Source organism: Gymnoscopelus braueri (assembly GCF_963280865.1).
Source record: "Gymnoscopelus braueri genome assembly, chromosome: 7".
NCBI lineage: Eukaryota > Metazoa > Chordata > Actinopteri > Myctophiformes > Myctophidae > Gymnoscopelus > Gymnoscopelus braueri.
This window is the reverse complement of record NC_137608.1, coordinates 46,330,329-46,474,507: the sequence shown is the minus strand read 5'-3', so window position 1 is coordinate 46,474,507 and position 144,179 is coordinate 46,330,329. Positions and strand designations below refer to the sequence as shown.

At 42.3% G+C, this 144,179-nt stretch overlaps 3 protein-coding genes and 1 long non-coding RNA gene across 4 annotated transcripts; 1 reads left to right on the top strand and 3 right to left on the bottom strand.

The window, feature by feature from the left end:
- Positions 1-13,339: 13,339 nt before the first annotated feature.
- LOC308088456 (C-X-C motif chemokine 11-6-like) lies at positions 13,340-14,308 on the bottom strand. Its single transcript, XM_080432915.1, has 4 exons — positions 14,218-14,308; positions 13,788-13,923; positions 13,603-13,683; positions 13,340-13,477 (listed from the first exon to the last, which is right to left on the bottom strand). The coding sequence occupies exons 1-4, from the start codon at positions 14,282-14,284 to the stop codon at positions 13,471-13,473; spliced, it is 291 nt and encodes a 96-aa protein (XP_080289041.1). The 5' UTR covers positions 14,285-14,308; the 3' UTR covers positions 13,340-13,470.
- A 6,690-nt stretch (positions 14,309-20,998) lies between these two features.
- LOC308088457 lies at positions 20,999-21,576 on the bottom strand. The gene is made up of 3 exons (XR_013933445.1): positions 21,446-21,576; positions 21,253-21,339; positions 20,999-21,128 (listed from the first exon to the last, which is right to left on the bottom strand). It is a non-coding gene; the product is annotated as an uncharacterized lncRNA (long non-coding RNA).
- A 63,067-nt stretch (positions 21,577-84,643) lies between these two features.
- jak2b (Janus kinase 2b) lies at positions 84,644-113,378 on the top strand. Its single transcript, XM_080433852.1, has 24 exons — positions 84,644-84,913; positions 87,674-87,916; positions 89,054-89,177; positions 89,287-89,404; positions 91,668-91,813; positions 94,566-94,857; positions 97,714-97,836; positions 98,838-98,995; positions 99,469-99,580; positions 99,750-99,936; positions 100,462-100,586; positions 101,217-101,351; positions 102,420-102,507; positions 103,472-103,599; positions 104,487-104,625; positions 106,564-106,715; positions 107,469-107,619; positions 108,053-108,189; positions 108,694-108,883; positions 109,642-109,766; positions 110,383-110,555; positions 111,266-111,383; positions 112,181-112,294; positions 112,752-113,378. Exons 2-24 carry the CDS (start codon positions 87,688-87,690, stop codon positions 112,857-112,859), a joined length of 3,372 nt encoding a protein of 1,123 aa, XP_080289978.1. The 5' UTR covers positions 84,644-84,913; positions 87,674-87,687; the 3' UTR covers positions 112,860-113,378.
- A 3,161-nt stretch (positions 113,379-116,539) lies between these two features.
- Positions 116,540-142,649, bottom strand: gldc (glycine dehydrogenase (decarboxylating); the record flags this gene model as incomplete). The annotated part of the gene is made up of 25 exons (XM_080433642.1): positions 116,540-117,531; positions 118,595-118,675; positions 118,766-118,938; positions 119,110-119,205; positions 120,335-120,446; positions 121,676-121,817; positions 123,115-123,227; positions 124,621-124,770; positions 126,008-126,133; positions 129,648-129,723; positions 130,696-130,838; positions 131,588-131,629; positions 131,761-131,845; positions 132,452-132,546; positions 132,631-132,711; positions 132,959-133,098; positions 133,445-133,550; positions 134,398-134,494; positions 135,716-135,912; positions 136,094-136,241; positions 136,451-136,528; positions 137,463-137,627; positions 138,361-138,496; positions 142,042-142,120; positions 142,317-142,649. The coding sequence occupies 25 exons, from the start codon at positions 142,647-142,649 to the stop codon at positions 117,391-117,393; spliced, it is 3,135 nt and encodes a 1,044-aa protein (XP_080289768.1). The 3' UTR covers positions 116,540-117,390.
- Positions 142,650-144,179: the final 1,530 nt, after the last annotated feature.

Sequence of the window (144,179 nt, the reverse complement as noted above, 5' to 3'; positions counted from 1 at the left end):
TAGATTACAGAGTAAAAATCAAATTTTGACTACACAAATAGATAGTAGATAGTAGAAACCACAACTGTGGCTGGTATTATCCAAAGAGAATTCATGTGCACCAATGAATATTTCTGTAAAAGACACATTACCTTCTACAGCTGATTTCATGATGCTGGACATGATGGAGAGATGCTTCTTCAGGTGGTGTTCTACTTGTTAACAGAGTTGATAATGTTGTTATGTTGCATTTATTAAAGATGCAGTTGAATGTGTGTGCGTGTGCGTGTGCGTGTGCGTGTGCGTGTGCGTGTGCGTGTGCGTGTGCGTGTGCGTGTGACGAGCGCGCCATTACATTGTTACATTGTGATATTAACAAACATAAATATCAAACATGTGAGACAATCTACATTTCACAAAAGGAAATGCATCCATTTAATTCAGTCTGACCAGAAGCAGTGATACAAATGAATGCCCCCCCATCCCCCTTATCAAATCAAAACCCTAACAGTAAAATGCACTCGTACAGTGTAGCGATTTTCTTTCACAAAAACCCCAGCTAGCAGTGTCAAGAATTTCTGGCATTGACTCACCTATCTTCACATGAGCTATCTCTCGGGGTGACACCTAAAAAGGTCACTGGTTCAATTACTGGCGACGCAGGTTCATCCGGCAGGCCTTTTCAAATGTAACAGCTCCTTCATTTTGCTCATTAATTCTGGCCTTAATGTGAAACGTTAACACTTACATACATGTGCCCACCAATTACTATCAAGAGTCCCTCCTCGCATTTCCGCTAAGCAAGCTAATCGCTCACTTGATTGTTGCCATGGAGAGAGAAGGTCAGCATTGCAACCAATAGATATTTTTCACGAACGCAGCCGACATACCTCCACTTAGTCTTAGTAGAGTGTGGAGTCTTTCAAGCCATCGCCAGCGATGTGAAGGAGACAAGTTTCTGTCGTCTCCGATTCCGTATGCGATCACTCACTTTGTGTTTCAAGATATCATCATGACTGGATCAGGTACAGGTATAAGGGGGTTGGAGGAGAATGAATCGTAAACTGTCTGATTTGTTTGTTACTTCTATCGCTGACAATATCACAATTTAAAAATGTAATTAAGAATTGTTAAGATGTGAGCTTGTAGATCGGTTATATTCGCTATTTGTCATAGAATGAAGTATATATACGGCTTAAGTGGTTAAGAAAATATTTTCTTAACCACTTAAGAGTCTGTTACTTTTTTTACAAAAAGAACCCTGAACAATTAAAGCACTTTAAAGAAATGTACACGCACGCACACACGCAAACACACACACACACACACAGGCCATCACGCTTTCTGAATTCTCCCTCTCATCACAATGAAATAAACCTGATCTTTAAATCGAAATGGTACAGCTTCAGCTCCATTAATCATGTCCCTGTTTTCACTTTCCAGCTTGGGGAATTTTGAGGGTAAAAAGAACCCCCCAAAAAAACACACAAAGTGTAATCACTGCTTGGCCTCCCTGTTCGGTTTTTAGCTTTCTATAGTAAGTTACTATGTGGGCAGTTTGTCAATGAAGCCGCACAACTTAGAATGTGGTGTTCAGTCATTAAGCTGCTCTGGCGTGTGTGTGTGTGTGTGTGTGTGTGTGTGTGTGTGTGTGTGTGTGTGTGTGTGTGTGTGTGTGTGTGTGTGTGTGTGTGTGTGTGTGTGGAGGGGGGGAGATTTTAATACTTTTGACAGCAATAGTGGAGAGAGAGACAGGAAATGTGGAAAGATAGTGGAGGAATGACATACAGCAAATGGTCCGGCCAGCTGGGAATCAAACTGGGGACTAACTGATCATGGCATGATCATGTTTTATGTACCCTAATTACTTGGCTATCGGGTCGTCCCAAGGCATGACTTTCATTTTAATAACTTCATCATGTTCAGTCTGCTTTTGTTTATGGCCAGGGGTGGTTTCTTTTCGTGACATCATGCACATATCGGCCCGAGCTGTGATTGGTCTACATTTATGGGACAAACATACAGAAACCCGTAATGGTCCATTTGGTTCCATTTGTATACTCTCCTAGTTACAGACTTGCAAGGGTACATTTGGAACCGCCTCAAGGAACCCTGAGGGTACCTGGACCCCCCTTTGAGAATCACTTCTCTAGACAGGTCAGCCTTCAGTCACGCTGTAAAAAATTTAACTTTTTGCTTGATCCATGTCCAAGAAAAAATGAAATCATGTGGGTCTTGGGATCCACATCAGATTGGTGCATGTGGCTTGAATGTGGATCTCGGGCTTCATGTTGCCAGCCTGTGACATCAGTCATCTATGACTCGTAGAGAGCAACATTGTATTTTATTTATTTACTGTATAAGGCCTTGTGTGGTAAACTTCCCTTATATCTATCCTCGCTTTTGGAACCAAAGGTTACTGGACATTCAACACGTTCACAAACACACATTAGATATACCAGTCCACGTAAGAGCAGTGAACAAGGAAAGACTGCTTTCATGTATTATGCTCCACACAAATGGAACAAACTTCAGGACTCTCTGAAACTGGTGAGATTGGTCTCAATAGAGACATTCAGGGTGCTTCTTGAGGACACACTACATAGTGACTGCACCTGTTTCATGTAACACTATGTTTATTTGCATCTGTGACATTGTAATGTGATTCAAATGTTTGTTTTTGTTTCTCATTTTATATGTATTCTATATGTTGTTATCAGGGCGTCCTTGAAAAAGAGAGCTTGCTCTCAATGGGCTTCCCTGAATAAATAAAGGAAAAAGAAAAGAAAGAAAGAAAGATGACTTATGACTCAAAATTTGGGCTAGGATTCAGTCCGATCAGAGCTCCATTGACTCCCATTACAAAAGTAGTATAAAACATAAGTGGAAATAAAGTGTACATACAAGGCACTGAATGGTCCAGCGGTTTGCAGGATTAGCTCTACACCCCACCCACCCACCCACACACCCACACACACACACACACACACACACGGCTGCTTTGAGGCACTGCATGCTGCGATGGAAGAACTTAACCACATTGATCCACAGAGGCTTTCCATTTATTATTGTGGAGAGTTGTGTGTTTAGTTGGCGGTGGTTGGGGAGGTGTGTGATATTATGAGAGGATAGGGAACAATGCTGGGTACACAGTGATCCTCACTGTTCATTTGGTTCCATTTGTACACTCAGAGTTAGTGTGGGATAAGCCCAAGCCACCCCCTATTTTTTGTGTTTATTGAGCTATACTTTGTTGTTTATTTCATGGTATTACAAGTTAAATAGTTAAAAAGAGAGAGTTCATGCTTAAAGTGTATTTAATTTCTGTCATAATGCTTTCTGTAATGTTAGTCTTACTAAATTAGTCACTGTGTTCCAATCCTGCCAAAGATAACACATACAGAGCAATAGCTCCGCCGCGCCACAAGGGGGCATTACACTCCAGTGAGCGCTACAGGTTTCTGTCAGTCAAAGAGAAGGATCCAGTACATCCTGTCATTGTAATGAAGCAGACTGGACAGAAACGTGCCTAATTCATGTTTATGTGTTTTAAACTGTCTTGTTGCAGGTGAGATATGATAAAGTGGGTTAACTGAGACACATGAAGTAGAATATGACCAGGGGATATTTTGATGGTGGAAAAGTTGGCCGTTTTGGCTCCACGGTGTTTGTTTGGTAGTAATTGTCCTCCATGATGGCAGCTTAGCTTAGCAGCTTAGCTTAGCCTACTAGCTTAGCAGCTAAAGCTAACTTCAGGTAGTGACTGCAGAGGCCCCAAGCTGCTACTGTGTGACTCTTGCTGTGAATAATTAATTCATTCTACCCCACAGTAATAGTAATGCTATGTTGGAACAGAACTATTTGGTGCCATTTATGTTATTTTGTGTAAAACTGATTTTTGTATGAATGTGATGTTATTTCTGTTTATGTATGATTCAGTATGTCCAGTTACAGTATAATGGGTCAGTCAAAGAGAAGGATCCAGTACATCCTGTCATTGTAATGAAGCAGACTGGACAGAAACGTGCCTAATTCATGTTTATGTGTTTTAAACTGTCTTGTTGCAGTAAAAAGATGAACAACTCAAATCACACTGATATGGACTCCTTCATTCATTCAAGTGTGTAACAAAATTGGTGTCTGAAGTGGGATCAGCGGTGCTACTGGGAAGCAGTGAGGGATCACAGACGCAACACACAGACCATGGAGCTGGAACAACTGCACGATCGGCTGAGTGAGATCCTGGTGCAGTTGAGGTTCGAGCAGCTACAAGAGGTGTGTGTGCCAGCTAAAATCCCAACTGAGAAACTGACCAAAAAGCACACGCTGATCAGAACAATAAGTGAAGCAGTGGATGCAGTAATCGAAAGTGAAGATGAGCTGGTGGCACATGCTTTCCTGGACCGTTTAATAGCATGTGCTGAAGAGGAAAAAAAGAAAAATGCACAGGTTGAAGGGAATAAGGCCAGTCAAGATGCTGCAGCATTGGCCAGTCTACAAGGACAATATGCAGACATGCAGCTCAGCTTCCAAGCCTCTACAAAAATAATGGAGGAAGAAATGGCTAGGCTGACAAACAGAATGACCAACCCCAACCAGGTGCCCAGTCCGCTAATTACCTCATCAGTAGTCCAGCCAACCGAGGTAACTATGCGTAGGGAATTTAGAATTAATGGCCAAATTGGGGAAAGGGGTCAGAAGGACAAGTTGTCATACTCTAACTTGACCCATCAAATTGAAATGGGACGGAAAAGAAATCACTGTGAGGCAGAAATTATTGAGGCCGTTGTCAGAGCCATTAGCCCAGGTCTAAGCCTCCGTGATATGTTAGAGCTCAAAACAGACCTCACCCTCCCCCAGCTTCGTACTATACTAAAGGGCCATTACAAAGAGGATAGCTCCACAGACCTCTATCACAGGCTGATAAATATCACCCAAGATCATAACGAGTCCCCGCAGAACTTCTTATTCAAGGCGATAGAGCTCAAAGAAAGAATCCTGGCAGCATCAAGAGAACCAGGTGCAGATGAACAGTACAGTCCTGAATTGATACAGAAGAAGTTCTTGAGAGCTGTGGGCACAGGGCTAGTTAATGATAATATAAAATATCAGATCAAAAGCTGCCTCGATGATCCCACAGTGACTGATGACATTCTGATTGCTAAAACCAATGAAGCAGCCAGCCTTGAGTGGGAAAGACAGCAAAAATTCAGAAAGAACAGTAGAGAGGCCAAAGTGAGAGAAGTAAGAACAGAAGTGCAACCAGTACAAGAAGCGTCCATTGGAGCAGTGGGTGGGCGTGAACAGTCATCCTTCACACCTACCAAAGACAAAATGGTTAAAACACAACCAACAGTGACTCGCAACGATTCAGAGCTCCTTGATATCATTAAACAACTAAAAGAGGAAATCGCTGAAATAAAGGGTGCCATGCAGGAGTCACACAGACCGTTCCCTCAGCACCGTCCCAGTAGGAAACGGGGCTGCAGAGACTGTCAGGACAACAACAGAGGAGAGGAGTGTAACCATTGTTTCAGATGTGGACAAAGTGGTCACCTGTCCAGGGGATGTAGGATCCGGAACAAGCCCACAGACAGGTCAGAGCAGGTCGATATGTCAGCTAGCACTGTAACACCCCTCCCATCCCCCTCAGTTACAGAACCTAGCCAGAGTCAGCACCAAAAAGATGTTTACAAGCTAATCACTGACAGCATTCAACATCTAGAGACAAAATTGGCAGCTAACACACAAGACAAGGGAAAAGAAGTCGTCTGTGTCAGTCTCCTCTCCCCAAAACGAAGAGCTCAGCTCCTTAATCTGATTGGAAAGAAATACATGATCACCTGCCAGTTTGATGGAGTGAAGACCAGAGCCTTGTGGGACACAGGGTCGCAGGTATGTCTCATAAATGAGAAATGGAGACAACAAAATATTCCCCATACCACAGTTAGGAGTATATCTGAGATCCTGGGGCCTGGTATCTTAGATGGGAGGGCAGTGAACCAGACACCAATCCCTTTCTCTGGGTGGGTTGAAATAAAATTCAGGTTACCTACAGAAGAGGCCACACATTTAGAGCTTCTAGTGCCAGTTTTAGTAGCTCATGAAGATGGGGTGGCAGAGGAGCCAATCATTGGGTTTAATGTAATTGAATATCTGTTGGGGAGAGGCATAGAACCACCACATGTGGTGACAGAGGCAGTCAGCACAGCATTCTCCTTCGACTGTAAGAAAGCTGAGGTTTTTGTTAAAGTGATGAGAAGTGGAGAGGACAGACTAGGAGAAGGCACAGTGAAGGCAGGGAGAGAGCTCACTACAATTCCAGCTGGGCAAACAAAAGCTGTTAAGTGTAGTGTAAGAGCAGGCCCACTCCCTGATTGCCAAGATGTCCTAGTTGAGCCAGATTTCCATTTCCAGTTACCAGAGGGGTTGGAGTTCAAGGAGAGTGTAGTGAGTCTACAGCGAGGCCCCTGGTCCCGCATCACCATCCCTGTCACGAATAACACAGCCCATGACATCTTACTGCCACCAAGAACTGTACTCGGGCAGACTCAGATGGTCAAGACTGTATACCCAGCCGACACAAGACCAGTCGAAATAATTCAGACCCAAACAATGATACTCACCACTAACCAGACATTGACAGCACTGACAGGAGAGCAGAGAACGGAACTAGAAAACAGGAAAAGCAGTGGCAGTAAAGATGTCTGGGACCCTCCTGTCCCCCTTGATCACCTTCCCCTAGAACATCAGCAGGAAGTGAGGCAGCTACTGAGGGAGGAGAGGAATGCATTCTGTCGTGATGACTATGATGTAGGGAACATACCCTCACTGCAACTCCAGATTCGCCTCAATGACCCCACACCGGTAAAGCGAACCTATATCTCAGTCCCAAAGCCACTCCATAAAGAGGTGAAAGAGTACCTTGAAGATTTGTTAAACAGGGGATGGATAGCTAAGTCAAAATCTCCCTATTCCAGTCCCATTGTGTGTGTGCGGAAAAAGGATGGGAGTCTCCGCCTGTGTTGTGACTACAGGGAGCTAAATAAGAAGTCAATACCTGACCGCCATCCAATTCCACGCATACAAGACATGCTCAACACTTTGAAGGGGAGCGCCTGGTTTTCAGTCCTTGACCAAGGCAAGGCCTATCACCAGGGTTTCATGGAGGAGACAAGCCGCCCTCTCACTGCATTTATTACACCATGGGGACTCTACGAGTGGGTGAGAATTCCCTTTGGATTATCATCAGCTCCTGCAGAGTTCCAGAGGTCAATGGAAGAGTGCCTGGTCGGGCTGCGTGATGAGATATGCCTGCCCTACCTGGATGACAATTTAGTTCACTCTCAGACATTCAAGAACCACTTAAATGACCTGAGAAAAGTCCTGCAGCGTTACCAGAGCCATGGAGTTAAATTGACATCAAGAAAATGTGAGCTTTTCAAAAACCAAGTGAGATTCCTGGGGAGGATGGTTACCAAAGATGGTCATACCATGGACCCTGCAGACATTGCCCCAGTCCAGGCTTTAAAGCAGAGAACTCCCACCACCATTGGAGAAGTGAGAAAGCTATTAGGATTTATTTCATACTATAGAAACTACATAGCAAACTTCTCACGCATAGCAAAGCCTCTCTATGACCTCCTCTCCACAGAAAAGACAGAGAAAGAGAAACACAAACCAAGAAAGCCTGACAAAAGAAAACAGAGCAAAGGGGGCCAGTTGCCATCGTCTCACCCAATTCAGTGGTCAGCTGAACACCAACAGGTACTCTGTCAGCTAATTGACTTTCTCTCCCAGCCACCAGTGTTAGGATATCCTGACTACGAGCAGCCATTCATCCTACATTGCGATGCATCACAAGAGGGGCTGGGGGCCGTGATTTACCAGAGGCAGCAGGGAAAGCTGGCTGTGATTGCATACGGGTCCAGGACTCTTACTGCCCCTGAGAAAAACTACCACCTACATTCAGGCAAGCTGGAGTTCCTGGCCCTGAAGTGGGCCATATGTGAGAGGTTCAGGGACTATCTTTACTATTCTCCACCATTCATAGCCTACACTGACAACAATCCACTCACATACGTGCTCACTACAGCCAAGCTGAATGCCACCACCCACAGGTGGGTAGCTGAACTCGCCGACTTCCAGTTCTCCATCAAATATCGACCAGGCCGAGCTAACAGGGATGCTGATGGTCTCTCACGCATGCCCTTGGATATGGAACAGTACATGCAGACCTGCACACAGGCGGTTACACCGGAGGTCATAGGCAGTGTGACCCAGGCTCTGGCCATTCAGATGCATGAAAGTGAGCCCTGGCTGTGTCCTCTGACCATCTCAACACTGTTAGCGGAGGAGAATGAGGAAGTGAGGATGTCAGTGTTGGAGTTCACGAAAACATCTCTGAAAGAGGCACAAGAAGAGGACCCTGTAATCGGAGAAGTGCTGAAGTATGTCATTGCAAACCACTGGCCAAAAGGTGGAATACGAGCCAGTAACAAAGACATAGCTGCCCTGGTAAGAGAAAAACAGAAACTGCACATTAATGATGAAGGTTTATTGTACAGAAAGACGGCCAGCCGGTCACAGCTTCTCCTGCCTAAGAAGTTTCATGGGCTTGTGTATAAGGAATTACATGAAGATATGGGACACCTCGGGGTAGAGAGGGTACTGACACTCATCCGAGATCGCTTTTACTGGCCTCACATGCAGAGAGACGTGGAGCATCAAATAACACAGGTGTGCAGCTGTCTGAAAAACAAGCGTCCCAACAGGCCAACCAGAGCTCCCCTCATTAACATAACCACCACATACCCGTTCGAGCTGGTCTCCATTGATTTCTTACATCTGGAGAAATGTAAAGGAGGATTTGAATATATCCTTGTTGTGATGGACCACTTCACACGGTTTGCCCAGGCCTACCCCTGCAAGGACAAATCTGCCAAAACAGCTGCAGACAAGATCTATGGTGATTTTGTATTAAAGTATGGGTTTTTCTCGAGGCTCCACCATGACCAGGGAAAAGAGTTTGAGAACAAACTGTTCGCCAAGCTGGGAGAATACAGTGGGGTAAGAGGATCCCGGACCACACCTTACCACCCACAGGGGAATGGCCAGGTTGAAAGATTCAATAGGACACTGCTGGCCATGCTCAGAAACCTCCCAGAGACAGCTAAAACAGATTGGAAAGCATCCCTGGCCAAGGTGGTCCACGCTTATAATTGTACACGCAGCGAGGCCACTGGGTATGCACCCTTCTTTCTCTTGTTCGGGCGGAATCCCAGACTCCCTGTTGACCTGATGTTTGGCCTCACAGTAAAGGACCAAAGTTCATCCCGCAGAGACTATGCTGAGAAATGGAGAGCTCGAATGGATGACGCTTACAAGCTGGCCTCAGACACAGCCTACAAAGAGGGCAGAAGAGGAAAAGTTCTGTATGACAGGAAGACCTATGGTGCAGAGTTGCATCCTGGATGCAGAGTGCTTATCCGAAACCTAACTGAAAGAGGCGGGCCAGGGAAATTGAGGTCGTATTGGGAACGTCAAGTATACATTGTGACACAGAGAAAACAACCAGACAGTCCAGTGTATGAGCTCAAGCCAGAGAATGGGAAAGGGCGTGTTAGAGTCATGCATAGGAACCTCCTGCTGCCATGTGAATTCCTGCCAGTGGAAAAGATTGACCTCTGTGAGAAGAATGACCTCTGTGCAGAACCAAGGAAAAGGAAAAGAAAAAACAACACACAGAGACAAGAGAAAACAGAGCAAGAACACAGTTCAGAGGATGAAGATGAATGGAGAGGAATCATCGGATGGAAAGCAGATGACAGAGGACAGGTGGAACAGCATCTACAGACAGAGCATCAACAGACAGAGGCACCAGATGTCTATCCAGAGGCTGGAACAGCAGAAGAGGAGGACCTGGATGGAGAGGATAATGCAGAGTATCAGCTGGACCCACAGGAAGAGGAGAATGATACACAAAGCCCTGAGAGGTCATCAGCTCATCATCAGTCTGCCGAGTCTGCATGCAGTGCCAGTGACCAAGATGATGATGACTCTGACCAACCACCTGTCAGAGAAAACCGATATCCTTTGAGACAGAGAAAACAAAAGTTAATGTTTACTTACCCTAGGTTGGGGATGCCCACAATGTCACATGATTGAAATTGATTTAACAGTTATTATTAAGACCTCAGAGTTATGAGAATTGAGTGATTTTTGTTATGCTAAGAAAGTTTTATTTTTGTGTTAATAATGAAGTGACGCGTTATGACTACAGTACTGCATGTTGACTTAAATAGGAGGTTGTTGCTATAGTATGTTAAGTACTTTACTCAGAGATTATGCAGATACCCATTCTCGTGATGGAAGTAGCAGTGGAATGTCATCGTGCACAATGACACCTACTGCAAACATATGGCATTAAGAGGAGCTGCATGTCATATGGTTTACTGAAATGGACAGTAATGCATCTTCAAGTTCTTGGACTATATTCTGACTCCTACCTAGATAACCTTCCTATATGCAAGGCATAATTACAACATGTGGACTGATGATGTCGTAATGTCGGGACGCCATTACATTTTGGAGGGGAGAATGTGGGATAAGCCCAAGCCACCCCCTATTTTTTGTGTTTATTGAGCTATACTTTGTTGTTTATTTCATGGTATTACAAGTTAAATAGTTAAAAAGAGAGAGTTCATGCTTAAAGTGTATTTAATTTCTGTCATAATGCTTTCTGTAATGTTAGTCTTACTAAATTAGTCACTGTGTTCCAATCCTGCCAAAGATAACACATACAGAGCAATAGCTCCGCCGCGCCACAAGGGGGCATTACACTCCAGTGAGCGCTACAGGTTTCTGTCAGTCAAAGAGAAGGATCCAGTACATCCTGTCATTGTAATGAAGCAGACTGGACAGAAACGTGCCTAATTCATGTTTATGTGTTTTAAACTGTCTTGTTGCAGGTGAGATATGATAAAGTGGGTTAACTGAGACACATGAAGTAGAATATGACCAGGGGATATTTTGATGGTGGAAAAGTTGGCCGTTTTGGCTCCACGGTGTTTGTTTGGTAGTAATTGTCCTCCATGATGGCAGCTTAGCTTAGCAGCTTAGCTTAGCCTACTAGCTTAGCAGCTAAAGCTAACTTCAGGTAGTGACTGCAGAGGCCCCAAGCTGCTACTGTGTGACTCTTGCTGTGAATAATTAATTCATTCTACCCCACAGTAATAGTAATGCTATGTTGGAACAGAACTATTTGGTGCCATTTATGTTATTTTGTGTAAAACTGATTTTTGTATGAATGTGATGTTATTTCTGTTTATGTATGATTCAGTATGTCCAGTTACAGTATAATGGGTCAGTCAAAGAGAAGGATCCAGTACATCCTGTCATTGTAATGAAGCAGACTGGACAGAAACGTGCCTAATTCATGTTTATGTGTTTTAAACTGTCTTGTTGCAGTAAAAAGATGAACAACTCAAATCACACTGATATGGACTCCTTCATTCATTCAAGTGTGTAACATTAGCAGTGGTGTAAAGCAACTAAGTACATGTATTCAAGTACTGCACTTAAAGGGTAAGACCACTTTGGTAGAGGTTTGGGTTGTGTAGTTACCTTGCCATGATGTAACCCCAAAGGTGGGCAAGAAATAAAAAATAATTGCTCCATTGATTAGAAATTGATAATTCAAAATATGCTCCTCATTGACTTACATTGTACGGTAAAACAGCTCTCAAAGTCACTCTTTTAGCACATAAATGAACCCAAACATAGCTGATTCAGGCAATATTGAGCATCACCAAACCCAGTACTGTTTGTTTTTTTAATAAAAATGTCAACTTCCTGTTGATTTTACTATTTGAAGATCTGGATCCGGATCCGCGGATCCAGTCCAGGTTTTCTACTTATTAAAAATGGCAAAAACAACAGGAAGTTGACATTTTTATAAAAAAAAAAACAGTACTGGGTTTGGTGATGTTCTATATTGTCTGAATCAACTTTGTTTGCGTTAGTTTATGTGCTAAAAGAGTGACTTTGAGAGCTGTTTTACCATACAATGTAAGTCAATGAGGAGCATATTTTGAATTATCAATTTCTAATCAATGGAGCAATTATTTTTGATTTCTTGCCCACCTTTGGAGTTACATCATGGCAAGGTAACTACACAACCCAAACCTCTACCAAAGTGGTCTTGCCCTTTAAGTATACTTTTGAAGAATGTTTTACTTTACTGCAGTATTTCCCAATTTCAATACTTTTACTTCTACTCCACTGCACCTCAGAGGCAAATATTGTACCTTTACTCCACTACAATTATTTGAAAGCTTTAGTTACTAGTTACTTTGCAGATATAAATTATTATATTATAAAACACACATTAACCACTTTAACCCTATTATATACATAGGCCATTTGAAAATAGCCGATCTACAAGCACACAACAAGCGACACGTTGTGTGCTTGTAGATCTGCTATTTTCAATCATTTTAGTACTTTTACTTTTGGTACTTTAAGTATATTTTGATGCCAATACTTTTGTACTTTTACTCAAGTAACATTTTGAACACAGGCCTTTTACTTGTAACAGAGTACTTCTACATTGTGGTATTGATACTTTTACATGGTAAAAAATGTCAGTACTTTTTCCACCACTGAGAGTTACACATGGATAAATTAACACGAAGGATTGTCTCACTGTTAAAAAACAACAACAATGTTGTTGTTAACCTCACGGTTAATGAGGTTCTGCCATATTGTTGGTCATTTTTATTATGGTTGAGGTTCTGCCACATTGGTCATCTTCATCACAGTGTCTATGGTAGAGGTTCTGACAATCAAACAAAGGAAGGAGCACACACCTGTGTTGTGGAGGTGCTGACCATGGTGAATACGGTTAAAATAAGAAGCAGCAGAGCTCGGAGCCACGATGCAAAAGCATTTAATTTTATTGTAATAAGTAAACCAATGTTTCAACTGACGTCTTCTTCCAGGTGCAATGATTAACAAGATTAACAAGCATAATCATGATCCGCATGTCATAGAATGTCAAAGAAAAAATTAAATACACAGTAATATACAGACATCATCTTAATACCAGGGAAAAGAACAACACAGTCTCAAATCGAAAATGATCTATGTGAATAACTATTAGGTTAAAGATATTACAAAATTACAAATATGTCAAATACATCTATCAAAACATTAAAAAATACATTTTCATAAGGAATAAATTAAGAAAATACCAATAATATAAGGCAAAATAACATTTTCTGCCACATTGTTGGTCATCTTCATCACAGTGTTTATGGTCGAGGTTCTTCCACATTATTGGTCATCTTCATCACAGTGTTTTTGGTCGAGGTTCTGCCACATTCATCTTCATCACAGCAGTACTCACAGGGTGGTTGAGGTCATGTGGACCGATGTTGAGGTCACGTTAGAGGTGGTGGAAGCTGGTGTTGTGTTCACCACAGGTTTATTTCAATTCCTGAAACAAAATAAGCCACATTGGTCTTAGAATATTGTTTTGTCTTAGTGGTCTGGAGTTAATATTGATTTCCACATTGATTCCATTCTTTTAGTGTAGTTCAGTCAGGTTAATGTTGATCTTACCCGAGTTTCTTTTGAATAATAAACTTTCCAAGTCTTGACTCTGGATTCACGCACACCTCCTTGCCATTTGTTCTTTCCACACTGGAGATGGATAAAATAATATTAGTGAGAGATCAGGACAACGGTGTGTAAAGTGAATGGCATCTCACATGACTTAAAGCTACTGTTTAGAACATTCTACTTACATAATCTCCCTGTGATCACAGAAGGAGCTCGCTTCAAACACCTTCATGGTCTCAGGATTGGGGTTGATGAGTTTTATGTTCATTTTGTTGACTCCTCCATCTAAACATTTGCATGATTTTCTACTATCAACTTGACCTGTGAAATGAAGGGATACAACACTGTTAGTCAGACAGTGGTATACATACTGTAATTGCATATAAAAACTTCTATCTTTGTTTTAAAACCACTGTCAACTAACTGCATTAGCAGCCAAATGAAAGCAAATTATTCTCCCCAGATCTAGACCAGCAGAATAACATATACATATAGAGAGAAATCTGATTTTGACTACACAAACTGATAGTAGATAGTAGAAACCACAACTGTGGCTGGTATTATCCAAAGAGAATTCATGTGCACCAATGAATATTTCTGTAAAAGACACATTACCTTCTACATGAAGAGCAAGCAGGCAGATGAGAACGGCGATGACAGCTGATTTCATGACGCTGGACATGATGGAGAGATGCTTCTTCAGGTGTTCTACTTGTTTCCAGTGTTGATGATGTTGTGAATGGAGGAGAGAGCTCATGGCTCATTTATATGTTGAAACAGCCCCCCTTCACGTGATCCAGTCAGTGAAAGTGAAACTAGAAGCAGAAGGAAAAAATTATCTCATTCTTATGAGGAACTTTCATTCCTAGGAACTCTGACTGGGGTTTCCCCGGGATTAAGATTCCAAGAGCACAAGTTATTTCTTGGAAACTGTCAAATAACACTGAAGCTGACAGCTGCATGTATGTTGTGTAGGCTATGTATCATATTTATTTGACTTTTTGGTTTTAATTGTTTTCCAAAGGGTTGGTACATTTGTTTCGAACCAGCAGGACTGGCAGCAGTTTGAAGGATTGAAACACTGAAACAGCAACTGAGTACTTGTGCATGTATGTGATTGAATACTGATGAAATCAGAATAATGGTTTGGTGTGGTGTTATGTTGTGTGGTCTGTGGTGTGGTGTGGTGTGGTGTGGTGTGGTATGGTTTGGTTTGGTTTGGTTTGGTGTAACGTGATGTGGTTTGGACTAAACAGTGTGCAGTAGATGTCTGTGTCAGAGTTCCTGCCTGCGGTAGTAAAAAGCAGAAATACTAATTTCAACCACAAGTATGGTCACAAACATGCAGGCAGTTCACCTTTCACCTTTTTGTCAGAGCAGAATTCATCGTTTTGAATCAGAAATAGATCACCCCAAACTAAAAATAAAGCCTGGCCGTCTAGGGGTTGAGGCATATAAAATCATTTAGATTCACAATGGAAGCTCTGATAGGTTTAAAACTTGGCAAACTTGAAGTCAGGACATCCCTCTACATTCTAGAAGTCAATATCTTTCTGAATGTAAATAGGAGATAGTCATTTGAACACATACCTACAATAGGCGGAAATGTAAATGTAGAATGTTTTCTTTACTTTGTAGTGACTGACATGGATTGTCTCGTCATGTCACTAAACGTATATGGTGTCCCAAATGGGAAAATCATGAAACAGTCCTACTGAATTCTACACTATCACAGAGATTAGTTTTATTTTCAATTCACTTATCAAGGGTGGAAACATTAACAAATTCACTTGAGTAGAAGTCCCTAAAATGTATGAAATGTCCCAAACTTGAGAAAATTTGAAATTGTTGTCCAATCTTCAACAATAGTGCAGAGAAAAATGCAGGCCTACAGTAGAACTATTAACAATTATTTAGCAAACCTGGCAGAGGGAAACTAAGCTCCACCCATTTGATGCTATCCTCATAACAGAAAGTAATTCAATTATGTAGAGTTTATCATTTAACATATTTGGGTACAGGTTTTACTACAGTATTTGGCTCCACCTGCTCTATCTGCATCGTATTAGGTATGGGTTCCTTCATAAACTAGGTAAACTAGGTTATTTTTTCACCTGGCAGCTGCTATATTTTGTTTAGAGATGTAGTGTTTATGGCAGCCTTTATGATATTTGGCATCATACACAAAGAGATTGGGGTACGAGACCGATGATGTACAACTTAATCAACCTTTCTGATGCTGCATGAAGGACCTTGTCTCTGGTACTTTTGCCTGTACCAGTTATAATGGCTGTCAGATGTTTTGGTCTTGTACTGGCCTTCCCACAAATGAAATCATCTTTTTGTATGTTAAACAATGTTGTAAAAACCTTCTTGATGAGACTGGCGCAGGTATGCTCTCACTCTCAACATTTGCAACTGCTCATTATTGTTACTTACTGGAGTAGTTTGCTCTACATGATACATGACAAGATATACTACCTTTATTTGGAAAGAAGACATTTTGTATGTATTGCTGTGGGCTTTTTGACATATGGATCTTGTTTCTTTCCTTTTTCTAAATATTTACCACAGATGATACAAAGATTTGGATCGAATGTTTGTACATCACACTCCATTCCAGTAAAATAAAATAAAAAGAAACACAGAATTTGTACAGTGTACTACTTTCACTATTGCTAGGCTCTATGTACAGTGACCACATTGTTACCAGTTAATGCTCTGTTCTGGTTAAACAGAATCAGGGTGTTGTCAATGTAGGCTACTGGACAGGCTCCGTTACATTAAGCTAGGTCACTCTCCAGCTAGCTGATTAGCTACTTGATTTGGCAAGGTCGTTCTCATCTTTTCACTTTCCAAAATATTTGCAATAATTTACCTATCAGGTTATGAAGGAGCCCATGTAGGCAATACGATGCAGATAGAGCAGGTGGAGCCAAATAATGTAGTATAACCTGTAACCAAATATGTTAAATGATATAAACTCTACAGAATTGAATTACTTTCTATCATGAGGATAACCTTGAGCATCAAATAGAACATCAGTTGGGCCCATATGAAGATCAAACCATCCAAGTCACGAAGCATCTCAAGTGTGAAGGGAGTGCTCGTTGACCTAAAATTCTTCATCGGAGATGACCCAATCCCAACAGTGTCTGAGCAGCCTGTAAAAAGCCTTGGCAGGTGGTATGATGCAGGCGTTAAGGACAAAGACCAGGTGCAACAACTGCTAAAAGATATCAGCAGTGGCCTACAGTCTATCGACAACACCCAACTACCTGGAAAGTTAAAGGCCTGGTGCCTGCAGTTTGGACTCCAACCCCAGATGTTGTGGCCCCTCGCAGTTTATGAGGTCCCAATCTCAACCGTGGAGAAGTTGGAAAGAGGAGTCACAGGTTACATCAAGAAATAGCTCGGAGTTCCACGATGCCGTACCACCATAGGCCTCTATGGAGATGGCATCCTCAAGCTGCCCCTCACCAGTCTCACAGAGGAGTTCAAGTGTGCAAAAACAAGACTCCAGGTGACACTGAATGAATCCAGAGACTTAGTGGTGAGCAACAACGCACCGACCTTGGCAACCGGGCGCAAATGGAGACCAGCCAAAGCAGTGGAGGAAGCAATAGCAGCCCTCAAACATGCTGACATGGGATATGTTCAGCAAGGATGAGGAGGCTTTGGGCTAACAGCTTCCCGCCCAGCTTGGAGTAAGGCCACAGCACCGGAACAGAGGAAGATGGTGGTGGAAGAAGTACGCCACCAGGAGGAGGCTGCAAGGTGGCCCAAGGCAGTCTCTCTTGGCAAACAGGGACAGTGGACACGATGGGACAGTGTGGAGATGAGGAAGATCAGCTGGAAGGACATGTGGTCCATGGAAGCGAGGCAGTTGAGCTTTTCCATCGGAGCTACATACGACGTCCTTCCAACACCAGTTAACCTTCACCAGTGGTATGGTGAAGACCCGGGGTGTGGCCTTTGTTCCAACACCTAACCCCAGCCACATTCTCACAGGATGAAAAACTAGTCTCACCCAAGGACGTTACACGTGGCGTCACAACCAAGTCCTAAAGATCCTTGCATCCACCTTGGAGGACAAACGAGCTGCCACCAACTCCCTACCACCAACAGGCAACTACCTTTGTCCGTGAGGGGGCTAAGGTAACCAGGAGCGGCTCCACACCATCTGAGCGAGGCCAGCGACGCTTAGCCTGTGACTGGAAGATGCTGGCTGATATTGGCCGACAGCTTGTGTTTCCTCCAGAAATCGCTACGACCATCTGACTTGGTGCTCTGGTCCCCTTCTCTAAAAAAGGTGTTCATCATCGAACTCACAGTACCCTGGGAGGCCTCAGTGGATGAGGCTTATGAGCAAAAACACCTACGCTTTGCCGAGCTTGCTGCTGAAGCACAACATCGCGGCTGGAACACTGAGGTCCGCCCAGTGGAGGTGGGGTGCAGAGGTTGTGTGGCAAGATCTCATGACTAATTGGGAATGACGCAAGCTCAGGGCTGATCACACTGTAGCCGGCCACCTTTGGCGAGGGTCTATAGTGTCAAGGCCGAAACACTCCAAGAACCAAGGGAACACTACTGATGATGCGTCCGAAATTACAACCTAGCCCCAGCTCCATTATATCCACCATTCATCACCAAGACGACAAGACGCATGTGCCTGCACAAAGGAAATCTACATCTTATCCTGTGTTTCATAGACCAAACTCCCTCAGCCAGGTTTGCTAAATAGTTGTTAGTTGTACTGTAGGCCTGCATTTTTTTCTGCACTATTGTTGAAATTGCATAAAATGTCTAGTTTTCTCAAGTTTGGGACATCTACCTTACAATCGGCTTGTGTCGCTGATCATGTGTTTGTCAAAAACTCGCCACTGCGCATGCGTATGCACCGCTGTTGCCAGATCGTGCGCGAGCAACAAGCAACCAGCTTCATGAAAAAACACAACGCTGCGCACTGCGCATGCGTGGACGCACTTTCTCTAACCAATTTACACCCACTTCACGCTTACAAAAACCTGGACATGGCAACGTCGCTCATCGTTCTGTGATTGACAGCAAAAGTTGGCCAATCAGGTGGCGAGTTCGCAGCCTGAAAAAAGACGAACGGCAGCCATTGTTGGTTGTGCGAGTCAGGGTCTATGGTCAGGGTGCGAGTGCCTTCACCTCTTATTTTCGCTTATTAAACGCTCTCAAACTTCTTCTATGAGGCACGGAATTCACTTATAACATATCGTTTGGATAGAATGTAGTTGTTTCACTTCATATGTGTGGTCAATTAATCATGACAGAGCCTATTTAAAGGTCCGCGGACCCCCTAGAAGTAAAATTGTTAAAAAATAAATAAAAACTTTTTGGGGGGAAATTTCTTCATGAAAAAAAAAAACAGCTGATGGGGTCCGCGATATCTCGCGGGGGTCCGCGGACCCCCTGGGAGTAAAATTATAAAAAAAAAAAAAAAAAACTTTTTTGGGGGACATTTCTTCATGAAAAACTAAAAACTGCCGATGGGGTCCGCGATGTGTCACGGGGGTCTGCGATGTTTCGTGGGGGTCCCCAAGACTCCCAGGGGGTCCGCGGACCCCCTGGGAGTAAAATTATTTAAAAAAATGTAAAAACTTTTTTGGTGGAAATTTTTATCCCACGATTTTTGACCCCCAAAATACGCGAGCCCTCGCTTATTTTTGCGCGGACGTAATTTGTTTGTCATTGTGGTGAATGTTGTGTGTGCTGCTGATGTTTGTTGTGTGCAGCTTAATGTCAGAGTGTTTGTGTTGGAGCGCCTCAGTGCGGCTGCAGAGTTCATGTGCAACATCTTGCATGTGTGGCTGTGGCTTTACAGTTTTCCTTCGCCGTGTGTAGGTCACGGCCTAGGGACCCCTAAGGGGGGGGCCCAACCCTCTGGGTATTTATTTTTTATTTTTTAGCCCATGCTTTTGTACCCCCAAACAAAATTTTCTTTGGGGGGGTTAGGGGGGGGGGGGTTAGGGGGGGGTACTAGAATTCTGCCTTCTAGTTTAATACATTTTAGGGACTTCTACTCAAGTGAATTTGTTCATATTTTTCCACCCTTGATAAGTGAATTGAAAATAGAACTAATCTGTGTGATACTGTAGATTGCATTAGGACTGTTTCATGATTTCCCCATTTGGGACACCATATACGTTTAGTGACATAACTCCATGAGTATTAAAGCTACTTTTACACCATGGTACAAACAATGGTATTGCTGGATTCAGTAGAACCACACCTTTCCAACAAGACATCATATGTCTTGCTATGACAATCCATGTCAGAGTCACTACAAAGTAAAGAGCAACATTCTACATTTCCGCCTATTGTAGGTATGTGTTCAAATGACTGTATTACATTCAGATATTGACATTCAGTCTTTTCTAGAATGTAGAGGGATGTCCTGACTTCAAGTATGCCAAGTTTAAAACCTATCAGAGCTTCCATTGTGAATCTAAATGATTTTATATGCCTCAACCCCCAGACGGCCAGGGTTTATTTTTAGTTTGGGGTGTATAACTTTATATATCAATTTAACCACTTTTGCAGTAAAATATTGTTATAAAACAATCCATTTCATGTATGGGAGGCCTTAGAGATGAGGAAAAACAATGTCTCGAAAACTAAAGCCCTTTTTGGCTGTTTGTCACAGGCCTAGTTTGGATGCATGTGGGACTGTCAACAAAGGCAGCATGCAGCTGAAGAGGTTTAGTTAATCAATTTGTGCATCACATGTCCTGAAAGACGAGACAGACAGACAGTTTGTGCACATTGGCAACTATTAGCTACAGTAATGATACCAATTTGATAACCTGCGGTAGCTAGACATAGCACTGTTGGCTAGCACTAGCCAGATAAAAGGCCAAATACTAAGTGTTCAGGGTGTTCCACAAGCACTTTTTGTTGATGGAAGGAGCCTTGCATACAACAGAGCAGAGCCTACTACGACACCTGGCATAGGCTATTTGTGCAATTCGTGAGGGGTCACATTTTATCTTCTGCTTTGTTCCAGTGTCACATTAAATACAGTAATTAATTAAATATGAAATGTTGAATATATTTTCTTTATTTTTGCTCCTTGGAGGCCAGACATCAATACCTTACAAACAAGACTATTATCAATTTCTTAGCACACACACACACACACACACACACACACACACACACACACACACACACACACACACACACACACACACACACACACACACACACACACACACACACACACACACACACACACACATAGATTTATCAAAACATTAAAAACATTTTTTTATAAGGAATAAATTAAGAAAAGACAAATTATATAAATTATATAAATTACATTAAGAAGAACATTAAGAGAGGGCCAAGCTTCTGCCAAATTGTTGGTCATCTTCATCACAGTGTTTATGGTCGAGGTTCTGCCACATTGTTGGTCATCTTCATCAGGTCATGTGTAATGATGTCACTTTAGAAGGTGGTAGAAGCTGGTGTGTTCACAACAGGGTTTTTTTTCATTCCTGAAACAAAATAAGTCACATTGGTCTTAGAATATTGTTTTGTTTTAGTAGTTTGGAATTAATCTGATTTCCACATTGATTCCATTCTTTTAGTGTAGTTCAGTTAGGTTAATGTTAATCTTACCCGTTTTAGAGTTTCTTGTGAATAATAAACTTTCCAAGTCTTGACTCTGGATTCACGCATACCTTCTCGCCATTTGTTCTTTCCACACTGGAGATGGATAAAATAATATTAGTGAGAGATCAGGACAACTGTGTGTAAAGTGAGCGCCATCTCACATGACTTAAAGCTATACCGTTTAGAACATTCTACTTACATAATCTCCCTGCGATCGCAGAAGGAGCTCGCTTTATGCACCGTCATGGTCTCGGGATTGGGGTTGATGAGATTTCTGTCCATTCTGCTGACTCCTGCATTTAAACATCTGCATGATGTTTTACTATGTTGACCTGCGCAATGAAGGGATACAACACTGTTAGTCACACAGTGGTATACATACTGTAATTACATATAAAAACTTCTATCTTTGTTTTAAAACCACTGTCAACTAACTGCATTAGCAGCCAAATAAAAGCAAATTATTCTCCCCAGATCTAGACCAGCAGAATAACATACATATAGAGAGTAAAAATCTGATGTTGACTACACAAATAGATAGTAGATAGTAGAAACCACAACTGTGGCTGGTATTATCCAAAGAGACTTCATGTGCACCAATGAATATTTCTGTAAAAGACACATTACCTTCTACATGAAGAGCAAGCAGGCAGATGAGAACGGCGATGACAGCTGATTTCATGATGCTGGACATGATGGAGAGATGCTTCTTCAGGTGTTCTACTTGTTAACAGAGTTGATAATGTTGTGAATGGAGGAGAGAGCTCACTCGCTCATTTATATGTTGAAAGATGCCCCCCCCCCCTTCATGTGATCCAGTCAGTGAAAGTGAAACTACATGCAGAAGGAAAACATAATGTTGTTTCTTATTCGTATGAGGAACTTTCATTCCTAGGAACTCTGACTGGGGTTTCCCCGGGATTAAGATTCCAAGAGCACATGTTATTTCTTGGAAACTGTCAAATAGCTGGACAGCTGCATGTCTGTTGTGTATGTATCATATTTATTTGACTTTTTGGTTTTAATTGTTTTCCAAAGGGTTGGTACATTTGTTTCGAAGCAGCAGGACTAGCAGCAGTTTGAAGCATTGAAACACTGAAACAGCAACAGAGTACTTGTGCATACGTGATTGAATACTGATAAAAATCTGAAGTGTGGTGTGGTGTTATGTTGTATGGTCTGTGATTTGGTTTGGTGTAACGTGATGTGGTTTGGACTAAACAGTGTGCAGTAGATGTCTGTGTCAGAGTTCGTGCCTGCGGTAGTAAAGAGCAGAAATACTCATTTCAACCACAAGTATGGTCACAAACATGCAGGCAGTTCACCTTTCACCTTTTTGTCACCTTTCAGCAGAATTAATCGTTTTGAATCAGAAATAGATCACCTATGACATAGGTGATCTATTTCAGGGATCTTTCAGGTCCTACAGAATGTTATTAGTGCATTTTAAAGTATTTTTATTTTTATTGGGCCGGGCGGAGGGAGCCTACATCACTCTCTCTCTCGAGCCTACTCAAGAGAGTGATGCATGTTTGGATGCATGTGGGACTGTCAACAAAGGCAGCATGCAGCTGAAGAGGTTTAGTTAATCAATTTGTGCGTAACATGTCCTGAAAGACGATAGAGACAGACAGACAGTTTGTGCAGTTTGGGCAACTAGAAAAAGTGCTCTTCGGAGCACAGCTCTCCGCCAGGTCAGGACGGATCCGTCTTGATAAGTTGACTATAGAGATCATGTGTACCGATTTGCGTGTTGTTTGGCAAAAATCTGAAGGAGTAATATAAAAAAATAGTTTTATATAAGTTTGCCTCCTGGTGGCGCTATAATAGGGCAATGTTGAAAGGGTGGCATTTGTTTTTCAATGTAGTGCAAATATGCATGCGAAGTTTCACCGCAATCGGACGCTGCATTCATGATTTGCAACATTTTGTTCAAAACTCCTGCAAACTTTAGATGTCAATCTTAGCCAATCAGGATGGAATATGAAAAATCTAACAGATCCGTCTTGATCACACGACTATAGAGATCATGTGTACCGATTTGCGTGAAATTTTGCGATAAAATGTGAAGGAGTAATATTAAAAAAAATGTTTTATATAAGTCGGCCTCCTGGTGGCGCTATAAAAGGCAGATGTGAAAAATGTGGGGCAAAGGTTTTTCCCTGACCTCTAGGGAGTGCACATACAAAGCTTTCACAGATCGGTGCAGTTATAGGTAAAAACAGTAATCGGCATGTTATAGCGCCACCATGAGGCAAGTGGAATTTCTTCCTCGGCATAGTGGGAATGTGCGTGCAAAATTTCACGGAAATTGCAAGCTGTGTTAATTTTTGAGGCATTTTGTTCAAAAAGGAGCACTCCTGCAAACTTTGGAAGGCATTTTTAGCCAATCAGGATGGAATATGAAAAATCTGAAAGACACGTTTCGTGTAATGACTATAGAGATACTGTGTATCGATTTACGTGACGTTTGGGCAAAATCTGTAAGAGTACTGTCAAAAAATGTGTTTTGCAAAAAGTGGCCTCCTGGTGGCGCTATAACAGGCCTATGTGAAAAGGTTCTGAATTGGCATCCAGGGAGTGTGTGTGCACAGTTTCGCTGCGATCAAGCCAACGGTGCCGGAGATCACCTGCTCACAGACGGACACACGGACGGACACACACACGGACGGACGGACGGACAGGGTGCAAAACATACTCGCTCGCCATGCCTTTCTAGCCTGGTAAACCCTCCCTCCGGAAATCTCAATTCCATTTCATTTCAGGAGTGAGTCTGGCATGATCCGCCTATCTGCAATATTGGCTGTGCTGGAGTTGGGCGGGAGTAATACCGTTGACTGACAACCCCTTCAGCCAATGATCATTTTTCCCCTTCAGCCAATCAGCAGTTCACCAGTCTTAATGTGACGCGACGGGACTTTTGAGACAGCCATACCCAAAATGGGTTGCCTTTTTCGGATAAAATGGTGTCACTGCCCGCCCCTACCGGTTCTCTAAATTTTTATTTTTAAATAGGCTTTGTCATGATTAATTGACCACATATATGAAGTTAAACAACTAAATTCTATCCAAACGATATCTTATAAGTAAATTCCGGGCCTCAAAATAGAAGTTAGAGAGCTTTTTGAAGTAAAAAAATAGCGGAGAATTGGCCGCACAAGAAAAAGATGGCTGCCGTTCGTGTTTTGGGCTCACTCGAACTCGCCACCTGATTGGCCAACGTAAGCTGTCAATCACAGAACAATGAGCGACGACGCTGATAGGCTCGGTTAGCTGGTAATTCCACTAGAAACCCCCACAAAGGGCTATCAGGCCAGACTCACTCCTGAAATGAAATGGAATTGAGATTTCCGGAGGGAGGGTTTACCAGGCTAATGCCTTTCGGCCTGGCGGAGACAACTATTAGCTACAGTAATGATACCAATTTGATAACCTGCGGTAGCTAGACATAGCACTGTTGGGTAGCACTAGCCAGAAAAAAGGCCAAATACTAAGCGTTCAGGGTGTTCCACAAGCACTTTTTTTTGTTGATGGAAGGAGCCTTGCATACAACAGAGCAGAGCCTACTACGACACCTGGCATAGGCTATTTGTGCAATTCGTGAAGAGTCACATTTTATCTTCTGCTTTGTCCCAGTGTCACATTAAATATAGTCATTCATTAAATATGAAATGTTAAATATCTTTTCTTTATTTTTGCTCCTTGGAAGTCAGATACCTTACAAACAAGACAATTATCACTTTCTTAGCAGACATATACACACGCATGCACACGCACACAGACACACACATCTGTTTCCGCTAGCAATTCTCTGGTAAAACTAGAGTGTTCTACTATTGTTATTTTAGTACAGATAACTGGATATGGTCTGCTCACTTCTCCTTTCTTTTGATACGTACTGTATGAGTCACTTCCTTTCACTTGTGGAAGGAAGTGAAAGGAAGTGGTAAAAGTGCTGACGGCCAGTTCATAATTTTAAAGCAAAGTGTCATTTTGGAAGAGGTTGCAACGTTCATGTAGTAAACTTGCCATGACGTAATATTGGCGAGATATCTTCAATAGTTGCTCCATTGATTAGAATTCAGAATCCAGAACGTTCTCCCTATTGACTTACACTGCACAGTGAAACGCGTTGCAGTCACTCTTTTAACCCATTAAGACCAGGAACGATAGATTTCTTTGGCTATTCAAAAATAGCAGATCTACAAGCTCATAGCTTGTAGATCTGCTATTTTTGAAAAATCTTGATTTTTTTTTTTTTTTTTAAACTGTTAGGATTTAGAAAAAAAAATTAAGAATCGCCTCAGGTCTTAATGGGTTAAGGCATAAATGAACGCAAACAAAGCAGGTTCTGGCAATATATAAAATCGCAAAACCCAGTTCAGAAATAAAAAGGTAAACTTTCTGTTGAATTTGAATTAAGAAGACTGGATCTATACGGAGCCCTGTCTGGATTTTCCAGAGTAGGCTACTTGAAATGAAAGCATTTACACAATAGTACAATAAAATTATAACAAATACAATTAAACTGAAGAAAGTGCCAGAGGAAATTAAAAGGGAGCCATATTAAACAACAATAGAACAGTGAAAATGAGCAGCATTAAATTAATTTCTGTTTACTTTTCCGTACAATCCCTTGCTGTATTTTTTCTTAAAAATGTCGTCTGTAATAAAAATCTTTTGGTTTAAGCCTCGGTGCGAAGGAGACGGCTGTCATATCAACACAGTATAATTACTTTTACACAACAGCAGGATATCCTGTTGATTTATGAATGTTTTGACAAACCAGCGTGTGAGTGAAACTTGGCCTGTCACAATTATTACATAATCGCCTGATCGCAATTTACATTTGGAGCTGCTTGCAATTATTTTGCATAATCGTTAGAAGCGTTTCCATTCATCTGTATAAAAAATAGCTGGATGAAATGAACAGAAATGCAATATTTCCATCATTATTTCAACGTCGTCCACACTCTTTTAACCACTTTAAACCTGGTATCCCAGCGAAAATAGCAGATCTACAATCTCACAACTGGGAAAGGTGTAGGCAACGATGGAGGGAGAGGAAAGGGAGTTAGGAAAGTCATGAAGCATGAGAGTGTACAGCAACAGAAATATTGAGCTGGTAGTAGAGAGCCACTCAGAGAGACAGCAGCAATGCTTGTCTGTGACTCCTCTCCTATTCCCTCCCCTCCCATCCTCTCCTCTCCTCTCCTCTCCTCTCCCCTCCACTCCTCCTCTTCTCTCCACTCCTCTTCTCTTCTCTCCCCTCCCATCCTCTCCTTCTCTTCTCTCCACTCCTCTTCTCCTCTCCTCTCCAGCTAAGGGAGTGATGAGCTGCTTGTGGCTTTGAGATGCAACTGAATCAGACGTCGAGCATTTCCTTAATTAACTGCTCGTAAACACACACACAATGCATACACGCAAACACACATGCAAACACACACACACACACACACACACACATCTTGCTGAACACACATGCACCCGCAGAGGCTCGCATCACAAAATGCATGCTTGCACGCACAAACAGAGCAATACACCCAGTAGCGCACACACACGCACACACGCACACGCACGCACACACACACACACACACACACACCCCCACACACCCAGTGCACAATTAATCTTCTATTACCGTGGCACAGAGTGCCAAGTTCAGCTGGGTGAGCTCAGCACAACTGGCTATAGTCCTGACAGCTAATTCACTACAGTGGCAATGAAACAAGCTAACAGACTCCAGCCTCTCACTCTGAGATGGATGGCTGGGCGGGAGGGAGGGCTGGTGAATGCAGGTACAATGGACACATGATGGATGGATGGATGGAGGTGGAGAGGGTGGATTGTTGAATGAAAAGACATGTACTGTAGCTTACAAATCCGTAAAATCCAAAGTGTCCATTTGTAATGAATTAACGATCCAGATTTGACTGTGTAGCAGTAGTTATATCATGATGCCATGATTTTATTGTTATCCAAGCGTCAGATGCTGTTAATCTATACTCCATTTTGCTACGGTGTCGCACGCCGAATATCGCCAAACTACGAGCTACATTGCATAGATTGGCTATGTTCAGCGAGCAACACCACCCTACGAAGAAGTATAAATCAGGTCTAAATGTTGAACTTGGGGAGGTTTTGTTCTGCTAACATGTGTCCTTTCCTTTTCCTCTTCCTTGCTAAAGCATGCACACACACGCACGTGGATGCACAATCAAAAAAGCAAGCAGGCAGATGAGAACGGCGATGACAGCTAATTTCATGATGCTGGACATGATGGAAAGATGCTTAGCTCACATTTGTAGAAAGATGCCCCCCCCCCCCCCTTCAACCCCCCTCCACGTGATCCAGTCAGTGAAAGTGAAACTACAAGCAGAAGGAAAAAATTATCTCATTCGTATGAGGAACTTCCATTCCTAGGAACTCTTCTCCGGGATTAGGATTCCAAGAGCACAGATGATTTCTTGTAAACTGTCAAATAACACTGAAGCTGACAGCTGCATGCCATGACTTTTTGTTTTAATTGTTTTCCAAAGGGCTGGTACATTTGCAGCAGCAGGACTAGCAGTAGTTTGAAGCATTGAAACACTGAAACAGCAACAGAGTACTTGTGCATATATGTGATTGAATACTGTAGATAATGACACTAAACACAATCAGAATAATGGTGTGGTGTTATGTTGTGCGGTGTGTTTGGTTTGGTTTGGTTTGGTGTAACGTGATGTGGTTTGGACTAAACAGTGTGCAGTAGATGTCTGTGTTAGAGTTCGTGCCTGCGGGTAGTAAAAAGCAGAAATACTCATTTCAACCACAGGAAATGGTCACAAACATGCAGGCAGTTCACCTTGATCGCAGTTCAGCGAGCAACACCGCCCTACAAGGAAGTATAAATCAGGTCTAAGTGTTTGTTCCCCTTGAACTTGGGGAGGTTTTGTTCTGCTAACATGTGTCCTTTCCTTTTCCTCTTCCTTGCTAAAGCGTGCACACACACGCACGCGGATGCACAATCAAAAAAACTAAAAGTAATCGGTCCCCAAGGAGCAGGGAAAAGTTGTCTGCGTTTCAGCCTGTAACACCTCTCCTCTCCACTCCACTCTTCCTCTCTTCTATCCCTTCCTCTCCTCTTCTCTTCTATCCCTTCCTCACCTCTCCTCTTCTCCTCTCTTCTATCCATTCCTCTCCTCTCCTATAGCCATTCCTCTCCTCTCCTCTCCTCCTCTTCTATCCCTTACTCTCCTCTCCTCTACCCTCTCGCCTTCTCTTCGTTTCAAGTCTGTCGACTCAGTGAAAGTTTATGCGGGTTTGCTGAGTGCAGTTAAGACGGAAATTAATTTTCATCTTCGCGGGCGGCATTGTTTTCAGCAGAATGCAAACTGGAGAGAGAGAGAGAGAGAGAGAGAGAGAGAGAGAGAGCAAAAGTAAATTGTAGCATTGATTGGGGGGACAATTGGGGGCACTTGTTCATTCATTTATGCTTGTTTCTAGCTGATACTGAAAGGAACAGGACGGGCCGCGGTCTCTGCAGATTTCTAAAGGCAGGCGTGAGACTAATGACCATTTTTTTCTCAATTTCTTGCACCATTTCAATTTGCTATAAATTATAATCACCTTTAACCCTGCTGTAAAAATAAGACCGTAATTACTTACCCACATAATTACGAAAATTACCAGCAGATGCATAACTGCTTGTGTAATTTCACACACACAGGAGGAGACGCATATGTGTAATGAAGTTTCATGGCTGTGGGTTAAACGGTTCATGAGCTCTGCCTGTTCAAAGTTTGCATTTGTCAATTGAGTGCTATAGCGCCACCCTTTGGCCAATGGTTGTGAGTTTCCTTTCTTAGTAGTTTTTCATGACCCTCTACCATACTGCCAAGTTTCGTACTGAGCTAGCGGAGGAAGAACAACAATAATGAAACTTGTGTGCTTGGCCCCTTATAATTACAGTGCAGAAGAGAAAGAGAAAGAAAAAAGAAAAGTAACTCAATCAAAGTCAGTGGCAAACTGAAAGGTCTTTAGTTGTGTTTTTAAAAGAAATAAGAGTGGCAGCAGACCTGCAGTTTTCTGGGAGTTTGTTCCAGAAGATATGTGGTGCATAAAAACTAAATGCTGCTTCCCCACATTTATTTTTGGTTTTAGGGTAAGAAAGCAGACCTTCGTGTGTCGCCTGCACTCTGTGTGCGTCGTCTGCACTCTGCACCATTAGCAGACGAGAGGTCCCCTCTACGGAGCCCTTAACCCACTCTCTCCCCCCTCTTCACGCCGGGCTGTGGCTGACGGGAAACGACCAAACATGTTCAGTCGGCGAGATTCCTGAAATTTTGCCACCATAGACCCCTTATCAGACAACGTCACACTGATAAGAACCAGTATGCGCGTGCAGGCCGGCACCAAATGAACCCCACCGCTCATAAGATGCAATGGAAAAGTGGCCAGAGCACTCATGTGTAAAAATGCATCCCATCAAACTTTCAGATGTTGTTTTTCTCCCAGTATGGAGGAAGAATGCGTAGTTATTTTTTTCCTGTGATCTCTCACTCTTGAAAGATATAATCCTTGGTTTCTGTTGTGTGTAAACAATAATAGCGATTCAAAGCAGTTGTCCTTCCAACCCCACCTCCATTCGCTGTCACTAGAACAGAGAGCGCTCTATGATCACGGCACCACAACCTGCTCTTGCTCGCGCAGATGCAGCCCATCAAGCCTAATTTATGCTCCGTCCCGCGTTCTCTGCGGGCAAGAACAGCAGACCTCTAAGCTCACAACGATCGCATCCGTGGCACGGTTGTGAGCTTGTACGGTATGTCAGCTATTCTCGGCGCGCAATACCATTGCGCGATGAAGTATAATATGTCTCGCACTTTCGCTAGGGCGCGCCTCACTAGCCAACACACAAGAGGAGGTTGAATGAACTGAAACAAGCGCTCCCCAAAACAACAGGTTTGGGGATCTGTTGGGAATTGATTACATGAAACAGTCACCTGTGAGTCCAGTCTCAATGTTTGCAAACAAATAATTGATGTCATTGAAAACTTTAAAAAGAGCAGTCTCAGTGCTGTGGTGTGGTCGAAAACCTGACTGGAGAATATCAAGGCCATTGTGTAGTGTTAAGAAGTTGTTCAGTTGTTGAAATACAGCTTTTTCTTTTTTAAGAGTAGCTTGATGACTGCTGTTTTCAGGGTCTGTGGGAAGCAACCTGATTGAAGAGATGTGTTGACAATTTGTATAGTCCTCAGATTTGTAACATCTGAGGCCATGCAATTTGAAACATTTTTGAAAAGGCCTGTTGGCAGAATATTAAGACAACAGGAGGAGGATTTCAGATGTCTACCAAGTTTTTGATTATGTGTACTGATTGGCGTGATGTTTGGACAAAATCTGTAGGAGTAATATAAAAAAGGGGTAGCAAAACTCGGCCTTCTGGTGACGCTATAACAGGCCGATGTGAAAGATTTAGGGCAGAGGTTATCCCTTGGCCTCTAGGGAGTGTGCGTGCAAAGTTTCACGCTGATCGGTCCAGTTATAGGCCAAAACGTAAATCGGCCTGTTATAGCGCCACCATGAGGCCAATATGAAAACTGTAGAGTGGCATTTCTTCCTTGGTCTACTGCGGATGTGCGTGCAAAGTGTCACAGCAGTCGGACGCTGCGTTCATGATTTTAAGGCATTTTGTACAAAACGGGCCACTGCAAACTTTGGAAGCCAATCTTAGCCAATCAGGATGGAATAGGAAAGATCTGAGAGATCCATCTTGATCAAGAACAAGCTCACAACGCCTTGTGAGCTTGTAGATCAGCTATTTTTTGGCAAAAGTTCTCCTCAGAAAAGGGATGCTAGGGTTCAAGTGGTTAAGGTAAAAAAAAAATCATATCACACAAAGATTTGGCGGACCCCCTATAGTAACTCTGAGGACCCCCTAGGGGTCCCGGACCCCTGTACACAGACACTTCTGAAATGTCTTCAGATGTGTTTTTGCTGAGACAGAGGGAGAGAGGGAAAGAGAGACAGAGAGAGAGAGAGAGGTGGGGGAGAGGGAGAGAGAAGGAATCAAGGAGGATGAACAGAGGGAAGGAAAAAAAAGGGTGTGGAGGAGGGAGAGAGAAGGGGGTACTCCCTGTCTGCTCAGCTCATCCCTCTCTCTAGGGCTTGACAGATATAAATCACAGATTGTGGTGAAACCTGTGTGTGTGTGTGTGTGTGTGTGTGTGTGTGTGTGTGTGTGTGTGTGTGTGTGTGCGCACGCTTGTGCGCTTGTGAGAGAGAGAGAGAGACAGAGAGAGAGAGAGAGACGGAGTGTGAGTGTGTTCTAGGGGCGTCCATCTTGGTTATGGGACTTCAATAGCGTTTCAATCTGTTCTGTCTCACTGACAGGAGTGTTTACACCACACACACACACACACACACACACACACACACACACACACACACACACACACACACACACACACACACACACACACACACACACACACACACACACACACACACACACACACACACACACACACACACACACACAACCATCTGTCCTGTCCTGTCTAAGAGTTGTGAATGTTAGCATTTCACCACAGTGCTTGACAGATTTCTTTTATAAGTGCAAAGTGATGTGGCAGGCTGTTTTACAATGGGCTCAGCAAGATAGACAGACGGACGGACGGACGGACGGACAGACAAATTACAGTTACATTTTAAATAAAGAATAAGATCGATAATACGATCTTTATTGAATTATTGTTACATCTTATATGCAAGTATAAGAGTGAAATACTTTGGTGAATTGGTTCCACTGCATTGTAGCTGGTATGGAGTTGAATAGATGTGATACATACAGACAGTGATGGATCTATTTCAATCGCTTGTGAACAATAATTCACAAGATGAAGACCAAATTAAAAGATAATTATGTGCACTTTAGAGAGAGAGAGAGAGAGAGAGAGAGAGAGAGAGAGAGACAGAACTTGTCTTTACATCATTTATTTTAGCCTCGGACTAAATTTCACACCTTAACAATGTGAAGGCCCAACATTTACAGCAGGCAAGTAAATAGCTTGTGATTTGTCACACTGTGAGTGACTGCCACTGTGCAAGGCCTGCGACGTATAATATTGTCACCTTTCACTATTACTCAGTGTGTGTGTGTGTGTGTGTGTGTGTGTGTGTGTGTGTGTGTGTGTGTGTGTGTGTGTGTGTAGGGCAGAGTAGAGTGGAAAGATACAGAGTTAAATCATGCTGTTAACATCAGCATCGATTTGGACATGCATGTACTTCTACATGTTGACATAATGACATATGGGGGCATGCCTTTCAGCTCCAGCACAGAGACACACACACACACACACACACACACACGCGCGCTTTCTCATTCGCTCTCTCACGCACACGTATCCAATCCCCTGTGTGATTTCGACGATTGCTCTGAGACTTTCAAATTACACGGCGGCACCAGTCAGCAAGCCTCATGCATTTTGATTACATTTGACTTTTCATATGTCTTCCATCCTCTCCTCCTCTCCGTCTCTCCCCGAACCAGTGTATTGCGTTGTTGTTGACAAGTCGTTTTCCTGATCGCTGTCATCGAAGTGCACACGCATAGTGCACGCGCGAAGTGCACACGCACATAGCCACGATCAGAGACCTCCACCTACCGATACGCATGTGGAAATCAAAATTCAATACCCGGGGCTTAGCAGCGGAGAAAAGCAGCACTAACAAACCTACGGTCACTGCTTTGAAACCCAATCCTGATACCACCCCAATATGAAGGACCGCCCTAAAGACCGCCCCTAAAGTTACTTTAAAAGAATTCTGAAATTATTTTAGCCCCTGGCCGACAGTACATTGAATTTAGATGTCAGCAGACTTGTGACACTGGTGGAAAGTAACTAATTTGCTCAAGTACTGTTGAGAGACTCTGTTACTTTGTAGATTTTGATTATTATTACAAAACATACATTTAACCAACTAAGCACTTTGTGTGTTCGAAAATAGTTGTGCATTGTGAGCTTGTAGATATGCTATTTTGGAATGATTTTGACACATTTTGAAAACAATAATCAATGACATATCTTTGACATGTAAACAGTATGTCTCGCAACTTGGGAAAGGTTTCACATGGACTTCCATTATGAAATAAAACTTAAATAATTCAAAAGGTATAAATCATTACGTAAAAAAAAAACAGACTAGGTTCTTCTGTGTCCTACTGGCAGCATGCTTTCAAAGTTTGATACCGACTGGTCCAACGCTTTGCGAGATTAGCTCCGGGCAGACTGACAGACACACACATGGCTGTAGCCTCTTATAGAGCCAAGGAGTAAAAGAAAAAAAATGCAAAAATAGCCGATCTACAAGCTCACAAGGTGTCACAATGCGACATGTGAGCTTGTAGATCTGCAATTTTTTGCTATTCATCGTAAAACTCAGTATATAGGCCAGGGCTTAAGTGGTTAAAAAAATCAGCTGTTCGGAGAACTGTCACAGCCACTCTTATCTACTTTGGTGCATCTTCTCCATTTGTGCATGCAAATTAGTTAGTAGATTGTCTAATTGCCTAGCATGTGGGACTGTGGGCAGTGGTCGAAACCACCACTTCTTAATGAGCACTTTGATGTGTTCACAGAATGACAGCTTTTTAAATAAAGCATTTATTGCATTTTCTGAACAAAGATAAATACATCTTTTCATGATACATGACAGCAGGGGCGGCCATAGCTGAGTGGTTAGTGAGCCCGCCTAGGGAGCCAGAGGCCCTGGTTGCCCCAGGTACGATTCCAGGCCAGACCAGCAAAATGTGTCGATGAAATGAAATTTGTCCCTGAGCAAGACTCTTAACCCCTAATTGCTCACAGGCCCTCATTGGAAACAAGATCGCAAGGACTTTCATGAACGGACCTGTTAAAGAAATTATATCCTAACCAGGGACCATTATCAAGGAGCAAATAGGGCTATGGCATGCCAACTTTAAAACTCAAAAGAGCAGGGAGACAAAATACCAACGTTGTGCTAGTAGTTACAGTATATTATATATATGTATATATAACGTTTATTTTTTTTTTGTTCTCCTTTCCCCCTTGCCCTCCCCCCCTTCTTCTTTTTTCTATGGAAATAACTATACGATGGGAACTATGCACGAAAACATTTTTACTTCTGTAAACCTGTGATGTGACAATAAAGCTGATTCTGATATTGTATTAACACACTACCATACAGATTAGTCCAAATGTTTGTTTTATTCACAAAAGGTAAGGACTGCAGCTTTGTGTGGTTATGACCAAAGTTTGCGGGCTCTGGGTAGGCAACCCTGCCTGGTGGAGACCTGTGCTCCAAGGAACAACATTCTATTTTTTGATGATTTTTGCCTGTAATGACAAGCCCAAAATAGGGATCGATTATCAATCAATTTGATTAAATTATCGATTATCGATTCATTATGTAATCGATTAAATCAATTAGTTCGATTAACTGTTGAACCCCTACTTTCCATCGTCTCTATGTAAAGCATAGACAATCACCATGAAGCCTAATTTATACGCCGCTGTATGGCTTTTGGCCCCCGAAAATAGCAGATCTGCAAAAACTCATAACGCATCCCATCGATGGACAGATACATAGATAGCAAACCGTGAGTACAGCAAAAGAACAGAACAAATGGAAGGACTAAAGAAGAATGATTAACTTGAGAGACTTCGGAATAAATATTCTTCACCCCTGTTACACAGCAGCAAGTGACTTGATCACTTGGCTAATTGTTTATCTTAAATGACTTCACCTCCCAGTTTCTGTCAGATTTGTTCATCGAAATGTCTCACACAGAAACTGAATGCTTCGCTCAGCGCCGAAATAAATCACATAAATTCATTTCCTACCTCATTACTGTGATGTCAGCTTATTTGCCAGGACATGAAATATGGCTATCGTTCTTAATTATATCAATAATTCTGTTTTGCACTAAGCCATGAGCGACAGGGCTGGTAGGAAATCTCAAATACACACACATGACTAAAAATAAACTTAAACTTCAATAATGGGAATAGATTGGCCATTTGGATGGAGTCTGTAATTGAATTTGGAATGAAAAGTAGAGACTATTTTTTAATGATAAACTGTTTATCAACTGTGGCCTCTCACTCCCTCTGTAGGCGCACGTTCTCTCTTCTCCGTGTGTGTGTGTGTGTGTGTGTGTGTGTGTGTGTGTGTGTGTGTGTGTGTGTGTGTGTGTGTGTGTGTGTGTGTGTGTGTGTGTGTGTGTGTGTGTGTGTGTCTTCCTCGCAGGCTGTCAGCACGTTGTCGCAGCTCAGCAGCTGACTGATCTGCCCCTTTGATTGGGTGCTGGTTGCCGGGATGTGGGACATTAGCCGTGTGATTGGTGGACAGTCAGCCAAAGACGCTTAAAAAAAAAGATACTCAGGAAAAGTCTAACTTCGAAAGAAAACCACAGAGGATTAGTGATGGTAGCAGAGTAGATACTTTTTAACTGTATGGACATTATCAATATATTCATAAAGTTATGATTACTGGAGCGATGCCCGTTGGGAACACAGTCCACTCGGTCATGCAGACCCGTTGTACCTGTTGTCAGAATATCCTACTTAGTTCAGTACATAGAGTTATAATATATATCTAGAGTGGTAACCGGAAATCCCCGCCCATTCATTGCTATGGAGTTGTTCGCCCAGGGCATACTCCCTTCTCCCCCCTGCTTCCTGTGTTTGGGGACAATGACATTGCGGGGTCCTTCCACGTCGTTTCGCGTCGTAGAGTTATTTCTCCCATTCGCAATAGTGTCACCTCCATGTGACAACCCCACACGCAAGCTTGTGAGTCGAGCCCATTGGTCGAAACCGTTTTCACTCGTTCATGTATAGGGCCCCAGCTGCACTTCCAGAGTCTACCACCAGAAGCTTCAGTTTTCCTTCTCGGTTCTGGGGGCGTGGCCTGATCCAGAACGCGCTTGTTGTAGAGCGGGGCGGCCATAGCTGAGTGGTTAGTGAGCCCGCCTAGGGAACCAGAGGCCCTGGTTGCCCCAGGTTCGATTCCAGGCTATCCCAGCATATGTGCCGATGATATGAAATTTGTCCCTGAGCAAGACTCTTAACCCCAATTGCTCACAGGTTCTCATTGGAAACAAGACCGCAAGGACTTTCATGAACGACCTGTTAAAAGGAATTATCCTTATCCTTATCCTTGTTGAAGACATGCTTCCTATATCAACACTTGAGTCTGTAGCGTGTACTGCTACTTTACCGTCATAGTGAGCTACAATAGATGAAAGTTGAGAGTTGTCTTGTCTCACTCTACCACAGCAACATGGATATGTATTCAATAGAAGCCAAAATAGGAATGCAAATGGTAACTAAGTACATTTTTAATGCAGTAACTCAGTTATTAACTCAGTTACATGTTGAGAGCAGTAACTATAACTAATTACTAATTTAAAGTAACTTGTCCAACCCTGCTTAAATGACATGCAATGGTCCTAGCCACTCAACTGAAAAGATAATTACGTAAAAAAGTTGTTCACGGGTTGCACATCATGACAGTGGAAAAAAATCCAGCAAATTAGTAAGCAGTTACAGTGATGGAAGGTGACTGACAGTTAGTTATGCAGCGAGAGGGAGAAGTTGTGTTTATTGGACTGTTTTATGCCTTAATGAGTTCAGAGCCTTGGGTGGCTTGGATGGAGATATGATCAGCAGTAACTTTCGATATATATTCTGATTACAATTTACAGTACCTCTGTGAAATGATACTCAGTAACAACACTATACCAAAACAATCCCATTCAGGCATCATTTTATTGCAAATGCTGATGTTTATAAAGGAAATGTCTTGGGCGTGGTTGGATTTGCTGGGGCGGATGGGGGGGACCCATGCCTCTGTTTTTGATATCCCCCCCTCTGGTCATTCTTTTTATGGCTGGCGGGGATATGTGTTTATTCCGCCTGCTGTGACTTATATTCATTGGAATGCCTTCTGAGGGCAGCATTTCATTTAATCGGTTCTCCCGCCCGTTCAATCAGTGAGAGCGGGAGGCGGGTTCAAGCGGAGCAGACCAAAGCGGACAGAAACCTGATTCCATCAGCTTCCTCGGTGGCGTGCCGGGATCGTAGCACACTCTCGTCTTGGCGCTACTCTTTTCACATCAGGCATAATTTCGCCACATTAGGCATAATTTAAGCATGGTTTTTGTGAGGTTAGGGTTAAGGTTAGGCATAGTTTTTGCGAGGTTAGGGTTAGGGTTAAGGTTAGGTTTAAGATTAAGTCATTAAGTCATTAAGATTAGTCATCATTTCGCTACATTAGGTATAGTTTCAAAATCACATAATTTCGTGACATTAGGCATAGTTTAAAAAACACAACAACTGTCAGTCAAAGTGACTACTGGCTCTCACTGATTGAATTGACTAGTTGAGAGCTTCATACATCTGCAAATTATTTTAATTGTTTTTGTTTTCTTATCAAACCCTGAGCTTGAGCAAATGGTGCAGTGACAGCCCAACTAGATAAGTAAATAGTAAATGGTGCATTTATATAGCGCTTTTATCCAAAGCTGTGCATTTCATTCACCCATTCATACACACATTCATACACCGATGGCGGAGGAAACCATGCAAGGCACCAACATGCTCATCGGGAGCAATTAGGGGTTCAGTGTCTTGCTCAAGGACACTTCGACACTAACTCTGGGGGAGCCCGGGATCGAACTGGGAACCTTGCGGTTGCCATCCGGCCACTCTACCCCTGAGACACTGCCGATAAGTAGTTTCCTATATAAGTATCAAGTATCTGAGGCTTGAGACTGAATAATACCAGTCATTCTCCCAAACTAGGGATGCCTAGTGGTGAAACTGGCACAATTATCTTATTAACACATTGAGTGCCAAAAACGGTCCGGACCGTTTTTTGGCCCATTTTTTTATATATATATTTTTTCCCATGTGGGGCGCTCTAACAAAACTTTGGGATCATCCAAGGAGTCTCTAAGAAGGAGAGGCCGGATGTGGATCCATGTCAAAAATGCTTCCAGTCGGCCACTCCAATGTTAACTGCTTGACTAAAAGCTTAATATCTCCATTTCTTTTTAACGTGGTGGAAATGAGCCGTTTTCGATCGGCGATCACTCTGCAATGGAGGATCGCGTTAGAAATATTAATGTTCCATGCATTAGTCGGGACCCTCCGCCGTCTCGCACCGCAGGCTTTGTTTACATGCGCGTCCTCGTCAGGGCTTCTACAGCACGAAACATATCAACGTAAGTGGATGGAAGATATGCTGGCACTAGATGTACCCTAATAAACCTCTAGCACACAATGTGTTAATTGCATTGTGCATTTGAATTGAAGTTCCCTGGCAGCAGGGAAAATTACAAAATAGATAATAAATAAATAAATCTACAAGGGTTAGGGTAGACCTGCTATTTTTGCCATTTTCGTTTCTTTTTTATTTCACTTTTGAAGCCATTTCAAATAGGAGGCAGCAGCCAGAGACTATGACTATTTGGGGGTCCTTGACATGGAAACGTTTTGGGAACCCCTGGCATGAGTCACACAGCCAATGGGTGAAACGGCTATGTCCCGAATATGCACAGTGGCTAGTCTTCTTCGCCTGCGTGTGTGTTTGGCATTTTGGGGACTTTCAAGTCAAACAAAATGTAATGCATCAACTTCCAAGTGCTTGTCAGGGTGGGGGGTCCCCAGTTCAAAATGATTATTTTGGGGGGTCACGGCCTGAAAAACCTTGAAGACCCCTGAAATAGACATCTCCAAAACCACATAGACCCACTTTAATGTATTATGCTTCTCACAAGTTGGAAGAAATATTTGGGTATTTATTTATCCATTCTAACAAGCATGTGGCTATACAGTTAAAAAAAAGCAATAAGCCGCAAGAGTTAAAAGTATGGAGGACTTGCTTTTAAAAAGACTAAGATTTTAAATGTAGACCACACCAGCCCTGGGACAACATTGGACATTGTAATCCTTTGGAACCATCCACTTAGTACACACACACACACACACACACACACACACACACACACACGAGGACACCAAAAATCCAATTTTATAAACCCAGCAACAATACTTAATCAAAATGTCAGTGAATGCAATAAAAAAGGAAGGGTTGAAAATGTCAAGTGTTGTAGAAAGACTTTCAAGATGTTTAACATTTCCCTTTAACAATGGAGGATAAGATAAAGATCAAAGCCTTCCTCTAAGTACTGGTTTTCACCGAGAGATGTCTGCAGTCTGGAACACAAATCTCCCTCTTACACACATACTGTAGCATGCACACACACACACACACACTTACATAGAGCAGTGGGGTTTGTAGCATGGTTGGCTAGCACTATTCTATCACAGTATGTGGCATGGTGTTAATCACACCATTGCCCATTAACACTCCAGCCCACACGCACACACGCCGCACATACACACACAAACGCCACACACACACACACAAACGCCCCCCCCCCCCCCACACACACACACACACACACACATACACAGGTCCTTTGTGGTTAGAGTGGGAGGGAGACAATTAACAATGCTTTTCAGTTGTGCAATTTAATACATTTATTTATATTAATGCACTTTACATTTGAAACAAATCTCAAAGTGCTAAACCACGTTGAAACGTGTTGTGAGCTTGAGGATCTGCTATTTTTGCTGAATGTTTGCCTATCATGACATGCCCTGAATAGGGATGCATGTGGTTAAGAGTAGACATATTGGGGGGTTCAAACCTGAAAGAGGGACAGAGAGAGAGAGAGAAAAAAATCTAAAGATATCTACATTATGTATACAAAAGCAGTAGGTTTTGTACATGAGGTTAGACATAAGGTGTAAAAAGAAGCAGCATGATAGGTCCACATTAGAACGTATGCACCTTATCCGCATAAGGCGATAACTTCACAGGTTAAAAAAATCCACATGGTAGATCCACAAAAGAAAGTAGTCTGCATAGGGGAACAAAACCACGCAAAGGGATATTAATCCAATATAGGAAAAACAGTCTGTCAAAGGAAAGTGTTGCAGTGGGGTCATACCTATGTTCCCCGGACCTATGTTCCCCCACTAAGGTTATGGTTAGGGTTAGGTTTAGGTTAGGTCCTATATTCCCCGCTCTCCTAGGAAAGCGGGGAACATAGAACCTGGGGAACATAGAACCTGGGGAACATAGGTACGGTCCCGTTGCAGTGTGGCATGCAGGCCAGGGGAGATATTAGGCTTTTGGGCTTCAGGCTGAGCTACTCTGCTACACCTACATGGCTGAGAGATGCACGACCGCGGGAAAGGAGACTCTTTGTATGCGCCGCACTTTCAGACGGTGAAATGAGGGCGCGTAATGAGAAGAGGTGCGTCCCGCGCCCCTGCCTGCTCCGAGCTCACATTGTTAGCACAGGGCTCAGTGCTAACAGGGCTCAGCGCTAACAATGTCTCCCGTCAAATATTTGAGCAAGGGCACTTGATTTATCGTCCCCCGAGACTTGAACAGCCTCCAAAAGCAGACACATTACTGCAAGTGATTAAATGAATCAAGCGCTCCTGTTGCCACCGTGTTTGCTGTGGGGCTATATACGGAGGTGGCAACGAAAATGGAAATGACTTCTGGAGTGTACTGTGGGTGTACTGTGTGTGTGTGTGTGTGTGTGTGTGTGTGTGTGTGTGTGTGTGTGTGTGTGTGTGTGTGTGTGTGTGTGTGTGTGTGTGTGTGTGTGTGTGTGTGTGTGCGTTTGCATGCGTGTGCATGTGTTAGTGCCTGATGTAGACAACTGATAGTTGATCAAATTGATGTCCCCAATTGGATTTTACTGCAGTTTCATATGGTTAGGGTTACAGTTATTTAACTACCAGAGTAAAATTTGAATGTGTAGCTTTCAATATAAACCCGATGATATAATGTACAGTGACAGAGACTTTACAGTACCATCTGCAGCACAGAAAACTAGCTTTCGAATGGTTTGGGCCAGTTAAAGCCAGGGTTCTATTTGTTGACCTGTAAGAAAAGCATGTGGGTAATAATCTGTGCATGCCCCCCCCCCCCACCCACCCCCTGTTCTCACCCACCCTGTCATTCACTACTGCATGCTATTTGTAAAAAAAAAAAAACTAAAGCAGAAATAACATTAAACTAATCTTCAGAGGGTAAATCTGACCTATTTTGCTCACGGAGCGCTTCCTATAAAGCCACCCTTCTATCCGAGCGGTGAGAGAGAGAGAGAGAGAGAGAGAAGCAGAACTAAAGCGAGAGAAAACCCACATCCGTTCTCTTTACATCATTTATTTTAGCCTCAGACTAAATTTCACACCTAAACAATGTGAAGGCCCAACATATACATTTACAGTAGGCGTGTAAAATGCTCGTGATTTGTCACACTGTGAGTGACTGCCACTGTGCAAGGCCTGCGATGTATATAATATTGTCACCTTTCACTATTATTCCTCAGCAAGCGTGTGCACGTGCGTGTGTGCGTGTGTGTGTGCGTGTGTGTGTGTGTGTGTGCCCATGCGTGTGGCTACATGTATCGCTAAACCAAAGCCCTCTACCTCCCCCAAGTGGGCTACAATAGCAACTGACACTAGTTGCCTGAAAGGCAAAGATAAAAGGGGCTTTTTAAAATGTGTGTGCGACCCATACGGCCTCACTTTTTGTGATGTGCTCCCTCGCTAGTGTGCCATCGTGTACTTGTTGTCACGCTTGCAAGCGTGTGTGTGCGTGTGTGTGCGCGTGCGCTCGCTATGTGCCAGCCTATGCCCATTATTTAAACTAGAGATTAGCAGAGAGTGAGAGAGAGGGCACCAGAGCAAAACGGACAAACACGCAAACGCTTGGCGGCGGTCAGGCGACGGGGCGGAAAGGACACAAGGAGGGGAGGGGGGGGGATGACATGCTAAATAAGAGCAGGATTGGGACGGGGAAGAGTGAAAGACACATTATCAACCTGCCATCCCATGTCATTACCGGCGAACATTTTCAAACAATTCAACACATTTCTAAAAGAGCTCACGATGCAACGCTTTGTGAGCTCGTACCTCCACTGTTTTTTGCAGTGTGATACCGTCGTACAATGACGAATAAAATAGGGCTGAAGTGGTTAAGTTGAGAGAGGGAGGTGGAAAGGTATGGAGTGAATGGAGAGAGAGGGGGGGGGGTGAAGAGGATGTGGCGAGACAGAGTGGTGAACAATATGGAGAGAGAGAATGTTCAGACAGAGAGGAAGAGAGAGAGATGGAAGGACAGATACTAAGCGAGGGGAAATAATGTAAAAATGAGAGAAGAAAGGATTCAGAGAGAGGACAAGTGAGGGAACAAGTTGCAACGAAGGGGCCGAGTGAAAGATGGAATGAGGAAAAAACAGCAAAACTGAAATGGGGGGGGGGGGTAGGAGGAGGAAGAGAGGGAAAGGTGGTGAGCCATTCATCTGGAACTGTTCTCCCTCCATTGTTGACACTCTGTGACCTGTGTCGCTCTCTCTCTCTCTCTCCCCCCCTCAAACACACAGACACACACACACACACACACACACACACACACACACACACACCAGACACCACTGAACACACTGGAAAATTGCAGTCTTGCTGCACACACGTGGAAAAAGAATGACAAAAAGTAAAAATATATAAATAAAATATTAAACCAATAAAACTACAATAAAAACAGGATGTGGTTCAATATGTGGCTCTCAGACGTCATGTGACCAGTTTATGACATCAATACTATGTCAGTAAACACTCTGGTCCGGTGTGTTTTTTGGGGTTATATTATTTTTATATTATTAGCCCCGGACTCACAGATATACAGTACAGACCCTCTTCTACACGGCCCATGCCATGTTGCTCACTAGCCTGCCATGTTTTTAATCTGCTGTAGTTATTTTTACCTGAACTTGAAAACAAGCTACAAAATCAGCCTAGGGTTTCATGCCCCTTTAAAGTATCAGTCAAACACCGAGCACTGGTGATCTCTATTAATTTTTTTTTTTTTTTGAACAATGTAAAATTTGACATTTCATTTGGACTGATCAGACACAGCTAAATCAAATGTTAATTTAACGTGGAACCCTAACCCTAACCTGGAAGTGTAAAAGTGGACCTATCCATTTTTACATGTTAAGAGTTACATAAAATCTTTGAATTGTACTATTATGTGTAAATAAACCGTTTGGTATAATGTGTGTCCTCTGAGTTTTAAACAATGGGATATATAGCCACACCTCTAAAACAAGTTAGTGTGACAAAGAGAGAGGGAGGCAAAGCTAACACACACACACACAAACACACTTACGCGCACACACACAGACACACACACACACACACACACACACACACACACACACACACACACACACACACACACACACACACACACACACACACACACACACACACACACACACACACACACACACACACACACACACACACACACACACACACACACACACACTCCAGCCCACATCCACAGTCAAGGTTTTAAAGGGTTAGCAGAGTAGCAGCACTTATATAGATTACCTCCATTTATTCACTATAAATGCATGCGCACGCACAACACACACGCGCACACATAGACACACACACACAATGTAACATTCAATTACCTCCATCTATTCACTACACAAGGCACAAATGTGTGTTCGTACGTGCACGCACGCACACACATACAGAGACAGAATTCAACATTCAATTACACTAAACCTGCTCTATCGATTTCCACTCACAGTGGCACTCGCCTCTGCTGCCTGTGTGTGTGTGTGTGTGTGTGTGTGTGTGTGTGTGTGTGTGTGTGTGTGTGTGTGTGTGTGTGTGTGTGTGACCTTGTAAGAGTGGTGTTGAGAGTTCTATACAGTATACAAGACAGATGTTTTTTAATTGCTTTCTCTGTGTTCAACTGCTATGATAACACTCAATTAATTTTTATATGTGGGCCTCAACCACACACACACACACACACACACACACACACACACACACACACACACACACACACACACACACACACACACACTCATATACACAACACAATCCCCCAAAACCCATAAACGCTCATACTCAGTCATGGAAACACATTGCATCCTGTTACGTCAAGGAAGTAATTATTGAATTCATTCACACACAGAGATGACGCACATACACACACATGCAAACATTGAACAATATTGAATAATTACAAATTTATTGAAGCTCTCGTTACACACATGCACAAAACACTGTCAGTGGTGCGCCAGGTGTGACTTGGGAGTGTGTGTGTGTGTGTGTGTGTGTGTGTGTGTGTGTGTGTGTGTGTGTGTGTGTGTGTGTGTGTGTGTGTGTGTGTGTGTGTGTGTGTGTGTGTGTGTGTGTGTGTGTGTGTGTGTGTGCGCGTGTGTTTGTTTTAGTTGTGTGATGACCACTCTAGGTTGTGGTCATCGGTGCTTGTTTGGTTGCTTTTGAACTTGCACATACACTACACTTTCACACATCCATCCATACATGCACTACACTACTGATACCACTGACTACTCACACCAATCTGTACATTTTTAGTTCAAATAAAATAACTTAAGTTACTCCTGTGTGTCGTATATACTTATAATGCATTATAATCTACTTATAACACTGTATAACTATACCGGTAGTTAACTTATGAGCATTAAAAAAAAATTGCAATGCTTTTATAACAATAATTACAAGTATCACAATACTGAGAACACAGAGCCAAAGGCCATTTCACTATGGGGGCACCAAATGCTACTGTTGCAAAAACATGTTTTTTTTAAATGTTATTACTATATTTAAATGATCTCAAGAGTCATGTAACAGTTAATGTTAAACAGGGTTTTGATGTTCCATACTATTTGCCTGTAATCGCCTTTTTAGGCGATATTTTAGTCATCTGAAATGTTTTAGTTTTAGTTGACTAAATATAAGATTTTAGTCAACTAAAACTACATAGTCATGGGATATTAGCAGAAAAATGTCCAATCTTGGAATAAATTCCTTACCAAAAACCAAAAATCTTCACCAATGTGTTTGTAAAAGTGTCTAGTGACACATCTCACAAAGTCTGAAATGCAGTTTCGTATTTGAAGGCCTTTTTTCGTGATCTAATTTGGGCTATTATGTGACAGCCGGCCTTTTAGGATTTTGAATGTTGCGGGTACAGAAGATGATGTAGTGATCACTTACACCGCATTCAAAAAACCCATTTCTGGAGATTCTGGACCTGCCTGATACCAGGATGAGATCTATGATGGTTTGAGTAGAATCACACACTCTTGCGTATTGGGTAATCAGCTGGGTGAGGCTGCGTAGGTTACAGAACGTATTAAAGGACTTGAAGACAGGTGCGTTTTTCCGGCGCATGTCCGTGTTCCAGTCCCCAATAAGTATTGTTTCAGCACTGTCACTGCCAGCCAAGCAAGTATGTCATAGAAATTACTCTGATCAGGGGGTCTGTAAATGGCACCAACTAGCAAGGGTTTAGCTTTGTTAAATATTATGTCTGCCCACGTCGATTCCTATCGCTCCTGATTACAGAACAGCCTACTATTGCCATGGAATGTGTGCCAAAGGCTCCCCCCCCCCCCCCCCCCCTCCATCACCCAAACAAAAAATAAAGTTAAGCTCATGACAAACAGTAAACAGAGGTCTGGATACACAAATTGAAATGGATGGACATGCCATGAGAAGACATGGCTACCGACTAGCTCAGTTTGACTCGCTCAGGCTTCCTCAGTTGTCACTCATTTTCCTGGTACTCTATATCCCACACCCTCACGTCTTATTTTTTCATTTTCTCATTTCATCCCCTCCAGTGCTATTTATTCTCACATTCTCTCCTTCTTATGCTGTTGTTCATTTCATCATTCCGCCTCCTTGTCGTGTTGCTCTCACCAGTGGTGTAAAGTAAGTACTCAAATGCTGTTTTTGAGACTATTTTGACACTGCATGAAAAGGGGGATAAACGTGGATCTGTGGGCAATGTACTTTGAAAATAGCCGATTTACAAGCTCACAATGCGACGCGTTGAGAACTTGTAGATCTGCTATATTAAAAAAAATTGTGACATAAATGTGGAATGTTTTTGAAACATTTTAGCGACACAAAACTTCTATGGGGATCCCTGACAGAAAAGTCGCTTATATAATAAAATGGCAACACTGATCACTGACAGAAGGAAACAAAGGTTGACCTGAACGAAGAAGACGATGCTCTTGACAGTGAGCAGACTCCAGAATTCCTTACTCGGTTGTCCTTCTGAGGGCCCATTAGCCATTAGAGAGAGAGAGAGAGAGAGAGAGAAAAGTTCCACACATATCATAAAGTAGAGGAAGTAGGGCATTAAATGGCAAAGCGTCAACAGATCAGACAAAAGAAATTGCTTACTGACAGACTTAATAGTTTGCTCACATAAATGCATGTTTTCATGCCCTCGGGGCTGTTCGCAGATGGTAATAAGGGCGCCAAACACAAGCCTCGGCTTGTTTGTTTAGTCATTTGTGAGGAGTAAAGCCTGACGGTGAGATGGTCAGGCTTCACACCTGGATACAGCTTAAAGCCAATTATACTCTGTGCATGTGTACGAGCGTGTGTGAGTGCGTCTGTGTGTGCCGTAGTCCCTGACCAGTTGAACCCTAGCGCCCCTATTCTGCGGTGAACATGAAAGTATCCTATATCTATAAGCCCTGAGCTTAGATTGGAAGATATTTCGTCAAAAGTAGCAGATCTGCAAGCTTGTCGATCTGCTACTCGATCAGCTACTTTTGCTGGTTTTGAATTTGAATCCTGAAAATGTACCGTTTCCACCCGACAGAGACGATGTTTCATCAAATGAGAATGATGAAGGAGATGACGGAGGACGAGAGGGGACGAGGAAGAGTAGGGAAGGAGCTAGAGGGCAATAGATCCGTACGCAGCCATGTGGGACAAACTGGGGAGGGAAGAAGACTCAGGTGTGTCCGACTCTCTGTTTCTGCTAACTTTCGCTATACCTCAGGTAAGGATTAACCCATTAAGACCGGGAACGCATCTGTGTCATTTCAGATTTCTTTGGCTGGTCAAAAATAGCAGATATACAAGTGCCGCGCTATGAGCTTGTAGATCTGCTATTTTTTGAAAATGTGTGCAAATCTTTGAATATGTATATTTTTTAAGCGAACGTTTGTAACTCAAATCTTTGCTTCTGGCGGTCCCTGGAATGAAATATTTTGATATGGGAGTCGGCGGCCAAATACATATGATTTTGGGGGTCCTTGACATGAAAAACTTTGAGAACCACTGATATAGAAACATACGTTTTTCAAAAATCTGTTAGGATTTAGAAGACATTAGATGCGTCCCCGGATTGAATGGGTTAACATACACATGGGCTAACGTGTGTGTGTGTGTGTGTGTGTGTGTGTGTGTGTGTGTGTGTGTGTGTGTGTGTGTGTGTGTGTGTGTGTGTGTGTGTGTGTGTGTGTCTCTTAGCCTTACCCTGAGGTAATAGGCCTACTTGTGTGCACTGTGTGCTCAAGTGTCTGTGCTCATCTCGAGGTCATGTGCGGTCGGGAACTTTTTAAAAGTCAACCGAAGGCAAACTCTGTTTATTCGACAACTTGTAGTACGTGTTGTTACCAAACTGCAGATAGAACCGCCCTCCTGACCGCAACAAGGTCCAGGTTCTTGGCCCCAAGACAACCTATCGCATTGATCCGCCAATTTATGCGTTCGAAAATAAAATCTACAGCTTGGCCCATGGAATAATACTGAACTTCTCTCCCTTCCTTTGGCACCTATGCTGTACTTCACCGGAGTAACACATCAACCTGACATCCATCCCAGTGGGAGGACAGAAAAGTGAACCTTGGCCCTGGAAGGCCTTGAGTGACTTCACCTATGTGTACCCAAAAACAAAACTGTTATTCTTATATTATATACATTTTTATTACGTTCTGTTAATTTGAAGTAATGTTCCTTGGTGTAGCCCAGTGATTCTCAACATGTGGGCCGGGGCCCACTGGTGGGCCGTGGCGGTATTACAATTAGGCCCGCAAATAATTGGCAAAACACAAAAATTTTAATGATAATATGACATAACATTTTTAAAAAACAATAATGTACAAACAATTTTATGCTATTTTCTTCTTTAAAACAAAGAAAAATAGTTTTCATTCTGATAACAATAAATTGGAGCTTAAAGTATACTACGTTAGTTCCATTGATCCAGGCCAGAACTCAATTTGACCACTTGACACCACTTATGGTGGCAACCATTCGGCTGCCGTGTCAGATGGGTGGGCCGAAAAATGCTTTTGAGACTTTCAAGTGGGCCCTGATACAGTAAAGGTTGAGAGCCACTGGTGTAGCCTGTCTTGTCTCTATGGATTATACATGTTGTTCACCCGTGTCCTGTTAGTCTCAGCCAATCATGTGTTAATTGTCCATAGCGTTCACCAAGTCCTATCAACCCTTGTGTCTAGTATTTATACTGTACTCCCCTGTGTTTTCTGTTCCTTTTCAATTTGTTGAAGTCACTTATGATCAGTCTTGGCCTTGTCCTAGTGCTAGTGTTGCTTATATTCCAAGTACCTGATCTCCTAGTGTCTTCTCGTGTAGTATTCCTAGTGCTTTTTCTCCCTAATGGTTTCCTTGTTCATTTGTAAATAAACCCCTTTGCCTGTGTTTCATTTTGTCCTGTGGTTGGGTGCTTCATCCTGACTCGCACAGTGACACCAATCTGGTTTAAAATGGAGGACCAGACAAAAGATGACCCTTACAGACCTGTTTTTGCAAACTCTGGCAAAACCAAGAAAGCATTCCACAGCTTTTGCAGCTGCTAAACCAGCGCAGTTTAGAAACGCTGTCGTTCTCAAAAGCTCCCTCAAAGGGTGAAGTGCACCCCTAGCTGTGCTGCCAAGCAAATAGCGACTCAGTGCTTCAGTGCAATTTGCATGTATTTACATTCTGTAATTCTGCATACATTTGGTGCTAAATTGCAAATGCAAATAAACCTCATTGCAAATAAAGTCCACTTCACAAACGCCAGCGCTGATGGCCACATGCAGTTAAAATAAACATTATTAGCGTCTTCAGTGAGTTGGTCGTAACTAAGGGGGCTGTCACACGCACCCAGACTTCCTCAAGCGAACGTTTCATTCCTTGAGCCCGGAGGGATGGGGCGGTCAAACTCATTTAACCCATTTAGGTCGGGAACCCCAATTTGTAACTATACCTTTCAGGACGGGAACAGCTTTTGGGGTTCTTGTTGCTATGTACAGTATATAGCAACATACATTTGTTGTAATTTTTGAATAAATATTTGAAGTTTTTCAGAAAACTTAGGTCAGGATTTAGATGGCGTTTTTAGAATCGGCCTCGGGTCTAAATGGGTTAAGGTAAGATTGGTCAAAATTAGACTTTTGTGAGGGCCAGGTTCCTTTTTTTTGTCCTTTTTTGCATGCTCCCGATGCTGCAAGGCACAAGCTGTCACCACAGTATTCAGCCACAAAACACAATGGGTAACATTCTTAGGCTAGTGATTTCAGGCGTAGGATTAAACAGGAATGTGTATACATCTTATTTGCATTTTTATACATTGTCGTGTGTACAGGAGCTTTCAGCCTGCCGTGACCAAGCATCCAACAGCCTTTCAGCACGCCAATGAGTGTGCACATGGTGGTGCTGTTAGTTATTACTAGAAGCCTGATGGTCTATATGTGTACTTTATTGTTCATTTGACACTTGGCATGCTACCACTATTGAAGAATGCTACTACAGTTTGTTCGTGGAAACATTCGTAACCACTTAAGCCTCATTTTGTACTTCTATCTACAAGCTCACGTATACAGCTTGTAGATCATGCTATTTCCATTATTTTTGAAAATCTATAATGTGTGTTTGTGTGTGTGTGTGTGTGGGAGAGAGAGAGGGAGAGACGCAACAATACACTTGTAAAACCCTGCCTACTGCAGGAGTGTGTTCAATTCAGCGAGCCAACCACATTCTCAGTTCTCTCATGCACTTCAGAGACCACAAACAGGTTTCAGAGGAGCAGTGTGAAAATGCTCCATCTGTTTGTTTTTGTTGCTCAATGCTTCTGACAGGCAGCCTTTCCAGTTGTCTTTACAATGCAGGTCCTGCAGAACACTGCAACCTCCTGGCATGGATTTACAGTGTTTCCTCTCACACTGGAGCAGAACAGCGCCATCAGATGACCGTCTGTGCAGACGTCGTGTACAAAGCAACTTTTAGCTTTTAGCTCCCACTGATCTCCCAACATTTAGACTGTAGTAGTCAAGACAACTCACTTGTGTATAGGGACCACCATTTTTGACTATTTTGGTTTAGCTTATAATGACGACCTAAAATAAGGGTAACGGCTTGAAAGTGGTTAAATTCCTACTCAGGATTTTACTGTACAGTCTCTACTTTTAGCTCACTCACATGCTCTAATGTTAACACAATATTACTTATTGGTTATAGCCTATTTGATTTTTACTGAGCGTTCCTTTTATTTGACCAGTTCTGTGTTCCTCTTCTCTATCCCTATTCTAACTCTTCCTATAAATGTTGAAAAGAAAAAAAGAATTTCAACCACTCTTTTCAATTAAAGTTGGTTTGTGATTCTGCTATTATGTTGTAAATGACAGAACAGTGTAAAGCCGGGTTAGTTGGACTGCCTCATGACTTGTTGACTCAAAATCTTTCATACTTTTAGGGAGGTACTTCGTAGGGCATTAACGAATAGTGATTTATGGTATTCGAATTATTCGACCCAAAAGTATTCGAATATTCGATTATTCGATTTGATTATAAAAAATCAAAAAATTAAAAAGTTTTTTTTTTTTTTTTTTTCTCAATTGCATTGATGACTCGACTCAAGGAATGCGAGTTGACGTCACACCAGAGCTCACAGCTGCATGTCTGCTCTAGAAAAGCCACAAAAAAAAAAAAATCTTAAAAAAAAAAAAAAAAAAAGCCTTTTTTTTTTCTTTTTTTTTTTTCGAATAGTCGAATAGTGGTTTGATAGTCGAATAGTCGGTTTGATATTCGAATATTCGAATATTCGACTATTCTGTGAATGCCCTAGTACTTCGGTGTAAAAGCAACCTACTTCCACTGTAACAGGAGGAGAAGAACCCTCTGAGAACTGAAAAATATGTCTTGTCACATATCGCCTTCATTGACAATCAGAGCGAGGAGAGCGAGAGACAGCAAGAGAGAGAAAGCTTATTTGTGTGTGGCGCGGGGGTGTTTATTTGTGTGTGTGTGTGTGTGTGTGTGTGTGTGTGTGTGTGTGTGTGTGTGTGTGTGTGTGTGTGTGTGTGTGTGTGTGTGTGTGTGTGTGTGTGTGTGTGTGTGTGTGTGTGTGTGCAGCCACTGACAGACACCTCGCTCCACCGCCTCTACCTCTAAGTATCATGGGATTGAAAAGGAGGATTGTGTAAAATAAAAAAATAAACAATGCATGAACCGTGAGGGGTTGATGGGAGGGGTGGAGAGGAAAGAATAAGAGGGGAGGAGAGATAAATGGAGAGGAGCAGACAGGTAAAGAGAAGGGAGGAGAGGATGGGGTGCAAGTGAAGATACGAGACAAAGGAGGAAGGGGAGAGGTGGGAGAGGAGGGAGGGAGATAAAAATAGGAGAGGGGAGAAAAGTGAATGTCAAGGCTTCTCTCCTTGTCAGACGATGTTGTTGTCAGCTTTAGGTGTCATTAAAAGTCTTGTTGTTCAGAATCTTATCCTTTGTTTATTTTTTCTGTTTGTGTCCAAATGTGTGTGCGTTACTATTACAGTATATGCCTGTATTTACATACAGAAATGTACCAGCACAAGATAGGACATTTGCTATCACAGTGTCGAGCTAATGCCTTTTCACTGCAGACATTTTGACGAGTAAACACAGCTGAAAGTAATAACCTCATGCTGGCACACTATTTCACAACGGCAACATTCAAGGTGGTCTCAGTCCAACCAACTTACAGCGCAGGGTTCATTAGGCTTGGATGTCTGCATTCGGTGGAACACACTGAATGCACATTTTACAGGTCAATGCCAGAGTTTAAATGATCTACGTCAGTTCCTGCCTGGGAAAAGCTTTTTTTCAGTCCCAGCATTACAAAGGTCAATGCCATGTGCCATTTCATATTGATTGGTCAACCGCCAGAGGATAAAAAATGGATGAAAATGTATGGACTGAGAACAGACAGAGTTTTCTCAATTTCATATAGTAGGACAAGAAGAGCTGACCCGTGCAACAAAAGGCTTTAAAGTCTGGTTCTCCAGACTCCCATCTCTGGCTGTAAATGTAACTCAGCTGGCCAAGAAAATCTAATCCTACTGCAGCCTCCCTCCTGTGTCTCTCAGCAACACGGTCTCTGTCAAGAAACAAAACAAACTAAAAAAACTGTCACTGTCACAAAAAAGAAAACGTTATTCACAGTGATGAATTATGTTGACCAAATCAGCTACAATTCTTTGACTTGAAAAAAGTTTTCTGCACAATAATGGAGTTCCCTGACTTCTGGACATGAACTTTACGTGGTGTTGGCTACACCAGTGGTTCTCAAAGTGGGGTCCGGGGACCCCCAGGAGTCCTTGTGGGGTTCCAGGAGGTTTTATAATTTTAAACCTACTTTGACTATTTTCGAATATCTTGAAAAATGTTGCAAGTTTTGGAATAATAATAACATAAATAACATTTACGACACAAATCTTTTTCTTGTGGAGGTCCCTGGTAAAAGAAATCTTTCCCAAAAGGGTCCGTGGCCAAATACATGTGGTCTTGGGCTAGATGGACCATACTTGTTAGTAGGAAAAATGTTGTAGATTTTAGTTCTTTTAGTTCCTTCTTAGGCTATGTTGACAATAATATGTTGAATAAAATTGTATTGTGTGATATGTTTGACATTTTTGTCATGAATCCTGAAAATAATGTGCACTGTATAAAGGGAGGTTTAATTGAGACATAACACTACCAACCAATACAGTACACGCATGCTGACTGTCAATGTAGACTTTGTTTCCCCGTGCTTTTAAAATCTTTGTTTCCCCGTGCTTTTAAAATCATGATGTCAAAATCCAGGCCGACTCTAAGCTCCTCCTCAGACTTTAGGCTCCTCTCCCCGAGCTCCTGTCAGATTTGTTGAAAGAAACACCTTGGCACTTCCCTCGGTTCTTCAAAATCTGCTCACCGCTCATCCCAAATGAAATACTGAAGCTTCCCACGCGATTTCCAAGCACAAGATGACTTCTGACTGCATTCTGTCTGAATGGCAGTTAGAACGATCTGTATCCGTGCGAAAAGTACTAATGACACATTTAATTGCTAGAAACGTTTACTTTAGGCTGTATGCCTCTGCACTTGACATGATGACAATACTAAAAGCCTGTCGGTGGCAACCGAAGTTTGTCTCACTTTGGCTGCTGTAGTCTGTTGCCTGTGTGAAATCTTTCGGGGGGATTGGAGGACAGGGAGAGGTGGCTGCAGGGAGGGTGAGAGCTGGCTTGTTTTGTTTTTAAATCGTAATTCTCATTGGTGGGGGCCCCATATTGCAATATGGAGCTTAAAAACTAACCTGAACAAGTTGTTCTGTTTAAGGGCCCGTTATATTTGCTTGCATGCCGGTGTCGCGCACCGGAAATAGCCGATCTACAAGCTTAGAACACGTCACGGTGCGATGTGTTGTGAGACACCGCACAACTACAGTAAGTATAACTTTACCCTTTACTTCACTCGGGCCAAAGAACCATGTGAATATCACACAACACAACAGGAATTAGGCTTTCAGAGCAGGCTGAACATTGTCGTCTGATGTCACACTAGTGTGTGTGTGTGTGTGTGTGTGTGTGTGTGTGTGTGTGTGTGTGTGTGTGTGTGTGTGTGTGTGTGTGTGTGTGTCTGTCTGTCTCATGGCCCACAGTTCGTGTCACATCACACTGTCACTTCCCCCTGCAGTGCAGCTTGGGTAATTATCAGCCTATGCCGGCACCGTTCCGTTCCAGCGCACACAACTCAGAGGAACACTAATGAACATCCACTGAATAACATTACACTTTCACTTCCCCCAGCTTGTTGTTGTTGTGTGGTTTTTTGTCTCTCCCTCATCCCTCTCTCTCGCTCCCTCCCTCCCTCCCTCTCTCTCTCTCTCTCCTCTGGCGTCTGAGGATTTGCACGGTTTCTTGTATTGTTTTGTATTCATTTCTCCGTTCCCTGCCTCTCACATTTGGATGGCTGTTTGCGGAGGGGGCGAGCAGCCCTTTGATCACCTGCAGGATTCAGCAGACATACACCTTATCTGTCCCGTGACACTTAATGAAGGAGGAGGGGGGGGAAAGAAACCACTTTGACTGTTTGCCTGGCTGCCTGGTTGCCTCATGAGTGTTTGGCTGTTTACCTGGCTGGTTGGCAGGCAGGAGGCTCAATGCCTATCTGGGCTGGATGTTAGCCTAGTTCCCCCGGCTTCATGGCTGTCTGTCTGCATGGCTGCGTTGTCACGCTATGCCTCCGCCTGTTTGTCTGCGTGTCTGTCTGTCTCCCCTCACCTGTTTGTTTGTCCATCTGTTTCTCCTCTGTCTCTTTGCATTCTTACCGGACTGTCTGTCTGTCAGCCGTTCTGATGTGCTCTTGGGTACATACAGTATCTGTCTGAAAGCCGGTCCTCCTGCTTGTGATTCTGCCTCCTTCTCTCTGTCTGCCACTTCACCTATAGCTACTGCCTGCCTGCCTGCCTGCCTGCCTGCCTGCCTGCCTGCCTGCCTGCCTGCCTGTATGTGTATGTGTATGTGTGCATGTCTGTCTTTCCATCTATTATGTTAGCTAACAAATACCAAATGAACTAAACACTGCAGTGAAACTCTCTTGGTGAACCAGTCACACCCATGGCTGTGGCACAACAACACAGTTCAGATTACGACTATGGGTGAACCTTTAAAGGGGAAGCTTCAGCGCTGAGGTCAACCATTTACTCTAAGTGCACTTGTCAGATCATGAGTGTGATTATGTGATATCGTGCGTTTGTTTTCTGTCTTACTGATGACAAGCCAAGGCAGCATGACGGTTGACATCAGTGAATTGCTGTCAATAACACAGCGCGCGTGCGCACACGCACACGCACACACACACACACACACTGAGAGTAATATGTAGTAACACCAAAACATGCACTGTGCGATTGTCTGCGATTGCATTTGGATGGCTGCCCATGCCACCACCGGTTAGCGTCACATGAATACATGTGTCCTTATTTCATGACGCATCAGTCATCCGTCACGCCCAGCAACAACTGTATCCCCCATTTCGGGTTTTGACGACTGACGCAAAGAAAACCTGCAGCGTTACAGGCAGGTTTTGCTTTTCTTTTTGCCAAGGGTTGAAGAGGGATGTTTTGTTTTTGTTTGTAGAGATACAAGGTTTCTGTTGCCAGGAACACTGACAACACATGAGTGTGTATTAATGTATTCTTGTCACCATCGTACTACTGAACAGCAATGCAATTAGATGTTAATCAGACCTAAGAGAGAGGACCACAGATGGAGAGACAGAGAAAGAAAGATGGAGAAGGAGATGGAGGAGGACAAGTGGAGGTGGGGGGGGGGGTGTGGAGGTTTTTATATCAACATGCAAAATGCTCCTGTTCCTCCGGGAGTGTTAACAAGTGGGAGGAGGCGCAGCAAAGAGCAGGAAAAGGAGGAAGGGGTAGAGGCGAATAAATGAAGAGAGAGAGAAACAGAAAGAGAGACTGTGTGTGTGTGTGTGTGTGTGTGTGTGTGTGTGTGTGTGTGTGTGTGTGTGTGTGTGTGTGTGTGTGTGTGTGTGTGTGTGTGTGTGTGTGTGTGTGTGTGTGTGTGTGTGTGTGTGCGTGTGTGCGTGTGTGTGTGTGTGTGTGTGCCTTTTAGAGAGAGAGAGAGAGAAAGAAATGAGAGAGAGAAATGAGAGGAGATGAGTGTTGATCAAAGTGTGAATATTCACGGTGCTCTCCATCTCTCCGAGATTAAATACTAATTACTCTCAACAGCTGCTCAACGAGCTCGCTAAGACTCATTATCACAATGTAGTACATGTGTACCGTTTTAGGAACACAGCGCTTCATCACCGGGCCACATGTCCGCCGTTTGGAAAATGAAAGCAGCAGCTACTCACCTTAAATGGAAACGCACAGAAGTGCAAATCAATGACGGCGCGTTTGACTGCCGATTTAAATGAATATGAAGTGTTATTTTATCAATTATGTACTTGTGTCATCTTCAGAAAAAGAACAGTGGGTGTTAGAATTATCATTGCTCATGCTATATAGGCTCTACGGACAGCAGCCATATTGCACAGGTCTTAGCCTTACCAATTATACCAATGAAGGCTCTGTTCCATTCTGGTCAAACAGAGTCAGGGTGCTGATATTGTGCACGTTGGCTCACTGGAAACACTCGGCTACACCAGTGGGTCTCAAAGTGTGGTCCAAGTACCCTCATGGTTCATTTAGGGGGTTCCAAATGGCCCCTTGCGGTTGTGTTACTCTGAGAGTGTATAAATGGAACCAAATGGTCCATTTGGTTCCATTTGTACACTCTCAGAGTTATCAGGGTCCTTGAAATTAAAAGGTTTGAGAACCACTGTGCTACAATAAATAGAACAGAGCCTTAATTAGTATAATAGGTAAGACCTGTGAAGGAAGTAAGGAAGGGGCCCGATTTCTTTCCAATATGGCTGCTGCATAGAGCCTATTGCCCTGTTTTGGGACACTTTGTTCCCTAGCATTGATTTAATTTGATTCATATTCAAATATTTACAGATACAGATACTGAAGTGGGATATGTATCAAGCCTCAGGCATGTGATCATGAGGATGAGATGATGATGATGATGATGAGTATAATACTTTGTCAGACATTACAACATTACATATTCAAGGTCGATCAACATACATTTGATCTGGTATTAAACTTTACATTTAATTTTAGGATTTACTGGTGCACAAAAGATTGTTTCAGTCTATCAGTCTAACCCTATATTAGAGTGTCCTCTTGAGTTTCTCAAGGGGCTAACCTACCATCTTTGAGCAGATTTTCTTTTGGTGGAGCAGTTTTGACTGTAAGTATTGACAAACACTCGTACCATGTAGTATTCAGAGGTGGTAGAGTAGCCAACAACTGTACTTAAGTAAAAGTATTGTTACTTTGAAATAATAATGAGCCAGTCATCCAAATAATGACTTAAGCAAGAGTAAGAAGAGTGACACAATGGTGCCAGAACAACCTGGCCTTCAACGTCAACAAGACCAAAGACCTGACTGTGGACTACAGGAAGCTGGGCAGAGAGCACACCCCCATACATCGATGGCGCCGCAGTGGAGAGGGTCAGCAAATTAAAATGCCTCAGCGTTTGGTTTGGTATAGGCCCCAAGGTCCTACAGGCCTTCTACAGAGGGAACCACCGAGAGCATCCTCACTGACTGCATCACTGCCTGGTATGGGAACTGTATTGGATGCAAGCTTCCCTAAGTTCCCTCCATCCAGGACATTTATGGACATTGTCAGCAAAGCTCGCAGGCTTATCAAAGATCCTAGTCATCACAACCACGGACTGTTTCAGATAAATAGGAAGTGGCTTCGTAGCCACAGAACCAAGAATAGCCATCCCGGACAATCAGGCTTATGAACGAACAAGCCAGAAAACAAATAAGCTTGTGAAATGCTAACATTCTTCATGCCATGTAGTACAGCCTGAGTTACTCAAGACCGTGGATAACAATAAGTGGAATTGAACTGCAGTTTCCCTTTTATACAAAATACCCCACAAAGCAGGGGGAGCATGTTGCGAAACTGACCATCATTTCTAGACTCCATCGCCACAACAAGACGATGCATCTAAAATAGATGACTGCATCCGTGTTTAGCCATCCCACTGTTTGAGACGGTGGGATGAGTGTATCCTGATTACATTCAGGGGCTGCGTGGTTTTTTTTGTGTGTCTACGTGTGTTATTTGCTTTTTGTTTGTTGTCTGTGTGACTGGCAGCTTGGCAGCATTAGAGATGATGGCTAATCAGCAAGTTACCGACTAATGGCGCGCGCGCACACACACACACAAACACAGACTGGCATACACTCAGTGACACACCGCGAGGAGTATAATTGTCAGTGATTGCATTTGGATACCGGTCCATGCTCGTACTGATTAGCAGCGCCATGCTGACAGGGAGGGAACGAGAAAGGGAGACTTATTAACTCACACAGTTGTCTGGCTTCTGTTATTAACCAAAAAAGTTGAGCCAATTAAACGAAGCCCGGATCCACTAAACAATAGCGAGCGTGAAACGTTACTTGCACAATGGAAGATGATCTGCAAGACAGAAGCGACATTCAGGGTTTCATTTGTAAAGTAAATGGGGGAGAGGGGAGGGGGGAGGGGAGGCATTTTCTTAACTACTTAAGCTCTACAGTACATACTTTGTTCGATGTCAAATAGTGAAAATAGCCAATCTACAACTGACAACGCGTCGCATCGTGACACGTTTTGCGGTTGTATATCTGCTGTTGTTGCCATTTTTAGGAAGACATTTTACTTCTAGAAGTTTTTTGAAAGATTTACAAAATTTGCTAAAATAGGGGCACCAGCATAGATTTTCTTTTTTATTAAATCGCTAAATTGTGATATTATCAACTATAAATATCAAACATATGAAACATCCCAAAAGGAAATGCACAGAGCAGGGATAAAACATATCCCAACTTCCAAAAAATATGCCAATTTATAACCAGAGGAGTGGATATCAAAAGCAGAAGCAAATCGAACCCTGGGGATATTACAGATATTACAGGTCTACAGACACCTGCTCCCTCGCCGGTCTAAACTATTTATGATTATGATATGTTATGACAACTGATAAACGGATATTTCCATTGACTTTGATGACTCACACTACCATAATAAACGTCCCTCATACTGCTCCGCACAGGCCATATTTGTGGCTAATATTCATAACGACGACAGTACATCATTGCCTGGATGTGTCGCTCTGACTCGTTTTTCACAGGGAAATATTCACGATTATTGACATGCCACCACCTTTGCGGGAGAGGCCTTCAAAAAGGGGATGATAAGACCCGATCAGGAGGAACTGAATCTACCGAAGATCTCCCCTTTCTGTCAGTGTATGCAAGTCAGAGATTGGAAAAGAGAGGGAGGGAGGAAGTACAGCTGAAAACGGATGAAGGAGACTGAAAGATGAGAGAGTGAGCCGGGGAAGAGGAAGGGAGTGAGGAGAGGAGGGGAGGAAGAGGAGGAAGGACGAGGAGGAGAGGGGAGGGGGCGTTAAAAAAAAAAAAAAAAACAAGAGCGGAGAGATGAGGAGAGAGGCAAATGACAGGCTTAATGTGTCTGCGTGAGTGACAGTCACGCATGAATATTGCATGTGTGATTAGGGAGCGGAGGAGACGGAGAGGGCCTAAATGGCTTGTTAGCCAGGGTCCCTAAATACTGGGTGAGAGATGGGGTGTGGGTATAGTGACAGAGAGAGAAGGGGGGAGGGGGGGCAGATATAAATGGAGAGGAGGGGGGGGGACTACATTTCCTGTTAGCTGAGCCTAAACCCTGACACGGTGAAAAAGATGGGGAGATGGGTGAGAGAGAGAGAAAGAGAGAAGATGCAGAAAAGATCCCAGGTGTAAAGATTGTCCATTTTCACATGACTAGAGTTCAATTATTTCCGCCGCTAATTGAACGTACGTAATATCATGGCAGTGACCACCAGTGCGGGGCTTAATATTAACAGAACACAACAAATACTTATTAGCCATAATAGCCAGCTAGGGTGCATAGTGTTGCTCTTCACTCCTCTGAAGCTTAAACACACAGTTTGCCTTTCAGCTTGGCAGCCGCTGCTTATTGGCTCACGGAAAAGCAACAACATCAGAACAACACAGTTACGGAGCAATACCTGATTTATACATGGCTGGGTGCCATGTAGCGTGCGGCGTGCAATAAATACCAGATCTACCGCGATGTGAGCTTGTACGTACATCAGATATTTCCGGTGCGTGACACTGGCTCACAACTGAAGTATAAATCACCCTCAAGCTGTCAGCAATGCCACTCCCAAAACAGCTCCTAAGAATATTTCCATCATTTGCAGCACTTTCAACAGTTTTTTTTTTGTTGGCAGCAGCGATGCTTGTCTCTCGTTTTTTGTGTGTCTTCCAGTACTCCTGGACCTACTTCTGACACTCTGGGGCAGCTGTGATAGGGAAGCACTGGACTAATGCTGATCAAAAGTGGCCGTGCGCCTGTGTTGGCAACATGACACATATCGACAGACCAGACGCCACTCTCCTCTCCAAATTCCTGCTTCAGGACGTTTCCTGGCGGACAGCTTCGTCTGCCCGAGCCAAACACAAACACGCACATGTCACTCACCAATAGACACATACACGCATACGAGCACACACGCACACACTACATTGCACATTCTGTAGATGGTGCCAGACACGCATATAAGACACACAGACAGACACACTAACATGCCAGCTACACAGAGGCTCATGCACACTTGTCACACTTACACAGATGGGTATAAAAATACATCAGTCAAATGGCCTACAGATATTCACAGATGGGACGTATAGAGGGGGTGTAACGGGGTTTAAAGTGTGAACATGTGAGTGACAGGCGCACGGACTGGAGTAGCCATAGTCGATTTGTCCCAAATTAACGGTTTCCCATCCAGGTACAAGCCGTGAAATGTTGTTGTGGCATTTCTAACAATAACAATTGCAATATAACAACGTAATAATAATATATTGTACATTACATACGTATAATTATAATACCTTAGTGCAATATGCAAAACTACAGTAAGGGGTTTGAATGCAGATTGATTTTTGTCCTTGTTCAGGGCCCTGACAACAGTGTATGTGTGTGTGCATGTGCATGTGCGTGCGTGTGTGTGTGTGTGTGTGTGTGTGTGTGTGTGTGTGTGTGTGTGTGTGTGTACTGGGTCTCTCAAACTGTTTTTGCTCTTTGCTTCAATGAAGACTAATGAGATGAAGTCAAATTGATCTGTAACACTGTGATGCCTCCACTTAGATCTGTAGGCCAAAAATATGACCATTATTCTTAATGGCAAATACTTTGCATGGAGTCAACAAGAAGACGTCTTTATGTCATCTGAGCACAGGAGTAGGACTTTTACTTGTAACAGAGTGTTTCTACATTGATACTTTTACTTAAGTAAAAAATATGAGTACTTTTCCCACCACTGCAGATTAACAACATCCCGAAGATCTGCAGATTCATGCAACAACGGTTGTGGTGGTTGCTATTGTCTGTAAAGGTTTGTCTTTAAACATAAAACAATATAACGAGGAGCACTTCTTACTTTCGTTATATTCATTACCTACTCTCACGTTTATTCACCTGCAAAGTGTGCGTGCGTGTGTAAACTTGAACTCAGTGGCACAACAGACAACACATATAGTAAACTATTACTTGAATTTAAAGTGACACATTCTCTGTTAATGGTGGAAGAGACCCCTGCCTCTCTATCAATTCAATTCGAATTGAAAACATACGTTTACATTGCCAAAGCAAAAGTGGAACAAAACAATCAAAACAAAACAATGTACAATTAGATAGATTAAATCTCTCTCTCACTCTCTCTCTCTCTCTCTCTCTTGTGCAAATTGACAGGGGCAAATAAGCCTTTCAAGCATGAAGGATGATGAAACAGAACTCACGATGAGTGGCATTAATTGTTTCAACATTGAATACCCAAAGGTAAAAGCTAGCATTCATTCAGATCTTCAGCACAATGTTGACTAATCACAATATCACCAATTTATTCTGGCCATGTCAGTTAATTTTTTTAAAATGTTTTGGCCTAGTTATCTTTATCAGTTAACTTAATACTGAAATATATACTGAATACTGAAAAATACTGAAACGTACTGCAATGTAGGAGTTACATTTATTAGGGAGCCAAGCACGTAGTGTGTAGGCATCCTATTGTATTGTTGTATTGTTAGTTTTATTCTTCCTCTTGTTTATTTTCTAGTCTCTGAACTAATCAGAGACTAGAACCTTCAACATCAGCCACAACACAACAGACATAATGATCCACAACAGTCTACAATTCCAAATGAGCATTTAGAATTGAAGGCCGTTATGTCACTCAGAGCCCAAAACCTCTAACTTGAACTTTAAAGGAAATAGCAAACTCACACAGGCTAATTGAAGTGATCAAGAGCCAGCCCAAATACATATATACTGTATGCACCCTGTCACAACTCACTACCTTCAACAACAGAAACAACACAGACTATAGAGTCACATCAGTCTTCATTCAAGAGCCAGAAGCAGTCACTCGCTGAACATGATACATTGCCACTCAGTACACTCGGTCATTGGGTCCCAAAATGACAGCAATAGTACAACAGCTTGAATCACATTGGTATATACACACAGCATACAACACAAGCAGAAGCAAATTAAGACAAAAAGAAAAGGTTCATACCTTGAGCAGTCTTCTACTTCACTTCATCAGCTGAGTCAGTGATGGCCACATTTTAGAACTCATCATAGAGAGACGGAGCCCTTCTCTCTCCTGTTCGTTCTCGGACAAGCCCTCCAACGGCGTCTCCAGTCATCTCCATCCTCCATATATCTGGTTAGATTCACCAGTACTTTAGTTTCCTCCCCTGATGGGAGCTCCCGGTGTCAATGGCAGTGACCGACCGACCAGCCTCATTCTCCTGGCTCCCATCTTCTCACTCACCCTTGGTAGCACCCATACAGATGCGTGTAGGTAACATGTTCATCCTGGTTGATATTTAGTATTGCACATAGCATTCTAGTGTAGCACAGTGGCCAGGGACTTCTTAGGGCAGGCTTCAGGGACCAGCACTCACAGCGGTATAGGAGAACAGCCTCTACAGTCGGGATTCCCACACTTTTAAGGTCGCATTGACCCATGAGCCCAGGTATAATAAGTGCATAAGTGCATTCTCCAGGGTGCCCTCCTAGAACACCCCTGCTAGGATGTCAAACTCTGCAATGTTGTGGTCTGGGGTCATCACCTGGGCTCTTGTACCCAGATATATGGCTCCAATAGCCCAGAGTAGGTTGGGAGTAGCCTCGATCTCCAGGATTTTATTGCTTAGTTTTGCTAAAAAATAAAAGCCTGGCCCAACCATAGCCTGTACTGGGTATGAGGAAGTGTTTCATTTCCCAACCAACCAGAGTGCAGTGGGCGTCGCTCGTAATGTTGTGTTAACGGGCGGGGGTTGACGGACAGATCGGTGAACCAATGGGATCAGCCGCAATCTCTCGCCGGCTCTATACACCCGCCCCTCTATACACGAAATCAGGAGCGTTGGGGCAGACTAGGTTGGGAGGGACACCACAAGCCTTGAGTATCTGCAAGAAAAAAAGAAAGAAAGAAAGAAAGAAAATTCAACCACAGAGCTACATGTTGAGCACAAAAAAATTGCTCAACATTGTTTATTGAAATTAGTATTAATATTAGTATTAGTATTTAGTAATTAGTATTTTCAATTGCTTCTGAAACAAATTGTTTTCTTTAAGTGAAAATGGTTAAGTGTGTGTGGGTTTCATTAATGTGTGTGTTTATTGGGTTTTATTTTATTAATAATATTAAGAGCTTGCCACTAATAACTACATTGGTTCCCTTGTAACACAGGTAATTTTTTCTATTTCTTGAAAGGTTTTGGATTTACAAGGTTTCCACCTGACAGCAAAAACAAATGTAAACAAAAAAAATATATATATGTATGTATATATATATATAAAACAACTTTATCTCCATATTACAACTTCTTGTTGTGAGCATGTAATTTGGCGATTTTACTATTTTTTTTTAACAACAATAAAAAGGAACGGTTTTAGACATATACTGTAGGCTACAAGGTTTCCACCTGACAGTAGCCGTCTACTTCTTTTGTTAGCCTATTTGTACACATCAGATGTAACCACAACACACACACAGTCACACACACAACTCATGAGCTTTACTAGGCCTGCATGTTGCAGCATCACTCAAACACAGCTCAAAATAACATTATACAAACATTCCCTTCACCTGATACAAACAATGCTTTATCCTGAATAGTTTTTGTTTGACCAAGTAAAATAAGGGAAATTACACACAATTCAGCTCTATTTTATGTAAATGTTAATGCTAAGCAGCTAACTATGTATGGCTAACTCACCTGCATATTGAATCCAATCAGTAAAGTCACTTTTGTTGTCATGATGATAATTAACTTCTCTCTGATGTCTTGTAGCAGTGTTAACACCCTGGCAACAGTGGTGTAAAGTAACAAAGTATATGTACTCAAGTACTGTAATTAAGTACAATTTTGAGGTATTTTTACTGGAGTATTTCCAATTTTCAGTACTTTTAATACTCCACTACATCTCAGAGGCAAATATTGTAGACCTACTTTTACTCCACTACAAATTTGTAGTCTAGATACTTTGTAGATTTTCATTATTATTACAAAACATACCCATTTCAGCCCTATACATTGCGGCCATTTGAAAATAGCCGATCTACAAGCTCAGATAGTGAGCTTGGCCTTGTAGATCTGCTATTTTCAAAAGATGTTATACATGACAACTTCAACTTGTGAAACTGGGAAATTCTGCATAATGAGTACTTTCTACGTTTGGTACTTTAAGTACATGTTTATACCAATATGTTTGTACGTTTACTCAAGTAAATTTTGAATTCCGGACTTTTACTTGTAGCAAGAGTATTATTTTTCGGTATACTAAAAAACTGTGAGTACTTTTTCCACCAGTACCTGGCAATATCCTACTGAGAACTCTACTCTGTGGTGAGGAGGTGTAATGTTACATTACATGAGTTTATTTCAATCCTTTACTTACAAATCTAACGAGCTTGTGTCAAACACTGACATGTCTGTCGCGTCTCCTGCAGTAAGGGGGGGAGGGGCGGAAAAGAGCCCACGTGTATACTTCGAAGCTAGGGAGCGTCTAAAAATAGCATTCACAGATTGTCTACTTTCTAATCTAGGGAGTGTCTGACAATAACGCTTAATTTGTGTCACAATTCGCTCTTTTTAAGAGTATCTATTTCATAAATGACAACTATAGAGAAAGACTATGTTTTAACTGAAAAAAGTTTGTTCAATTCTAGGAAACAAAGTAAAAGTAAAATGTGACAAAATAATAGATATTAAATAACCCATCACACTAATAGGCAAGTCAATTGAACAGTAGTATATTAACATACTGTGTTAAGTTAGATAACTGAGGCTGACTTGTTTCAGCAGGATATATTAGGTGTTGTGCATAATTATATAATAGGCTAACAATAGTAATAATATGGTGACATTTAGATATGAGAGGTCCTCAAATGAGAGGTTTGTGTCGGGTGTGAGTGTTTTTTTGTTTTTTTTGTAAGTACAACACGCAAAACCATTGACCTGTGACAACTAAATGGAGGCATTACATACAGCTAATTCCCTAATTTAAGCCTAAAAGCCTAAACTTCTTACAGTGGTAAAAGGGCACCCCAACATCCACTATCAGGGTGCCAGAATGTGATTAGCCAACTAATCACTCTGTCACTATGGTGATAAAACTTAAGCCTAATTAGAAAGTTAGTTCTAAGTTTAAAGTACTACAATCTATGTTGTCTAGATGAAGTACAATGTAATTGGCAAATTCTCAACAAAAGTTTAATATCTGCCAAATAAAATAAATACATTGCAATATCCATAATACCTTTCCAATCAGCTGTCTCCAATGCTCTTTTTTTTATTACATGGGCTTCTTTCTCTCAAATTCAATCTATTCTGTTTCTATGGCTTATTGCGCACATTGCATTATCTTTGATTTTATTTATTTGACGTTAGTTTAACCACAAAGCACAGTAAAGATTGATAAAGGTCATTAGGATCTGATAAAGCCTCCATGTTGAAAATAAAGCTTGTGCAATATATGGTTTGTGGGGTATTCTTTTGTTTTTGTTTTTAAAGGTCAATAGAATTCATCATACTACATTGATAACAGGCCGTGCAGTAACACTTGCTTGCACCCTTTTCCTGGTTGCATATTCAGTGTCTGACATAATTAGAACTGGACCAGCTACTGAGTAATGTCAGACAAACATTTACCATGATAAATCAACCTTACTAATGTGAAACTTACATTTCATCTCATGAAAATCTATTGCCACTGTTACATGTTACGATGCTGTGCCTCTGAGACTGCAGACTAGTCTTCCTGTCTTCACGGCTCATAGTTTCCACCAAAGGAAACTAACTACTGTGCCCATGCAGGAGTTAGAATAGACACTTTCTGCCCGTCAACATTTATGATTAACAAAGTATTAATAGTCAGTTAATAATTAAAAAAACATTTACAGAGTGATATTCTGCACAGATATGAATACAGGTGTGTATTGAGATTTTGACTTTGCCCTTTGGTGTGTCTTATTGGGCACAAAAGGTTTGAAAGCAGTAGTTCTCAAACTTTTTCATGTCAAGGACCCCCAAATTGATATGTATTTGGCCACGGACCCCCATCTGAAAATGTTTTGTGTTTTGTGAAGATTTGTGTTAAAAAAAATCTAATGGTTCAAAAATTTTCAAGCACTTTCAAGATTTTTCAAAAATAGCAGATCTACAAGCTCGCAGCACTGCACGAAGTGACATGCTGTGAGCTTCTATATCTGCTATTTTTGCATAGCTAACTTATAAAATATGGATAAAGGGGTTAAAATGATAGTGACGCTGTATTAACAACTTTTTCTGGGGACCCCCTGGAACCCCACCAGCTCATCATTTCTATGAAATCATGACATTCCTTTTCTTTCTAGATGTAGTCTTGTGCTAGTCAGTAGTCAGCCTCTCAAAATACAGATGCTTGTACATTATGACAGGCAACACCCCCTCAGAGATGTAGCGACCACTTATACCAGGAAGAGGCTTATTGCACAGGAAACATGGTCTGTTGGCACATCACACCTCACATTGTTGTTCTCACACAATGCATTGAGATGCACACACAAAAGTATATAAACAATTGAAACACAATGATTCAACACCATGAATAGAAAAAATACAATGTGTAATTTAATTGCAACTTTTTGATAATAGAAGAAATATAATAAAGATAGTAAATAAAGATAGTAGAACAGTATAGAATATAATATGTATAATGAATTTTTGTTCATAAAGCCTGTTGAAAATGTAAAGCTATTTTGGACGCAAATGGAATTATTAAAATAGTGGCATTGTAAAGCATTATCAGATAAGATAATTCCTTTCCTTTTAACAGGTCGTTCATGAAAGTCCTTGCGGTCTTGGTTCCAATGAGAACCTGTGAGCAATTGGGGTTAAGAGTCTTGCTCAGGGACAAATTTCATATCATCGGCACATATGCTGGGATAGCCTGGAATCGAACCTGGGGCAACCAGGGCCAGCTGGTTCCCTAGGCGGGCTCACTAACCACTCAGCTATGGCCGCCCCAACACACAACTGTAATGAAGATGAACCAATTCAGCAAGCTAAACAAGTGAGAAACACATCATAATGTGTTTCTATATTTCCTCAATGACATGATGTGAAGTATATGAGTAGGTCTATCTTCTTGTCATGTAGATGATGGTTAAGGTGAGGAGGCTGCAGAGCACAACTCCAGTTCTGGCGATAGAGAGAAACACCAGGATCCTCATCTGGTTATGACAGTCATCTTCCCCAACGCCCAGCCTGGTCCCATTTCCATACAGTATCTCCCCACATGACGCCACAGCACAGTAGTAAGTTGCAGTATCAGAGAGACTCAGGTTTCTCTTCAACAAGTGATAGATACAGCTTTGTGCTGAAGATTCCTCATCAAAGCTTCTTTCACAACTACCATTCCTGCCTCCTTGAGTGTATATAACACCAGGTTGAGATTCTCCGGAACTTCTGAACCAGTAGACACTGTGTTCTCCATCACAGATCTCAGTGTGGACGGTACAGTTCAGAGTCACAGAGTCTCCTGGTTGGACTGACTCAGACACCGGCTGTTGCACAATAGATCTAACGTTAGACGCTGAACCTTTTACGCTGAGAAAAGCTCCCTCTGCAAACATAGGAATATACTGATTGACAGTCACACAGTAGTAAGTACCTGAGTCTGAAAGATGCAGATCTGAGATCTGCAAGTGATACGTTCCCTTTCTTGCAGTGTGCAGTGAGAAGCGTGGATTGTCCTTGAATTCATCATGTAGAGTGCCCCTTTGATCAAAATTATAAAAGTTGGACACAAGCTGGGGTTTCCCTCCTGGTGTTTGCTTGTACCAAATCAGGTTTTCTGAGCTTTGACCAATCTTGAGGAAGCATTGCAAAGTGACAGTGTCCCCAACGGTAGCTGATATAAGGCCACTATCTTGATGGAAGGCTGAGGCTTGTTTCAGATGAATTGCTGTTAAAATAAACACCAATTTCAGATTTACCAAACAATTTATGTTTAAGTTGTCGTATTGAGTATATTGTGTTGGAAATGTCTTATTGTAAAATACATGAAAAAAAACATTATACTGAACCGCATACAGGAGTAGGTGATGGTCATACAGTTTTAATCACATAAATACCCTAAAAAAGCCCCAACTTACCAATTTTCCCAAAGAACAGAACTACAAGACACAGTGTGAACTTCAGTCTTGTCATCTTGTTAAATCGAGTCTGCATAGAATGAAAGAATTTCCGTACTCCTCAATTCAGAGATGAGATCAAGTTTGATTAGCACTGCATGAAAAGAGTCAAATGAGGTTTATACAGCAGGCAGCGTATCCTGCAGATCGACTTGAGTGTCTGCTGCCCACAGAAGTCAGCTATACCAGTCAACATACGTACGTACAGATATACCAACACGCATGAACCCGTGTGGTTTTCTCATTTTCTGAGATAGGAAACGTTTTTTTCTCACCGTAGTGGTGCTAGACTAGATTTGATTGGTTGCATATAAACTTGGGGCCCAGCCCCAAACCTTTTCAAAATCCTACTCTAAACTAGAGTATTCAACACGTGCAATGTGCATTTTCCTGTTTTCAGTGTTAGAATTTTGTTATATGCATTATGAATTTAGTGATGTGTATTTGTTCATTGGTAGTGGTTGAAGTAAATTCCCTCCCCTTCACTATTAAGATATTTGGGTCAAGATAAAGCACTATACAAAGGTAATCCTTTTTTTGTGTGCGTGATTTAACTTTGCCAGCTAGGAATAGGATTTGAATGTTATAACATTACAGTGTAAACATCAGAGTAGCCCACACGCATTATCAAACACAAATATCTGCTGAATGCATGATGTGACCCCTGTGCATCCTTAACACAATGCCAACATATCCAGTCTTGTCAGCTGAATGAATTCGGACAATGCACTCAACACTTTAGGTGTGATCAAGGTTAATACTTTGTTAATCATAAATGTTGACGGGCAGAAAGTGTCTATTCTAACTCCTCCGTGGCACTTATAGTTTCCTTTGGTGGAAACTATAAGTGCTGTGAAGACAGGAAGGCTAGTCTGCAGTCTCATGGAGGGATAATGATTCTCCTTTGACTTGTACAATACTCAGGCAAATTATATAACCTAAAATATATATATATATAAATAAAAAAACATTTACAGAGTGATATTCTGCACAGATATGAATACAGGTGTGTATTGAGATTTTGACTTCCCTTTGGTGTGCTTTATTGGGCTCAAAAGGTTTGGAAACTTCTCAAACCTTTTCATGTCAAGGACCCCCAAATTGATATGTATTTGGCCACAGACCCCCATCTGAAAATGTGCTTTGCGAAGATTTGTTTGGTCATTTTTCTGTCTCTGTGTCCACAATAAAATTTGCATCAGCAGCTACAGGTGTGCGGCTATACTCTTTTATTATTTAATAAAATAGAAAGGTACCATGGACAGAGAGAGACAGACACACACACACACACAGATCTGGACTGGAGGGGCGTGAGAGAGGGAGAGAGATCGGTTTGAAATGTCTTTGATGTGAGGATATCTTGTGATGTCAGTCATTAGACCTCAACATTACTTCATATTCTTGTTAACACAACAGACCACATAATGCAGCTTTGAGCTTACATCTGAACTTTTTTTTTTTATTTAAAGGCAGTAACTTTTTTTTACATCATTCAGCCCTGGCCATCCAGTTTCATTTCAGTAGATCAGATGCCTAATGATGGTGGGTGATGTGTATGTAATAATATCCCTTCATTAACGTGGCTCATCAACTTATAATTTAGATCAAGATCAGCTGTGATAGAGCTGACCTGTTGTATAAAAACGAGCAAAGAAAGACATCTTGGAGAGAGAGAGAAAGAGACAGAGAGACAGAGAGACAGAGAAACAGAGAGACAGAGAGACAGAGAGACAGAGCGACAGAGAGACAGAGATAGGAAATGTTCTTTTTTGTTGTTGCTGTTGTTTTGTGGACCACAACAGTACAGTACCTGCACACAGCTCACACTGTGGGCATTGGACTGTGATATTGTTGGTGTTGGAATAAACAAGCACAACATGCACAAGTACTCCGGGCAGAATAGACGCTTTGCGGCTTCTCGCGCTGCTGGCATTTGTAGCGTTGCATAAATACTCAGCACTCCCATTGAAAACGATTCAAAACATGCACTGGCCGCTGTAAAACAGACTGGACACAGCCCCTTCGTCTTGTTATAGCACAATGCAACTAGGAAGAAATGACTATGTTTGGCCCCACTCATTGTTTTTCTGACTATCAACTATCAGTAAGTTTTGTGTGTGTGTGTGTGTGTGTGTGTGTGTGTGTGAGTGCGTGCGTGCGTGCGTGCGTGCGTGCGTGCGTGCGTGCGTGCGTGCGTGCGTGCGTGCGTGCGTGCGCGCGCGTGTGTGTGTGTGTGTAAACTGTTCATTCCTCTTATGCACCGTGGTCAAATATTATCAATATCGGGAATGTAGATGTGTTCAAGAGACACCAGCTCATCATTTCTATGATATCATGACATCCCTATTCTTCCAGGATGTATTAGTCTTCTACTAGTCAGCCTCTCAATGCATGTATAATTATGCTCATTTGAATCATATGACTAATGTGAAACCCTATATAGCTAACATCAGAGCACCTCTCAGTCTGAACATCTAATGAGAATACTGTTAATTGCTATTATTTCAGCTCTCCACCACATTAGCAAAATGCTGGCTGCAGGCTGACAAGAGTATAGTGGCGAGGCCCCCTCAGAGATGTAGCGACCACTAAGTACTTAATACCAGGAAGAGGTTTATTGCACAGGAAACATGGTCTGTTGGCACATCACACCACGTATTGTTGTTCTCACACATCTCAATGTACACACTAAAGTAAATACATCTTTGAAACACAATGATTCTAGCCTGGAAACCAGACAAATCTGCCATTGCAAAAAAAGATTGATGGTCTCCCAGTGAGCCATAGTCGTCTATTAGACCTCCGTCTAAAACTAGGTTATAATTGGTCTAAAAGTGAAAGTTTTTTCAACGTCTATTCTTAGCCTAGACGTTGATTAGCTGTTTTTTAAGCGTCTATATTTAGACCGTCTATATTATAGACGTCATTTCAACGGCTATGATATAGACGGTCTATATATAGACGCTTAAAAAACAGCTAATCAACGTCTAGGCTAAGAATAGACGTTGAAAAAACTTTCACTTTTAGACCAATTATAACCCGGTTTTAGCCTAGACCTTAGACGTTTTTTAAACGTCTAATAGCCCGAAAAATGCTCAGTGGGCTGGCACTACAGAGATTCTAGACTAATATCTACACAGTGATATTTGTCTGGCCATGCCAGGCTACAATGATTCAACACCATGAATAGTAGTAACTTTATTGCAACTTTTTGATAATATAAGAAATATAATAAAGATAGTAAATAAAGATAATAAGTAAAATAGAATGGAATACAATGTGTACAATTAATTTTATTCATAAAGCCTGTTAAAAATGTAAAGCTATTTTGGATGCAAATGGAATTATTATAAAAGTGGCGTTATAAAGCATTATGACACAAATGAAATGAGGTCAGATGAAACGATTCAGCAAGCTAAACAAGTGAGAGACACACCATAAAATGGTGTGTCTCTTTCCACAACTTGACATGATGTCAAGAGTAGGTCTATCTTCTGGTCATGTGGATGATGGTTAAGGTGAGGAGGCTGCAGAGCACAACTCCAGTTCTGGCTATAGAGAGAAACACCAGGCTCCTCATCTGGTTATGGCAGTCATCTTCCTCAACGCCCAGCATGGTTCCATTTCCATACAATATCTCCCCACATGAGGCCACAGCACAGTAGTAGGCCTAAGTAACAGAATCAGAGAGACTCAGGTTTCTCTTCAACAGGTGATAGATACAGCTGTCTGTGTGTTGGAGATTCCGTATCAAAGCCAATTACCATTCCTGTCTCCATGAGTGTCTATGGCACCAGGTTGAGATTCTGAACCAGTAGACACTGTGTTCTCCATCACAGATCTCAGTGTGGACGGTACAGTTCAGAGTCACAGAGTCTCCTGGTTGGACTGACTCAGACACCGGCTGATGGACGATAGCGCTAACGTTGGACCCTGAACCATTTATGCTGAGAAAAGCTCCCTCTGCGAGCGCTGGAAGATAGGATTCACTGCGTACACAGTAAATACCTGAGTCTGAAAGATGCAAATCTGAGATCTGCAAGTGATTTGTCCCATTTTCTGCAGTGTGCAGTGAGAAACGTGGATTGTCCTTGAAATCATCATGCAGAGTGCCCTTTTGATCGAAATTATACAAGGTAGACACAAGCTGTGGTTTCTGTCCCAGCAGTTGCTTGTACCAAATAAAGAGAACCGAATCAGTCTTGTAGAAGCATCGCAAAGTGTCCCCAACGGTAGCTGATATAAGGCCACTATCTTGATGGAAGGCTGAGACTTACTTCAGATGAATTGCTGTGACAAAAAGAGGCCAATTTCAAATGTATCAATCAATTCATATGTTGTCTTATGGAATATACTGTGTTGGAAATGTCTTATTATAAAATAAATGAAAACACATGAACTGAACTGTGTACAGAAGGTAATGATCATACAGTTTTAAACACATTAGGCTGTTTAAAAAGTCACAACTTACCGATTCTCCCAAAGAATAGAAATGCAAGACACAGTGTGAACTTCAGAGTTGTCATCTTGTTCAAATGTCTGCATTTAGTCGACCAGGTCGACTTTGATTGGCACTGCATGAAAAGAGTCAAATAAGGTTGAGTATATAGCAGTATATCCTGCAGGTCAATTCACATGAAGTGAACAGATCATGGTTAGACAGAGAGAGAGAGAGAGAGATAGAGAGAGAGAGAGCTCACATACTAAAGTGCAGATTACTCTCTCTCTCTCTCTCTCTCTCTCTCTCTCTCTCTCTCTCTCTCTCTCTCTCTCTAACAATTACTACAATGACAAAAATGTAATAAATTAACTTTTAAAAGCTACAAGCTCACAACACGTTGTGAGCTTGTAGATCGGCTATTTTCACAGTTTTTGAAATAGGCCGTAAGTGGTTCATTCATAATGTATTTTCTCTTTTGGGTCTGGAGTGAATACATTTGGGAAACACTGCTTAGTACTTACGTCCAACCTTTTCAGCTGAACGAACTCCTCTCAGACTATGCATTCAACACTTTAGGTGTGATCGAGTTTCATAACAAAACAACACATCCCAAAGTGATGCTATGGAAGAAACTTAGACTCCCTTACAGCTCACAAACATCTTTAAAACAACTTTTCTTTCTCCAGTGAAAAATATAGAACATCTCATACCATGGGTCTCACACTTGTCATGTCCTCACAAACCCCGAATTGACTTTTCCTTAGGCCATGGACCCCCATTTAATATTATTCTAGTAGAGACTCTGATATTAAATTATGCTTTTGTTTAAATTGTATTCTCTAAATGTACATGAGAAATTGTTTACTAGCATTGAAACATAGCCACATTGTTAGAATAGTCACTCAGATGTTTTTAATGAATTGAAAGTAAATGTAATTATATTGAAATAATCTTTAACTAACTACTCCAGGCCCCTGGAATCCTCTCAAATATACCCCTGGGTGTTCCCAGGTCAGGACCCCCACTGTCTTATACAACAAATTGGATAGTATCTTATTTCATACATTCATCTTTTCACAGTTACTTTGTGTAACTGTTACTACTGTGTGTATTTTGTCAGTAAGTGTTTCCTGTGATGTAATGTTTACTCTGTGTGCATTTGTGTAACACATCAGGTACACAGTGGGTACCTAGTTGCTCACATTAACTTGGCATGCCTGCCTGCCTGCTTGTGTTTACTCAATTGCTGGCTTGTGTTAATATATCACCCTCCCTCCTACCCACTTCACCACTCACTCACTCACTCACTCACTCACTCACTCACTCACTCACTCACTCACTCGACCCACCCACCCACCCACTCACTCACTCACTCACTCACTCACTCACTCACTCACTCACTCACTCACTCCCCCCCCCCCACCCCCCTTTGCCCCTCTCTCCATAACTATAAGTGCTTTCTGGCCTCTGTGAGTAACTGGATTTAGTATTGTCTGTTTCATGGCTAACTTGCATTACATCTAACACCTGTTCACTACCAGCCGTGAATGAGGTTTACTTGAACCTTTGGCGCCAGTGAGTGAAACAATGCACGTCTCGTAGGGCAGCTGATCCGTCAAGTCTAGCAAGTTATCTCCGGCGGCACCTGCAGCATGTAATGAGTTCATGAAAGCTGTCCCACAGCGTGCTTCGGTCTTCTTCCAATGACAACACTGCCGCAAGACGGTAACAAGCATAAAGTGTTGGAAGGTTATACAGTCAGAAGAGCTGCTTGGATTTCAGGGCTCAAGAACCTGCTCAAGGGACGTTTCCCTGGACGCAACTCTATAGGCTCTGCTGTCCCTCCTGCCCACTGGTGCCCGATGCAGCTCTATTGGCTCTGCTGTCCCTGACCACTGGGGGCCCTGGACGTATGCACTATATGACCCTTAACAACTAACTTCATGTTTGATATCTCTACGGGGGCCTTAGAACTAATTAAATGCTCAGGGACCGTTTTATCTAAAATCATGCATAGCCACACATAATGTATTGATATTATTGAAATCTTCATATTTAGAAGCAAACCTGAGGCTTTTTGGGGCCACTGGTGGTCTGGGGACCAGGGTATTTGGCTTGTAAACCAGGCATGCGTGCATGCGTGCATGCGTGCGTTCGTACGTGTGTGTGCGTGCATGCGTGTTGTGTATGTGTGCGTGCGTGCGTGAGTGCGTGCGTGCTCCACAGAAACCTTAGTCTGCATAAGCACTTTCAAACACAGCTGTTATTTCCATAATTGTGCTGCAGGGAGAGCGATAATAAAGTTTAATATCTGCTAAATGATAAGCTGGCTGCTGGACGGCAGTCATAGACTTCAGTCTTTCAAAGTACATCCAACTACCCAGTGTTTCTCATGAGTCTCTGAAGGTATTTTAAGGACTCAGGGAAGAAAATGGCACAGTGTGTGTGTGTGTGTGTGTGTGTGTGTGTGTGTGTGTGTGTGTGTGTGTGTGTGTGTGTGTGTGTGTGTGTGTGTGTGTGTGTGTGTGTGTGTGTGTGTGTGTGTGTGTGTGTGTGGAGACGCAGGTGGTGAGTTGCAGGCTCCCAAGGCCTGGGGGACATTGCTCAAATCACCAGAGACCAAAAGAAGAACATTCTTTACCTCTGTTCTCTCTGTCTGTCTCTCTGTCTCTCTCTCTCTCTCTCTCTCTCTCTCTCTCTCTCTCTCTCTCTCTCTCTCTCTCTCTCACTCTCTCTCTCTCACTCTCTCTCTCTCTGTGTGTCTTCACCCTTCTCTCATTTACTCATTTCTCTTTCTTCCTCTGTCCATTTCTTTCCCTTTTACCCTCCAGCTCTCCTTCTCCTTCCAGGTTTTTCTTCTTTTTCCCTCTTTCTTGTTTTTTTCTTTTTTCATTCCACACAAACTGTGTGCAAGTAGCTCCCCCTAGTGGCAAAAACTGATATACAGGTTAAGGTTTTGTTTAAGGAAAGAAAAGGAAAAATATTTTTTAAGGATGCACATTAGGAGACCATCAATTTTGATTGTGTAATGGAATGACCCCAAAAAGATCAAATCATGTGAACCACATGGGAACAGCAAGGCATTGTGGATCTCAGACCTCATGAGGCCTGTGAAGTCAGTCATCTATGAATAAACTTAAACTCTAAAGATAAACTTAAAAATCTCGAAAGCGTTCGCGGCCCATCCATCTGACCACTTAACACGGCAGCCTTTCAGCATTTTCAGAGCATGTTTATTTGAATGATCGATTGATTGTGTTCCTGCTTGGATCTGTTGAAGTAGAGTAGTATACTTTTAGTTCCTATCCGTCGCTGGTCTATGACATATCTGACGTATGTATGACTCCACATTGGGTAAGGTTTCAGCCTAATCAGAGTCCCTTTTCCATTAGTCAAGACACATTCAAGTATAAGTGAAAGTGGAGGTACTTCTGTGGCCTATAGTGCGTAGCAAAAAATACTGAAGGGGGCGTCAACAAGTGTCATTTGGAGCGGCGGACATCTTGGTGGGGGATAAACAGGTTGACTTAACATTGACCCCCACCAGTATGTCTGCAGCTACTATGCCACGCCCCCCCCGTGGTGACGACACGTTGCCAAGCACTATTGGTAGTGTGCATACACATTTTGGCACTGATTGGTCCAGTGGTCGTTTGCAAGATTAGATACACACACATGCACACGAGCACATGCTCGCGCTTGCGTGCGCACACACACACACACACACACACACACACACACACACACACACACACACACACACACACACACACACACCTCAGCACCACCAATGCTCTATAAACAGTCCCAACCAGTCCATGGATTTGAACCAGCAAACGTCTAATCAAAAGAAAGTGATGAGGATGTTTTCTGATATGGGCTATATGTCACAGTAGTTTTAACATTATATTACAAGCGTTGCAAATCTTTTTGCCCCCAAATTTATGTTACCATTGATTGATTATTTTTTCATTATCGATTATGTCGATTAGTTCAACAAACTGTTGCCCCCCTACTGTCATTTACTTACTTCCCTCCATTGTCTTCATGTGTTCTCTCTCCCATCGTGTTCCAAGTGTTCCTCCTTCTCTCACAACCTCCCTCTGTCTCTCGGCAGTGTGTGTGTGTGTGTGTGTGTGTGTGTGTGTGTGTGTGTGTGTGTGTGTGTGTGTGTGTGCGTGCGTGCGTGCGTGCGTGCGTGCGTGCGTGCGTGCGTGCGTGTGCGTCACCTGAAAACCCCAGGTCATCTCAGGTGTTTTCATTCAGTCCGAAAGTGTGTGTGTGCACGCTCGTGCGTACGTGCGTGTGTGTGCGTGTGTTTGATATGACACAGTGAAGTGTTACATAAATGGCCAATGACTCCCCAGGCACCTCATCCATCTAAGGCTGTGTGTGTGTGTGTGTGTGTGTGTGTGTGTGTGTGTGTGTGTGTGTGTGTGTGTGTGTGTGTGTGTGTGTGTGTGTGTGTGTGTGTGTGTGTGTGTGTGTGTGTGTGTGTATGCGTGTGCGTGTGCGTGTGTGTCGCACACGTAAGTGCATGTACTGATGTGTGTGTTCATGTGTGAGCCAAGAAAACATCACCTGAAGGCCCCCAGGTCCTGTCTACCACATACAGGTGTGTGTCTCAGGTGTGTGTCCATGGGATGCACCAAGGGATGTTTGTTTCCAGGCCAACTGTTGCCATCGCCAACCGCAGGCCTGGAACATTCTCTTTGTTTATTTCTATTTTGAGTGACACAGCCTCTGTCTGTCTGTCTGTCTGTCTGTCTGTCTGTCTGTCTGTCTGTCTGTCTGTCTGTCTGTCTGTCGGTCGGTCTATGGTGAATTCACGTAGTCGACATAAAAATCCATGTCCACTGTCTCACTACTGCATCAGTAGGTGTAGTGGGTGTCTTGTCTTCATGGTCAACACTGTCACATCCGTCGCCAACTTCGGAAGTCCCATAGGACCATTGGATCAGCGCTTCTGGTTTTCCAACTGCAGTGGTGGAGCAGCGCTTCGTGACTGTATAGTCCAACACGGGAGTGGCAGCCCTTGTGACACTGCTCACATAGATGGCAGGTCTTTCAGACTGGTTGCTAGTGCTTCTGTGGGCTCTCTTCTCATCCCACTGAAGCAGCAGGTGTTCTTCAAACCTTCTGAGTTTCAAGCCTCCAGGTGTCTCTGTTTTTTGCTGATGTGATTGTGTCGATGTTTGTGGCTTTTTGGTCTTGCATAGGTCTTTGTATCGTATAGCTGTGGCCTCTTCCCCGCAGCGAGCTCTCCAAAGAGGAGGTCTTTTGGGATTCTGCCATCCTCCATAAGGCACACATGACCCAGCCAGCGAAGACGTCTCTGTTAAGGAGTGCGTACATTTTTGCACATATAAATGGGATAAATATGCGTTCATTTGAATGAATTTAATCTCAAAGACAAAAATTACAATGTTAGTTAATGAGTATCTACTCAGAGCACTCTATGACGTTGAAACCAGAGCACTCTGAAATCAGAGACGATTCTCAGAGCATATTTAGGAACACACCCATAGTAGAATACTGAGTGACTTTGGACATATCCAATTGTCCACCAGTCTCCGGCCACTCCCAAGTTGTCCCAGCTACACACCTGTTCCCACTCATCAGCCATGCACTTCTCTGTCCTGCCTGTTACTGTCAAGGACCCCCAAATTGATATAAGTATATTTTTTGCCACAGACCCATCTGAAAGGATTTTGTGCAAGGGCCCCCCCCAAAAGAGAGGATTTGTGTTGTAAGACATTTTCTACAATATTCCACATTTATTTCCAAATGTTTTGAAAACAACAGATCTACAAGCTCACTGTGTGTTGCATGATACATTATGAGCTTGTAGATCAGCTATTTTGTTTATAGCGTAAGTACAAAATAGGGTTAAAGTGGTTTCACTGATTTGTATGCTACTGTATACTCAATCTGGGAACCCATAGCCAAATGAGAAGGAAAAACAGCGCCCTCTGCTGTTTGTAATCTGTTCTTGAGAGATTACTGTATACTACCTAATTTAGCTGGGGACCCCCTGGAACCTCTTCAAGGAACCCTGGGGTATCCAGAACCTACTTTGAGAACCATTGGCCTATAAGACTGAATGTTGAGTGAATGTTTCTGTTTGTTCTTTGTTCTTTGTTCTAGTCTTGGCTCCGTAGATGTTACAATATAAATGTTACAAAGTAGCATTATGTGGATTTCAAGTGTATTCTGAGTTATGCTTTCAGTCAGTCTAGCTTGTTCTTGTGAGTTCTACTTCAATATTGTAACTAGTGCTTTTGGCCTTCTGCTCGTGTGACTTATTGAATATTTGCCAGCTGCATTGGGTGTATTTGCCTGCTTGGACTGCTTTGTGATTTTCTTTTGACCCGTGCATGCCTCACTCTGATGTAGGCCTGTTGTCTTGTTCTTAAATAAACTTGTTCTGCATTTGGGTCCAACTCCTCAGACAGTTTGTAACAGGTTCTGCAATGCATTTCTTTATTCTTTTATACTAACCATTCCCACACAGTTTCACTATTGAAAGCATATCATTGAATTCAAGCATTTATGACTGATTTGTGTGTCTATAGAGAAAGTGAATTTTCCTAGAAGAAGGGGCGACAAATTGGTAGGTTGTTTTTATGGAAAAGAAAGGCTTACTTTTTTTTAAATAATTTTTATCCCACGATATTTGTAACCAATTTTTTACACCCGGTGCCAATTGTCTATGTAATCCTGGGCACTACCTTCCCTCTGCCAACCTAGGGAGGCCAGGGCCGAGCTCATGCCTCCTTCAGTGCATGAGAGCCAACTGACCTTCTTATCACCTGACAGGGGAGAGTTACCCTGGTTGGACGTTGCGCGTGGAAGGAACACGTTATTCCAACCAGTTCCTTTCCCCTCCATCAGGCGCCCCGGCTGGCCAGGGGGAGGCAGTATATTGACCAGGATTACTGCATGTTTTTTGTGAGGGTACCTATACCCTAGGGGACACGGGGAGAATGCAAACTCCACACAGAGAGGCCCTTTCGCCAACCCCACCTAGGGTATGGGCACTGATGACGCAGAGGAGAGAACATGCCCCCAGCGCCCACAGTGTCCCCTGCGAGAAACGAACCCAGGACCTTCTAGCTGTGAGGCGACAGCGCTACCGACTGCGCCACCGTGCCCCCAAGAAAGGCTTACTGAACTAATCCTTGAATACCATTGCCCTAACGGCCAAAATGTATGTTGATTTTAAAACCTTGTCTTTGACTTTTTATAGAGCTTATTGTCTATTAAAAAAATCTGCATCTTCCCTATCTCCGTCTGTTTTTCCAAAATGTTTAATAATAATTGGCTTGAGATGGGCTGGAACTGTATGTAATTCGTATTACTGCGGTGAAAAAGCAATGTGTTTGGCGGTTAACTATTAGCCGTTTTTTTTTGTATGAAGATGTTTTTTGATGCATTGTTTAATGTGCCTTTCTATTGTGACAATTAGTTGGCATGCAGTATGTGTCAGTGACTTTCCCCTCCTGTGTGGATGTTATTGAGGACGCTCCAATTGATTAATCCCCATCCCCTTTATTAACCATTTAAACTACTTGGTCCCCTCCTTTTTTCCCCTGTACACCAAATCACTTTGCCGAAAATAGCTGATGTACACTACACATTCATAACATGATGTGTTGTGAGCTAGATCTGCCATTTTCTGCAACTTTTTGCCTATTGTGACATTCCCAGAATAGGGAAGCTGGGGTTCAAGTGTCAACTGTTGAGATGTACTGTCCCTCAATACCACGAAGACTTGTCGAGCATTATACTTAATACATTATCTATCCATCTTTCACCAAGTATAAAACATTGTTTAATGTGTCCTGTGTTTTTTTTTTTTTAGGGAATTCAATTTAGGTTTCACAGACATAATATATGCATGTACAGTTATATTTATATCCCCTTTTTTTTTTACATTTTTACCCGGCATTGTCTCTGTATATAAAACAAACAGCCACTGAAAAAGAAAAAAGAATATATATATATATAATCATACAGGTACTCACAGACTTGAAATGTAATAAGAAAAATTACTGGGGAGTGTGTACTGTTGATAGAAATAAGTTAAATTTAACAAAAAGATTGAAAGAAAGTTAAAGAGAAAGGGGAAAAAGAGGATAATTTGTGTCCTTTAACTCCCAGGAATGAATGAACAGATAGCCCTACACTGACTAGCATTCCAACAAGCAGTTTCTTGGGATCTCCAGACCTCTGTAGCATAATATGAAAAGAAATTTCAAAAGAACTGCTTTTGTACATTTACAAGAGCAGCTTTCATGTGAGCTTGCATACCAGCTATTTTCGCCATTCGACACCATTGCACAACAAAGTATATACCTACAATGGTGTTGGCAGGCATCGGTACTTCCTCATTACAACATGGTGTACTGATAGAATTGACTCCAAAGATTTGTCTCCAAGAACGTTTTTGAAACAGGTGGTTTCTGGAGTGTGCATGATGGGTTTGAAGTCCTTCCCTGGATTTCCTTTCAACTTGACATCATGCAGCTAATGAAGTGTGGCAGACAGCCATTCACCCACTCAGCAGAGCTGACAATAGCTGGAGCATGTTCTCAGAGTAGGAGGAGGTGGAGAAAAAAACATGGTGATGGAGTACTAGCGTGTGTGGGTCCATGTTTTCTGGCTTAGTGCCATCAAAGCCCATGATAGGAAGATTAAGATAGGAATCTTATAACAATCCCACAATTAATATTATATTAAAGAGGTGGTGCCATGGTTTTGCACTTTTTCTGTTTTTCATGTGTCTATGAGGTTGATAGAACTTCATTAAGCCCCCTGGTGGTGTTTTATGGTGTTTTATGTCTTCTACGACTATTTTGAGTTTCTACCTGGAGGCTGAAACCTTGAGGGTCAAACGTGCCAATAGAAAAACAGCCCTTTAGTGACATAGTAAAAATATACCCTCCCCCTCATTATCATAACACAACAGGTGTGGGCATGAAGAGGAGGAGCGACTATAGGTGGGTGGTGCTAAGGTGGTGGAGGAGGCGCTAAGGTGAGAACCAGGTATACTTAATGAACTGGAGGCGTGTCCACATAAAAACATAATTTTAACCATTTCTGTACACTTTTTTGAAAAAAATACCTGATGATTAAGTTTTAGGGGGGGGGGGGAATCACTGAAAATCACGGCACCCCGTCTTTAACTATTAATATTTAAAATAAAAACACAAGGACTATCAAAGATCACAACACAGTTGGCATAAATGATGGCACTGACTCTATACTACCCTAAGCCGTTCCTCTATTCATCGACTACAACTAGTACAGAATGCCGCAGCCAGAATTCTCACCAACAGAGCACATAACACCGGTGTTGGCTGCACTTCACTGGCTGCCCATGAAGTCCAGAATTGATTTTAAAATCCTTTTAATAACCTATAAAGCATTACATGGGCTGGCCCCACTTTATATCACAGACTTACTGCACTCAAAGCCCAATGTGAGATCTCTACAGATACCTCTGACAAAGGCCTTCTGGAATACCCGCGACCAAACTCAAAGTGGTTGCAGTGGTTGCTCCTACACTGTGGAACGCTCTACCCTTGGCGATAAAAAATGCTGAAGCAGTTGACGGTTTCAAGAACTTGTTCAAAACACATTTGTTTCATAAGCATTTTGTCTTATGAAGTTTTTACCTGACCCACTTGCAGGTCAATGTTTTTGCTTTACTTCTTGTTGTGCTATTGCTCTCATGTGCCTTGTTTTAACTTGTTTTTACTTGATTGTTTATATTGTTGTCCATTGTACAGCACTTTGTAACATTGTTTCGAAAGGTGCTTTATAAATAAAATGTACTTACTTACTACTTACACTAGTTGAGGACACAATGCTCTCTTGTTCAGTATTTTGGCATGAGTGAGTAAACTTGAACCTGTGCTCATTTACTCACAAGTCTGTTCAGACCTGACCTTGTTTCCCTCTCAGTGGTTGGTTATCTTATGTCCTCCATCTCCTTATCAGCTCCTGACAGCATGATGGTAGAACAGACAGAGAAGGCCTGAAAAAATGACCTGGCTGCATGATGTGCATTACTGGGTCGCAGGTCAGGTCAATGCAAGTCTCAAATTGTGGTGGCTTTCGCTCCTAGTGTGAAAGGATGCAAAAATGTAAAACCAGTATGATACATCTTTATCACATGACTTAAGAGATGATGTACCAATTTGTGTGAGTTTGGGACTAAATATGTAGGAGGAGTAGGCTAGCACAACGTGTGTTTTGAAGAAAATGCTAAATCTGAAAGTCTGGTTAAGCATAACTGGATAAATTGTAAGACCTACGGTTCAAATGTTATCGGCCAAAACGTAAAGCGGGCTGGTATAGTGCCACCATAAGACCAGTTTGGGAAGAAAAAATAAACAGATATGTTCCAGACTCACGCATAGACAGACAGACAGAGGCAAAAACATGTATCTCCGGCCCCGGGCATTCAGACTTTGGAATTGGCCTGGCTGCTGTGGGAGAGGCGGTCCTGTTGACAGACAGCTGCTACACTTGGCTGTCACTCAAGAGTTGCATAAATAAAGAGTTGAGGGTGTGTAAAGGAGGGGGGGAAAGTAGTAGTTTTTGTCAATGCAACAGGACAGTGTTTTTCAGTTCAATGATTGCCAATGCCAAGTCAGACAGCTCCTAGAAATAGCATTTTGTGTGTGTGTGTGTGTGTGTGTGTGTGTGTGTGTGTGTGTGTGTGTGTGTGTGTGTGTGTGTAAAGTAACTAAGTACATTTACTCATGTAATGTAATTAAGTACAATTTTGAGGTATTTTTACTTTACTGGAGTATTTCCAATTTTCAGTACTTTCAGTACTTCTACTTCAATACATCTCAGAGGCAACTATTATACTTTTACTCCACTACAATTATTTGACAGCTTTAGTTATTAGTTAGTTATAAACTTACAGATTTTGATTATTAACACAAAACATACATTAATCACTTCAGCCCTATATATATATTTCGTCCATTTGAGCTTGTAGATCTGCTATTTTCAAAAGATTTTTTTTAACATTTTATACATTTGAAAACTTTGAAATGGGACATTCTGCACAATGAGCACTTTCTACTTTTGGTACTTTAAGTACATTTTGATGCCAATACTTTAGTACTTTTACTCAAGTAAATATTTAATTCACTTGTAACAAGTATTTCTACACTGCAGTATTGATACTTTTACTTAAGTAAAACATTTGAGTACTTCTTCCACCACACTCTCTCTCTCTCTCTGTGTGTGTGTGTGTGTCTGGAGCAGAGACAGAGACAGAGGGGGCAGGTCTCTGTGTCACAGGGAGGTGATGTAGCATGTTAGCTAAAGAAGTATATAATAGCATGGAAACAACAACAATGATGACGACGATGATGCACCGAGGAGTTGAACTCAACAACCACTAAGAAGAGCAAGAATAAAGTGATCTGTGGAGATCTACTGGAGGACTTTAACCCGACTGTCTGTCTGTCAGTCTCATCAACAACACACTGGCTGCAGCTGCAGCTCTCTGGCTACTAGCTAGCTAGCTAGCTAGCAGGGGTAGCTAATCGAGCAAAGTAAGTTATGTTGCATCAACGAAGGCATAGTATCACCAGGCTGTGTCTGTCGTCACACACACTCCAGTTAAACCTGACATGGGTCAAGCACAGTGGAAAACGCTGTATTGTGCATTGTCAGTTTTGCTGGGTGTGTCTGTGTGGGGATAATATTTTTAGGCTGTAAGCTAAAAAGGGAAGCTGTAGTAGCCTCAGGACGAAGATTCGAAGGATTCGTCACTTACGTCACAACCATGCGTCATCATCTGTTGGAAGTTGCTGTAGATTCGTGGAGCAAAATACTATGGAAATGCTTTTATGTGTACCACATTCAGTGGTGGAAAAAGTACTACATTTTTTAACTTAAGTATACAAGTATCAATAAATAATGCACTGTAGAAACACGCTGTTACAAGTAAAAGTCTGGAATAAAAAAATTACTTGAGTAAATGTATTGGCAAATGTACTTAAAGTACCTAAAGTAGAAAGTACTCATTATGCAGAATGTCCTATTTCAGTGTTCAAAATGTATACAAATCTTTTGAAAATAGCAGATCTACAAGATATGGCATTTTCAAATAAGCAAAGTATATAGGGATAAAGTGGTTAATTTATGTTTTGTAGTAATGACAATCTACAAAGTAACTAGTAACTAAAGTTTTCAAATAATCGAATTTACCACTGAATTTACAGTATAATGGCCGTTTTGCTCAATGCAAATGACTTATTTTGAACATATGCTTGTTTACATATACATTTACAAGCTACCTACTTCTGGTTGTTTGTGACGTCACGGACTTATCCTTGGTGTTTTTATCCTTAGGCTACAGTCAGACAGTTGTTGTGACAAGGCCTGGTTAAGTTTGGTTCTATCTGGACAAGTTGCTGTTGTCAGTCTGTGGGAATAACGATATCCAGTCTAAATGCAAATGTTGTATGCTTGCAGCGTGACACAACAGAGAGACTGACCTTTGCAGACTCACTGCTAATCTTAACACAGTGTGCAAACTGTGTGTGTTGTTTTAAAAGTATGTGCCTAAAGCTGTCTAGCCCCTTTTTTAAACTCAGTGACTTCTCACAGTTTTGTCATATTTTAAAAGTATGTGCCTAAAGCTGTCTAGACCCTTTTAAACTCAGTGACTTCTCACAGTTTTGTCATATTTTAAAAGTATGTGCCTAAAGCTGTCTAGACCCTTTTAAACTCAGTGACTTCTCACAGTTTTGTCATATTTTAAAAGTATGTGCCTAAAGCTGTCTAGACCCTTTTTAAACTCAGTGACTTCTTACAGTTTTGTCAAAATGAAATAGCCCAGTACATTGAGGTCCATGCAAAACCATCTAGACAATAGCATCTCTTTTCTTTATCCTCCTGAAGTGCAAGTGGAAAATAATTCACTGAAATACTCATCTCTCCATTTCTTTGACTTCAGCTTCTATTAAAAATATTTGATTTCAGTAAATAAAGACATAGGCTATAATTACTAAACATGAAGGTAAAATGGTGGACGATTTGAGGATTAAAATGTGACAATTTTGTTAGACTCAAATTTCACTGTTATGGAGGTGAATGTATATATCTGTGGCTGTGCTGGTTGGTGCACAGACATTAAGATACACATTTTACATTTTAAATACAAACCGTGGTCCTAATTTAAATTTATCTCACCTCCCAGTCTAAATATTGGAAATTTGGAATGCTACTTTGATTTGAGGGACATTATGCTACAGTGCATGCTGAGGTTTTGCCAGTGTGTGTTTTTATTTTAAGTTAAATCCAGCCAGCACCAGATTTATATAACAAGGACTCTCAAGTTTTCCCTTTGACATCTATAGTTTTTATTAGGCTGAATTCAGCTTGCTGGTATGGATAGATTGGTCAAATGTGGAGTGAGCAATAACAATTCTGAAATGGTTTTAATGAGTTAAGTATGTTTACCAGTGTGCAAGGAACCTGGCAAACCTTGGCATGTATGTTGTTGACGTGACATCCCTTCACTTATAAAGAAAACAACTGTGCAAAACAAGGGTAGAGAAACTAGTGCTGGTTGCCCTTGATTGCTCTCAGACTGTACTGAGTACAGCTCGGTGCAAGTAGTCTGATTTGGGAATTACATTTCCAATTGTTATAGTATGTAGACAGCGATCCCCTCTGTGCTGCAGCTTTTTTTTTAATGCCGTTTGTTTACCTACTCAGTGATAATAGATGATCACAACATTAAATTAATTGGGACTAGACATCGCTCTGTAATGCGCTCCGTCCTACAGTAGACGTGCTTGGGTTTGTCGGCACAAGCCAGCAACCTTATGCTTAATTCATACTTTGTTGCGCGGTGCGACACGTTGTGAGCTGCTAGATCATTGGTTCTCAAAGTGGGGTCCGGGGACCCCCAGGGGTCCTTGGGGGGGTTCCAGGGGGTCCCCAGCAAAAGTAAGACATAGTAAGTTGACATAGCATCACAATCATTTTAACCCCTTTATCCATTTATATGTTGGCTATTAAAAAATAACAGATCTACAAGCTCGAGCTTGTACATCTGCTATTATTGAAAATATTTGAAGAATATCGTTAAAAAAAATGTCAAACATAAATCTTCTCTTCTGGGGGTCCCTGGCACAAATATTTTCAGATAGGGGGTCAGCGGCCAAATGCATATCAATTTGGGGGTCCTTTGAGAACCACTGTTATAGATGGTCTATTTTCGACGCGTGACTCCAGTGCTCCAAAGTATACTGTAAGTCAGGCTTAATTCCTGCTCTTTTTTTTGTTTGAATTGCACGAAGGTCCGACGTCGCCGATGGCCTGTATCCCGGCCATGGACACAGAAGAAACTCCCACGTGCCCGCCGGTGCACCAGAACGGAACTGCCCACCACCAGGAGCCTCAGGGGCCCAAGCCGGCCCCGCCCGTCCTGAGGGTTCATCTCTACCACAGCAGCCAGGGAGGGGCTGAGCGTAGCCCCCTCAGCTACACACCCGGGGACTACGTGGCTGAGCAGCTGTGCATAGACGCAGCCAAACAGTGCAGTGAGTAGTGGATCTGCAACCCCATTCATCTGCGCTGTTTGGGACACACAGGTCCCAAGATAAGGTTATCAAGAGGCCGCAGTTAGACCTGTCAGGGAAGCGCGTTGGCTTGTTTATTGCAAAAGCTAGCCCGCCTTCACACTTTATTTCCCTCTGTCTACCTTTATTTACTCTTGTTATTTATAAGCAAAAAAATAGGTTAGCTCTGCTTGGGATGGTGGATTTTGCAAGAGCCACACTTCAGTGGTCAATGGAAGTATAATGCTGCTATTTACAGGACTAGCCTGCATGTTGTTGTGATGGCATGTTGGGTGTTTGATGATAAACAGAACACGACTGACATTTGAGCGAAATCTTTATTGACCTTTTGCTCAACTAAAAACAAATGTCGAACACGGCATTGTTCCCATGGCATTGTCTGTTGTTTGCTCCTCTTGGGGTTGTCCTAAATTCTGATGTCAAATCCGAATGCTTGCCTGTAGGAGCAGGGAACAGTAGAGGCACCAACTTAATGAGTGAGCCTCAATATGAGGACATTTTAAAGGTGGGGTTCCCTGAGTATCATATAAAAGCTAAATTACTACTACTGTGTTAATAATGTGATAGATTGTGTGATATTATTATTTAGCCCCGCAAGCAGCAGGGCTCTAAGGATGCTGAGAGGCTAGTGAGAGGCTCTAAGGATGCTGAGAGGCTAGTGAGAGGCTCTAAGGATGCTGAGAGTCTAGTGAGAGGCTCTGTGGATGTTGAGAGGCTAGTGAGAGGCTCTATGGATGTTGAGATCATATTTTCAGCGAGTGACATTAATCAGGCTTCAGTGTCCAGACTGAGAAATCGGCTTTGAATCGCATTTCAATGTGGTTCAAATATCAGATTTTTTCCTCTGTGATCTCTCTGATTCCAGTCTGGATAGGCCAAAAATCTGATTTGGGCTGCCAGTCTGAACATAGCCTCAGACACTGAGTCTTGCTCAGAATTACAGAGCTTGCTACTGTATGTACTGTATCCGCAGGTTTCATTGAGACATACATACTGTATGGCATACATTATTTTCCAGTGTTTATCAATATTGGCTAGGTGTCACACAACGCAGCTTGAATACATTTCCATTTCCCGTCTCTGTGTTGTCTGTCTCAGGTGTGTCACCTCTCTACTACAGCCTTTTCGGCCTTTTCCGAGAACAAGATGGCCTTTGGTTCTCACCCAACCACATCTTCCAGCTTGACGAAACGGCCTCGGAGGACGTGTTCTTTAGAATACGGTAGCATACTTTGCATTCCACTCACTTTGTTTGTTGTGTGTTTTCCCCCCTAAAGATGTGTGTTATTTTGAATCCCGAGTGAACGTGTGATTGTCACTCCACATGACAGGTATTACTTCCCTGGCTGGTACAGCAGTGGGACATCCAGGGCCTATCGATACGGAGTCACCAAGGGGCAGGAGAGCCCCGTCCTGGATGACTACGTCATGACATACCTCTTCTCTCAGGTAAAAACTCGAGCATATACAGTGAGTGTTTATGAATAACTATAACAAACTAAAACGAAAATTTTTGGCTTTTTTTGGACATTGATATCCCCATGCATCAGCTGAAGTGCTTGATATAGTTTGTTGTGCGCTGTCGCACACTGAAAATACCCATATCTACAAGCTCCAAATCATTTATGTCAGTGGTTTTCAACCTTTTTCATGCCAGGGACCCCTAAATTGTAAAATATACATTTGGCCGCGGACCACCATCTGAAAATGTTTTGTGCCAGGGACCCCCCAGAAGCAAAGATTTGAGTTAAAAATGTTATTTTTGAAAAATTCATATATTCAAAGATTTGCACATATTTTCAAGATTTTTCAAAAATAGCAGATATACAAGCTCATAGCGCGGCACCCGGTGCCGCGCTATGAGCTTGTATATCTGATATTTTTGAATAGCCAAAGCTAAGTGGTTAAAATGATTCTGAAGCTATGTTAGTTAACTAATTTAGCTGGGGACCCCCTGGTAGCCCCCCAAGGACCACTGGTGGTCCCCGGACCACTGGTTGAAAACCACTGATTTATGTGGAGGTGGAGGCCTGTAGGATATCAGCCAGAAAATGGTTGCTTTTTTTAATGGATATCAGGATATCATCTTTCTGTACCCTTCCAGTACTCTGTCCAGAAGCTCCCTTGTAGATCACGATTAGACATCTAAAAACGAACCCCTCGTACAGGCCTGGCAGTATTGATTGCATATTGCCACTTGTGTTGTGGCGTCACACTGCAGCTTCAGTAAGAGCACTGGCCAGGCACTTTGATAAGGGCCCTGTATTTAGAGCGCTACCGTACCTACATCCCAGTGAATTTCCACACTGACTTGAGAGCCGACATAAACAGTGTTATATTTGATCGCCACTAGTGAGGAGGCGTTTTGTCTCCTTGACGCCAAGCTGGCTTGATCAGGCCTCATCTAGATGGCGAAAGTTAGGGCATCTAGACAGCAGTGTGATAGGTTTAAAAACAAATTTGAACTTCCTGCTGTGCCGCATTCCCCATTTGACCTTTTCTGTACAATGAAGCCTTTTGACAGAACCAGCGCCATGTCAATGTTCCACTGTTCTGCCACTTTAGTTGCATATGGTATTTATAATAAACTCCAGGCTCCCTAGCAAACTGAGAAGTGTGACCTGAGATGAGTTGTATCTACTGGCACTGAAATGTTCTGTTCTGGACTAAATTTGGAAAAAAGAATGTCATTGACTGCCTATAAGCAGGCCACAGAGGTACATTTCATGTCATGGGGTTTTTGTAATTGGCATTGCTATAACATTTGATTGAAGAGCTATACATATTGTGTGAGCATTGTGTGCTCACGGCAGCCTTATGAGTTGAATCCACGTAACTTAAAGCCGCAGTGACTGGTGATGAACTCTGGGTGAACTACCGTGGAATTCCTCAGTCACCTGGGAATGGCTGAAAGGCTTTGGCAGCGCCACTAATGGGTTATTAACCCATTCAAACCGGGAACACATCTCTGATGTTTAGATTTCTTTGGGCTATTCAAAAATAGCAGATCTACAAGCTGGTGCCGCGCTATGAGCTTGTAGATCTGCTATTTTTGAAAAATCGTGAAAATGTGTGCAAATCTTTGATACAAATTATATATATATATATATATATATATATATATATATATATATATATATATATATATATTTGTAACAAAAAAAAAACGTACAGTATGTTGCTATAATATCAGTGGTTCTTAAAACCTTTTTCATGTCAAGGACCACTCAAAATTATATGTATTTGGCAGCGGACCCCCATCTCAAAATAAAAAAAATATATAAATTAAAAAATTTGCACATATTTTCACGATAAAAAATAGCCCAAATAAATCTTAAAATGACGCAGATGCATCCCCGGTCTTAATGGGTTAAGGTGAATGTCTTTTCTACAAACCTGACACTTAGCTCACCCCTGCCGGGTTCATAAGGGACATTTGATTTTGTGTCGGGCTTATCCAAGAAGACTGTGCTTCCCCACTTGTCTGGCTGCAAAAGGCAGTGCTGTGGGCTAAATGATGTAATACAGCATTGGACGCAGGTCTGTCAGCATCTTCTTTGTATCCAAGGATGTGACTCAATACCAGCAAGAGCCCATTATACCACATTAATCTCAAAATGCTGACGGTATCTTTTAAAGGACAGACTCCGCTGTCAGACCTAACCTAACCTGTCATAATATTGCCTCTGCACCACATTTTATCTGTACATAGTGGAGGAGTGATTTCGTCAGTGGCTTGGTGAAGATTCCCAATTCCCACGAGGCCCAGGAGGAGTGCCTGGGGATGGCTGTGCTGGACATGATGAGAACAGCCAAGGACAGACAGATGTCACCGCTGGACATCTACCACACTATAAGGTACAAATAAAAACAATCATGGCAGCTGTCACCCAGACATTTCTAGATCCAGAATCTAGAAGTATAGAAGCTGAGGGTCGAAAGACGGGTTTCTTGTGCGGTCCTCCATCTAATGCAGGCTCCCTAAAAGTCACCAACACTTTTTTTTCTCCCTGCTCTAGTGCCACCATTAGGCCTAAATGTCTACCTTTGCACATCTGCACATATACTGTACATTATCCAATAGGCAGATTGCAGGATGAATCCTACTTATTTTGGTGACCCCATGGCCCTATCTCTAGCACCACCCTTTCCAGTTGGGTGTTAAGGTGCAGTGCAGCCTCTAGGCTGCCAGTGACACTTTCACACACTTTATCTTGTTAATGCTCTGGATTAGCTAAAAGTACTGTATAGTCTGCATACTCGGAGATCTCTTGATTTTGTTATTAGTGAGATTTCACATCTCGCTAAGTGATGCTTAAAATGAAAATTGTTGTTGACCTAGAAGGATTTAGCCTGGGTGATCAGATATTGCACTCCTGTGACCACTGCATTTGTTTCTCCTTTAAAGGTACAATCTGTAACTTTTATGTCCTAGCCAGGGCTCGAACCCTGGCCTCCTGTATTGGAGAGAACATTTCTGTAAAACACCTTGAGCTACATTTGATGTACGAAAGGTGCAGTACGAATGCCCATTATTATTACAATATACTTGAGAATCACGTTTAATTCATTAAAATAGATCAACAACAGTATTCTGAAGGAAAAAAAACAATCCAACGTGCTAATAAAACTTTGGTCGTAAAGTATTGTCCAAGGTGAGTCATTTTTAGTCATTGGAAGGCGATTAGTTCAGAGCCCCAGCCCAGATCACCTGGGAAAGTTTGGGTGAAGAAAGTAAATGAGTAATGTTCTCTCACCACCGCTGCTGCGTGCAGGTGTGTTGTGTTGTAGCTGTGCTTGAACGTGAAGAGTTGTGTCGCTGAAATAGAGCATGCGTGCTCAGCAAACCATACCTGCATAAAGATATTTCTTTTTAACATCTCGTTTCTGTGTGCAAGGGCTAGCGATGGTTCAGCACTTTGTAACTTTGAGAAAAAGTGCTAATACGCGTACAGTTAACTCTTACCCTGCCAGAGTTTTTTCAGAACAGTCTGTAGCCTCTGCCAGGGTTTTGACCGATTTTGGTACCTTTTCGCATAGCCACAAAATATTTTTCTCAAGTATGATTGATCCCCAGAAAATTTCTAATCACAGATGAGATTCAGGTGTGGTTTCACAAATGTCAACGAGGTCAATTTGACCTTGTTGTCATGTGTTGTTTGATGTTTGAAAATAGCTCAAAACCAGTAGTTTCAAACCAAAAAACATTGTGAATTGTTTGTCCGTTTCAATTTTAACATTGAAGTGGATGGAGCAGCAAATCTTTGGAAATTGTTATCTCCTTATTCGTTTGGAATATCGAAAAGGTGTCAATACTAAATAATTAGAGAATCTTTTTAGATTTTTTTTTTTTTTTTTTTTTTTTTTTTCAGGACGTTTTTAAACGTCTTTGGCAGGCAACAGCTAATTTCTCAAAGACGTTTATAAACGTCTTTGGCAGTTATAGAGTTAATATCTTACATCTATAGTTACGATTAAACATGGCTTCCTGGCTCTGCTCTCAACAGTGGTGAGAAGGATCTCGGTGGAACACGAGTGACGATGCACACGGACGCAAATCGGCTTCAATACATTCCTGCGGAGTAAAATCCTGAGTGTCATTTAACTTTGTACAAATGTAGCCAAATGGACCGGTTACATTCTTACACTCTCGAGATACAAGTATATAAATGAACGCTAAGGATTTTACACTGTGTGGTTGGACTTGTGGGACACAATTGTTTACTCACAGAAATCAGGCGAATATTTAAACCCTAAGAAATATTTAAACTAGGGGTGTGCCGATACACAAATTTCATGAAACGATACGATATTGGGCTCACGACATCGATACGATATATGGCACTTTTTTATTATGAAAATATATGGGGGGGGGAAGCAAATGCAAACAAATATTTCTGTTTTGCATTATTCAGACATGCAAACTTGTAGCTTTTCAGCTACAATAGCCGTTTTGAATCTGTTTGCATGCCTGATAATATCACCCTCCTGAGCCACTGCTGCCCCATATCATGCTATAGATCAATGGTACTCAAACTTTTTCATGTCAAGGACCCAGAAAATGATATGTATTTGGCCTCGGACGCCCATCTAAAAATATTTTGTTCCAGGGACCCCCCCAGAAGCAAAGATTTGAGTTACAAATGTTTGCTTAAAAAAATATATATTCAAAGATTTGCACACATTTTCAAGATTTTTCAAAAATAGCAGATCTACAAGCTCGTAGCGTGGCACTCGGTGCCGCGCTATGAGCTTGTATATCTGCTATTTTTGAATAGCCAAAGTATAAAAGGTCATAATTATTCTGATGCTATATTTACACATTTTGCTGGGTACCCCCTGGAACACCCTCAAGTACCCCTGGGGGTCCCCGGACCCCACTTTGAGAACCAATGTTATAGATAGTCAGTTACAGTATGTATTATTATGTCATTGGCAGAACTAATCTCATGGTATTATAATTCCAGGATTTTATCACACTATTACTATGCTATTCAGTTGTATACATTTGAGGAGCTGTTGTTTGGGTACAGAAGTGTATTCCTAATATAAGTGTATTCCTAACATAATATTTCTCTCTCTCTCTCTTTCTCTTTCTTTTCAACCCCAGCTACAAGTCCTTCTTGCCCAGAAGCATGAGAGCTCAGATCCAGGACCGCCACTTCTTGACGCGCAAGCGGATCCGGTTCCGCTTCAAGCGCTTCATCCAGCAGTTCAGCCAGTGCCGGGCCACGGCGCGCGACCTCAAGCTCAAGTACCTCATCAGCATGGAGTCCCTGGAGCCCGCCTTCTACGCCGAGACCTTCCAGGTCCGGGAGCCGGCCGGCGGCACCGCCGCCATCCTGGTGACGGCAAACGGTGGCATCCAGTGGCATCGGGACGCGAACAAAGACTCCGAACAGGTCCGGTACTGGGCGAGTCCCCGGGACTTACCTCTAACCCTTTGCCTCAGCTTTGGTAGACTGGGGTTATTATTAGGGGTGCGACAGCTAATCGAACTAAACGATTAACGTGTATATATATATATATATATCTTTTTAAATAATGAACGTGACGTGTCGAGAGCTTGTAGATGTGCTATTTTTGTGTGACACTGTTGTATGTCTGTTGTCCTTGTTTACTGTAAATCGCTCTGGATTAAGAGCGTCTGCTAAATGCCTAAATTGTAAATATAAAATACAATACCAATTGGTATTATTGAAGGGGAGAAATAAACGACCGAAGTTAAGTTTCAGAACTTTTTGTGGGCAGTTTATATATATATATATATATATATAAATATATATATATATATATATATATATATATATATATATATATATAAATGTTCTTCTCGATTATTCAATAAATTGAAGAAGTGATGGATATAATAATTGCTAAGAATATAATTGTTAGTCGCAGCCCTAGATATTTTTCAAAATTCCTCAGCATGTTTGTTGGTCATTACGGGGGGTATGTATGTATCGTAAGTGGTCAACCTGCGCGACTTTGGATTGATTGCAGTAAGGAACAATCTCTTTGAAAATGTGCGTCTTTTTAGCATCAAGCTGAAACCCCAACATTACACTTGTCACTTTGATCCTGCGGAACGCCGACACTGACTGACATGTCTAAAGTGGAAGAATGTGCTCAGTTGTTTGCATGGCTACACTGGTGTGTAACCGCATGTGTGACAGTGTATTAGAGACGGGGGTTAGAGCCATCAGATCAGCAGTAGCGTGGAGCGCTAATGCTCTTGTCGTCTATCTACACAGGGTCTATAGAGCGTGTCGGCCCACTTGGATGACGGCGTCACAGAGATGTTGACACCCCGTCGCTTGTTATTATCAGAGCAACTGGGCACCATGACACACCAGGCTGTGTCACTGACATGGCTAAGAATGTAAATGCTTTGTACTGTGGCATCACGCTGGATCCCATTATCTTGATACTTTAGAGACTGTGAAGAAAGGGCAGGATATTGATCGAAACTCAACAGCCTTAACCACATGAACCCTCGCGTCCCTGTTCTGGGCATGTCATAATAGGTAGAGCTTTAGCAAACGTAGGCAAACATTTAGCGAAAGACAATAGGCAAACATTCTGTGAATACAGCCGATCTACAAGCTCGCAACAACCCCTTGTTGTGACGCGTTGTGAGCTTGTAGATCGGCTATTTTCCCTTTTGACGTATAAGATTCAAGGTATTTTTTTTTACGTCTTGTGTAGATGTATAGCAGTACTTTATTTTATTATTATTATCATCATCATCATTGGAACAGGATGAATGAGTCATTATAGATTTAGGGAACCTAATTTGTATTTGTGGTACAACAGTATTATCGGTTTCATAGTGAAACTTGGCATCTTGGTGAAATTTAGTCACAGAGAACACTATTCTCTCATTTCGGAGGAACACACATGCGCTTGATGAGCATATTTTTTTCCTTAACACGTGCATTCTCTCCGGTGCATTATCCCTGTTTCACCCTGGAGTGGGAACAAAATTGGCAGATTACTCCCAGCTTCATCTAGCAAACAATAAGCTATCTGGGGTCACCAGACACATGCCTGCAACATAAGCTTTTTCCACAGTAATAAGTAATAAGATATACGGTCGGATCTGTGGCTCTGGACAACCGGATCTCCAGTCCTCCAGTTTATGCCCATATATGGAAGTTTCTGATGTCATCATTATGCTCATATATGGGCATGCCCCCTTTTGTACCCATATATGGAGCTGACTGATTTGTTTGCGCCTGATGCCATGACGACACATCGAGGATAGACAACACACTCCATATTTGGGCGTAGCTGCATTGGGAACGCCTTTATATTGTTATGGCTGAGTCATAGTGACATGAGTGTGACGACGTGGTCCGCTGGACCGCCCGCCCGCCCGCCGGCCGGTCCACCTGTAAAGCCACTTTTAACTCTTTCACTGCCAGACTTATTTCTGGCTGCGTGCACCCACTGTCAGCGATTTTTCGATTTTCTTACCTTTTGAAAAAGCATAGTATGTTGCTTTAATAATATTAAAGATAACGTCAGCCTAGTCGAGCGATGATGATCTTCCATTTTCCCGTGTTTCTGAACACCTGATTTTAACGGAAGTCCTGAGCTTAACGCACACTCCATGAATTGAGTATGTGATTCAGTGGTTCTCAAACCTTTTTCATGTCAAGGACCCCCAAAATGATATTTATTTGGCCGCAGACCCAATATTTGACCCCGTATTTGGCAGAGGTAACCACGCTTGCCTCGGATCTTAACACATTGATTGCCAAGATCAAGTTAACTTGATCTTTAAAAAAAAAATCAAAAATTCATTTTTTTTTTTTTTTTTTTGACCCAAAGACCAAGGAGATATGATTTTTCAAAGATCTAGACTCCTATCCACTTCCTTGTTAACTTAAAACTTAAAAATGCTGTATCTCGGCTCCTGAGTACTTTTTTTTTCTCAATGAAAAATCTCTGGCATAAAACTGCGAAAAATCTGAAATAATTCTGGCAGGCAATGTGTTAATATAAGTAAATGTGAAAATGTGAGCTTTATGTCAGATAGGAGATAGGAAAAAAAAGAACGTAATTCAAGATTATTCAAATAATCTAAAAGATTATCGATAGAATAATCGCGGAGAAAAAAGACAGATGCAGCCCTAGACGGCGCATATCTGCAACTCTGTTCTATCAGTGAGCAACAAACCGTTTTCTCAGGATTGCCTCCCAAGATTTGTCATCCTCTGTGATGTAATGTGTCCAATGTCATGTGTGTCCAGGAGCTGCAGACCCTGTGTGACTTCCCAGATGTTACTGACATCAGCATCAAACAGGCCAACAAAGAGAGCACCTCAGAGAGTCGGGTTGTCACCATTAACAAGCAAGACGGCAAGAATCATCTGGTAAGACCACTTCCTACACAGTAGAAATGGACGTCCATTTTTTTTAAGTCAAATAAGGATTCTAAAAGTCTCATTGTAAAATACTTGATAAACACACACAGCTGGATTGTAGAACAAGCCAATGTCCTGTTAAGAATATTCACTGTAACGTGCCATGGATGCATTACTGTTCACAATTTAGTTTTTTCTTATGGCAAGGCAAGAGGAGTGCTCTTTTTTGTTCTGTGTATGTGCAAGGTTTTATGAATCACTTTAAAAGAAGATATACTATGAAGCATACCGTTGGGTACCTTCCATGCATTTGCACAGCAACCTCCTTGTTTGCGCAGGCAGCCACGGGGACTGCTTTCTTGTGAAATTGTTATTAACACATTGATTGCCAAGATCGCATATATGCGTTCTTTCATTTTTGGGGGGAAATTCCACAAGGGGCGACCTAACATACACAGCTTTGGAATGATCGATCGTCTCTCAGAGAAGAAAAATGTGGATGTGACGTCATTCCAAAAAACGTCACTTCCACCCGCCCCAATGATGGGATTTTCAGAAAAACGGCTGTATCTCAGTTTTTTTTTTTTCTATTGAAAACCACCCGTTTTCAGCTGACCAAAGCTCCAAAATGGAGGATCGCGGTTGGAAACTTGTCGTTCCCATGGATACACAGATCCTTCCGTCTACTCACAGGAAACTTTTTTCGTGTGTTTTTTTTTACACAATGTCCATTCCACAGCGTTTTAAATATCATCGGATTGAGCCTAATTATACGCCGGCACGGGGATAGAAAACTATATATTACTACTATATCTTGGCAATCAATGTGTTAAAAAAAATTCTATGATTTTGGTAACTGTTTTAGAACGGCAAGGATGCTTTTGTATATTGCATGTTATATGGTGTATTCTGCTCCAAGAGCAAATAAATTGGTAGGCGTGTGCATAGTTTGCAGACGCTACAGCAATTATAGGAATCCTGTTGACACCTTCTCTTGCACATTGTCTCAGGAGCTGGAATTTGCGAGCCTAGCTGAAGCTCTTTCCTTCGTGTCCCTCGTCGACGGCTACTACCGCCTGACTACAGACGCCCACCACTACCTCTGTAAGGAGGTGGCGCCCCCTAGGCTCGTGGAGGCTATCGCGTCACATTGCCACGGCCCCATCTCGTAAGTCTGACAGAGTCGAAGGCACTTTGACTTTAACCACTATCAACCTGGCAGGACATTATAGGCATATCACCGTAGTATGATGAAATATAAAATAAAAACAGGTGCTGAACAACAAGGGAAGTCCGCACACTTAAGCTCCCAGTAGAAAAATGTAATGAAAAATGTAATGAAGTATCTCATGCAGTACCTCTTGACAAGAGGTCCATAGTTTCCCAAGTTCCTATCCGAACACAGGATCTAAATGTCTCAATAGAAGAGCAGGTAGACCATCTACAACACCACAGGTGTGTTAGTTATATTGTATTAACATACTACCATGCATTTTAAAGTTATTGATTGCAGCTTTAAGATGGTACTTTCACAGGAAGCATCACAGCCTGGTGAAAAGAATGAAAGTGTTGGCACTGAGATGATTATATTGGAAACCTTGTTGCCTTTCAGCTCTCATTGTGGCAATATCTTCTTCACAGAATGGAGTTCGCCACAAACCGACTGCACAAGTCCGGAAACAAGCGAGGATTTTATATCCTGCGATGTAGCCCGAAGGACTTCAACAAGTATTTCTTGACCTTCCCCGTCGTGGTACGTGGTATCGTTTTGCATTTTTTTCATTACTTTTTGTTTCATTTTGGCTAGTTTGGCTATTTTCGCCGAATGTTCTATGGTCTATTATGGCATGCCCAGTATAGGGATTGCTAGGGTTCAAGTGGTTAACTGTCCAGTGTCTGTGTGCTCCCGTGTCCTGGCCTAGGTGTACAACACCATCGAGTACAAGCACTGTCAGATCACACGGTCTACCGGCGGGGAGCTGAACCTCAGCGGAACCAAGCGGAACTTCGGCAGCCTGCAGGAGCTGCTCGGCTGCTACCAAAAGGAGACGGTGCGCTCCGACGGTGTCACTTTCCAGTTCAGCAAGTGCTGCCCCCCCAAGGCCAAAGGTAGCAAGGCAGCAGCATTCATATTTATGGTTATGATATGTTTTCATGGTTATTGCCAGTGTTGGTTTGTTCTGACCTGAATTCCTTAGATATTGTACTTGGAACAATGTAGTGCATCCCCGACACTGCATTTTTAAACAGTTCTTTAAACAGCTCTTTCTTCCAAGAGTCCACAGCATTATAAGCAATAATAATTTCATAGAGCAAATTACAAAGCAGTTACAATATACAAAACCTTGCAATTCACCATTATTTTAATTTTTTTTAACTTGGAGAATATAATTTGTATTCTTTTTTTTCCTGCTAGAGATAGGTTACCAGCAATAAATGTGACAATGCTACAATTAGTGTGTGTGTGTGTGTGTGTGTGTGTGTGTGTGTGTGTGTGTGTGTGTGTGTGTGTGTGTGTGTGTGTGTGTGTGTGTGTGTGTGTGTGTGTGTGTGTGTGTGTGTGTGTGTGTGTGTGTGTGTGTGTGTGTGTGTGTGTGTGTGTGTGTGTGTGTGTGTGTGTGTGTGTCCTTACAGAAAAGTCCTGCCTGTTGGTATGCAGGAGCAACAAGGGCTCAGAGGTTCCCCACTCCCCCTCGTTACATCGACACAACATCAGCCAAATGGTGTTCCACAAAATCAGGAAGGAAGACCTGGAATTTGTAAGACTTGGCGCTCGCATTCAGGCAGCATCTAGTATTGCGTACCCAGGCGATTGGAGATCTCCACTTACCGAAATCAGCTGAGAAAGGCTATTAAACCTATGCCCACTGCTTGGAAAACAAGTCCTGATACTGTCCCAATATGAAGGACCGCCCCAAAGTGCTTGCATTGGGAGACCGGATAGCCAAGTATGGTTGAGGCGCATACCACATGGACGCAAACTGCCCTGACCAGCGGGTCCCCCGGTGGGATTCCCTGCCAGCTGGATCAATTGCTGCATGTAACTTCCCTACTCGCCGCATTCATCTCGACTGTAACTTTAAAAAAAAAAGTCTGGGAAATTTCCCCCACCCCAACAACAACTTTGAATTGGTTCTGAAGTTCAGTTAATGTGAAATCTCCGAATTATTTTGGCCCAGTTTTAGCCCGTACATTGAGCTTGAGAGATCTCCGGTCATCTGGCTACATGAGACTAGGGGCCATCCCATACCTCTCAGTTTACCCAACAATGTTAAACATGTGTTTATATAATATACTGTAACCACATTGTACATCTGTATCCAGGAGCCTGATTTGCCAACAATAGAAGTTTGACATCTCATTGAATGTGGAATGTTTTCCTCTTTCAGATGGAGAGTCTGGGTCAAGGGACGTTCACCAAAATCTCCAAAGGGGTCCGCAAGGAGCTGGGGGACTACGGCCTCGTTCACCAGACAGACGTGGTCATGAAAGTGTTGGACCAGGCCCACCGCAACTACTCTGAGGTCTGTAATATCGTTGCTGTCGGGCAGAAACCTTGTATCTCCATATTTAAACGTTTTATATATATATATATATATATATATATATATTATTTTTTTTATGCCCTACTTCATCATACAAGAGTGTCGCACAAAGGTAGTGATGGCTATTTTCACTATTTTAACCCATGAGGCGATTTGACCTGAGGCGATTCTTAAAAATGGTTTCTAAATCCTAAAGGTTTTTTGAAAGAAATCTAAAAAAAATGTTTTCAAGATTTTTCAAAAATAGCAGATCTACAAGCTCATCGAGTGCCGCGCTATGAGCTTGTATATCTGCTATTTTTTAATAGCCAAAGAAATCTAAAGTGACACAGATGCGTTCCAGGTCTCAATGGGTTAAAGGTAGGGTAAGTGATTTTCTTTGGTTAAAATAAGTGTTAAATAGCTCTCTATATTCTGATAGTACTCATTGCTATAGAGTGTTTGTTCAGTAACATGAGTCTCTCCAGCTCTTTTATTAAACAGAAAATGCATTTTCAGGTCAGGATACCAATTCTATCCAATCAGGATAGAGATCTCAGACAGGATAGAGTGAAATCCAGAAACAACCAGAAAACAAGAAAATAACAATGACTAATACATGACAGCACAGTTGTGTGTGTGTCTGTCAATCCTAATGGCTGTTTGTAAGCATAAAATAAAGTGCTGATTTGCATATTTTAATAATATAATAATATCTAAGCACCTAATCTAAGTAGGTACTGGGCTAACGCATATATAGCTAACGCTACCAGCTCGCCTGAGCTGGTAGATCGGCCTATTTGTGTACTCTTGCGCGACACTGTCATACAACGAAGTATAAAATGGGACATTCATTTATGAAAACAAGAACATTAAAAGGTTAAATATGTACATACAAAGTGTATGTCCAATAGCAACACTATGTATGTAGACAATGTACAACACACTGTACATTCTATTCTTATGTTCATCTACAGATCATTCAATGTAATGGGATCACTGCAGCCCTGCGCCGACATGCAGTCTATGAGCTAGTGGAAATAACTAACTTCATCATTCTCTCCACAGTCTTTCTTTGAAGCTGCCAGCATGATGAGCCAGTTGTCCCATAAGCACCTAGTTCTTAACTATGGCGTGTGTGTCTGCGGGGAAGAAAGTATGTGTGATTTACTTACGCACACACACACACACACACACACACACACACACACACACACACACACACACACACACGTTTGTATTATTAAACTTGTGAGGATATAAAAATTGTTGGATGGCAATTTTACAAATGCACCGACACCTGGTTGCAGACCAGTTTCGTTCAAACTTTTTCTTTAGATAGCCGATTTACAAGCTCACAATGCATTTTGCCGCCACAAGTGAGCTTGTAGTTCAGCTATTTTTTGGTGCCTGACACCGGCATGTAGACTATCTATAAATCAGGCCTACCTCCAACCCTAACCCCCAAAGCTAACCTCTAAATGCGTAATCCTGATCCTAACCCCACCCTGGATCATTTCCTAATTGCAAGCCTAACTCCCCAAATCATATTTAACCATAAAACATGGGGACATTGGCCCTCACAAGCATAGTAATACAAATAAACCCCCCCCATCAGCCTCCCGTCAACATGCTCTATAAGCTTATGGTGAAATAATGTCAAAAGTCACCCAAGCCACCTGATAATCTGTGTTATCCCGAGAGGCGGTGGGCTGTGATCAAAGTGTGGCCCACAGAAGGCTATTCTTAGTGGGATTCCGATAGGTAGCCCCAAGGAAGAAACCCTCTTAAGTGCCATGCACAAGTATAGCCTGATTTATACTTGAAGGCATCTCTGCACAGAAAAACTTATTTTTGACCTGAACCTGCATGTGTCTGCATAGGACAAGCTTTGGGTCTTTTCTTTTAACAGGATATGTTGATGTAATGTATATTGTAGTAATGATAATGTTATTCATAGCACACATTGTGTACATCCAATGTAGCTGAACATGTTTCATAATACTGAGAATATTCAACAAACGATGTAAAAATGTTATAAGAAAGTAAGCTGGTTTGGATTTAGGACGTTTGATACGGATCCTGCGGTGAAGTTGATCTGAGTTCCTACATGATTTCAGACATCATGGTGCAGGAGTACGTGAAGTTTGGCTCCCTGGACTTGTACCTGAAGAAGAACAAGAACACTGTGAACATTCTGTGGAAACTGGAAGTGGCCAAACAGTTGGCCTGGGCCATGCACTTCCTGGTAAGAAATGCACTTCCTGGTAGGGACATGCACTTCCTGGTAGGACATGCACTTCCTGGTAGGATGCAATAGCAATTCAATAAAATGTTGCAAGCATTTTTGCGACGGTGGCAATGAACCAACTGGAAGAAATGACAGGCAAGAAACCAGGCTATAGGGTGGATGGCCGGCCATCTACCTTGACTGTGTCGGGGTGGAAAGAGAGAGAGGAGAGAGACGGAAGAAGAGGCAGAGCGAAATAGAGAGTGAGAGACGGAGAGAGAGATAATAGCAACAACAATTGTAAAATTATGATGATAACGATAGCTGGTATAACAAGATGACAGCAATAACAACAGCGGGGATAACAATAGTATATTATAATAGCGTGCAAGAGAGAGATTCAAGCAATAGCATCAACAATAGTAAGACTATGCTGACAGCAATTACAATAGATATATAGTATATTATAATAATAATAATGGCGTGCAAGAGAGCGATAACAAGCATTAGCAACAGCAGTAGTAAGAACTATGACCGCAGTAATGATAATAGAAAGCAAAAAGTCAGAACAGGACAACAATATCAAATATACATAAGTTGCGTGCTCAAAACAAAAAATAAAAACATTGTTGGATATGCAATTAAGAGACATCATTTCATTATCCATCCAATTAGCAAGTTCATTTAATCGGGCCATTTTCCATCTGGCCTTCATGCAGGGGAACTCTGCTTCATTATTTATTTGATTAAAGTGCTACCATCTTCATTACGCTAAGCCCTTTATCCATCAGAAATTTGTTTGCATTCATCTGTTCTAATGCCTCTTTTAAATTATGTTTGACATACACACTAGTTCATACTTACAGTAGCAGGATTCTGACTGTTCTGTCTCTCTGCGTCTGTAGGAGGAGAAGAACCTTGCGCACGGGAACGTTTGTGCAAAAAATGTTCTCCTCATCAGAGAGGAGGACCGGAGGAATGGGAACCCTCCTTTCATCAAGCTCAGTGACCCAGGAATTGGCATCACTGTCCTGCCAAAAGAGAGTGAGTTGCTGGCCTTCCTCTACTTAGCAAGTGTCTGTGTGATTCCCTGCTTTGGCCAGCAGAGGGCAATCAGCCAAGTAGATGTTCCACATCTACTTGGCTGTAAATGCATCGAAGGGTTTTGTTAAATTAATGTGACATTTGTTTTTGTTTTCACTCTTTTTCTTTTTCTTTTTGTATCTATAATTTGAGCTTAAATCAAACTTAAAAGATAACATTTGGAGAAACGTTCCAATGCAATGGTGTATGAAATTCATGATTTATTTTATTTTAACCCATTAAGACCTGGAACTGTGTCATTTTTAGATTTGAGCTAAAAAGCATTATTTTACACTTTAGGCTATTCAAAAATAGCAGATCTACAAGCTCATAGCGCGGCACCGAGTGCCGCGCTACGAGCTTGTAGATCTGCTATTTTTTAAAATTCGTGAAAATGTGTGCAAATCTTTGAATATATATATATATTTTAAAGCGAACATTTTTAACTCAAATCTTTGCTTCTGGGGGGTCCCTGGAACAAAATATTTTGATGGGCGGCCGCGGCCAAATACATATCATTCTGGGGGTCCTTGACATGAAAAAGTTTGAGAACCACTGATATAGAAACATACGTTTTTCAGAAAACTGTTGGGATTTAGATGGGATGTAGAATCGGCTTCAGGTCTTAAAGGGTTAATATAAAGAGAGTCCTTTATTATCATCATCATCATTATTTAAATTTGATACAATTTGTGTATAACGTTGTGAACCAGGGGGTGTGATTTTTCTCACATGATTCATTAGTTCAAATATTTGTTGTGGGAAGGAAGGCTAAATGTCTGTTGAACCTAGTTGACTGTTGCACCATAGCTGTCTGACTGTTGCACCATATTCTATGCATGAACAACAGTCACCTTGTAGACGTGGAGTTTCTGGTGCCAGTTCAAATCATCCTGGTTGATGTGGCAAAAAAAACTGTGCGGTTGTAATGGAGACCCTGGCTATTTCCTCTAATCGTGTACCGTCCACCTAACCATGTCCTGGGGGCACAAATACGGTCGTGTGGACTGTATTTGGAACCCCCCCTTTTTGAACGACCCCCTGGAACCCCTATAGGGGAAAGGGGTTCCAGGGGCTCCCAAGAACATTTTACAGTTTAAAAACACTTTAAAGGGACACTTCACCCAAATAAAAACTTTGTTTCAATGGATTAGTCACCCCGTGGAGACTTGAATTCATGGATATTTTTTTAGTTTTTTGTCTCATTCCTAAGACAATAATTTGATGACCGGCAGCGGTTCCGGTAGGAGACACAACGAGTCTCCGTTGTGTCTCCTACCGGAACCGCTGCCTACCGGTCCGCTGGTCATCAAATTATTGTCTTAGGAATGAGACAAAAACTAAAAAATATCCATGAATTCAAGTCTCCATGGGGTGACTAATCCATTGAAACAAAGTTTTTTTGGGGTGAAGTGTCCCTTTAACTGTATTTTATACTTCAGCTGTTCAAAAATAGCCAATCATTTCACAATTATTAGTATTTATTTTTAAACATTTTAACAACACAAATCTTCCCTTATGGGGGTCCCTGGCACAAAATCTTTGCACATGAGGGTCTGCAGCCAAATGCATATCAATGTGGGGGTTCTTGACATGAAAATGTTTGAGAGCCACTCCTGTAGGAGTCACTAGCGACAGAGATTGCTTTCCCCACCCTCTAAACACGGACAATTGTATTAATTGTGACGCACCACAGAGTATTTAATCCCCTAGTCTCCGGTTGTGGGCAGGAGCTTTACATCTGTGCAACCCGAGTGCCCCCTGGGATGCCCTTTTATTCAATGACAGATTAAGTAATTTCAGAAGGATTTTCATTGCGCTGGATCTTATTTCTTTAGATCACGGAATCAAGTCTTATGGGAGATTGTTCTGAACCGTTTTGTCTCGTTTGTGGTCCAGTCCTGATCGAGCGAATCCCGTGGGTGCCTCCCGAATGCATCGAGGACCCTGCCAGTCTGAGCCTGGCGGGAGACAAGTGGAGCTTTGGCACCACGCTTTGGGAGATCTGCAGCGGAGGAGAGAGACCACTGGGAACACTGGACAACTCCAAGGTCAGGACAGAACACGCTTCGCTGACCATGGGGTGATTTAGGCTCTGCTCCATAGGGACTGAATATTATAAGTAAAATATTTAAAGAAAACCAATGATAATACCTTGCAACATGAAAAGACATCACCAAACATCCGGAAAATTTATAAAGAACAAGAAACATAAAAACGTCAGATAATATACGATACATTGGCCAAACCGATGTATTGGTCGGGCTCTAATACCGACATAGCATTGTGCCCTTTGCTTTGGGTGTATGTCACACCATGTCTTATCACAATGACAATGGGAAGCATGGTGCTGCCCTAGTGTGAAACGAGGTTATATGTACTGTATTTTAACTAAATAACAAAAACAATATGTGAAATAGTTAACTGAAATAGAAAAGTAAAAAAGGCTTCATCATTGTCAATTTATTTCAAGTTATTTCATTCTGGACATAAGCCTTGTATTTTGGGTGGATATGAATTGGGGAGCAGACATTTCTACCACACAGATTGACCTCACATATTTGCTTTGAAGGGGGAAATTCTATTCCATTTAAATGGGGATTGGGGACCAAAACAAAGCGGCACCGCAAAACCGGATCGCGCCAATCCGGAAAGAGGATTATTATTATTTTATTTTTTCAGTAGGCGTGGCCTAGACCGGATCACAGGTCTTTAGTAACGCATACCAGGCTTTCCTCCGAGGTGGAAAGACTGGTGACGTGAGGTTAGCGTACACGCTAACACCCGGGGTTCTCTGCTCACAGAAAATCCTGTTCTACGAAGACCGGCACCAGCTGCCCGCCCCGAAGTGGACGGAGCTGGCTAACCTGATCACCAGCTGCATGGACTACGAGCCCATGTTCAGGCCCACGTTCCGCGCCATCATCCGGGATCTCCACAGCCTCTCCACGCCCGGTCAGTGACACTGACACACCCCTCTGCTACACAATCACACATACAGGGGCGGAATCTCAAATGGCTTGCCACCACTGGTGGAAGAAGTACTCTGATACCACAATATAGAAATACTCTGTTACGAGTAAAAGACCTGTATTCAAAATGTGACTTGATTAAAAAGTGTAAAAGTATTGGACAGTACCAAAGTAAAAGTAGTCACATTTTTCACAAAGCGCCGCAATACCACGTATTGTGAGCTTGTAGATCAGCTATTTTTTTTATTTATTCGTAACCCTTTGTCGGTTTGATTGTATTCGGTAGAATAACACCTAGAAGGGGTCCTGTGGTAATTCTTTACATTTTAATAATGACAGAGTCGACCAAGCGAGCGACTTTGGCCGAATGGAATGAACGTGACTGTGGATACTGACAGTACATTTGCGTTCCACAGACTACGAGCTGATTGTGGAGAGTGACATCCTGCCCAACAGGACAGGAGGCAGCGGCTGGGTGAGTGGAGCCTTTGAGAACCACGAGCCCGCCCAGTTTGAAGAGAGACACCTCATATTCCTACAACAGCTGGGCAAGGTAACGCCTCATCACGCCTCTTCACTGATAAAACGGCAAATTACATCGGTTTTATGACGATGATGTGAAATACACAGTATAATCCTCAGTGTTCATTTAGATCTGAGAGTGTGACTGTCAAATAATATAGTCATTATGTACAAATGGAACAAAAAGGGTCCATTGTACATACTGTAAGATGGATATCTTTTTTTAAATGAATGCTTTAGTTAGTTATCTAAAAGATGCACATGCTTCTATTTTTGTTAAAGAAAAGCGGTTGATAGGCTTTGCAATGCTATTATTATAGGCACTGATGATGAATGATGTCATTGTGATTTATTGTCAGCTGATCAACGTACAGTATTTATGTGTAAAAGCCTTTGATCTTATTGATCCATTCTATTAAAAACAATAACTGAATTAATTTTTTCCTGGGGGGATAGAATATTCAGATATTCTTTAATTAAGACCAGTTTGGTCTGATTTGGGCCAGTCATGTTCTTATTGGTTTCTCCCTCCCAGGGTAACTTTGGCAGCGTGGAGATGTGCCGCTACGACCCTCTGCAGGACAACACGGGGGAGGTGGTGGCCGTGAAGAAACTCCAGCACAGCACGGCGGAGCACATCCGCGACTTCGAGCGCGAGATCGAGATCCTCAAGTCACTCCAGCACGAGAACATCGTCAAGTACAAAGGCGTGTGCTACAGCGCAGGTACAGCTGGCCGCTCGCTCATTTCATCGCGCCGCATTTTGCATCTCGCACCGTCGATGTGTATTCAGCTGTCATCGGTAATAGTGATGTGTCGTTCATGATCGATTCGTTCAAAATAACTAGTTAATTTGCCATGAACGCGAACAAGCTCGTTCACTTTCTGAAACTGCTACGTTCACGCGCGACGTAAAAAGAAACGCTCCCGCATGGTGTTTGACACACATTATAAAACATACATTAACCATTTTAGCCTTATTTTATACCTAGGCTATTTGAAAATAGCAGATCTACAAGCTCACAACGCGTCACTTCGCGACGTGTTGTGGGCTTGTAGATCGGCTATTTTCAAATATGTTAGCACTTTTACTTTTGGTACTTTTAAGTATATTTTGATGCCAATACTTTTGTACTTTTACTCGAGTAAATTTTGAACGCTAGAAAATAGCGCTACTGAACGAGAACGTGAACGAATCATTTGAACGAAACATTGCCGTGAACGTGAAATGAACCTTTTTTCCCACCACTAGAGGAATGGCGTGTTCCTCCACATGCGTTAAGCCCTCCCGGTGAAACTCCTCATTGTCAGGTGAAAAGAAGTGACTGTTGACTCTCTGTATGTCAGAGGAGACATGTTGTCTACATCCTCCCCAAGGCAAACAGTAGTGGTCAGCAGCAGTGACAGTCAAGGACTACATGGTGGAATTGTGAATTGTCGAAAAGTAATTTATGGTTCTGTTATTTTGTCCTTACTTCCCCAGGCCGCCGAAATCTCCGTCTCATCATGGAATACCTGCCCTTTGGAAGTCTGAGAGACTATCTGATCAAGAACAAGGAGAGGATAGACCACAAGAAGCTGGTGCATTACACCTCTCAGATCTGTAAGGTACACAGAACCACTGACTGAACCTCCGTTTTTTAGTCCCGTGGGGATGCAACTGGAGAGGCATCCATTTTCTCAGAAATGACCAAGATCTCAAGCTGCACCAGTTCATTGATTACTTCATAGTCTATTACTAGGTTTGTCCACAGTCTTGCATCCAGGTGGTAGTCTGTATTTACTTTCCATTACACTGTCAAATCCTTATTGTTCATTTAACTGTGGAGAGTTTACAAATGGTTAAATTAACACTGAGGATTTTACTATGTAGGGTCACTGACATTTATTTTGTATGTTTTATTATACTCAATGAGGAGACTGTGTGCAAATCTAGTACCTGTGATTAGGCCAGGTGCTTGATATCAAGGCAGGAATCAAGCAAAAAGTTTAAAAGAAATCCACAAAGGTTAAAGCTCCCAAACAATTTTATTAATGGTGCCTTTAATAAAAAATGTTTGGGAACTTTAACCCAGTGTGTGGATGTTTTAACTTTTTGTTCTTTTATTATACGGAAATGGATCCCATAATGACATTTCATACACAGCATGTCCTGTGGTTTGAAATGGCAGTCATCACGATCAGTTCCTCATCACAAGGCTTTCTCTCTCTTGTAACTAAACAGGGCATGGAGTACCTGTCGAATAAACGGTACATCCACAGAGACCTGGCAACCCGAAATATCCTGGTGGAGAGCGAGCTGAGGGTCAAGATCGGAGACTTTGGTCTCACCAAAGTTCTGCCACAAGACAAGGAGTATTACATGGTGAAAGAGCCCGGAGAGAGCCCCATCTTCTGGTAAGGCTTGCTCTGGAATGTTAATTTAAAGGGGTTGTTAGTGATGTATTTATGTTAAATCGCTCTATATTCCAATAGTAATCGAGAGAGAACTCTTGCAAGATACAGGATGGGTTTGGGATACCAATTTTATCCAATTGGGAGACTCGACTCATACAAGATACAGGATAAACAAGTTGGAAGTGATGAAACAAAAACAAAATTGGAACTAGAACACTTGAAGCTAATAAATTAGCTTTGTGGGGTTGTCCTTCCTGATTGGATAAAAACATATTTTCTGTTTGTTTGCTAAAGAGCTGGAGAGATAGCCCTGTTACTGAAAAAAAGAAGTTTGTTTTAGCAATTATAACAATTGGAATATAAAGCTTTAACATTTCAACAAAAACACATCACGTGACGAAGTGTAATCTCTTCTCTCAACTAGTTCTATTTTTCTATAAAGTAAGAGCTGTTTTTTCTACTCTTCTCTCTGTTATATGAGTGATATAACAGAGAGACCATTTTCTCTTCAATTTAGCCGTTATACCAATTGACTCCTCCCCACGCACATTTCTGTGTGTTGTCATTGCTGTCGTGTCCTACTGCACTCGCAATACCCTCGCGGCCCCAGTGGTCCCCGGCCCACAGCTTGAGAATCACTGGTTTAAGTTATTAAATGAGGCCTATGACAGCAGAGGAGGTGATGCGGTGTGTTTGATGTCGTTGTCCAGGTACGCCCCAGAGTCTCTGACAGAGAGCAAGTTCTCAGTGGCGTCTGACGTGTGGAGTTTTGGAGTGGTGCTCTATGAGCTCTTCACCCACAGCGACAAGAACTGCAGCCCTCCTGCTGTGAGTACCAACACACACACACACACACACACACACACACACACACACACACACACACACACACACACACACACACACACACACAAACACAAACACACAGTTCCGGGTGAATATAAATCTTTCCTGTAACTTTCAGCAGCAAAAATAAAGAAATAAAGTGAATATTAAAAGATTGGGTTTACACTCACTTTAGGACAGTTCTGGGACGGCGGTGAAAAAAGTTTGTCTGGAGCCCTGCACAGTGCACGCACACACGCACGCACGCACGCACGCATGCACGCACACACACACGCAGATGCATTCATATAAAGATTTTCCATGCAGTGCTTGTTCAACTACCATAGAGAGTGTGTCCTAACACTGCTGAACACACCTGGAAGCTGATGTCAATCGAATATCTCTGGCAGCAAAGTTGCTTCTTTACCAATAGGTTATCTACTAGCACGGGCAGCTAGTGACATCCAAGATACTGGCAACAGAACATGGCTAAGCACAGTGGCATAGGAGGACTGTAGGATCGTTAGTCCTAGAAGTATACATATTTGTTGTGTTCTATCTATAGGATATCTTTGGCATATGTTGTCAGCCATGTTTGTCCATAACATGGATGCATGATAATATTATTATTATAGGCTGTCGGCACAATATAATAACATTATTTGGATATGAACCAGCCTGTGTTTGGGGGCCATATTTCACATTTAGAAAAATAAGCTACTTGGATCTCTTTGTGTATCTTATATCTAAGAGACGGCTAACTGTGTCACTGTCCCCCCCCCCCACCCCCCCCTTCCCAGGTCTTCATGTCCATGATGGGCAACGACAAGCAGGGCCAGCTGATCGTCTACCATCTGTTTGAGCTGCTCAAATCAGGCAGCAGGCTGCCTCAACCCCTGGGCTGCCCTGTGGAGGTAGGATATCGCAGGGAATCGTAAACCGTACTGACCGTACCGTGTCTTGTCTGTTGGAACTCATGTGGATGGCTGGGTTTTCATAAAACCTGGTGGGAATGATCAAATCACGGTCAACATTAATGCCAGGCTGGGGTGTCCGAGTGGTGTAGGTGTAGGGCAGTGTTTCCCAAACAATGGGTCGGGATCCATTTTTGCGTAATGGACCCATTTCTATGGATCTCCAGGTGGCACCACGTATTATGGAGGAGACCGATGGTTATCTAACAAAAATACATTGGGGGGAGGAAAAAAATGGGTGGGGAACATTGTCTTTGCAAATATTAAATTTCACCTCTTGTGGGCTGTTTTTAGTGTCAATGGTGACAGAGATGTGACTGTGAATGTTGCTATATGGTGATATCTATTTGGAATGTTATCTTTTCAACCCCTGTTTGTTTTTTGTTTTTTTCCTCAGATGCATGAGATAATGCAGGAGTGCTGGGACATCGACCCCTGCTTGCGTCCCTCTTTCAAGGAGCTGGCCCTGCGCGTCGACCTGTTCAGGGACAGCAAGGAGATGTAGACAGACAGAGAGAGAGAGATGGCACCCTCTCTGTTCGACGGAGGAACTGCTGTATACCCTGCATCCACTTGGCTGCCATGTCGGTCGGTGCCCTGTTTGTGGCAAGAAGACAAAGCCCGGATTAGTGCCCTTCTCCTGCTGTGTGCCATGGCCTAGCGAGACTGCAGACTCTAGCCCAGTGTTTCCCCAACCTCGGGTGGCCTTGTCTGTTTGGAAGCAGTCCACATTTTTTTAAAACATGTTGCACGAAACCATAACTTACTTTCATCCACTTTCTATCTGTATGTTCTCGATGTGATATCAGTTAGTGATGTGTCGTTCATGATCGATTCGTTCAAAAGAACTAGTTCATTTGCCGTGAAGGTGAACGAGCTCGTTCACTTTCTGAAACTGTTCGGTTCACGCGCGACGTAAAAAAACAACGCTCCCGGGATGGTGTTTTACACACATTATAAAACATACATTAAACACTTTAGCCCTATTTTATACCAAGGCTATTTGAAAATAGCAGATCTACAAGCTCACAACGCGTCGCATCGCGACGCGTTGTGAGCTTGTAGATCGGCTATTTTCAAATATGTTAGTACTATATTAGTACTAGTATATTTTGATGTCAATACTTTTGTACTTTTACTCGAGTACATTTTGAACACTAGAAAATAGCGCTACTGAACGAGAACGAATCATTTGAACGAATCATTGCCGTGAACGAAATCGCTCGTTCACTAAAATGAAAATGTTTTCCCACCACTAATCAGTCCAACTTGTCATACAGGGGGGGGGGAAAAAATCTAAATGTTGCAAAAAATAGCGATCCACAAGCTACGTCGTCTATTTTTGCTATCAGTCTTAACGAGAATTATGTAGGTGTTAAGTGGTTAACATGTCTGAAATACACTAGTGTGTGCGTACACGTGCACGACGTGTGGGGTGGGCTCAGCGTTGGTCAGATGTAAGAAGGGGGGCTCAGAGATAAAAAAAAGGTTGGGAACCAACTGCTGTAGCCAGTCTACTGCTAGGACTAGAGCCTGATTTATACTTTGTCATATGATGGTGTATAAATTAACCAATTTAAGCTTTATTATATATTTGCGGCAGTGTCATGCGGCGAAAATAGCTGATCTTGCAGCGTACGGTGTCGAATCGCAACGCTTTGTACGTTTGTAGATCTTCTATGTTTGGAAATTACTGTTCAGCAAAGTGTGTGTGTGTGTGTGTGAGAGAGAGAGAGAGAGAGAGAGAGAGAGTGTTTGAGACATGTAGCTAGCAGGGCTAGCTCTCCACCATCCCCTTCTCCTCTGAGCTAAAGAATGATGGACTTGAGAGGGTTTTGTTTTCTTATGTTTGTAAATAACATATATTTATGTACATATGTCCAAAAGATTTTATAATTTTATAAAAATGAACATACTTCAGGCTATATTTGAACTGATGGCAGTCAGTGTAAATGAAGTATATACAGAAGTGATTAAAAAAAAAGAAAATCTATTTTTATTTTTTATTTTTATTTTTTTCTCCCAATGTGATGCAGGTGGTGTGCGAATTAAAGATGACAGTTTTATTGAACACCGTTCTTTTATCCGCTTTTGTATTTGTTCGAGAGCTTTCATGGGCTGGTATTGAAAGCAGGCCAATTGGAAAGGAGAGAGAACTAAATGGTAGATCTTGTGCAGGTATTTTGTTCAAGTATAAAATAGGGCTTGGGAGCACTTCACACATTTTCAACCTTATTTTCATAGTATTGGTCCTCACTAATGTAATAAGATGGCACCATTTCTGTCTACTAGCTCTGTCTCAGCAGTGGCCAGTGAACCGTTCAGAAACCTGCCTACCAATGACTTCATCAATGGGTATGCAAAAAAAAAGAAACGAGTGAAGACCAAATGGGTTAAGTGCTCCTTTAAACCCATTAAGACCTGGAACGCATCTGTGTCACTTTAGAGTTCTTTGGCTATTCAAAAATAGCAGCTCTACAAGCTCATAGCGCGGCACCGAGTGCCGCGCTATGAGCTTGTAGATCTGCTATTTTTAAAAAATCTTGAAAAAATTTTTTTTGATTTTTTTCAAAAAACTTTTAGGATTTAGAAAACATTTTTAACCCAATGACTGCCAATCGCGTAGATCTACGCAAACCTATTTAAAGGAGACCAAGGAGATATGATTTTTCGAAGATCTAGACTCCTATCCACTTCCTTGTTAACTTAAGACTTCAAAATTCTGTATCTCGGCGTACTGAGTCCTGAGTACTTTTTTTTTTTCAATGAAAAATCTCTGGCACTGGGCAAACGCGGCCAGAAATAATTCAGGCAGTGAATGAGTTAAGAATCGCCTCAGGTCTTAATGGGTTAAGTGTTTGAAAATCACTTGTTTTTCAGTATAAACTGCACAGCAGCCAGGATATACAGGCCCCAAGAACGGTAGTATCAGATTTGATGAGTTTGTAGTGTGGGTAGGGTCCACCTTGTTTAGTCTAGTTCTAGAGAACACAGGAATGGTGAAGGTCACAGAGCATGGTGTTATGGGCCAGCGGGGCGGAATAACTGCTTCCCAGCTAGATGTGGGAACCAGTCATGAGTGCCGTCTGTACAGCAGCTTAACACACTGAGGATATCATGGCTGTTGGGTGGAAACCTTGTATGTTCAATATATCCAATATTTCAGTTTTTGCCCTCTGACTATTATGAGATTTAGTCACAAGCTCTAATACCCTTCATTGGCTTACCACTTAAAGGGATAGTTCACCCTCAAAATTACTTTTTCTATCTATTAGTCACCCCATGGAGACTTGAATTCATGGATATTTTGTTGATGATATTTTGTTAATGACCGGCAGCGGTTCCGATAGGAGACACAGAGTCTCCTTGTATCTCCTACCGGAACCGCTGCCGACCGGTCCTCTGGTCATCAAATTATTGGCTTAGGAATGTGACAAAAACAAAGTATCCATGAATTCAAGTCTCCATGGGGTGACTAATCAATAAATAAAAACAGGGTGAACTATCCCTTTAAAGGTGGTGTTCCTATTTTGAGCATGTCATATGTGGAAAATCTTCTAAAACGTAAAGAAAATAGATGCTAATTCTTCTTTTAAGTATAAGTTAGGGCTTAAATGGTTAAATATTTGTAAAAACCCACAGGGAGACAAAGTGTGACCTTTGATCCATTAAAATAAAGGGGAAAAGAGGATTATTCCACCCAACAGTGACAAAGGGTTTGCCAGCATTGATTTAATAATACAATAATGCTGGTAGGACACACTGTACTGGTTTTGGATAAGCCTTCACAATAACTTATTTTCCTTTCTGTGATATACTTGCCCTGTGGGCAAGTATATCACTTGTTATACCCATCACTTGTTATACCCAAGTTCATGAGGTGAACTTGCATAATTATCTCATAGTTCTGTTTTATAGAACATTGTGCTGGACAGATCTTGGTACAGTAAAAGTTCTAAGGAAAATGAAATGTTCATAAAGGACTGAAATCGCTGACTTATGAGTGTACCACCAATTGCCACAGAGTGGCAGTGTTGCCTTAATTCCTAGAGTCAAAACTCAGACAAAACAAAGTTTAATACATAATTTATTTTTGTTCTAAAACAGAAAACTATTTTAGATTAAAAAATAAACAAAACAATTCACCCATAAAAATTAGCAACATTAAGACTAGCCTCGTCTGTTAGGCTTGCTCACAATAAACATTAAAACTTTTTCAAACATTTGGATACAAATATTAACAAAAGCCTACAGGATAACGTGACCACTAAGTTTAGTCCAATCTTAGAGATGAAACAAAATGGGAAATCGAGGCAGCTATTTGTACAACATAGAATAAACGTTAATTTATCCATTTGTAACTCCGAGTGAACAAATGGAATCAAAAGAACTTACAGGTCCATTTGGTTGCAATTGTACACTCTCAGAGTTAAATTAACACTGAGGATTTTACTGTGTAGAGGCACCAAGGGCATTATACTGGATAGTCAAATTAAATCAATACAAAGCAAGTCTCTCAAGCCAGACAACTATTTCACAATCTTCATATGTTACAGAGTCTTTAACTCCACCTTGTTCTGCACAGGAAGCCGTCATCTGTTTGTCATAACCATACACAAAAATATATTTAAAAAAATCTTTAAAATATTTTTGGAATGCTAAACAGCAAGCCTAGATAGGCTTCGGCTAATTTGGTTTCCATTAAGACTTATTTATGTGACTGCAAAGATGAAACAGAAGTGGGGTGGAGACGGGACATCCACTTTAGTTTCTGCGTAATTTCAGCGCTTCTGATGTACAGACTGTTAGGCAGGAACATCTGAAAATTGTGTGAGCCAACAAGTCTGTCTGGAGAGACTAATACAAAGCTCTTCGTAGGATATTCAGAGGTGCGGTCATGGGGTTCGTATCGATGGAGAGGCCTCAGTGTCCTGGGGGGTGTGCTTAGTTTGTTACACGGGAAGTGCCAAAGATGCATCTTTGGACCAATGGAATAGTTCGAGAGGAGTAACCCCATTGTGGTGAATGGAGCGCGTCTACGAGGAGGCTCTGTTCTCCTCATACGGAGACTCATACGCCTCCATGGGCGGGCAGGTGCACACCAGGTGCTGGTCGCCATAGATGTCATCGATCCTGGAGATGGTCGGCCAGAACTTCGTCTCAGGCCTGATGAATGGCTGCAAGGAGAAGAGGGAAGGGTTGATTGATATATTGATTGAATACTTTATTGACTTTATTTTTAAAGGTACAAGCAGTACAACTAGTTAAAAACATGGCGTCTCCCCAAATTGTCCTAAATGTAAAACAACAGCTGGATCCAGATTTCACTGTCGATGGGAGTGCATACAAATTATATTATTCTGGAAGGCAATGTGCAAAGAAATTAGCACGGTTATTGGGCAACAATTGGTCCCCAATCCTCTTGTATGTTTATTAGGAAGTATCCCAGATTCTTTGAAGGTGCATAAAGAAATAGTTCAATTCTTTCTAATGTTGGCTAGGAAAGCAATAGTGGCAAAGTGGGTTGGAGATGACTCTCCGTCTATTCAGTTGTGGAAATCTTTGATATCCGATGCTGCCACTCTAGAGAAATTGTCCTGTTCTCTAGAATCTGGGAAAAACTGCTGAACCTGTTGGGCATAAAGCTTGAGGTGGTATGAAGACAACTGGTTGTCACTGTCATGGTCATGTTTAATAGTACTGTTTGTCTATTGCTCTAAAACGACAATTACTACTGTTGAATGTTGTACGTAACTAACTAGCTGCAACTCAGTGCAAACTTATAGATCGGCTGAATGCTGTATGTACCCCTATGGACCAAATATGTGAATATGCAAATATTATATCTAAGGACCTGAGCTGTATGTGTGTGTATGCATTTCCTTTTTGTTGAAAAATCTATAAAAAAAAACACGACAAATGGATGACACAAAAAGCCAGAGGCTTGATTCCATTGTTGTTAATTGGTCATAGATGTTTGAATTACGTTGTCATCAATGGGATAAACATACCAGACAGTAAGGTTATTTTAAGTCACAGGGTTTCAAAGTAGGCGCCATGACCCCCAGGTGGGTTTGTTGGCCCTGCTCACAATAAACAAAAAAACTGCTATAATAGCCAACCTACAAGCTTATGGCGTTTTGCGAGCTTGTAAATCAGCTATCCACAGCCAGAGGCTATGGCTATCTAGGGGTCCTTGGCATGGAAACATTTGTGAACTCCTGCTTTAAGTTCACTCACCAACGGGAACGCAGCGAATTCCCTGGAGTAAGGTCTGTCCCACGTGGAAGAGACGATGGCTGCCAGAGAATGAGGGGCCATCTGCACACACACACACACACACAAATATTAGGACTTAAGATAGTAGTTACTCAAAGTTCAGTGCATCAAACCAATAAGCTGGCGTTGCACCTTGAGCGGGTTGATGCGGGAGTCCATCCTGCCTTCCTCGATGTCCGCGATCTCCTGCCTGATGGCCATCAGTGCGTCACAGTAGCGGTCCATCTCTGCCTTGTCCTCTGACTCGGTGGGCTCGATCATCAGGGTGCCGGCCACGGGCCACGACATGGTGGGGGCATGGAAACCTGGACACCCGGTGCGAAAGCCCACAATCATGGTTCACGCGTATTTGGAGGGCCCTAATTGGAGACTTACGGGTCTCCAGTAATTGTGGTTTCATGCTTTCTGTGTTAATTAACACTCAAGAGTTTGCCGTTGTATTCTAAACGAGGAACTATACTTGCTACCCATCTTACCGTAATCCTGCAGCCTCTTGGCGACATCGACTGCCTCGATGTTGGCCGTCTTCTTAAATGGCCTCACATCCAAAATGAACTCGTGAGCCACAAAACCTGTAAGAACCCAAGCGTTTAAAAGCACAGATCAGCCATGAGTCCAAGAAGACGCCGTTGACCTACTCCTGAATCATTTAGCATCCGACAAGTGAATTAAGATATTCAGACTGCCTTATTAAATGTCCTGGCAAAGTATTAGCTAGCATAGCCATACTTTTGTGTTACATAGTGGCTCCTGAAACAGGATTCACATAATGCATTGCACAGACAGCGAGAGCCAAAGTGGAGCTCACCTAGAAACGGTTGTTATGTACCACCTAGTATGTTTTGATGGCTAGGTTTAGGTACACAAAAGACACAAGGATACAAAGCTACACAGCTTATTTGTATCTTTCTATCTTTGTAGCTGAAGTTGAAACCAGCTCAACTTTGTTGTAGCTTTGTAGCTGTTGTAGCTTTTGCAGCAGCTACAAATGTTGGCTGTATCACTGTATCTTCATGTGGCTGGCTTCCATTGAAAAAGAATGGTAGCCTGTATCTTTGTAGTTGCCAATGTGAACACAGCCTCAGAGTAGACCTTAGGTTAGAGATGGTTAAGTTTAGGTATAAGGTTAGAGACGGTTAGGTTTGGGTCCCCAGCTACAGTAAATGATGGATAGTTAGGACAAATGGACCCTTATGGGTCTGTAACTCTGAAAGTGTACAAATGGAGCCAAATGGACCCTAACGGGTCCATTTGGTTCCATTTGTACACTCTCAGAGTTAAATTAACATTGATTTTATAATATAATTGGGGTCCCAAATATAGAAATGCCATTAAATGGGGGTCCGTAGCCTAATGCATGTCAAACTGGGGGTCCTTGAAATGAAAATGGTTGAGAATCACTGCTAGAGCCATAAAAGTTTTCTCTTATGTCCCGGGAACATCTTTTCAAATGGGGGTCCGCAGGCTAATAAGTGTCAATTTGGGGGTCCTTGACATGAAAAACTTTGAGAACCACTGTTTGAGACATTAGGTTAGATATGGATATGTTTATGTATGGTGTTGATGGGGTTATGGTCAGGGTAGAAATCTGGGAGGGCAGTTAGCGACTGAACGCATGACATCAAACTCCCAGAAAAAAATAATTGTGTGCCGGTGACAGAACAGGAGCCACGACCTTTATGTTAACATGTTTCTGTTTACCTTTCCTGCCTCTGAAGAGGATCTTGTAGTGGGTTTCCAGTCTTTTGGCCATGTAGTTGGCGTTGAGGATGGCCACCTCTGTAGCGTGAACCAGTCCCTTGGCGCCCATCATCTACAGGAGCAAGCAAGGTACAGGATAACTATTACATACATATACTTACACAATACAATCCAGAACTTATTTTAATGAGTAAAATGTTATTTTAAACAATCTGCATGGCATAGTATGGGCGTCCGTAGTTAGGTGGGTAGAGAGAGAGGCCATCTTGTAATCAGAAGGTCGACGGTTCAGTCTATGTGTCAAAGTGCCCCTGAGCAACACACTTAACCCCAAACTTCTCCCTGGGTGCCGTATTAATGGCTTTCACTGCTCCTAATAATTAGGATGGGTTAATTGCAGATGGTCAGATTCTCGATGTAATGCAGCAAATACCCCCAACAACTGAGGGGGCACAATTACTATTATTATCTGCAGCGGTTGGACGTTGTCTTAGAACTCTTCATTTGAGAAAATTTGACCCTGGTGCCGGGTAGGACACCTACAGATTGACAAATAGTACTGCCTTAAGCTCATACGTTCAATATCTACCCTGGCCAACCAGGGCTTGCCTCTCTTGTATAAGCGGTGGAAATGTTGCCTCAAGTTACGGATTTTGCAGCTTTAACTAAAAGTTGCGCCAGATTATATATATTGTAGATCATAGCTTTACACTCAACAATTAATTAGGATTGGGCTACTTATTGTTATACTGTAGAAGTACTGCATGCATGGTACAATTATTCATATTAAAGGGGAATTTTGGACTAAGGTTTTCTTACCTTTTCTATGACGTTATGATATCTTAGGATGAATGGTACAGTAGAAAAAAATCATAACTCTATCCCGGGTCCGCCACAGCTTAAAACGTGCGCCAATAGGCCTTGCGCTAGATCACATATTTTAATAGCTTTTTTTTTTTTTTTTGGGTGAGATCTGACGTTCATAGTGACAGAACACTATGCAACCACTATGCGAAAAAAAACAAAAAAAAAACATAAGTCTCGCTAGACGAGATCGAAATCTCAAGATTTCAATCTCGTCTAGCGAGACTTATTTTTTATTTTTTTGACAGTGTTCTGTCACTAAAAACTTTAGATCTCACCAAAAAAAAAAACGTGATCTAGCGCAAGGCCTATCCGCGCACGTTTTAAGCTGTGGCGGAACCGGGATGGAGTTATGAAATGTTATGAAATGTTTCTACTGTACCATTCATCCTAAGATATCATAACGTCATAGAAAAGGTAAGAAAAACGTAGTCCAAAATTCTCCTTTAACAGTGGTCTCTCATGTTCCCTGCTAACCTTGATGTATGCCCAGGAGATAGGCAGGATGGCACTGGACCCCCAGGGGGCAGCACTGATGGTTCCCAGGGAGCTGCTGGCGTTGACCGAATACATGGGGACCACAGGGTGGCTGGGCAGGAACGGCGCCAGGTGGGCCTTCCTGGGGACGGACACATGCAGAAACCCATTAAGACCTGGAACGCATCTGTGTCACTTTTTCATTTGAGCTAAAAAAAAGCATTATTTTACACTTTGGCTATTCAAAAATAGCAGATCTACAAGCTCATAGCGCGGCACCGAGTGCCGCGCTATGAGCTCGTAGATCTGCTATTTTTGAAAAATCGTGAAAATGTGTGCAAATCTTTGAATATATATATTCTTTTAAAGCAAACATTAACTCAAATCTTTGCTTCTGGGGGTCCCTGGAACAAAATATTTTGAGATGGGCGTCCGCGGCCAAATTCATATCATTTTTTGGGGGGTCCTTCACATGAAAAAAGTTTGAAAACCACCGATATAGAAACACATGTTTTTCAGAAAACGGATTTAGAAGACATTTGGCAGAATCGGAACCTCAGGAGGCCTCAATGGGTTAAGAACTGTGATGCATAAGTGACACATCAGTAAGTTGTGGATGTCACTGATGAACGAATTCTATCCGACAAGGGGAGGAGCCAACGCATGCCGAGGCATCAAACGCGTCAATAACCCATGTCGTCTTGCGGATTGTGGGAAGCGAGCGACGCGCAAGGAAATCCATGTCCTGGTGTGTAGATCGTGGGGTATCGTGGGGCTCATTGAAAGAAAACTACAACTATTTTTTGACCAAAATGGGGATCTAGACCTCTGTATGTCTGTGGTGAGATATGTGACTGATACACAGTGATTTATGACAGCATTCCGGCTCTGTGTTGCCTACAAGGGCTTGTGGCGCGTTTGCATCTGGGTAATCCATCTTGTGTGTTTATTTTTGTTTTTGTCTATTTTTTGTAAAAACTGTTTTTTTCTTAATTTTTCCTGCTTTTATTGTGATTTTAAATTATATTTATTATTTATTTTCTATTACATTCCACTGTCTATACCAAATTTTAAATCATGTTTACATGTTTGTTTGTCAGGTACATTTCTTTATTCCACTGCATTTGTTACAGATTTTTTGTCTTTATCTTTTGAAAAGGAAAATGCGACAGCAATAACAATATGGGGGGAGGGATAGGGAAAGGGAGAAAATTAAAAAATGTCTGACTGACTTCATGTCAATACTGTGAACCTAATAAAGATATTTGTTAAAAGAAAGAAAGAAAACTACAAGCGAAATTTCCTGGCAAGTGGGGCCAACCACATGCTTCTTTCCTATTGGTTGATGCCCAGTCAAAGTTCATCAATTGTTGAACTCCACGCGTTGAACGCGATGTGTTCCAACGTGCCGCAACAGACTTTGAGAAACACTGACTCACACTCCAATAGGCCCCATGCCGGGGCCCCCACCACCATGAGGGATGCAGAAGGTCTTGTGGAGGTTGAGGTGAGAAACATCAGAGCCGTAGTCTCCCGGTCGACACAGACCCACCTGGAAGATGGAGCACAATGCGTTTAAGTAGTTTTCTTCAGTATTTAGATATGTGATCAAGAAGGTTTATTTGTCATTATACATACAGGAACAAGCAGCAATAAGCAAGTATGTGAGATCCTCAAAATAATACTGTGTCACAACATACCAATAACAATACTAAAAGAAGCCTTCAGCAGTAGCAACATCAGCGTACACAATAAAGGGAAAGAAAAAAAATGTATATACATATAAATGTGCAACTAAGTCATAACCAGTAAATAGCTGAATAAACAAACATAAAATATGTGCAGAAACCTTGTATATTACAGCAGCAATAGTAACTGTTACCTTGTATTTTATACTATAGCAGCAGTAGTAACATCAACATGTTAGATGTTTTATTTTGATCTCAGATTCTATTGGATGGGGGTGTTGCTCAAATGAATATCAAATATTGCATATTGAATCAAGCAACTTAAAAAAAAACATGTCTGGGGTGCATGCAAAAGCCTGGGTAGGGTTGAAAATGACCCCAGAATTGGTATAAAGTCAAATTCCCCTACAAGCCACCTTCTTCGTTGGAATTAATAACAGATAAAACACGTGACTAGCTACAATCAGTGCAGGAGAAAGGCCTTGGGAAGGGGGTGGGATCTTAAGACATGAAGAGGGGGCAGGGTCCATAATCTATCAGTGATTGGCTGAGGAAGAGCTGAGGTAAGGTCTCTCATCTGCATAATACTGACTTCAAAGGTCAAATTGTTTTGGCTTATAGCCACTATAAACCCTTATCTTATTAGTCCTTTTGACACAAGCACTTCCTCACACCCTCACAGTAAAATCATCAGTGTTACTTAAGAGTGTAAAATGGACTAGGAATTACTCTGCAGCCACAAAAACTGAAAGTTACTTTCAGGAAGCACTAAAACTTTAGATTATCTAAATTAACCACATAACCACGTGAACCCAAGTGTCCCTACTCTGGGCATGTTATATAATAGGTGAAAATAGCCAATCTACAAGCTCACAATGCATCACAATGTGACGTTGTGAGAGCTTGTAGATGAGCTATTTCGAATGGAGAAAAAAAAAGAGGGGACCAAGTATAAACCTGAGAAACTGGGAAACCTCAGTCAACGAAGTATATTATATAGGATTTAAGTGGTTATGCCCTATTTTATATTTTGGCATGCAATGGCATCGCACTGCAAAAACAGCAGCTCTACAAGCTCTCAACGAGTTGCATTGTGATGCGTCGTGAACTTGTAGATCTGCTATTTTAGAAAATGTTTTGCCTACAGTATAAAGGCATACTCAAAATAGGGATGCCAGGTTGAAATTGGTTAAACTGTAGCACCTGAAATACTTCCTTAAAAAAAAGGGCACAGTCGCCACCACCTCATCACCTCACCTGCGCGTTCATGTTGGCGCCGTCCAGATAAACCTGGCCACCGTGTTCGTGAATGAGGTCACACACATCTCTGACGTTCTCCTCGAACACACCAAAGGTGGAGGGATAGGTGATCATCATGGCCGCCAGCCGCCCCTTGTGTTTGTCCAGCTACCAGAGAGGGAGAGAGTAGGTACACGGCCAATGAAACCTATAATGGAACAGTGGATCTCAACCTTTTTCATTTCAAGGACCCCCCGTTTGGCATACAATAGGCCGCGGACCACCATAACTCAAGAGTGTACGAATGAAACCAAATGGACCCATTTGGTTCCATTTGTACACTCTCGGAGTTACAGATCTGTAAGGGTCCATTTGGTTCCTAACTATCAATATTTTAGCTGGGGACCCCCTGGAACCCTCTCAAGGACCACCTGGTGGTCCCCGGTCCCCACTTTGAGAACCACTGTCAGTGGTTCAGGGGGAATGTAAATACATACAATTGTACCTTTGTTAAATGTATTAAAATATGTTAAACTAATACTTAATAAGTCCATAAAATGTAAGAAAGTATTTGATTTAATAGCCAGGTGTGGTGTGGGGGGGAAAGCTTAAAATTAAATAATGACTGTTAAGGGCTTAATATAATTTGTTGCACCATACTTCCCCTTCTTGATATTCTAACTCCCTTTCCTGTGGAACTTCTTTGCATTTCCAAGTTAAAGGGGTGGATAAGAAAAAAATCCTCTGGTGATGGGGGCAGTGAAATCCAACCCAATCTGCAGCAGATTTGTCTGGTTTCCAGGCTAGAACTTCTTGACCTCAGACTTCCCAGTAAATGACAACATTGACGCGTCATCTTAGGTCACGAGGTCATTTAGTGAACCGTTTCTCAACTAGTGGTCCATCTATGCCTGTCTCTTCTTAGCTATAGTGGTAGACAGGGACAGAGTCTTGTATCATTTTCTGAATCTGACCTTGCCCTGTACAAATTCTTCAGGTATGCCAGTGTGGAAATACCACTCTCACAGTGATATGTAGTTACAAAAGGTAAAATACATGTGGTTTTTGCTGTAAGCTCTGTGAATTGTGTCTGACAAGTCCCTTTCCTACATTACATACATGCAATACCTTCACAGACCTCTAGTTGAAAACCCCTGCATCGGGCCACAGACTAAAAATAGTGGTAATGTAACCACAGTACCACAACACACCACACTGATATAAGGAAATGGACCGTTACGGGTCTGTAACTCTCACAATCATTTAGCTGGGGACCCCCTGGTAGCACCTAAGGGACCCCTGAAGGTCCCCGGACTACACATTGAGAACTACTAACGCAGATTGTCTGTATTAGGACTTCCTGACTGGCTTGCTAAATCCTCTGAAGCCAGGTCCAGGTTCTCACCAGGGCCTTGAGGTGCGCCATGTCAATGTCGCCGTCCTTGTCCACCTCCACCACCTGGACCTTCATGCCAGCCATCTGGGCACTGGCCGGGTTGGTGCCGTGGGCCGACTTGGGGATGAGGCAAACCTGGAGCGGAGAGAACAGATTCAACCATCAATACCTCCTCTTGCATACAGCATTTTACCTGAGTTACTGTACCGTTGGCCTATTTGCACATTTTATGTACTGTATGTGCAATCTGGGAACCCAAAGCCAAATGAGAATGAAAAACAGTGCCCTCTGCTGTTTGTGCTATCTAATGTTGGCTCTGGGACAATGAAAGCGCAGCACACATGCGCAAAGGAAACCGGGGTTTGAGTCTGCCTTCACGCTGCACATCCGGGTGGTGCGACTATGTTTTCATTCCCACTAACAATATTTCTACACGGAACACTAACACCACTTCTCCCAGAGAACATGGATCGTTTTGGTTATAAGCCCACTTGTTTCTATGATGAAAGAGTAAGTTAAAATGTGAATATCTTTCCGTGGTTTTGTCTGCTCCGCGGACGCTATTGTTAAATTAGTTTCGGCTTGTTTCGAGTAGGGAAGGATCAGCGGACACATAAATCCCGCCCACTACATTTGATTGGGTAAAGCGCGGCCTGCTTCCTGATCTGAAGGCACGCCCACGCCCACTGTTGCGCACATGTTTTGACGAACCTTCACGACAGATTCTAACGCAGAGCAGAATCTGTTCTTGAGAGATTACTGTATGTGTAACACCCGAGATTCGAACCTGGGTGTTACTGTTACTGTACATTGGTGCCATGACCCGGATCAGGTTTCCCCGGTGGTGGGGTAGCAGAGTGGCTCAGAGCCTCTGCCTGAAGACCAAAAGCCTATAACCCCCAACCAAGGGGGATTCCCTCTTAGGCTAGTAGTTAAATTAAGATGTTTGGCTATGGTGTCCCTCCCCACACGAGAGACCTGAATACGTGTTTCTATGTGGATAACGTCCCTGTTTGTGTGTGTCCTTATGTTAACCTTACTATGTCTATCCTTACAGATTTTTTCTCAGTCAGATTGTCTTGTTTTTGTCTTGACTGATTTTAGTGACTTGACTGTGTAAAACGTTCTCTGAAACCCAGTGGAACAGAACACACTGTTCCGCGGGTTATACGGCTTTGCAAAGTCTTAAAACCACCAAATATGGCATCTTGAAAGCAGATCAAATACATGGTGTTCTCAGTCCCTTATTTGAACAAGGGCTGTTGCTTTGGACCGTGACTGTTTCGAGGGATCAGGCGGGCACTATCCAAGATGAGCTTACAAGAGAACCATTAACCACTTAAGCCCTATTTTCAATGGTACACCGGGGTGGAAGGCTGGAATATTTATGTTAAGAGAACGTTTGTTGACAAAAGAAATGGGTAGGACTTGGTATGTGAAAATGCTCAACTTTTTTTTTTGCAAATGTAGACAAAGTTTTGAAATGGAATTTATATTGAAAACAGACTAAATCAATAGCTATAGAACTGAATATTATTTTGACTTTGTTGGGAGTCCGTTCTGGCCTCACACGCCTGCTAACATCAATGTACAGTACATGTGGGGTCACCGATTGATTTTTATCCCTTATTAGGTTGATGCTTTTGGCATGTTGCAACGTAGTCACACAAGGACAGTGGGGCCAGTGGGGCCAACACCCATGGGTTGAGTAACGTTTACCTACCACTGCCTGGAAAAACACTGTTCCACAGGGTTATTACCGCTTTGCAAAGTCTTAAAACCACCAAATATGGCATCTTGAAAGCAGATCAAGTACATGGTGTTCTCAGTCCCTTATTTGAACAAGGGCTGTTGCTTTGGACCTTGACTGATTCAAGGGATCAGGCAGGCACTATCCAAGATGTGCTTACAAGAGAACCATTAACCACTTAAAGGGATAGTTCACCCCCAAAGTGACTTTTTTTCCTATCGATTAGTCACCCCATGGAGACTTGAATTCATGGATATATTTTTTTGTTTTTGTGGCATTCCTAAGCCAATAATTGGATGACCAGCGGCGGTTCCGGTAGGAGACACAAAGAGTCTCCTTTGTGTCTCCTACCGGAACCGCTGCCTACCGGTCCGCTATTTTCAAAACTGTTCAACATTAAAATAAAACTTCACCTATAAAGGCATTCCCAAAACAGGCCAAATGACGTACAATGTGGAAAACCCACTTGAGACCTTAGGGGTTTATTGCAAGTCAGGAGTCTTATCTTACTGTTTCTCCACCTACTGTGGACTTTTTCAGATGCTACCGAATGGGAAAAGGCTTTGTAGCAACAGATCCAAGGGCAGTAGATTGCTAAATAGCTACTTTCCCCGGACAATCAGGCTTATGAACACACAAGCGAGCCTCCCCTCAGCCTCTGACGGCCTGTCTGGGGTCAGATGCAGCCTGTGTGCTAAACAATGTCATGGACAAGCTCACAACGTGTCACCATGCGACGTATTGTGAGCTTGTAGATCAGATATTTTTGTAAAAGTGGAAGTGTGTCTGTGGGTTTTATAAATATTTAACAAAAGAAAAGAGCTTACAGGTTATACATGGTGATATGTTATTGTTATTATTACAGCACGTCTGAGGAACCTGAACAAAAAAACCCGACCCGTACACGTGATGTAACAATAAAGAAAAAAGCTACCGCAGAGGAACTTTAAACAACTGACCTCAAATGACTTTCATCTACAAGGTCACACTAACCTATTCCATCATGCCATATATAAAAATGCTGTCGCCACCTCTCGCAGACATTTTTAGGTTTTAGTGTTAGCTTTGTCACAGGTATTCAACTAGTATTCATGTCAGAAAACTGCTGCCAATAATTCATAGACAATAGAGCCATCACCTCTGAACTGTAATAAACTCTGGATGGCAAACCTGGTTATAGAATATCCACCTACGGTCAAAAGCCAATTAAAAGAGCCTGGAACTAGATGCACAGCATCTGGTTATGAGGCCATATTTATGAAAAGGATTTCCAAAAACATTACGTATCATTTCTACAGTGTGATAGTATTTAGGATGGTTATCTAAGCAGGTATTGCCATCTAAAAGATTCTGCAACTAAACAATGCAGTTTAGCTAGAAATCTAACCGATTATCTAAATTCTCAATTAGTAATTAATACCAAGATGCATCACAGTAGCTTCACAAATTATTAATCACCATCAACCCAGAGTTTATTATTTAGTAGATCATTGGCCATCACCTCGTTATTGCAGGTGTAAGGTGCAACATTACCGCATTACTAAAAGTAAAACACAAATTACACACATAGTGGTTTGGTAATAGTATCATTACTCATGGTATTCAAAGCTATACTAGACAGAGCAGGGTCTCAAGGGATGACTCTTATTTCAGGAAACATTGAGGTGTGTGTGTGTGTGTGTGTGTGTGTGTGTGTGTGTGTGTGTGTGTGTGTGTGTGTGTGTGTGTGTGTGTGTGTGTGTGTGTGTGTGTGTGTGTGTGTGTGTGTGTGTGTGTGTGTGTGTGTGTGTGTGTGTGTGTGTGTGTGTGTGTGTCTGTCTTTATCTCATTAACAACTACATAGCATCATATTCAATATGGCTGCAAACCTTAGACTTTTTCGCCCAGTGCAACACTTACTGTTCTCTCGGTCTCTCCTTTTGCGATCAGGTAGGCCTTTATGGCTGCCAAGCCGGCATATTCTCCTTGAGCACCACTGTAAAACAAGGAACACACACTGTTAATGTACCACACACACACACACACACACACACACACACACACACACACACACACACACACACACACACTCACACTCACACACACACACACACACACACACACACACACACACACACACACACACACACACACACACACACACACACGCGCTTGCATTAGCACAGTTCAAAGGCCAATCTACAGGCATTACCAAAAGGGGCGAAAACGAGAAAGAGAGCGATGGGAGGGGAATAAGTAGCTAGCTGCTATCTCTCCAGACTAGTGTAGCATGGTGTGCCATTAATGAGGCCAGTGCTGCTGATAAGTGACGGTAACTGGTGATAAATAGAGTAGATGGGTGGCCAAGTTCACTTCATCAGCCAGAAGCCAAAGATATGAATAGAGTATCTCTCCTGTCCCATATAGATTAAGTAAAAAAGGAAACTGCGGGTCACAGGACTCCAGCTGAAATCGAGTCGGGATGTTGCGATTATGTAAGGTTATGTAAGGTTACTGCCCACCACCGTGGAGGCTGTGGTTGGATTCCTCCACGGTGCCTCCAGCTCGGTCAGGCGCTCCAATAGACACAATTGGCCGTGTTTGTAGCTAGGAACCCAGCAGGGGAGGGTGATCTCTGTCCCTGCATTAGCGACTTCCACAGGTTGAACTGGGAGGCATAGCGTGTTCCTACGCATGCGTTACGTCCTCCCGGGGAAAACTCCTCCCTGTCACTGAAAAGAAGCGGCTGGCAACTCCATGTGTATCGGAGGAGACATATAGTCGTCTACACCCTCCCTATATCAACAGATCTCCAAGCACGGGGAACTTGCAGATTCGTTGTGCGACACCGAAATGCCACTAATTATAAATATGGCTTTATTGCTTCTTTAACTTCTCTGCAGCCTTCAAACTAAGGTTGAAAGTTTGAGTTCCCTGAAAGCCTACTGCATGGCCTGCCCTACAGTACCTGTTGGGCTGGAAGGAGATCTTGTCGTAGCCGGTGATCTCACACAGGTCTTTCTCCAGCTGTTTGAAGAGCACCTGGTAGCCCTCTGCCTGATCCAGAGGCGCAAACGGGTGAATGTTTGCAAACTCCTTCCAAGTGATGGGCTAATGAGAGAGAGAGAGAGAGACATTTTAATTATAATTAATTAATAATACATTTCAATAGAATAAATAGAGAAAAATAGCAAATGAATAAAATGGCATCTGTACAGACATACACTGTACACACAGAAAACCGGGGTTAATGCCCAGGCGATGCGTCGATCAATCAACGTGTTCTGTCTGTCTGTCTGTCTGTCTGTCTGTCTGTCTGTCTGTCTGTCTGTCTCTCTCATATCAAACAGGGACACAATGGCATCTGGCAGCAGTTCTACAAATTAGTCACACCAATTGACCACGTTCCTGGTAGCCACTATGTGCTGCTGATTCATACAATGTCGTTTCCTGGCATCTGCTTTGGTCAACAGCCAATAGAAACGAGTCACACAAAACGAATCACTGCGTTTATAATTCACTTTATGATAAGCTAGCATCTGGTTTGGTCCGCATCTACTGTGATATTATTTCACCCCAACTGACTACCAGCTCGGTGGCCTTGTGGTAGAGTGTCCGCCCTGGAGATTGGAGGCTGGAGCCATGCCAAAGACTATAAAAATGGTACCCAATGCCTCCCTGGTTGGCACTCAGCATCAGTGGTTGGATTGGGGGGTAAGTCCCTGCGACATATTAGCGTCATGTCCAGGGGGTGTTGTACTTGTACATCACGCTGCCTCACGCAACAGAAACAGGACATAGGCTCCTGAACTATGGGTTCCCAAGGCAACATACTCACACAGAGTGACTGACTGACTTACCATAAGCTCAGAGGAACTGTTCAGCTTCATGGTGCAGGAGCCCTGCAGAGGTAAAGAACACCCACCATCAGGTACTGATGTCACATGGCAATGCAGAGGTATAAGAACAGGGCATCAATCAGGTTTGCGTACCAGAGGCATGCACATTTTAATACCCGCTATAGACAGCTTACCAGTGGAATCATGCTGTGTACCAGGGAGATGTCCTTGTTTTCAAGACGCTTCATGTAGCGCACAATGTTGGTCTCAGAGTGGTAGCTGGAGAGAGGGGTGATCAAAATGTCCAGCGGTAGATTAACTCAATGTCCAACACAGGGGACCCAAACCCTTTCCATGCCAAGGACCCCTAAATCGCAAAATGACTCAAGTGGTTCAAGTCTTATAAATTGAATTTCAACTTAAATTTCAACTTAATTTTTTACATATAACTTTTTAATGACTTTGGAGAAAATGTAACACAAAATCAAAAAATAAGGCCACCAACAGGAAAATGGTCTGTTTATGTACAATATACAGAGGTAAATGTATGGTCCATTAAGGTTAATGTCCAATGAAACAGTCAATATCTAACTCTTGTACTGTATGTCATATAGTGATTGGGTTACTGATAAAATACAATTAATACTGTTCAAGGGGCACAGAGTCACAGTTACTAACAGACACTAATAACTAATTTGACGTGTAGAGTCTCACTATTGTGTGGACAGTCATAATACTGATAATGCTATCGCCTCTGTGCCATAGGCCTACTGTACGTTATCAAAGCAATGGAACATGACACTGAGTCGTACGTTATCAAAACCACGGTACATTGTGTTTGTTGTTGTGCTGCGAAGTCGCAGATGAATTGAGATGTACACAGACCTGTTGAAGACAGCGTGGTCGAGGTACTTGCTGGTCCTCTTGAAGGGGCTTCCCAGGATTCCTTTCACCCCTCCCATCTTCTCAGCGATCAACTCCTGGAAATATATCGAGCCTTAATTAGGCAAAGGTCAGCATGCTTTCATGACTGTGCAAAATGCGTGTGATGATGGCCAACGTACAGCTGAGGATTCACAGCCAAAGACCCAGAGGAGATCGTCCAAGTCCCGCTCGGTCACCGTCTCGTCGAGAGACACGCCTAACTGTGAGGGAAACAAAAACAATCTCAAACATCATTTTATCCATTATACAAAATGACAAACCGTATAGCTAGTAGAACATAACAGAACATTGCATCCGATCAGAATAAATGGCCATTCGTATGGAGTAAGGGTGCAACAGTTAATCAGACGAATTGATTTCAATCAATTCTAATTGATAAAATAATCACTAAGAAGTAGTTGCAACCCTACTATGGACTAACGGCTATGGACTGGAGCTGGTTCTCACCACTCCCTCGCTGTAGACACGGAGGTTGATTTCTCTCTGCACGGCCCTCTCCTGGATGTCTTTGGCTGCCACGCTGCAGTTGATCTTCAGGGTGTCGAAGAACATGTCACTGTGCAGCCTGTGACCTGCCCTCTTTAGCCCTGAAACAAACAAGTTGGAGGAACAGGACATAAAGAGGACCCAAAACGACCAGGCAGAGTAGAGCATTGGCTTTCAAACCTTCTAATTTCAAGGACCCCAGTTTGGTATGCATTAGGCCATGGTCCCCCCCATAACTCAGAGAATGTACAAACGGACCTGAGTGAGTTACCTACCAGTGAGGGTCCATTTGGTTCCTAACTAATAATAATTTAGTTGGGGGCCCCCGGGAACCCCCTCAAGGACCCCTGGGGGTCAATAGACCCAACTTTGAGAACCACTGGAGTAGCGCGTTTAGTTACTGGACGATAATGCCAAGTTCAAATACAAAACAAAAGCCTCACTCACCTTCAGCGAGGATCAAAGCAGCATTGTGAGTCCTCTCGGCGATGTGTCTGAGACCCTGCGGTCCGTGGTACAGTGCAAACATGGCTGCCATGTTGGCCAGTAGGGCCTATAGGAAGGGACAGGTGGAGAACATCTGAGAGAAGACAACTAAACAATTTACAAAAAGGATAGTGAAAAGGGATGGGGATTGAGAATGGCTTTAATGGCTTGCATGCGCATATTGCTTCAATGTAGCGCATCAGTTGAAGCCAACATGCTCTACCTTTGATTGTCTGCGGGAGTTAAATCAAAGTGACACGAGTGACACCCAGATTACCACCAATTTGACAACAACTATAATAAGCATAATCGATAAGGGGATCAAATTTAAAATAAATTATGATCCCCATCCCTATTCGTGAAACCGTAGTTTAATTCATTAAGACGGGAACGCATCTGTGTGTCATTTTTAGATTTCTTTGGGCTATTCAAAAATAGCAGATCTACAAGCTCATAGCGCGGCACCGAGTGCCACGCTATGAGCTTGTAGATCTGCTAATTTTGTTGAAAAATCTTGAAAATGTGTGCAAATCTTTGAATATATATACTATATTCGTTTTAAAGCGAACATTTTTAACTCCGATCTGTGCTTCTGGGGGTCCCTGGAACAACATATTTTGAGATGGGGGGGTCCGCGGCCAAATGTATATCATTTTGGGGGTCCTTGACATGGAAAAGTTGGAGCACCACTGATATAGCAACATAAACATTAAAAAAAAAAAAAACTTTTGTAGAATATATATTCAAATGTTCACGATTAAAAAAAAATAGCAGATCTACAAGCTCATAGCGCGGCACTCGGTGTCGTGCTATGAGCTTGTAGATATGCTATTTTTGAATAGCCAAAGAAATCTAAAAATTACACAGATTCTTTCCCGGTCTAAAGCTACTGGCCGGGGGCCAGTAGCTCTTACCTGGGCAGTGCAGATGTTGCTGGTGGCTTTGTCTCTGCGGATGTGCTGCTCTCTGGTCTGCAGAGCTAGGCGGTACACTTCCTTCCCAGTGGCGTCCCTGAAAGAAACAGGTAGCGTTGCTTCTCAGGTACACGGTTACCATTCGATCTAACCAGTAACCTCATACATGGAAGTCTGAGAGAGAGATCTTACATTCAAACTGAGTGTTGTTTACCACAGAAATGTTGAAATGGAACACTACGAGTCACATTCCTTAAAAGGCAGGGCGACATATTTGTTTTAATGGAGCACTACGCGTCACATTCCTTAAAGGCAAGACGACAGATCATTTTAAATGCTGGATATTCAAATAAGTGGAAAAACTGTACTTATCTTAGAATTTGGCAATCTATCTTTTATACATTTTGGGAAAAGGTGTTTGAGCAGCTAAATCTGCTCCACCCCCATCATTCAGTAATCAGTCAGTTGAGCAGTTTTGTGATGTCAGGAGTGGAAGAGGTAACCTGGTAAACTCATCTAAAGTCCCTATAAACAAATACAAGGATACTTATATCATCATATATACATGATGATTGATGATTTTTCTTTATCAAAGTGTCATGCTTCCAAGGAAGCCCAGCCCATATGGACTTACAGGACACTTGCATTTCATTTGACATAAACAATGAACCGACATAATTCAAGAACAATAAATATACATTTAATTTAACCTTTAGGGCCTGTCCACTGTATACCAGACAACTGGATCTGCACTATTTGTTTGCATCAACCTCTGACATGCTTTGACATAATTTGTCTTTGATTTGGCCATTTCTGGTGACAGACAAGTGGACAAAGTGTGTGCCATCTCTCTCCATGAATGAATTGCCATCTGGGGTTATGTTTGTGGTCCCTCAGATAGTAGCCTCGATCTCCAGGCTTTTATTGCTTAGTTTTGCTAAAAAATAAAAGCCTGGCCCAACGATAGCCCGTACTGGGTATGAGGAAGTGTTTCACTTCCCAACCAACCAGAGTGCAGTGGGCGTCGCTCGTAATGTTGTGTTAACGGGGCGGGGGTTGACGGACAGATCGGTGAACCAATGGGATCAGCCGCAGTTTCTCGCCGGCTCTTTACACCCGCCCCTTTATACACGAAATCAGGAGGGTTGCAGCAGGCTACTCAGATAGAGATTAACCTAACCTCCTCAGGCAAACTTTCTTCAAAACCGCCCATGGCACTTTGCAGGCAGATTGCGGAGGTGCAATACTTGCCAAAATGATGTCATTTTGTTCTTATCCGTTTCCCCAAGGAGTATGCTGCAGCGTTAACGTCTCTCACCTGGTTACTCCAACCATTCTGCCGGGCATCATACGGACCAGGCTGTCTTTGACGGAGAAGAAAGCGGCATGAGGGCCTCCGTAGCACAGAGGTACACCAAACCTCTGAGAGCTCCCCAGAACGATGTCCACTCCAAACTCCCCGGGGGGACGCAGCACACACAGGGCCAGGAGGTCCGTGGCACAGCAGGCCAGGGCCTAAACAGGGGAGGAGAGGGCATGGTAATGGTTCTCAAAGTGGGGTCCGGGGACCGCCATGAGTCCTTGAGGGGGTTCCCAGGTAAATTACTGATGGTTCGGAACCAAATGGACGCTTACAGCTCAGTAACGCTGAGAGCGTACGGGTCCATTTGGTGCAATTTGTACACTCTCGTCTTACCCCTCCCTTGTGAGCACGGTCCACCAGAGCAGTGAAGTCCTCCACTCTGCCATCAGTGTCTGGGTACTGGAAGAGAACGCCACACACGTCCTTTCCACTGAAGTCCATCTCATTAGGCAGCTTCAACACCGTCTTTACCCCAATGTAACTGAGACGCAACAGTCAGAGAGAGAGAGAGAGAGAAAACAAAGATGCTACGTTTCAGTATGGGAGTGTCAACATTTGGTCCAGATCAGAATTATTATACTTATATTCATTAGTTTTTATTTTAGTTTCAGTAACTTTTTTTTTTGTTTTGTCTTAGTTTAACTATAATAACACTGGTCCAGATATGGTTGACGGTAGTACAGTACATACTTGGCTCTGGTCTGCACCACTGCAATGGTCTGGGGATGGCAGCGTGGGTCCATGTAGAAGACCCTTCTTTTGTTCTGTCTGAGGAAGGTACAAACATACAACAAAGGGGTCAATGGTTATACTGACGGCTAGGGCTGTCATGAATCACGATCAGACATTTTACTTGACGATGCATTTTCACACAAATAGTTTTCGATTAACAATTTCATTATGTTTTTCCATTTAACATTGGAACACAAACATGTAGTTTCTAGCTTTTAGGCACACCTACTGTAGCATCAACAGTCATGCACAGTCTAGTGTAGTGTAGGCTACGACAGTGACATTAAAAACCCTTCATCCTAAACATGTAACCTACATGTCAAGGATTATTACAGACAAAAAAAGTGTATTGTAGTGTTTTATTTGAATAGATGACATGATGATATTACACATCACTGAACTCAATAGATATAATAACCATAGCAAGCAGCTAGTCTCAGACAAGGGCAGACGTGAACTGCACTCTGATTGTAATCTGATCGGACATGCTTTCAAAAGGTCTGGGGCAAACGGGGTCAAAGTTCATACAATACAGTAGTTTGATCTTTGAGCGCAACAGCAAGGGGGTAAACCAAACAGTCCCCAAGGTAACAATGGAGCTCTGTGTGGCATCACCGCTCGCTCCAAAGTGTTGCCTGCTTAACAAAGCCTGAGTTAGAGACTGAAGTCATTGACTGGGTTCACCCAGGACTCTATACTTGGTGCCCACATTTTTTCACTCTACACCAAATCTCTTTGAAAATAGCCAAACTATGGTACACGCTCAAAATACTTTATGGCGTTTTGTAAGCTTGGAGATCGGCTAATTTCGCCAAATGTTCACCTATGATCATGTGCCCAAAACAGCGACTAATCCTCAGTTCATGTGGTTAAGGCACTGTTCTTCTCTGTGTGCCTAAAACAATAAGTGCAATTATGTCTAATTCACAAGACGTGTGGCTGTTGTATTATCATCATTGCAGATGTCTACCTGTGGCAGAGCTGCATGGCCTCAGCGGCAGCTGTGCCCTCGTCCAGCAGAGAAGCGTTAGCCACAGACATGCCGGTGATATCGCAGATCATAGTCTGGTAGTTGAGCAGGGACTCCAGGCGGCCCTGAGAAACCTCTGGCTGATAGGGTGTGTACTGGGTTACCCTGGGGACAAACAGGACAGGCACAATGACAGAACATGGTGATGTTAGGGCAGAGTCCAGACCTGTGGCTCAGTGGTTTTCAAAGAACTGATGTGCAGGAGGAGAATATATTGGTATGTCTCTTCAAAGGATTTTGAATTAAAGTTCACTTCCTCCAAGGAACATGAGTGAGACCTTGAGGGTTTGGTTTGAGTTTAATGGAAAGGGAGACCTTCAGCGTAATTTATACTTTGCTGCATTTTCTTCTGTTGAAATTCCATTATTTTTGTCAACTCTACAAAGCATAAATTAGCCCTTTACTCAGAACGTGCCGTCTCATGACTGGTGAGTCAGAGTGCCCCTCACAAGATTTCATAGTGTAGCCATTCAATTCATTGTAAATTGAACTGGTGTTCAAACCGCAAGTCATAAGATTTTCCTATTAAAGGAACGTTACTTGATAACGTAGCCAACAATTTCTTAATAAGTAGCATAGGCCTGTAAATGCACGTGATGCACTAAGTTAATTTACTGTATGCAGCCTTTCTTACTAATGCAGTCCACCTCTGTAGAGTCACGTCAACTTGGGACTTTAACTGATTGCGACAGTGGTCAATTTAGTGTGTGGGGGTTGATACTTGTTAGCTATCCATGCTGCTGGTCTCAGTGCAATTAAGGGTCAACACTGAATGGTCACTATTCTGGGGGGAGAGTAGACTGAGTAGGGGTCAAATAATAAGGCCACCAACACCTACCAGCCTGAGTTCTCCAACAGGTTCCTCTGAATGGGGGGCGGGACTGAACAGTTGTAGTAGCCCATTCCAATGTAGGACCTCCACAGTTTGTTCTTTGATGCGATCTCTTGGAGAGACACCAACACCTCATTCTCACCTGCAAAGATAATAATAATGAATATTTGATGTACACACAGACAGAAAGAAAGTAAGGATAAGGATAAGGATAAGTATGAAGTAATAAGAAGTAATAAACAAAGTAATAAGAAGTAATAAACAGGATGGTTGAAACGTACGGGCAACTTCTATAATTAGTGAGTCAGGCGAAGTCAGACCAGCCTTGTCATGACTTCTAACAAATGAACAGCAACTCCTCTCCCATCTAAAGCCGCTGACTGCATGACTCCCACCTGATAGTAGGGCTCTGTCTGGCACGCGACTGTGCAAAGCAATCATGCACACCTAATTTATGAAAATAAACCCAGAGCAGGGCCGGACTGGGACCAAAATTCAGTCCTGGCATTTTGGTCCGGACCGGGGGGCGGGCAGAGCGTTTCACTGTTTCAGCCCAGCCCTGCACATGAACTCTGCAGCCGCACTGAGGCCCCTGCTGGAAAGCATCCCAGCCCAAACATTAACGGAACTAATAATTGGGCCGCGCGACCCGGAAATGACCGTAATAATCTGAAAACTTTTTTTTTTTTTTTGGGCCAATGGCCAGTCCGCCGCTGACCCAGAGCGTCCAACAACCCTCACGACATCCCTCAAATCACTCCAGCCAGCCAGACAGACAGACAGACCTTTATTGATCCCACAAGGAATTCAAAAAAACAAACAAAGGTGATTTAGGGTCCTTGCTTGACCCTCTGTAAATAGTTTCATGAATTCAAAACGCTGTGGCATTTCCATGTCACATGCTTGATCTCTGCATCTTTCTCTTATCTTGCTAGCAGTGACCAGCCACAAGTCCTTTCCTAATGGCTAGTTATTTAGCCTAATTCCCCAGTGCTGCCAATGCTCACCCAGCCACTGGGATTCCTCTATCCTGTCTTGGCTGCCTAGCAACACTGAGGAATGGACAATACCAGTGGTCTGAATCAAGAGCCCAAACTACTCCCGTTTTCAAAACAGAAAGATACTTCTTTTCACAAGCACTAGGAAGGCAGCACCATCAGCCTCCATACAGTGTCAGAGAGCATTCAATTCTGCAAATGCCATTTTGGGGATCTTGCCTGGTGGGCATAATATATACTGTCGTTTTTAACCACTTAAGTCCTATATACTTTGTCTAGCAAAAATAGACGATCTACAAGCTCACAACGCTCCGTGATGCGATGCGTTGTGAGCTTGTAGATCTGCGGCTATTACTATTTTTCAGCGAAAATAGGGACGTGAGGTTGAAAGAGGTTAAATACAAATTAAGAGAATGTAATGTCCACAAAACAAGTTCAGGGTGGGCTTCCCTGTGTGACTGTGTCACTGGGGAGGACAGTTTTCCCATGCAGTTCCTCGGAGCTACAAAAAAAAACTGCCTGATTCAGAACCATCCAGCACATCCATTGTTGAAGAGAGAATCCCTCGCTGGCTTTGCAAAGCGAAGCCCTCCAAAGCTGAACAAGCAGAAAAAAAAAAGAAAAACACAGCACGGCATGGCATTTAGTTTGTTCCTTCAGCATGGCTTGTTGCATTATGAGAGTGCCGGGAAGAGCACAGGACTACAGTAACTGAAGAAATTTAGGGCTGGGCTGCAACTAGATTTTCTTAGTGACCATTCTATAGTTTATTTTTACGATTAATCGAATAGTCGAGAAGCGATTATAAACTTAATTTATACCACATTTTATATGGTGGCAAATAATAGTTAAAATAGCCAATCTACACGCTCACATGGCGTCGCGATGCAGCGCGTTGTAAGCTTGTAGATCGGCTATTATAAATATATGTTTTAATTCTTTCAAGCTTTTCACCTTTGATGACCTGCCCAAGATAGGGATTCATTATTAATCGATTATTATATTAAACAATCAATTATTGATTATAATTGATTAGATCAATTAGTTTGATTTACTGTTGCATCCCTAGGAGGTACTGTACCTGACCTCCTTTTCTGGCAGTCAGGCAGATCAGTTCATGAAGACTTTCTTTTCATCACCCATGCTATCTTAAGGTATGGGTGATGTGGAATAATATTTAATGACTGTGCAATATTTTTTAATTCAACAGTCAACCCTGCAGCACTGTATAATTAGAAAATAATGGCAATAATAGCCACAGCTGCCAAAATAACAGATTATGAATATCAGTAATGCGTGGAATATGGAATAAGCTTCTGTCCAATGAGGAAGTTGTATTTTGTATTGGTATTTGGTTTTTAACTGCATTATGCTTGTATTTAAGGTTATAATTAGTATTTTTGAATCCCACTTTACTCCAAGATTGATAGTGTTATACAGCACGCAGTAAATGTTTTCTATCTGATAAGCGTGCCTGGCATGTCTCTGATACAGTTATGTAGCAGTTTTTTTTTGTCTAGGGAATGCGCTACTTCTGAGCACAATAAAACATCAGTGATTGCAACACGTTTCAAAGGTCTCACAATCCCCTTTTAAGGTCAAGTTTATACTGTAAAATCAGTGTTAAATCTGAGGCGGGTCCATTTGCATCCCCCTAGAGTTACACTCTAGGGCAGGGGTTTGTGAACCCCTATGGGTACTTGCCAGTACTGCAGGGGGTTCACAAAATTGTGAGGAAAATACAATTTAAAAAGAAGAAAAAAAAAATATATATATATATATTCTGTACCAAAATATGGTTGTAATTAATTATAATTGTGCTAAAGTGTGAGACTTGAGTCTAAATTGAGTCTAAAGTGAGTCTAAATGTTCACTACATGTCTACACATGTAGTGAACATTTACAACTCTGAGCCTATACCTTTTTAAAAAGCAATACAAATATGTATTCCTACAGAGCAAAAAAATTATCATAGGGGGCACTTCAGTTGAACCTTTGGACAGAAGGAGCTGCAGTGCTCAGAAAAGGTTGAGAGAGAACTCCTGCTGTTCAAAAATGGAAAAACCTGCATTCATCCATTGTGCCAAAGCGTCAATTAACCATATTAGGAACCTCGTTCGACTGTGATGTAATGTGAACTGCTGGAACCAGATTGAACTGGACTTGGGACAGAGACATGGGAGAGAGAGAGAGAGAGAGCTGAGGCTGAACTTTACACTCCAGTAAGTTGCCATCCCATTAGCATCCGGCTCTTCCTCCCCACAGGAGATTCACGGTGCTGAAAAACAACTCCAAATATGTTCAAAGGAAAGACTTAGCGAGACGTGAGCGCACAATGGCACACAGCAGCACAATGGAGGAGCTGCAACCTACATTTCAACCGTTCACCATCACACACACATGGCTTGTGATTTCATGTCCTCGTGTGTTATGCGGGGGGGAAACAATATTTACAAAATAATGTGGAAATATATATTAATATTAGGCTATTAATAGGCTATGAGGAGAAACCTGAGCATAATTACAAAATTAAACCAAATCTGAAATAGCATACGATCGAGTGTAATGTTTTAAATTAAACCAGTAGCCTGCACCAATATTGGCGAACCTTTTCAGTTATAACTGCTATATTAATAAAGAGGTCTGTCACACACGTGTGCAATTGTGGAAATAAATAAAACAAACTTACACAGCGGGTCATCCAATTTCATACTTTTTTCTATACGGATGGAGGCTGGAAGTGTGTCTTCGATCAACTGGGCGATCGACTGAAATCAATCAATGCAATATTGCACATCATTAATAATAATAATAATAATAATAATAATAATAATAATAATAATAAAAACAATTTTAAAAATAATTAAATAAAGTCAGTTGCACAACACGTATTTCTGACTCTCAACAAAACCTAAACAAAATACATTGTTTTGAAGACAAAAGTCTTCAGTTCGGTTCTTTTACCTCCAGTCCCAGGGCGTCCAGCATCTCCCTCTTCTCCCTCTCACCTGGACCGATGTGTCTCTCGGCGAAGTCATCGTGCCTGGGCAGGATCCTCTCGATCTGCCTGGAGGAGGAGAACGCCGCGGAGCTGCTGTGCAGACCCCGGTGGAGGTGGTGGACCCCTCCTGGCACACTCAGGCTCCTGGAGGAGGAGGAGGAGGAGGAGGAGGCTCTGGGCTGAAGTTTGCTTCCCCTGGAGGAGCCCAGATGTCTGCAAGGTGCGCTGGGATTCAACGACCTCCTGGTGGTGGTGGCGAGGAGGATGACCCCCCAGGACTTGGCACAGCTCTGCATCTTAATTTTTTAAAATATATATAATTTAAATAAATCTCTAAAACAGGAGATCTCTGAAAGAAATCTCTTTCTTTTCTTTCTTCTCCCTCTCTTGCTGGCTGACTGGAGAGATCCCTCCCTGAGAGAGAGAGATAGAGGAGTGTGAGTGATGATGCTATGCCTCCTGGTCTGGAGGAGTTGTGTCTCAGTCTTCTGCCAAACTACTTCAAACTGCCTTGGTTTGTTTAAAACGCCCATCTGGCTGCACGGGGGAGACGAGCCAATCAGCGCGCGAAGCGCACGAGAGAGAGCCAATCGGTGTTGGGGGAAACAGTGGTGGGAAAAAGTACTCGCATTTTTTTTACTTGAGTAGAAGTATCAATACTGCAATGTAGAAATATCTACACGCGCACAATGCGTCACACTGCAACGCATTGTGAGCTTGTAGATCGGCTATTTTCAAATGGGCGAAATATAGGGCTGAAGTGGTTGTATGTATGTTTTGTGATAATCTAAATCTACAAAGTAACTAGTAACTAACGTTTTCAAATAATTGTAGTGGAGTAAAAGTACAATATTTTCCTCAGAGATGTGGAATAGAAGTAAAAGTATTGAAATTTGGAAATACTCCTTTAAAGTAAAAAAAAAAATACCTCAAAATGTGACTTAAGTACAGTACTTGAGTAAATGTACTGTAGTTACTTTACACCACTAAGAGAGAGCCAATCGGCCGCGGCGACGCGGTGACGAGCCCCTGCTTTAATAACTTATTCTCACGTGCGCTCACGTCCGCTTGATCGATGGGGTTTGATCCCATCACCCGGAGGGACTTGTCTCTTTCCCTATAATATGATTGGCTCAGTTGGTTGCCTGGCTACTGCTTGTTTTAGCCACTGTAGAAATACTCTGTTTCAAGTAAAAGTCCTGCATAAAAAAATGGTACTCCTAAAAGTCCAAAGTTAAAGGCATGAGAATACTTACTTGCTGCTTTATATAGCTGCTGGGTAGCTTAACCTATAAAAAATAAATCATAATGTATCGTATCAGTTAATGTATGTTCTGTATTCTTTATCTAAATCTTAAAAGTAACTAGTAGCCTAACTAAAGCTGTCAAATAATTGTAGCGGAGTAAAACAAAATGTGCCTACGATATTTGCCTCTGATATGTAGGCCTACCTAGTGGAGTGGAAGTATAAAGAAAGTGGACACTCAAGTAATGTTAAAGTAGCTCAACATTTTACTCTTATAGGCTACAGTACTTGAGTAAATGTACTTAATTTCAACTACTGGTATAACTACAATGCCTGGGAAACGCCTGGAAGGCAGCCTAATTGAAATGCCTGGAAAACATAACTAATAACATGTCTGGAATTAAAGCGGCACTATGTAACTTCATGAATAAAATGTAATTCTGTCCAATCTTTATGGTAGAGTATGTACTGTTAATACAATAGATACATACAGTATACAATTGGGGTGGTTGTATTTTGTCTCCCTGCTCTTCTATTGAGACATTTAGATTGTGTCAAAGGTCACGTCTCACCTATAGAC

What these genes read in the sequence shown, in the direction of transcription:
- LOC308088456 (XM_080432915.1), bottom strand. Translation starts at nt 14,284, where the DNA reads ATGTCCAGCGTCATGAAATCAGCTGTCATCGCCGTTCTCATCTGCCTG. An exon ending in GCTTGCTCTTCATGTAGAAG is followed by an intron (nt 13,924 to 14,217) that starts GTAATGTGTCTT and finishes TTCATTTCACAG; the next exon opens with GTCAAGTTGATAGTAGAAAA. An exon ending in TGTGATCACAGGGAGATTAT is followed by an intron (nt 13,684 to 13,787) that starts GTAAGTAGAATG and finishes ATCCATCTCCAG; the next exon opens with TGTGGAAAGAACAAATGGCA.
- jak2b (XM_080433852.1), top strand. Translation starts at nt 87,688, where the DNA reads ATGGCCTGTATCCCGGCCATGGACACAGAAGAAACTCCCACGTGCCCG. An exon ending in CATTGCCACGGCCCCATCTC is followed by an intron (nt 98,996 to 99,468) that starts GTAAGTCTGACA and finishes TCTTCTTCACAG; the next exon opens with AATGGAGTTCGCCACAAACC. An exon ending in CTGCCCCCCCAAGGCCAAAG is followed by an intron (nt 99,937 to 100,461) that starts GTAGCAAGGCAG and finishes GTGTCCTTACAG; the next exon opens with AAAAGTCCTGCCTGTTGGTA.